This window comes from Phyllobates terribilis, unplaced genomic scaffold (genome assembly GCF_046119375.1).
Source record: "Phyllobates terribilis strain yellow unplaced genomic scaffold, ASM4611937v1 Scaffold_13__5_contigs__length_258822181, whole genome shotgun sequence".
NCBI classification, from domain to species: Eukaryota; Metazoa; Chordata; class Amphibia; order Anura; family Dendrobatidae; genus Phyllobates; species Phyllobates terribilis.
Genome location: NW_027362773.1, coordinates 111885457 through 112007352, shown reverse-complemented (window position 1 = coordinate 112007352; position 121896 = coordinate 111885457). Strand labels below are relative to the sequence as shown.

The 121896-nt window shown below is 49.0% G+C and overlaps 2 protein-coding genes across 4 annotated transcripts; both read left to right on the top strand.

The window, feature by feature from the left end:
* Positions 1-8325: 8325 nt before the first annotated feature.
* LOC141174554 (transmembrane protein 272-like) lies at positions 8326-62377 on the top strand. 2 transcript variants are annotated; one of them, XM_073659491.1, is made up of 6 exons: positions 8341-8423; positions 8716-8751; positions 16970-17029; positions 54303-54479; positions 55335-55489; positions 60709-62377. In XM_073659491.1, the coding sequence occupies exons 2-6, from the start codon at positions 8730-8732 to the stop codon at positions 60733-60735; spliced, it is 441 nt and encodes a 146-aa protein (XP_073515592.1). In that variant the 5' UTR covers positions 8341-8423; positions 8716-8729; the 3' UTR covers positions 60736-62377. The 2 variants fall into 2 exon arrangements, with proteins under 2 accessions (XP_073515593.1, XP_073515592.1); XM_073659492.1 differs by lacking the exon at positions 16970-17029 and having other exon boundaries at positions 8326-8423.
* An 11535-nt stretch (positions 62378-73912) lies between these two features.
* LOC141173899 (uncharacterized) lies at positions 73913-80947 on the top strand. Of its 2 annotated transcripts, none has more exons than XM_073658434.1 (7): positions 73913-74019; positions 76038-76111; positions 77439-77459; positions 77601-77660; positions 77751-77927; positions 78177-78331; positions 79859-80946. In XM_073658434.1, the coding sequence occupies exons 2-7, from the start codon at positions 76072-76074 to the stop codon at positions 80168-80170; spliced, it is 765 nt and encodes a 254-aa protein (XP_073514535.1). In that variant the 5' UTR covers positions 73913-74019; positions 76038-76071; the 3' UTR covers positions 80171-80946. The 2 variants fall into 2 exon arrangements, with proteins under 2 accessions (XP_073514535.1, XP_073514536.1); XM_073658435.1 differs by having other exon boundaries at positions 73948-74086; positions 79859-80947.
* Positions 80948-121896: the final 40949 nt, after the last annotated feature.

Genomic DNA, 121896 nt, shown 5'->3' with positions numbered 1-121896 from the left:
AGTATAATGGCCCCACATAGTCCTCCATACAGTATAATGGGCCCCACATAGTCCTCCATACAGAATAATGGCCCACATAGTCCTCCATACAGAATAGTGGGCCCCACATAGTGCTCTATACAGAATAATGGGCCCCACATAGTCCTCCATACAGTATAATGGGCCCCACATAGTCCCCCATACAGAATAATGGCCCCACATAGTCCTCCATACAGTATAATGGGCCCCACATAGTCCTCCATGCAGAATAATGGCCCCACATAGTCCTCCATTTAGTATAATGGGCCCCACATAGTCCTCCATACAGTATTATGGGCACCACATAGTCCTCCATACAGTATAATGGGCCCCGCATAGTCCTCTATACAGTATTATGGGCACCACATAGTCCTCCATACAGTATAATGGACACCACATAGTCCTCCATACAGTATAATGGGCCTCACATAGTCCTCCATACAGTATAATGGGCCCCACATAGTCCTCCATACAGTATAATGGGCCCCACATAGTCCTCCATACAGAATAATGGCCCCACATAGTCCTCCTCACAGTATAATGTACACCACATAGTCCTCCATACAGTATAATGGACACCACATAGTCCTCCATACAGAATAATGGGCCCACATAGTCCTCCACACAGTATAATGGACACCACATAGTCCTCCATACAGTATAATGGACACCACATAGTCCTCCATACAGTATTATAAGCCCCATATAATGCTCCATACAGAATAATGGACCCCATATAATGCTCCATACAGAATAATGGACCCCATATAATGCTCCATACAGAATAATGGACCCCATATAATGCTCCATACAGAATACTGGCCCCCATAAAATGCTCCATACAAAATACTGGCCCCCATGTAATGCTCCATACAGAATACTGGCCCTCATATAATGCTCCATGCAAGCTCGGCCCCATATAATGCCCCATGCAGGCTGGGCCCCCATATAATGCCCCATGCAGGCTGGACCCATATAATGCCCGATGCAGGCTAGGCCCATATAATGCCCCATGCAGGCTGGGGCCAGGGCCGGCGTCAGCACCTGGCGCACCCGGGCAAATGCCGGGGCCCTGAGCAGGCAGAGGGGCCCACTGGCGGTCGCGCACCCCGCTGGGCTATGGGCGGAGGAGAGCGGTGTCAGCGCCCGCCCTTCGCCGCTTGCTCAGGGCCCCGGCAGCCAGATACTTACCTCTCCCCGTGCCTCCGCAGATCAGCTGTCTTCCTGCTCTGCGCTCCCTGTGACGTCTCAGGTCAGAGGGCGCGGTGACGTCTTTACACCGCGCCCTCCCCTGAGCCGTCACAGGGAGCGCTGAGCGGGAAGACGCCGACAACGCTGGAGTTCGGACCCGAGCAGCGGGCAGCGGGCTGCAGGTAGTAGGTGAGGAGAAGGGAGGTGAGTATTTGATTTTTTTTTTTTAATGTATGGAGGCATGGGCATTATATGGGGGGGGGGCATCCTGCATGAGGCATTATAAAGAGAGGGGGGGACATCCTGCATGGGGCATTATAAAGAGGGGGGGCATCCTGCATGGGGCATTATAAAGAGGGGGGTTGACATCCTGCATGGGGCATTATAAGGTGGGGAACAGCCTGCATGGGGCATTATAAGGGGGGGGCAGCCTGTATGGGGCATTATGTGGGGGGTAACAGCCTGCATGGAGCATTAAAAGGGGGGGGCCTGTATGGGGCATTATGTGGGGGGTAACAGCCTGCATGGAGCATTATAAGGGGGGGACAGCCTGTATGGGGCATTATGCGGGGGGTAACAGCCTGCATGCAGCATTATATGGGGGCCAGTATCCTGTATGGAGCGTTATAAGGGAACCGGTATCCTGTATGGAGCGTTATAAGGGGACCGGTATCCTGTATGGAGCGTTATATGGGGGCCAGTATCCTGTATGGAATTTTATAAGGGGACCAGTATCCTGTATGGAGCGTTATATGGGGGCCAGTATCCTGTATGGAGCTTTATAAGGGGACCAGTATCCTGTATGGAGTGTTATATGGGGGCCAGTATTCTGTATGGAGCCTTATATGGGGGCCAGTATTCCGTATGGAGCCTTATATGGAGGCCAGTATTCCATATGGAGCCTTATATGGGGGCCAGTATTCCGTATGGGGCCTTATATGGGGGCCAGTATTCCGTATGGAGCCTTATATGGGGGCCAGTATTCCGTATGGAGCCTTATATGGGGGCCAGTATTCCGTTTGGAGCCTTATATGGGGGCCAGTATTCCGTATGGAGCCTTATATGGGGGCCAGTATTCCGTATGGAGCCTTATATGGAGGCCAGTATTCCATATGGAGTGTAGCGCCCTGAGGATTCGGCTGCTACAGGAGTATTGCACCTCAACCCAGAGGTGTGATATTCCACTCCCGGGTAAGGATGGAGTGTGGAACTGAGCTCGGTAGGCTGCATGCACTACACACATCCCATTTCCGAGGAGCAGACCGACGGTACTCCCACTTAGAAATGTGCAGGTACGACCGAGTCTGTTCCTGGCTGGAGTGGGAGGGGGGTGGTACATCCCATGTAGTGTAGGGGCAGATAGGGGGAGCAGCCTGGGTAAAGATAGGAGCTCATTGGGTGCTGGTCACCTGAGCTCACACATAGAGGGTGTATATAAGGTGGGCACCAACTAAGATCAGGGTCAGATGCAGAGGATCAGATGCAGAGAGTCAGTCAGCTGCAGAGAACAAGTCAGGAGCAGAGGAGAGAAGAAAGACAAAGACCCAGAGTGAGAGAGGAGAAAAGAGAGAGACCCAGAGCACAGAAGAGAAGGACTCTGAGATCCCAACTCAAAGCACCGGGTGAAGAGTCGGCATCAGGGTACCGGAACCCAAGCTGGTGGGGGTAAAAACATTCCCCAGCCAGAGACCGGAGACCGTGGGCAGCGTCTGCCACGGTCACCCATCACATCCACCCCGAAGGCACACCACATGAAGGGTCAGGGAACCCAGGGCCAAGGGTGTCCCAACAGAAGGCCCGAGGGAGCTGGACCTAGGTGGATTACTGGTGGGGACGGCCAGAGAACGGGACAGAAAGAGAGCTCAGGGCCACGCTCCGGACTTGTTTGGGGGTTGGCTGGATCCAGGACCTGGTGGACGCAGCACGGCTCGGGTGGTCACTAGCAGCTGGAGTGACCAGTACAACATCTGCAGTAAGTAAACACCCTTAACTGCACAACCCGACTCTGTCTTCACTGCCGTCTGCACTACACCACCACAACCCCCATCCTCTGCGCCTGTCCCCTCTGAGGCTATACCCCTCCCGTTGGGGGTTATCCCACCAAGCTGCGCACCCACCATCAGCCTCAGCGGACCCTGCTGCAGCGGCGGCCACAGTGACCGCATCACAACGGGTGGCGTAGTCGACACAAAAGAACTCTTAATAACATCTGTAGGACTGCCACATAACACTGAGCTTGACGCCCTGGGCACGGGCCGGGTCACAGCCGCTCGGAGACTACAAACCCCCCCATCTGATCCGGTGCCGGGTATTCCCCTCAAAAAGGAATATGTCCCAGGGGGCGCGTCAACTTTGGCGTAGTCGGCAGGATTACGTGCCCGCAACACCCGGGTACTGCGTGCCTGAAGAAAAGTGCAAGTTTACCTCAGAAAGAAGTCTCCCGCCGGTTCCGGAGGGTCCACGCCATCGGACTCCATCACCAGTCGTTTCCCGCCGATTGTCCGCCATTTCCAACTTGTTCCCGCCATCTGCAGAGTTTCCCGCCACTGGGCGACGCTTCCCGCCAAAACCGCAGATTTCCCGCCTTGGAAGAGCAGCGGACGCCATTATGGGCGTGCCAAAGGAGGGCAAGAGGCCACCTCCCATCGTGGGCCAGGACAGAAAATGGCGCCAAAAGTGGAAACCGCCCCCACCAACAGAGACTGTGATGCTGGAGGTGTCTGTCAGCGTGAAAGAACTACCCCTGGAGCTGACAGTCACCGAGTTGCCCCGGGACCGCCCTCGAAGTGGGAGGAGACGAAAGGAGAGAACAAAGATGGGTGCCGCCTGGAGCAGTCTGGAGCGAGCGCACCCGGAGGCAGGAAGCCTGGAGAGGAGTAGCAGAGAAGCTCACCCGGAGATGTCCAGAGAGCAGAGCAGCACCGGCCCGCTGGCCAGGAGCCTGCTGGAAGAAGAGCAGAGCAGCACCGACCCGTTGGTCAGGAGCCTGCTGGACACCACGACCCCACTAGGCCTAGTGGAGGTCCTTGCACAGCTCCCCCGAGACCGGGAGTGTGCGCAGACTGCCCTGGAGGGCCTCGCACGGAGGATGGCCCGGGTACAGCGCGAGATATTGGCGGAATGGAGCCGGGAGATGGCCCAGCAAGCTGAAACCAAGACGCAAGCTGAAACCAAGACCCGGAGCACGCCAGCCGAGATGAGGAAGGAGACCGCCTCTGAGGATGGCGCGGGAGGACCCAAGGCCGGAGACGGCGCCGAGGAGGGAGCCGAACGCATGGAGGCAGGTAAAGGGGACGTCTATACCCCAAACCAGGACACCGCTTACCTGCCCCAGCTCCCCGTCGCAGAGCCCGAAAGTCCCCCTGCTGTGCCCGAAAACGCCATGTCACCGATGCAGACTAGACCCCAACCGGAAGCCGCCGCCGCGACCCCTGTGACGTCACACGCCTCGACCCCGAGCGTGACCAAGCAGGAAGTACCACCAGCCTGGTCGCAAGGCCTAGTACCCCCGGGCGTCGCATCACCAACAGCGCCCCCTACCTCCGCGGAGCCTCCGGCCTGGCCGCAAGGCCAGGTAGCCCAGGGCGCCGCCGTATTAACGGTGCCCTTCACCTTCCAGGTGCCCCAGGCCTGGCCGCAAGGCCTGGGCAACCCGGGCGCCACCACCACCGCGCCCGCACCCGTAAAACCAAGGGTGCCACGTCTGGGAGAGGACTTGTTTGCCCAGCACACGTGGCCGGACGGGCAGCCTTTCATCTGGCCCCAGAAGTATTACGAACTGGAGCACCAGAGGAGGGTTGGGGCCATGTGTGCACCCCTGATTCCGGCTCCGAAGCCCGTAATAAGGATCTCGCCCCCGCTAGCGGAAACACAGTTTGAGTGGGACCCCACCGGAGAAGATCTAATGGGGTTCACTCAGGAAACTAGGGCAGCTGCAGCAGAGCGTGCGGAGTGCTGCCGCCAACAGCTCGAGGAGTTTGCGAGGGAGCGGAGAGAGAGGCGGGTCCGGGAACAACAGGCCCAAATAAGGAGCGCCGAGCAAAAGAGCCGGACCAGGAGGGACCCCCGTGCAGCGCACAGTCCCCGTACCACCGGGACTGTAATCAAGTTCAACCAGCAGCATGGGTGGGGCTTCATTCGAGACAACAACACCCCCGGCGACGTCTTTGTCACGCGCAGAGACGTGGAGTCCCATCTGCCGGAGGGGCACAGGGGTCGTGACCTCTACATCGGAGATGAGGTCACCTTTACCCGGCACAAGTGTGCCAAGGGACCTTATGCCCTCCACGTACACCGCCTGACGGAGGAGGAGTTGCGGTGCGAGGAGGAGGAGCAAGAGGACCCGGACGGGTCTGAAGTAACAACCAGCTGTAAGCAAAGAGCAGGAGGAAGACGCCGTTGAGTGCGGCAGAGCAAGTGATGTAAATAGTTACCCGACCGGGTACCAAAGAAACTGTTGATATATATATATATATAGTCCCCGTTGGGACCAGCTGAGTGAACTGTTTACCCGTTAACCCCTTAATCCCACAGGCTGAGGACTGTGAGCAGCCATTCCCTTCCCTCTACCTGGCCGAGGACTGAGAGCGGCCAACTTCCCCTGTATATAGTTGCGCTTCCTAAAGCGCCCCCTACCGGTTTTATAGGAAAACCAGTTTTTCTAAGAGACTGTCGCACTTTTCCCGGACACACGTTGCACAGTGTCCGGAGGAGGAACCTGAAACAAGAGACGACGAGAATGTTTATATGAAAAGTTTTATATATATAATGTTTTATATGTTTTATTATGTTTATATGAAAAAAAAATTTTGTATGTTTTGGTGTTATTTATGTCTTACAGCCCGAGGACGTGCTGTGATTTACCAGGGGGGAATGTAGCGCCCTGAGGATTCGGCTGCTACAGGAGTATTGCACCTCAACCCAGAGGTGTGATATTCCACTCCCGGGTAAGGATGGAGTGTGGAACTGAGCTCGGTAGGCTGCATGCACTACACACATCCCATTTCCGAGGAGCAGACCGACGGTACTCCCACTTAGAAATGTGCAGGTACGACCGAGTCTGTTCCTGGCTGGAGTGGGAGGGGGGTGGTACATCCCATGTAGTGTAGGGGCAGATAGGGGGAGCAGCCTGGGTAAAGATAGGAGCTCATTGGGTGCTGGTCACCTGAGCTCACACATAGAGGGTGTATATAAGGTGGGCACCAACTAAGATCAGGGTCAGATGCAGAGGATCAGATGCAGAGAGTCAGTCAGCTGCAGAGAACAAGTCAGGAGCAGAGGAGAGAAGAAAGACAAAGACCCAGAGTGAGAGAGGAGAAAAGAGAGAGACCCAGAGCACAGAAGAGAAGGACTCTGAGATCCCAACTCAAAGCACCGGGTGAAGAGTCGGCATCAGGGTACCGGAACCCAAGCTGGTGGGGGTAAAAACATTCCCCAGCCAGAGACCGGAGACCGTGGGCAGCGTCTGCCACGGTCACCCATCACATCCACCCCGAAGGCACACCACATGAAGGGTCAGGGAACCCAGGGCCAAGGGTGTCCCAACAGAAGGCCCGAGGGAGCTGGACCTAGGTGGATTACTGGTGGGGACGGCCAGAGAACGGGACAGAAAGAGAGCTCAGGGCCACGCTCCGGACTTGTTTGGGGGTTGGCTGGATCCAGGACCTGGTGGACGCAGCACGGCTCGGGTGGTCACTAGCAGCTGGAGTGACCAGTACAACATCTGCAGTAAGTAAACACCCTTAACTGCACAACCCGACTCTGTCTTCACTGCCGTCTGCACTACACCACCACAACCCCCATCCTCTGCGCCTGTCCCCTCTGAGGCTATACCCCTCCCGTTGGGGGTTATCCCACCAAGCTGCGCACCCACCATCAGCCTCAGCGGACCCTGCTGCAGCGGCGGCCACAGTGACCGCATCACAACGGGTGGCGTAGTCGACACAAAAGAACTCTTAATAACATCTGTAGGACTGCCACATAACACTGAGCTTGACGCCCTGGGCACGGGCCGGGTCACAGCCGCTCGGAGACTACAAACCCCCCCATCTGATCCGGTGCCGGGTATTCCCCTCAAAAAGGAATATGTCCCAGGGGGCGCGTCATGGAGCCTTATATGGGGGCCAGTATTCCGTATGGGGCCTTATATGGGGGCCAGTATTCCGTATGGAGCCTTATATGGGGGCCAGTATTCCGTATGGAGCCTTATATGGGGGCCAGTATTCCGTATGGAGCCTTATATGGGGGCCAGTATTCCGTATGGAGCCTTATATGGGGGCCAGTATTCCGTATGGAGCCTTATATGGGGGCCAGTATTCCGTATGGAGCCTTATATGGGGGCCAGTATTCCGTATGGGGCCTTATATGGGGGCCAGTATTCCGTATGGAGCCTTATATGGGGGCCAGTATTCCGTATGGAGCCTTATATGGGGGCCAGTATTCTGTATGGAGCCTTATATGGGGGCCAGTATTCCGCATGGAGCCTTATATGGGGGTCAGTATTCCGCATGGAGCCTTATATGGGGGCCAGTATTCCGTATGGGGCCTTATATGGGGGCCAGTATTTCTTATGGGGCCTTATATGGGGGCCAGTATTCCGTATAGGGCCTTATATGGGGGCCAGTATTCCGCCCGGGGGAGGCCACTCGCGGGCGCTGTCATCGGACTCCTCCGCTCACAGGCCCCATAGCGCCCGACGGTGAGTGGGTCCCCCGCTGGATCAGGGCCCTGGCACTTGCTCAGGAGCACCGAGTGCGGACGCCAGGCTTGTGCAGCATAGTCACACTTTTGAGTGCAGTCACTGTACAGATGGACTGGCCATGTACTGCAGATCTGTATTGATGCAAAGGCTACATGCGACCATGGCCAACTATGTGCAATAACATCAGTGACATAATTACACGGCCACTTATGGTGAATGCACAATTTGCTAAAGAACAAAGTGCAATGTTCTGTGATGCCACAAGTTTCCATACTTTGCCAAAGACACTTGTACATTGGATATCCATGTTAGATTACATTTTTTTTTTCATGCAGATTATAGCTATTTCTCCACTTTTACCTTCAGGGCTGTTAGCATCTGCATCCTTAATCCGGTACATACCGTAGGCTGCAGGCTATAGGTGAGAAACATGTGTTGTCTGTTTGTTCTTTTATCTTCTGAATCATAATTAAAACCTTCTTCTGATTTCTTGGAGTGAAGGAAAGAACTGAAGGTAAGACACATAATTGTTACTTATGAAGTTCGATGTTTGTAGTCGAGAATCTGAACATTCCATTGTTTTTTCTTTTGCTCTTTGTCGTAAATTAGATTACTGTGGTCACTGTTTTGCAGCTCTGTGCAACTCTCAGGTTGTGCTTGGCAAGCAAAAGTTAAGGGATAAGTCTTATAATTTAAATAAACTTTTTTTTTTTAGTAAAAATATAATATAGGAGATAATTTTGTGTAAAACAGTTTATGGTATTTGTAAAAGAAAAAGTTTTCATTTCAAATAATGTATATTTCAGGGTGTTATATAATCATGGGAGTCACATTTAGTGGAGGTAAGAAACCTTCTTTTATATATGGGATATGTTAGATTGTGATTTTTCTTTTTTGTCATATTATTTTAGTTTAAGATCTTCTATTTCCTTAGTTTTTTGAAAGGGAACTTGTCATGTAAAATAACACTATTAACTTGCAGATATAGGGTTAATCTGCCTGTTAATAGTGTCTCGCCCAGGGGAATATAGGGGACTCGGTACCCGGGCCTTTTACCTTGTTTAAGATGTCACGGCAGTCGGCTCCCGGGTCCGTACTCTGGGGTCTCTCTTGAAAAAGGTTTTTTTTTGGTCGGTAACAGTTTTTGTCTCGTGACGCCACCTGTGGTTTCTGGTAACGGGTACCAGCGCTGCTGCAGACCTCTGGGGCAGGTGTTAGGGCAGCTGGGTTGGTGCAGATGGGGCAGAGCACAGCCCCAGGGCAATGTAGGTGCAGATGGTGATGCTGGGCGTTGTAGTGCAGAAGAGATGGCGCAGCAGAAGTAACTGACAGAGACAGGAGATTCACTTCAGTACCTTTACTGGTGCAGATGTCAGGTACGGTCCAGGGTACTCGGTAGGAAGGGTGCACTTCAGGACTCTCCCCAGTGAGCGGGTATAAGGCCTCCTGGTCCGTTTCTCCCTCTCTCTAAGCTCCTGGCCAGCCTGCAACTGGGCCTAGCTTCTGTGTTGTGTTGTTCTCTCACCTGTCGCTTGGTAGTAGGACCTTTCTCTGGCAACCACTATCCCTGGACGCTGGGGCCTTCGTGGTTCCTAGTCCTGTAAAGGGTTTAGCTTCAGGTCGACCAGGGATCTGTAATCCTCCTGGTATGCCGGTAATCCCTATTGGGTGTAGAGGACCCTGTAGGCGCGGACCCGGTGTCCGGTTTCTATTCTGGGGTGAGCCTGTGATACTCCTCTGCCCCCTTAACTCCTTTCTCCTCTCCTTATTTCCTCCGGCCACACTCGGGGCCCTCAACTCAGCAGCAGACGTGCTGCTCCTTCACTGGTCTCAGCGCCAGCACGCTCTCAGACTTCCTCTCTGTCTGAACTGAACTGCCTAACTGGACCACGTCTTCTGCCACGCCAAACGGGTTTTTGTTCTGTGGTCTTCTTGTATGCAACAAGTAAGGGGCACTTTGATAAGTGCAACTATTTACAAGGAAAGTTTTTGGCTGCTCACAGTCCTCAGCCTACAAGTCTTTGTACCCTTACGGGTAACTAAATGAACACATTATTTTCAGTTCACACAATAAATAAATAACGTAGGCAATACCCAACTGGGTAACTATTTACAATTTAGGCATTTTGTATTTTAATCCCTAAACCTGGCAGGGATTTGGCCTTGTGTGATGCGTGTGGACCTTCGTAGCACTGGGGTGATACTGGTGTCTGTGCATGCACTCTCTGTTAACCTATCAGGTGTACGTGCTGGTAGATTATAAAGCTGCCTCAATCTCTCTATGGGACTGGCAAGTGCACTGATTACTGGGCCTTCAGGCTCTGCCTCAACGGGTGATCCTCCTCTTACTGGGGACTCTTCCTGTTCCTGAGCAGGTTCTTCTAGGGCGCTCACAGGTTCTTCTTGTGGTGGAGGCTCTTCTGGTGGTTGACAGAAGTGTATTACTGGTATAATAACTGCTCCCATCAAGTTGAGGCCAGTCCGCAGGGAAGTCTCCTAGAACTGTATGAAGTACATCTTCCTTGGGTTTCTCCGGTATTACAAGAGGTGCTTCTTCCTCCGGTGTCTTCAGTAGACCTGGGCACAATTTCAAGTGGTCTCTTGAGACTGTTGCGGTTGTTTTACCTCCATCCTTGCTGATCAGGCAGGTTTTGGTGTTGTCAAATTTGGAATTCAACACTGTGTAGGGCTCTCTTTCCCACTGGTCATCGAGCTTGTGACCTCTTCTTTTCCGCTTGAGCTCTATTTCTCCTGGTGCCAAGGGTTCTGCTGGTGCATGCTTATTGTACTGTTCTTCTTGTCTTTCCCTCACCTTGTTTAGACTGTCTTCGACACAGGCCTGTACTTTCCTGTACTGCTCTTGCCGACTTGTGTCCCAATCTTCAGTGGACATATCTGCAGTAGGTTCTACCACTCCGAGCTCCAGGTCCATGGGCAATTTTCCAGGTCTTGCCCTCGTAAGGTACGCTGGGGTACAATTTGTAGAACTCACGGGTATGTGGTTATACAGGTCCACTAGGTCAGGTAGCTTGTCTGGCCACTGGTTCCTCTCTTCCAAAGGTAGAGTTTTTAGCAGGTCTATAACGATGTTATTCATTTTCTCGCGCATACCGTTGGTTTGCAGATGATATGGCGTAGTCCGGATCTTCTTGCATCCATACAGGTGACAGAATTCCTTGAAAAGCTCAGCTTCAAAAGCAGGGCCTTGATCTGTTAGCACCTTGTCCGGATATCCATGGGGTCTGCAGAAGTAGGCTTGAAACATTCTTGCTGCAGTTTCTGCTGTCAGATTCTTGACGGGGGCTACCACCAGGAACCGGGAATAGTGATCCACCATGGTCAGGGCATAGGAGTAGCCTGATCTGCTGGGTGACAGTTTGACGTGATCCAGAGCGACAATCTCCAGGGGTTGGGTTGTTTTAATGGACTGCAAGGGTGCTTTCTGGCTGCCGTAGTCTTTCCTTCTGAGGCTACAGGGTCCACAATTCCGGCACCACCTTTCTATGGAACTCCGCATTCCAACTCAATACAACCGGTTCTTCAGCAGGATTTCCAGATTCTTCCAGCCAAAGTGACCTGCTTGGTCATGGTAGGCCTCTAACACCATTTGGATATCTGTCCTAGGTACAACAATCTGCCATTTCATGGGTCTTGGGGTTGACATACCTTCTGCACAGCTTCTCTCTGTAGATGAACAGCCGGCTTCTCTCATTCCACAGGTGTTTGGCTTGTGGAGGAGCATCCTTCTATAGGTGAGAACCTTCTTGGGTTATCAGTCTTTTGATGAGGCTGACAACTGGGTCACTGTCCTGGGTCTCCTTCCAGCTGTGATGAGGTAGAGGGTTTGGCGTCCTACCATGACATCTTCTGGAGGTGTGCTGCTCGTGGACCATTCCATTTCTGTGGAAAGCAGGTAGTTCAATTTCTTCGAGATCATCCACTTCATCCTCGGTGGGGCATTCTTGACAAGGCATCAGCATTGGTATTCTTGTGACCTGCCCGGTACTTGATTGTGAACTGATAATTCAACAGTCTGGCTACCCAACTCTGTTACATGGCTCCCAACCTGGCTATCTCCAGGTGTGTCAAGGGATTATTGTCGGTAAAGGCTGTGAATTTAGTTGAGGCTAGGTAATGTTTGAATCTTTCAGTGATAGCCCAGACCAAGGCCAGGAACTCCAGCTTGAAGGAACTGTAATTCTCCGGGTTCCTCTCAGTAGGGCAAAGCTTCCTACTGGCATACTCAATTACCTTTTCTCTGCCGTTTTGCTTCTGAGACAACACAGCTCCCAGTCCCTCGTTGCTGGCATCGGTGTACAACAGGAAAGGCTGGCTGTAGTCAGGGTAAGCCAGGATTTCTTCACCAGTTAGGACTTCCTTCATTACTGCAAAGGATTCAGCCTGTTCCTTACCCCACTGGAATGGGGGATTTTTACCTCTCTTGGACTGTCCTACCAGGAGATTTTGTAAAGGTGCTGCCTTTTTGGTGTAATCCTTTATGAACTTCCTGTAGTACCCGACCAGTCCCAGAAACTGACGTACTTCCTTGATGTTTCTCAGTTCAGGCCACTTCTGGATGGCAGTGACTTTCTCCGGGTCTGGTGCTACTCCCTCTGAGCTGACTATGTGTCCCAGGTACTGAACCTTCTGTTTGAGCAGGTGGCACTTGGAAGGTTTTAGTTTCATCCCAAACTGGGACAATGCTTCAAATACCTCCGCCAGGTGCTTCAGATGGTCTTCATACGTCCTCGAGTACACGATAACGTCATCCAGGTACAGCAGCACTGTCTCAAAGTTCCGGTGTCCTAAGCAACACTCCATCAGCCTCTGGAACGTTCCGGGTGCGTTGCAGAGTCCAAATGGCATGTTGTTGAACTCGCATAATCCCATCGGGGTGGTGAAGGCTGTCTTCTCCCGGTCTTCCTCAGCAACAGAGACTTGCCAGTACCCGCTAGTGAGATCCAATGTAGAGAAAAAATTGGCAGATTTTAGTGCAGCCAGGGGTTCCTCTATACGGGGAAAAGGGTATGCATCTTTATGTGTTATCCTATTAATTTGTCTGTAATCTACATACATCCTCATGCTACCGTCCTTCTTTCTGACCAAGACCAGGGAAGCTGCCCAGGGGCTACAGCTATCCCTTACTACCCCTGCCTTTTTCATGTCATGCAACATTTCTTTGGCTTTTTGGTAATGTGCTGGTGGTATGGGTCTGTAACGCTCCATATGGGTGGATGGTTACCGGTGGGTATGTGGTGTTGTACCCTTTTAACCTTTCCAAAATCAAGTGGGTGTTTACTAAACACTTGTTCATATTCCTGAACCACTCTGTAGACACCGTATTTCTGATGGACAGGAGTGGCGTCAGTCCCAAGATGGAGCTGTTGACACCATTCCTCCAGCTGGGCTTTGGAGTCATTGTCCTCCACTGTATCCGGTGGGGTCAAGGATTCCACTGTGTGTATGGCAGCATTATTCACAGTATACAGTCTGGCAACAGTGGGGTATCGTGGCAATTTAACTTCCTCCTCCCCACAATTTAGGAGACATACAGGTACCCTACCATTGCGTACATCAACTACCCCTCTAGCAGTTAGGAGTGTAGGTCTGTGTTCTGAGCTAGTGGGCTCCGCTACCGCCTGGTAGTTCTGTCCCCTGAGACCTATTGCTGCCCTACGCCAAATCAGCATTTCACTCATTGGGGGAATCACAATGGGTATCGGGTCTGTCACCCGTACATTACCAATCTCACCACCCGTTAGTTTTACCTGCTGCTGGTGCAGGAGGGCTCGAATTTCCTTCTGGAGCACCTTCCTCTGCTCCGGTTTGACAGTGTCAGCCATCTGCTGGAGTAAGAACAACACTTCTCCTAAACAGTTACCAACTACATTTGTACCAAGTATGATATACAAGTCTGTATCACCAGGGTTAGACTCCACTACAATCAGCCCTTGGTCCTTTAGTTCCGCTCTCCCCACCTTCACTGTCACGTCGCTAACCCCTACTAGGTTAAGAGGAAGGCCATTGGATGCATACACAGAGAGATTTGGGGCTGGCGGATGGAGTTCATCTAGGGACCAGTACCTTTTGTAGAGGATGTCAGATATGATGGTTACCTGTGACCCGGTGTCCAGTAGTGCAGGTGTTGCTATTCCACCCAGCACGATGGACAGGAAAGGCCTTCCTCCTACAAACCGGTGGTACCAGCTTGATGGGCCTGGTTGGTCTACTCCTGGGTGTCGGCTCTCAGCCCCAGGGTTTGCCCGTTTAAAGGACAGGTCCGGGTGGTATGGCCTGCCTTGTGGGAGCGGTAGAAGACGAATTCTCTTGGAGGGCGACGTTGGTCGTTGGTTCTCCCACGGGGTGGCGTTGTACTCCTTCTTCTCCTCATCCAGGGGACATCCTCAGGACTGTCGGCGAGTAGGATCCTTCCCTCCGGCTGAGGCTCCGCCTGTAGCTGCAGGACGCTCAGGACAGTGGTCAGGGTTTTACTTAGCTGACGCACTTCAAAGCGCAGGCTGTCCAGCTCGCTAGGGGGCACTGTTTGCACCTTTGTTTCAGCCGCTAATGAAGGGGCAGTGAGTGCTGTGGCCATTGGGGTGGCCCCACCCTGGTAGCGCTGGATAGCAGTATCTGATGTTTCCAGGGGCTGAAGGCCCTTAATAGCCATGTCCTTCAGGGTGTCAAAGGTGGCATTTGGATGATCTAAGGCCCACCACCGTACAGTTCTGCTCTCCTCCTGGGACCTTAACCCCCGGATGAATTGTTCTGTCAGCATTTTGTTCTCATCATGTATGCTGGCTGGACTAACCTGTTTCAGGGCCCGCAGGGCTTCTTGTAGACGCCAGGCATAGTCCTGGATAATGTCCTCAGGTTTCTGGGTACAGTGGTAGAACCTCATCCAAAGATCTGTCTCAGTGCGATTTTCAAAGACAGTTTGCAGTCTCTTAAATATAATGGATACTGATTCCTGGTCCGCGGCTGGCCAGGTTTCAGCTTCCCGCTCTGCGGCACCAGTCAATTGTCCCAGCACAACAGCGGCTCTCTGTTTACCAGTCATTGAGTACATGTCTAATACACCGCATATTTTCCTTTTGAATCCAGACAGGGTGTCTGGTTTGCCATCATACTGGGGAAGCAATTTTGCTCCGGGGATGTACGGCAGGGCCATGAGCATGACTGGAATCGCGACCCCTGCTGGTGGGGCAGCTGCTCCGGTCTGAGCAGCGCCGGGCGCGAGTTGAGCATCAGGAGCGATAACCGGCGCTCCGGCGTTTTGCTGGTCGTCAGCCATGGTTGCGCCCCCTAGTGAACCGTAGCCTACCTCCTTTACTTTTGATCGGGTAGGCCGCAGCTCCGCAGGCGACGGTCTTTTTCCAGGACCTTGCGTTTCCCTCACGGCTGACGTCAGAGCGTGCGCTTGACAACGGTCTCCTTCCAGGACCCGACGCTTCCTGGTTCGACGTCGAGGCGCGAGGCGGGGCCTGGGCTTCGCACGCTACCAACAGTCACGCCTCTCTGGTTCCCGCGGTTACGCCTCTCTTCTTCCCGCTCGCTCGGCGATGCGGTAATGGCGGCGATGTTCACCACAGTACAAACACAGTTCAATTACGGCACACAGTAAATGGTGGCAACGGGCACGAAATCCTGTTCGGGACGCCAGGAAGAGAGTGTCTCGCCCAGGGGGATATAGGGGACTCTGTACCCGGGCCTTTTACCTTGTTTACTCTGGGGTCTCTCTTGAAAAAGGGTTTTTTTTGGTCAGTAACAGTTTTTGTCTCGTGACGCCACCTGTGGTTTCTGGTGACGGGTACCAGCGCTGCTGCAGACCTCTGGGGCAGGTGTTAGGGCAGCTGGGTTGGTGCGGCTCTCCACGGGCAGAGCACAGCCCCAGGGCAGTGTAGGTGCAGATGGTGATGCTGGGCTTTGTAGTGCAGAAGAGATGGCGCAGCAGGAGTAACTGACAGAGACAGGAGATTCACTTCAGTACCTTTACTGTTGCAGATGTCAGGTACGGTCCAGGGTACTCGGTAGGAAGGGTGCACTTCAGGACTCTCCCCAGTGAGCGGGTATAAAGCCTCCTGGTCCATTTCTCCCTCTCTCTAAGCTCCTGGCCAGCCTGCAGCCGGCCTAGTTTCTGTGTTGTGTTGTACTCTCACCTGTCGCTTGGTAGTAGGACCTTTCTCTGGCAACCACTATCCCTGGATGCTGGGGCCTTCGTGGTTCCTAGTCCTGTAAAGGGTTTAGCTTCAGGTCGATCAGGGATCTGTAATCCTCTTGGTATGCCGGTAATCCCTACTGGGTGTAGAGGACCCTGTAGGCGTGGACCCGGTGTCCGGTTTGTATTCTGGGGTGAGCCTATGATGCTCCTCTGCCCCCTTAACTCCTTTCTCCTCTCCTCTTTGCCTCCGGCCACACTCGGGGCCCTCAACTCAGCAGCAGACGTGCTGCTCCTTCACTGGTCTCAGCGCCAGCACGCTCTCAGACTTCCTCTCTGTCTGAACTGAACTGCATAACTCCACCCTCCATATATATATATCCCTAACAGGGCTCCCTCTGGTGGTCTGAGGTGGAAGGGTGGAGGTGTCTGTTTGTAGTGAGGGCCTCTTGTGGAGAAGTCCATCCATGCACCCTTTTGGGTCCTGTGGTACCTGTAGTAGCAGGGTGCCACAATAGCACACTGCAACCGTGCAGAGCCGGCACTGAGAGCCCCACTGATAGGAGGAAATTAACTTTATTCCCCCGGGCAGCGTCGTTCTTTCAATCACGGGGCAGCACTGACACGGTTTCAGTCACCACTCAGTGCATAGGTTAATCCTATATCTGCAGATTAATAGTGTTATTTTACATAACAGGTTCCCTTTAAACCTCTACTTATGCAATTTGTTTCTCCATTACTGAAAAAATTCTGTTTTAATCATTATGTAAATGAGCTTAAGTGCTCTGGGAGTGTCAGAGCACTTCCCAAGCCTTTTCCTCCTTTTTTAAACCTATGTAACTATGATTGTATTGTTACTTTTTATTATTAATCTTTCATAGTATTATTTTTCTTCTTTTAAGGAGTTCAGATATTTATTTTGCTGCTGTGGTCTGGGTTAAGCATTGCTATGATCACAATAGGTAAAGTATGCATCCCACCATCATTATCCTTTGATGTGTCTTAATGAGATGGGATAACAGTAATGTGTGGAAGGATAAAGAAAACTTTTTGGGTGTTCTTCTACCTATGTCACAGAAGACAACTAATGATTTTTCAGTATCAGACAATTCTGAGTATATCCTCTTATATAGCTTATAGGGTGTAAAAAAAATACTTATTTCCGTATATTTTTTCTATCGAGGACTTCTTATCAGATGCGATCGATCACAGACTAGATCACAATATTCTTATAAAAAAATGTGATGGCTGATGCAATCTTATGCAATACATGGTACAGAATTCAGAATTCAGAATAAAATGAATATCTGTAATTAATATTTAACATAGGGAAGTAACTATGATCAGCGCAGAGTTGGCACATGCCCGTGCCCTGGTATAGCTGTCTGCACCTGCCCTAATCCAAACTAGCACCAAAGTACAGCAAGCTCCACGGAGCGGAGATTAGAGTCTTTTCTTTTGGGTGGGATTGTTTTGCTTTTTATGTATTTCATGGATACTGGCAAGATATCAAGACAAATTCTTGAGTATGATTAATGAATGAAATGAGTTCTAAACACAAGGCCCACCCATGTTCAAAAGAAACATACATTAAGATGACATAATGAACTTCTTTAATTCTACCCACACTCCTTTCAATAATCACAGCTAGTCCCAGCTCTGCATCCTATTATAGTGTAATTTGATGTACAGTATATATATATGTGTATATATATCTTATATATAACGGTGGATGTGTCCTTCTGTCCAAAGTCTGTGGCACCTGCGAAGTGTGGCGCCGGAGTCAGCGAGTGTGCATACTGCACTACTGCGCCATTTTATTGAAAACACTGTGTTTGCAAATTTGCAGGCACAGTGTCTTCAACAAAATGGCACTGGAGTGTATTGAAGCGCACAAACTTGCTGGGTCCTTGAGTCGCAATACATGCTGCAGGCCAATCAGAGGTCAGCAGCTGGCGTCGGTGTGCACGTGACTGGGCGCATGGCAGTGATGTCATACGCCCCCGTCGCTTGGATGCTGAAGTTGGCTGCTTGCTTCGGAAGACAATGACGCACTGCAGGGGAGCAGAGGAAAGGTGAGTAGGAGCATTTATTGTTTTTTTTTTCTGTGTATTGAACAACAGCAGTGCAGGCAGGATGGAGGAGTATATACCAGGATGGGGGAACGTATACCAGGATGGGGGAATGTAATATGTAAGCCCTTACTATTTTTGCCCCACTAATCCTCACTCTCCTTCGCTATCCCCAAAACCCAACTCCCTCTAACCAAATCATCATCTCTCCTTCCCTCTTACCTCCCCACCTGACCTTTTCTACAGACCTGCTCCTCAACCTCAGATCTATCCTACCAAAACATAACAAGCCGGACACTCTCCTTCTCCCACCTGCTCTCCCTCTCTCTGCTTCTCCTCACTGATGGCAACATATCTCCTAATCCTGGACCACCACAGCTTGGACCTTCCACCAATTCCCTCACCTATTGTTTCAAACCAACTGCAAACTATCGCAACCTCTCCTGCGTAAAACCTGTGCCCCGGACGTCCACCCCCCTGCTCCCTCTCTCTGGTGCACTCTGGAATGCCTGCTGTCTGCAAAAAGCTCCATTTTGTCCACAACCTCATTATCTCTCTCAATTTCTCCTTCCTGGGCATCACAGAGACATGGCTGACACCCTCCGACACAGCTTCCCCTGCTGCGCTGTGTTACGGTGGCTTGCAGTTCACCCGCACTCCTCGCCCTGGTTACAGACATGGTGGAGGAGTGGGTCTTCTCCTCTCTAACAACTGTACCTTTAGCACTACCCCACCTCTATCCTCCCTTATTCTCCCTTCTTTTGATGTCCACTCTGTCCGCATCTACTATCGCTCCAACCTCCAAGTGGCTGTCATATACCGACCTCCAGGCCCGGTGACTGCCTTTATTGAACAATTTTCCACTTTGTTTCTTTACTTTCTCTCTGCTGACATTCCCACAATCATCATGGTCGATTTCAACATCCCCACTGACACTCGCCAGTCAACAGCATCCAAACTCCTGTCGCCTACTTCATCCTTTGAACTTACTCAGTGGTCCACTGCATTCTGCAATGCCACTCTCGCATCAGCTATTCACTCGGTCACCCCTCTTGTGCATGGCAGAGCGCGACGAGTCAATAGGCAACCCTGACACAACAAGCTCACTAAACAGCTTTGACAAGCGTCCAGGGTTGGGGGCGGCGTTGGAAGAAAACACATTCTCAAGATGACTTCACTGCATTCAAACAAGCAACACTCACATTCAAATCAGCCCTCACCTCTGCTAAACAGGCCTATTTCACAACCCTCGTATCTTCCTTATCCTACAATCCCAAACAGCTATTCAACACTTTTAACTCTCTCCTCCATCCTCCACTGCCCCCTCCAACCTCCGTCATCTCTGCTGAGGAGTTTGCCACACAATTAAAAAATGATTGACTAAACAAGGCAAGTCTTTACTGTCCAACCACCACAACCCCTTTGTTTTCCAGACCATTGCCCTTCCCCCATAACCTCCCTTCCCAACATCACGGAAAGAGACCTTACTCCCTCGACCCAACCGCCTTGTCCATCTACTACCCCATATTGCTGCTCCAATTTGCCTCCAAACTCATATCAAACTCTCTCTTCGACAACCGACAATCCGGCTTCCGCCCTACCATTCCACTGAAACTGCCCTTCCAAAATCACCAATGACTTATGACTCGCCCCCTGGGCCGTGGGGCACGCGGAACCGGGCGATAGGGAGACGCTGGGAGTAGTAGTAGTGGTTGCCCGGTCCCGCGGCTCAGGGTGGTCAGGCCAATGGTAGTCTGCTACGTGCTTCAGATAATGTCCGACTACGCCACCCGTGGATTGCGGTTATTAGGAACCGCCGCTGCATGCAGACCGCTGGGGCTGATGAGGTGTGCAGCTAGGGTAGTGTGACTCCCCACGGGAAGAGTGCGGCCCCAGGGCAGTGTAGTGGATGGTGGGAGTGATGGTGGTGAAGGTCCCAGTACCGGTAGTGCCGGAGGAGCGAAGGAGCACACGGACAACAAGTTACAGTCCAGGGTCTTTACTCACAGTTCGTTTGTTCCAGGTCACTTCCGTCGGCAGTGACCGCCCGAGCCGTGCTGCGTCCACCAGGTGAGGGGCTCGGTCAACTCCCAGGCAGTTCAGGAGCATGGCACATGACGCGCCCCCTGGGACATATTCCTTTTTGAGGGGAATACCCGGCACCGGATCAGATGGGGGGGGTTGTAGTCTCCGAGCGGCTGTGACCCGGTCCCGTGCCCAGGGCGTCAAGCTCAGTGTTATGTGGCAGTCCTTACTGATGTTATTAAAGTTCGTTGTGTCGACTACGCCACCCGTTGTGATGCGGTCACTGTGGCCGCCGCTGCTGCAGGGTCCGCTGAGGCTGATGGTGGGTGCGCAGCTTGGTGGGATAACCCCCAACGGGAGGGGTATAGCCTCAGAGGGGACAGGCGCAGAGGATGGGGGTTGTGGTGGTGCGGTGCAGCCGGTAATGATGACAGACTCGGGTTGTGCAGTTAAGGGTCTTTACTTACTGCAGATGTTCCTGGTCACTCTAGCTCCAAGTGACCTCCCGAGCCGTGCTGCGTCCACCAGGTCCTGGATCCAGCCAACCCCCAAACAAGTCCGGAGCGTGGCCCTGAGCTCTCCCTCTGTCCTTTCTTCAGCCGTCCCCACCAGTGATTCACCTAAATCCAGCTCCCTCGGGCCTTCTGTTGGGCAACCTTTGGCCTAAGGTTCCCTGACCCTCCATGTGGTGTGCCTTCAGGGTGAATGTAGTGGGTGACCGTGACAGACACTGCCCACGGTCTCCGGTCTCTGGCTGGGGAATGTCTTTGCCCCCACCAGCTTGGGTTCCGGTACCCTTCTGCTGACTCCTCACCCGGTGTTCTTATTTGGGTTCTTGGGTCCCTTCTTTGTCCCCCTCTGGGTCTTTCTGCACTCCACTCTCTCTCCAGGGCTGTTGTTTCTTTCTCTCTCTTGCTGCAGGCTTGTCCTCTGCATCTGACTTCCTCTCTGCGTCTGACCCTGATCTTTGATGGTGCCCACCTTATATACACCCTCTATGTGTGAGCTCAGGTGACCAGCACCCAATGAGCTCCTATCACTACCCAGACTGCTCCCCCTATCTGCCCCTACACTACATGGGATGTTCCTCCCCCCTCCCACTCCAGCCAGGAACAGGCTCGGTCGCACCTGCACATTTCTAAGTGGGAGTGCCGTCGGCCTGCTCCTCTGGAATGGGATGTATGTAGTGCATGCAGTCTATCTGAGCTCAGTTCCACACTCCATCCTTACCCGGGAGTGGAATATCACACCTCTGGGTTGAGGTGCAATACCCCTGTAGCAGCCGAATCCTCAGGGTGCTACATTCCCCCCTGGTAAATCACAGCACGTCCTCGGGCTGCAAGACATAAAACACCAAAACATACAAATTTTTATAAACATATAAAACACATAAAACATAGATATATAAAACTTTCTCGTCGTCTTTTTCTTTCTTCCTCCTCTGGTCACCGTGCAACTCGTGACCAGGTAAAGTGCGACAGTCTTTTGAAAAACAGTTTCTCATATAAAACCGGTAGGGGGCGCCTTAGGAAGCGCAACTATGTACAGGGAAATTTTGGCCGTTCTCAGTCCCCGGCCAGGTAAAGGGAAAGGGATGGCTGCTCACAGTCCTCAGCCTGGTTTGGGTAGGGGACACACGGGTTAAACTGTTCACTGGTCCCAACGGGGACTAAACTTTAAAGCAGCCACGGTTACTTGGGTACCCCGACAGGTAACTATATACAGTCCTTTGTACTATTTCAGTCATAGTACCTTCTAGCCTTGAACCCGTCCGGGTCTTCTGGCTCCTCCTCCCTACACCGCAACTCCTCCTCCGTCAGGCGGTGCACGTGGAGGGCATAAGGTCCCTTGGCACACTTGTGCCGGGTGAACGTTACCTCGTCACCGACGTAGAGGTCACGGCCTTTGTGACCCTCTGGCAGGTGAGACTCGACATCCCGTCGGGTAACGAAGACGTCACCCATGGTGTTCCGGTCCTTTATGAAGCCCCACCCATGCTGCGCATTAAACTTTATTACCGTCCCGATGGTACGGGGACGATCTGCTGCACGGGGGTTCCTTCTGGTCCGACTCTTTTGCTCCGCGCTGCGGGTCTGGGCCCATTGCTCTCTGGCCCGCCTCTCCTCCCGCTCTCTCTTGAACTCTGCCAGCTGTTGACGGCAACACTCGGTACGCTCTGCTGCAGCTGCCCGAGTCTCTCCGGTGAACCCCATCAAATCTTCTCCCGTGGGGTCCCACACGAACTGGGCTTCCTCGAGTGGAGGCGAGACCCGAGTCACGGGCTTCGGAGCCGGGATTAGGGGCTCACACAAGGGCCCCAACTTCTTTTGTCGCTCCAGTTCCAAGAATTCTTTGGGCCAGATGAAAGGCCGCCCGTCCGGCCACGTTAGCTGGCTGAAGGGGTCCTCTCCCAGATATGGCACCCTTGGTGTTGCGGGTGCGGGCGCGATGGTGGGGGCACCCAGGTTGCCCAGGCCTTGCGGCCAGGCCGGGGGCATCTGGAAGGTAAATGGAACTGTTAGGACGGCGGCGCCCTGGGCTACCTGGCCTTGCGACCAGGCCGGAGGCTCCGCGGAGGTAGATGGCTCTGCTGGGGATGCGGCGCCCGGAAACGCTAGGCCCTGCGACCAGGCCGGAGGCTCCTCCTTCTTCGCCACGCTCCGGGTCACGACGCGTGACGTCACCGGGGTCGCGACGGCGGCTTCCGGTCGGGGCCTAGTCGGTGGCGGTGTCATGGCGGTCTCGGGTACGGCCGGGGGACCTTCGGGCTCTGCGACGGGGAGCTGGGGCAGGTAAGCGGTCTTCCGGTATGGGGTATAGGCGTCCCCCTTACCTGCTGCCATACGTCTCGCTCCCTCTTCTGCGCCGTCTCCGGCCTTGGGTCCTCCCGCGTCATCCGCAGAGGCAGTCGATGTCTTCTTCCAAGGGAGCGGGCTCCGTGGACGGGTTCCAGCTTGCTGGGCCATCTCCCGGCCCCACTCCGCCAGGATCTCCCTCTGCACTCGGGCCATCCTTCCCGCGAGGCCCTCCAGGGCACTCCGCGCGCACTCCCGGTCTCGGGGAAGCTGCGCCAGGATCTCCGCTAAGCCTAGCGGGGTTGTTGACTCCAGCAGGCTCCTGACCATCGGGTCGGTGCTGCTCTGCTCTCCTCCTTCTTCCTCCAGCAGGCTCCTGGCCAGCGGGCCGGTGCTGCTCTGCTGCCGCTCCATTCCCGGGTCTACTCTTTCTCTCCTCGACTCCGGGTGCTCTCGCTCTGGACACCTTGCCTCCGGGTGCGCTCGTTCTAGACTGCTCCAAGCGACACCCATCTTTTCTCTTTTCTTTCGTCTCCTCCTACTTCGAGGGCGGTCCCGGGGCAACTCGGTGACTGTCAGCTCCAGGGGTAGTTCTTTCACGCTGACAGACACCTCCAGCATCACAGTCTCTGTTGGTGGGGGCGGTTTCCACTTTTGGCGCCATTTTCTGTCCCGGCCCACGATGGGAGGTGGCCTCTTGCTCTCCTTTGGCACGCCCATAATGGCGTCCGCTGCTCTTCCAAGGCGGGAAATCTGCGGTTTTGGCGGGAATCGCTTCCCAGTGGCGGGAAACTCTGCAGATGGCGGGAACAAGCTGGAAATGGCGGACAATCGGCGGGAAACGACTGGTGATGGAGTCCGATGGCGTGGACCCTCCGGAACCGGCAGGAGTCTTCTTTCTGAGGTAAACTTGCACTTTTCTTCAGGCACGCAGTACCCGGGTGTTGCGGGCACGTAATCCTGCCGACTACGCCAAAGTTGACGCGCCCCCTGGGACATATTCCTTTTTGAGGGGAATACCCGGCACCGGATCAGATGGGGGGGGTTGTAGTCTCCGAGCGGCTGTGACCCGGTCCCGTGCCCAGGGCGTCAAGCTCAGTGTTATGTGGCAGTCCTTACTGATGTTATTAAAGTTCGTTGTGTCGACTACGCCACCCGTTGTGATGCGGTCACTGTGGCCGCCGCTGCTGCAGGGTCCGCTGAGGCTGATGGTGGGTGCGCAGCTTGGTGGGATAACCCCCAACGGGAGGGGTATAGCCTCAGAGGGGACAGGCGCAGAGGATGGGGGTTGTGGTGGTGCGGTGCAGCCGGTAATGATGACAGACTCGGGTTGTGCAGTTAAGGGTCTTTACTTACTGCAGATGTTCCTGGTCACTCTAGCTCCAAGTGACCTCCCGAGCCGTGCTGCGTCCACCAGGTCCTGGATCCAGCCAACCCCCAAACAAGTCCGGAGCGTGGCCCTGAGCTCTCCCTCTGTCCTTTCTTCAGCCGTCCCCACCAGTGATTCACCTAAATCCAGCTCCCTCGGGCCTTCTGTTGGGCAACCTTTGGCCTAAGGTTCCCTGACCCTCCATGTGGTGTGCCTTCAGGGTGAATGTAGTGGGTGACCGTGACAGACACTGCCCACGGTCTCCGGTCTCTGGCTGGGGAATGTCTTTGCCCCCACCAGCTTGGGTTCCGGTACCCTTCTGCTGACTCCTCACCCGGTGTTCTTATTTGGGTTCTTGGGTCCCTTCTTTGTCCCCCTCTGGGTCTTTCTGCACTCCACTCTCTCTCCAGGGCTGTTGTTTCTTTCTCTCTCTTGCTGCAGGCTTGTCCTCTGCATCTGACTTCCTCTCTGCGTCTGACCCTGATCTTTGATGGTGCCCACCTTATATACACCCTCTATGTGTGAGCTCAGGTGACCAGCACCCAATGAGCTCCTATCACTACCCAGACTGCTCCCCCTATCTGCCCCTACACTACATGGGATGTTCCTCCCCCCTCCCACTCCAGCCAGGAACAGGCTCGGTCGCACCTGCACATTTCTAAGTGGGAGTGCCGTCGGCCTGCTCCTCTGGAATGGGATGTATGTAGTGCATGCAGTCTATCTGAGCTCAGTTCCACACTCCATCCTTACCCGGGAGTGGAATATCACACCTCTGGGTTGAGGTGCAATACCCCTGTAGCAGCCGAATCCTCAGGGTGCTACACACAGGACCCCCTTTAATCCTTTCTCTGGCCTGCCTCACCAGTGACCCACTTTTGTCCAGCTGCCGCGGACTCGTGCGGTTAAACGTGGGCCCCGTCCTCCGCTGTCCTATATGGTGCCTTCCTAGCAGGTTTGATGAGGTGTCGCACCAATAGATGATCACGACGACCGGTCTTTGGCTGAGGGTAGTTTCTCCTCCACCAACTTGGGATCCGGTACCCTTAATCTGCCTGACCCTTCACCCTGGATTCTCGTGGGTTTTTAGGGTCCCTTCCACCTTCTTGTTCCTGAGCCCTTCTGTTTCTCTCTCTCTTTCTTTGCAGTTCCTTTCTGTTTCTGTTTCTTTCTGTTCCTTTCTCTTGGAGCTGAGATGAGCCAAAAATCTCAGCTCCCCTTCACCTCCTCCTCGGCCTCTCACTAGGCCCTTCTGGAGTAGAGCTCCTACAGAGCCTCTACTCCCTGTCTTCTCCTCTCTGGACAGAACTGACTGAACGAACTAAGATGGTGCCCACCTTTTATACCTCCCTCTAGCCATGAGCCCAGGTGACCAGCAACCAATGGGCTCCTGCCTACGCTCAGGAACCAGCCCCTATCTGCTCCTACAGCACTGGGTGTTCCACCCCCCCTCCCCACTCCAGGCAGGGACATAGTCAGTCGTGCCTGCACTTATGTCTAGTGGGAGCACCGTTGAGCTGTCCCTCGGAAATGGGGTGTGTGTGCTGTATGCAGCTAACTGAGCCCTGGTCCATACTCCATCCTTACCTGGGAGTGGAATATCACACCTCTGGTCTGAGGTGCAATACCCCTGTAGCGGCCGAACCCTCGGGGCGCTACATTCCCCCCTGGTAAAGCACAGCACGTCCTCGGGCTGGAACAGAGCAAAAACAGATAATTACAGGACATGCAAAACTTTTTCAATAACTTTTCACATCAGAAAACAGGTAATACGGTTCAATTCCCTATATGGGAAACACTTTTCTTTTCTTGTCACTATTATAAAACACTTTGCTAATGCCTCTGGAACTCTTTTGTCATATAAAACACCTTGTAAAACATTTGCATTATCACCTAGCACCATATTAAACTTTCTCATGTAAAACATTTTTAAGTAAAGCACATTCTTGGATTCTTGGATCATGGCCGCGGTGCAACTTGCGACCAGGTAAAGGTGCAACAGTCCAGTAAATCTTGAGGTAGACGTTGCGGTTTTTGTATAAAACCAGTAGGGGGCGCTTTAGGAAGCGCAACTATATACAAGGGATTTGACCGCTCTCAGTCCTCGGCCAGTTTTGGGAAGGGAATGGCTGTTCACAGTCCTCAGCCTGGTAGGGGATGAGGGGCACACAGGTAACAGTTCAATATTTGTCCCAACGGGGACCACACTTTCAAGACGGGAACAGTCCCAAAAACAGTTCTGATACCCTGACGGGTAACTATGTACACAGGTACTTTGCTACTTACTAGTAGCGGTGTCCTCCATATGCTCCTTCTTCCTCCTCATATGGTTCTTCAGACCTGTCCGGGTCCTCTTGGCTCTCCTCATAGCCGCGGTATTGTAGCTCCTCCTCGGTGAGCCGATGGACATGTAGGGCGTATGGTCCTTTTGCACCTACGTGGCGGGTAAAGGCGACCACATCACCAGGGTACAGGTCACGGCCACGATGTCCCTCCGGTAGATGACTCTCCACGTCCCTGCGGGTCACAAAGACGTCGCCTGCGGTTTCTGGGCCCCTGATGAAGCCCCAGCCGTTCTCCATGTGGAACTTGACTATGGTCCTGGTGATTCGGGGACCACGGGCTGCTTGGGGGTCTTGGCGGGCCTTGCGCTTTTGTTCAGCACTCTGGGCTTGGAGCCGTTCCTCTCTGACGCGCCTCTCTCGTCGCTCCCGCTCAAAGGTCGCCAGTTGCTGATGACAGGCCTCCAGACGACGGACCGCGTCTGCCCGGGTCTCTTGAGAGAACCCCATCAAGTTCTCGCTGGTGGGGTCCCACGCAAATTGGACATCCTCCAGTGGGGGTAGGGTGACCTCGACGGGTTCAGGAGCCGGTATCAGAGGCTCGCGCGGGGGCTGGGCTTTCCATGGCTGATTGCCGGTCACTTCAGCCGGCCACTCCAGCGGCAGTCCATCCGGACCGGTGTGATGTGCCAATAGGTCCACGCCCAGCGATGGTATAGTGGGGGGACCTAATCTTGGAGCAGCGCCCGGGGGCACTCGGCCTTGCGACCAGGCCGGGGGTCTTGTGGCTGCGCTAGGTGGCAGTCCCATCCGGGACAGGGGCGCAGGCTTGGCGATGGCGCCCGGGTCATCCAGGCCTTGCGACCGGGCCGATGATGCTTCCTGCTTTACGGCGCCCGGGGTCAAGGGGCGTGGCGCTGGGCGGGGCGTGGCCGCGGCGCTCGCCGCTTGAGGCCTAGCCGGGAGCAGTGGCGGCGCGGCAACAGGTGCGGTGAGTGGGGCTTCTGGTGCTACGATGGGAGGCTGGGGCAGGCTTGCGGGTGCTGGGCTTGGGGTGGTGACGTCCCCTTCACTTGCCTCAGTCCTCGTGGCTCCCTCCGCGGCGTCGCCTCCGGTCCTCTCTCTTCTTGCGCCGTCCTCAGAGGCAGGCAAACCCCGGGGTGTGGCTGAGGCCTGTCGCTGGTGGGTCTCGGCCTGCCGGGCCAGTTCCTCTCTCCACTCGGTGAGTGCACTCCGCTGCGCCCGGACCATCCTCCGCTCCAGGTCCTCCAGTGCAGCTTGCGCACGCTCCGGGTCTCTGGGGAGCTGCGCTAGGACTTCTGCTAGGCTGCAGAGCGGTTCGGCCTGCAGCAGGCTTCGGGCCAGGAGGCTGGTGCTGCTCAGGGCGTCCATCCCCGGGTGCGGTCTATCTGGACTGATCCAGACCACCCCCTGCCCCGCAGTTTTCTTTCCTATCCGCCCCCATGGGGGGTGGTCTTGGGGGCATCTGCTGACAATCACTCTCAGGGGCAGCCAACCCACGTTGACGGACATTTCCACAGCAGTGCTCATGGTTGTTGGGGGCGGGCTTCCTCTTTGGCGCCATTCTGGGACCCGGCCCACGATGGGAGGCGGCCTCCTGTGGTCTTTTGGCACGCACATTATGGCGCTCGTTCTTCTAGGGCGGGCGCCATCTTTAGTACAACGAAACAGTCTCTTTTCAGGCGCGCAGTACCCGTGGTTAGTGGGCACGAAATCCTGCCGACTACGCCAAAGCTGACTCGCCCCCTGGGCCGTGGGGCACGCGGAACCGGGCGATAGGGAGACGCTGGGAGTAGTAGTAGTGGCGGCCCGGTCCCGCGACTCAGGGTGGTCAGGCCAATGGTAGTCTGCTACGTGCTTCAGATAATGTCCGACTACGCCACCCGTGGATTGCGGTTATTTGGAACCGCCGCTGCATGCAGACCGCTGGGGCTGATGAGGTGTGCAGCTAGGGTAGTGTGACTCCCCACGGGAAGAGTGCGGCCCCAGGGCAGTGTAGTGGATGGTGGGAGTGATGGTGGTGAAGATCCCAGTACCGGTAGTGCCGGAGGAGCGAAGGAGCACACGGACAACAAGTTACAGTCCAGGGTCTTTACTCACAGTTCGTTTGTTCCGGGTCACTTCCGTCGGCAGTGACCGCCCGAGCCGTGCTGCGTCCACCAGGTGAGGGGCTCGGTCAACTCCCAGGCAGTTCAGGAGCATGGCACAGGACCCCCTTTAATCCTTTCTCTGGCCTGCCTCACCAGTGACCCACTTTTGTCCAGCTGCCGCGGACTCGTGCGGTTAAACGTGGGCCCCGTCCTCCGCTGTCCTATATGGTGCCTTCCTAGCAGGTTTGATGAGGTGTCGCACCAATAGATGATCACGACGACCGGTCTTTGGCTGAGGGTAGTTTCTCCTCCACCAACTTGGGATCTGGTACCCTTAATCTGCCTGACCCTTCACCCTGGATTCTCGTGGGTTTTTAGGGTCCCTTCCACCTTCTTGTTCCTGAGCCCTTCTGTTTCTCTCTCTCTTTCTTTGCAGTTCCTTTCTGTTTCTGTTTCTTTCTGTTCCTTTCTCTTGGAGCTGAGATGAGCCAAAAATCTCAGCTCCCCTTCACCTCCTCCTCGGCCTCTCACTAGGCCCTTCTGGAATAGAGCTCCTACAGAGCCTCTACTACCTGTCTTCTCCTCTCTGGACAGAACTGACTGAACGAACTAAGATGGTGCCCACCTTTTATACCTCCCTCTAGCCATGAGCCCAGGTGACCAGCAACCAATGGGCTCCTGCCTACGCTCAGGAACCAGCCCCTATCTGCTCCTACAGCACTGGGTGTTCCACCCCCCCTCCCCACTCCAGGCAGGGACATAGTCGGTCGTGCCTGCACTTATGTCTAGTGGGAGCACCGTTGAGCTGTCCCTCGGAAATGGGGTGTGTGTGCTGTATGCAGCTAACTGAGCCCTGGTCCATACTCCATCCTTACCTGGGAGTGGAATATCACACCTCTGGTCTGAGGTGCAATACCCCTGTAGCGGCCGAACCCTCGGGGCGCTACACTTACTTACAGCCAAAGTTAATAGACAATTCTCTGTACTCCTTCTTCTTGACCTGTCATCTGCTTTTGACACAGTTGACCACTGCCTCCTACTACAGATCCTCTCTTCCTTTGCGTCAAAAACCTTCCCCTGTCTTGGATCTCCTCATACCTTTCTAACTGCACATTTAGCGTCTCCCACTCCCACACTACCTCCTCACCACGCCCCCTCTCTGTTGGAGTTCCTCAAGGCTTTGTCCTAGGACCCCTACTCTTCTCAATCTTTACCCTTTGCCTGGGACAGCTCATAAAATCATACGGCTTCCAGTACCATCTGTACACTGATGACACCCAGATCTACCTCTCTGGCCCAGACGTCACCTCTCTGCTGTCCAGAATCCCAGCATGTCTATCAGCCATATCGTCCTTCTTCTCCTCCCACTGCCTCAAGCTCAATGTGGACAAAACTGAACTCATCATCTTTCCCCCATTTCGCATATCTTCCCCACTAGATCTTTCTATTACAATAAATGACATCACACTTTCTCCTGTACCAGCAATCCGCTGCCTCGGAGTAAAGGCCCCGTCACACTTAGCGACGCTGCAACGATCCCAACAATGATACGACCTGTCAGGGATCGTTGCTGCGTCGCTATGTGGTCGCTGGTGAGCTGTCAAACAGGCAGGCTCACCAACGATCAGGGGAGCAGCGACATCGTGGAAAGAATCTTTCCACGATGTCCTGCTCCTGGTTACCAGCCTGCTGAAGCAGGAGCAGGCTGGTAACCATGATAAACATCAGGTTACTAGGGGCACACGCGCACCTAGTAACCCGTTGTTTATCATGGTTACCACTCTGCTATGGTGAGCGGGAGGTTACCGCTCACTTTAGCAGGCTCGTAACCATGATAAACAGCGGGTTACTAAGTGCGCGTGTGCCCCTAGTAACCCGATGTTTATCATGGTTACCAGCCTGATCGCTGCTCCCGCTGGTCACACACAGCGATGTGTGCTGACCAGCGGGAGGGCAACGACCAAAAAATGGTCCAGGACACTTTGCAGCGATCAGCGACCTCACAGCAGGGGCCTGATCGCTGCAAAGTGTCACACATAGCGACATCGCTGGTGAGGTCGCTGTTTCGTCACCAAAACCGTGACACAGCAGTGATCTCGCTATGTGAGACGGGGGCTTTACCCTTGTCTCTGCCCTGTCCTTCAAACCCCACATCCAAGCTCTCGCCACCTCCAGCTCAAACATATTTCCAGAATCCGTCCTTTCCTCAACCCTCACTCTACTAAACTGCTTGTGCATGCCCTCATCATCTCCAGCCTCGACTACTGCAACATCCTCCTCTGTGGCCTCCCTGCTAACACTCTCGCACCCCTCCAGTCCATCCTTAACTCTGCTGCGCAACTTGTTCATCTCTCGCCTTGCAACTCCTCTGCTACCCCCCTTTACAAATCCCTCCACTGGCTCCCAATTGCCCAGCGTATCCAGTTCGAACTACTAACACTGACCTACAAAGCCATCCATAACCTCTCTCCTCTGTACATCTCTGAACTAATCTCCCAATACATTCCCTTATGTAATCTCTGGTCCTCCCAAGACCTCCTTCTCTCCTCCACACTTATTCGTTCCTCACCCAATCGCCTCCAAGATTTCTCCCAAATATCTCCCACCCTATGGAATTCGGTGCCTCAACACGTCCAATTATCTGCCACATTTGGATCCTTCAGACGGAACCTGAAAACCCATCTCTTCAAACAAGGTTACTGCCTGCCATGAACAACACCGGACCTACTGCAATCCCCCCAACCTACTGTCTCATTCCCCATTCCTCTAGAATGTAAGCCCACAAGGGCAGGGTCAACTTCCCCCCCATACCAGTCTATCATTGTTAGTTTGTTTACTGTAAGTGATATCTGTATTTGGTATATAACCCCTTCTTATGTACAGCACCATGGAATCAATGGTGCTATATAAATAAATAATAATAATAATAATAATAATAATAATAAAAAAGTGGTCTTCATGGAAGAATTTCAGCCACAAGCCATACCTTCCACATAGAAATAAAGCAAAGTGACTCAACTATGCATGAAAACATATGAACGTGGGAGCAGAAAAATGGCACAAGGTGCTCTGGACTGATGAGTTAAAATGGGAAATACTTGGCTGTATCAGAAGGCAGTTTGTTCTCTGAAGGGCTGGAAAGTGGCACAATAATGAGTGTCTGCAGACAACAGTAAATCCTCAGTAAGCCTGAAGGGCTAATCCATTTTATTTAAATTGATTGACATTGTCCCAATCTAGAAGGACAAAAGAGGGATTAGCACCGCTCACGTGTTTCGCTCAAGAAACTACCTCAACTGGATGCAATTGTAGGAATCTCTATGTTCTCGGTGTGCAGGAATTTGCATTTTAGGTATGCGAGAATATCATTTCCCATTCAGGAACATTGTTGAGATATTTCAAGTATCTTGAAAATGAAGAGAAACTAAAAAATAGGATGTTCTAAAAATAAGTTAGCAAATCTTTATGGTTGTAAAATTCTTAACCCCCTCTTTCTAAATCTCCAATATTGGGATAGAAAGGATGTTACTTGTAATTTCGAAGTTATATTGGCTGCTGAATGATTGTTGGCACATATGACACGCTAAACTTGTTAGACTTGTGTTTAGAAGCCTCATTTAATATGTAAGTATTTCATGTAGATGGAAAGGAATGCATAGAGACGAATTAACATAGTGGCCATTCCATTGGGAATCATCTGGAGCAGTACTATATATATACTGTATATGTAGAAACCGAAACCACCGGCATGTTTACATACATAACATTGGGGTCATAATTAAAACCAAAAGAATAACTACTACTGCTGGTGCGCTATGCAGGTGGTGCGGTGTATCCCCCTCTACTACTAGTGCGCTATGAAGGTGATGCAATGTATCCCTCCCTACTGCTGGTGCGCTATGCAGGTGGTGTGGTGTGTCCTTCCCTACTGCTTGTGCGCTATACAGGTGGTGCAGTGTATCCTCCCTACTGCTGGTGCGCTATGCAAGTGGTGCGGTGTATCCTCCCTACTGCTGGTGCGCTATGCAGATGGTGCGGTGTATCCCTCCCTACTGCTGGTGCGCTATGCAGGTGGTGTGGTGTGTCCTTCCCTACTGCTTGTGCGCTATACAGGTGGTGCAGTGTATCCTCCCTACTGCTGGTGCGCTCTGCAAGTGGTGCGGTGTATCCTCCCTACTGCTGGTGCGCTATGCAGATGGTGTGGTGTATCCCTCCCTACTGCTGGTGCGCTTTGCAAGTGGTGCGGTGTATCCTCCCTACTGCGGGTGCACGATGCAGGAGGTGCGGTGTATCCTCCCTACTGCTGGTGCGCTATGCAGATGGTGCGGTATATCCCTCCCTACTGCTGGTGCGCTATGCAAGTGGTGCGGTGTATCCTCCCTACTGCGGGTGCACGATGCAGGAGGTGCGGTGTATCCCTCCCTACTGCTGGTGCGCTATGCAGGTGGTGTGGTGTGTCCTTCCCTACTGCTTGTGCGCTATACAGGTGGTGCAGTGTATCCTCCCTACTGCTGGTGCGCTATGCAAGTGGTGCGGTGTATCCTCCCTACTGCTGGTGCGCTATGCAGATGGTGCGGTATATCCCTCCCTACTGCTGGTGCGCTATGCAAGTGGTGCGGTGTATCCTCCCTACTGCGGGTGCACGATGCAGGAGGTGCGGTGTATCCTCCTTACTGCTGGTGCGCTATGCAGGTGGTGCAGTGCATCCTCCCTACTGCTGGTGCGCTATGCAGATGGTGTGGTGTATCCCTCCCTACTGCTGGTGCGCTATGCAAGTGGTGCGGTGTATCCTCCCTACTGCTGGTGCGCTATGCAAGTGGTGTGGTGTATCCTACCTACTGCTGGTGCAATATGCCGGTGGTGCGGTGTATCCTGCTTACTGCTGGTGCGCTATACAGGTGGTGCAGTGTATCCTCCCTACTGCTGGTGCGCTATGCAGATGGTGCGGTGTATCCCTCCCTACTGCTGGTGCGCTATGCAAGTGGTGCGGTGTATCCTCCCTACTGCTGGTGCACTATGCAGGTGGTGCGGTGTATCCTCCTTACTGCTGGTGCGCTATGCAGGTGGTGCAGTGTATCCTCCCTACTGCTGGTTCGCTATGCAAGTGGTGCGGAGTATCCTCCCTACTGCTGATGCGCTATGCAAGTGGTGCGGTGTATCCCTCCTTACTGCTAGTGCGTTATGCAGGTGGTTCGGTGTATCCCTCTCTACTGCTGGTGCGCTATGCAGGTGGTGCGGTGTATCTCTCCCTACTGGTTGTGTGCTATTCAAGTGGTGCGGTGTATCCCTCCCTACTGCTGGTGCGCTATGCAAATGGTGCGGTATATCCTCCCTACTGATGCTGCGCTATGCAGGTGGTGCTGTGTATCCCTCCCTACTGCTGGTGCGCTATTCAAGTGGTGCGGTGTATCCTCCCTACTGCTGGTGCACTATGCAGGTGGTGCGGTGTATCCTCCTTACTGCTGGTGCGCTATGCAGGTGGTGCAGTGTATCCTCCCTACTGCTGGTTCGCTATGCAAGTGGTGCGGTGTATCCTCCCTACTGCTGGTGCACAATGCAGGTGGTGCGGTGTATCCTCCTTACTGCTGGTGTGCTATGCAGGTGGTGCAGTGTATCCTCCCTACAGCTGGTTCGCTATGCAAGTGGTGCGGAGTATCCTCCCTACTGCTGGTGTGCTATGCAAGTGGTGTGGTGTATCCCTCCTTACTGCTAGTGCGCTATGCAGGTGGTGCGGTGTATCCCTCTCTACTGCTGATGCGCTATGCAGGTGGTGCGGTGTATCTCTCCCTACTGGTTGTGTGCTATTCAAGTGGTGCGGTGTATCCCTCCCTACTGCTGGTGCGCTATGCAAATGGTGCGGTATATCCTCCCTACTGCTGCTGCGCTATGCAGGTGGTGTTGTGTATCCATCCCTACTTCTGGTGCGCTATGCAGGTGGTGTGGTGTATCCTCCCTACTGCTGGTGCGCTATGCAGGTGGTGCGGTGTATCCCTCTCTACTGCTGATGCGCTATGCCGGTGGTGCGGTGTATCTCTCCCTACTGGTTGTGTGCTATTCAAGTGGTGCGGTGTATCCCTCCCTACTGCTGGTGCGCTATGCAGATGGTGCGGTGTATCCTCCCTACTGCTGGTGCGCTATGCAGGTGGTGCTGTGTATCCATCCCTACTTCTGGTGCGCTATGCAGGTGGTGTGGTGTATCCTCCCTACTGCTGGTGCGCTATGCAGGTGGTGCGGTATATCCCTCTCTACTTCTGCTGCGCTATGCAGGTGGTGCGGTGTATCCCTCTCTAGTACTGGTGCGCTATGCAAGTGGTGCGGTGTATCTCTCCCTACTGGTTGTGCGCTATGCAGGTGGTGCGGTGTATCCCCCCTACTGCTGGTGCGCTATGCAGGTGGTGCAGTGTTTCTCTCCCTTATGGTTGTGCGCTATGCAGGTGTTGCGGTGTATCCCTCCCTACTGCTTGTGCGCTATTCAGGTGGTGCGGTGTATTCCTCCCTACTGCTTGTGCGTTATGCAGGTGGTGCGGTGTATCTATCCCTGCTGCTGGTGCGCTATGCAGGTGGTGCGGTGTATCCCTCCCTACTGCTGGTGCGCTATGCAGGTGGTGTGGTGTGTCCTTCCCTACTGGTGGTGCACTATGCAGGTGGTGCTGTGTGTCCTTCCCTACTGGTGGTGCACTATGCAGGTGGTGCTATGTGATGCGCCCCCTGGGCCATATTCTTTAGGGGAATACCCGGAGCCGGATCAGATGGGGGTTGTAGTCTCCGAGTGGCTGTGACCCGGTCCGTGCCCAGGGTGTCAAGCTCAGAGTATGTGGCAGTCCTACAGATGTTATAAAGTTCTTTATGTCGACTACGCCACCCGTTGTATTGCGGTCACTACGGCCGCCGCTGCAGCAGGGTCCGCTGAGGCTGATGGTGTTGGTGCAGCTTTTGATAGTATAACCCCCAACGGGTGGGGTATAGCCTCAGGGGGTCAGGTGCAGAGGATGGGGGTTGTGGTGGTGCAGCATAGATGGTAATTAAAGACAGAGTCGGGTTGTGCAGTTTAGGGTATTTACTTACTGCTGATGTTCCGGTCACTCCAGCTTCAAGTGACCACCCGAGCCGTGCTGCGTCCACCAGGTCCTGGATTCAGCCAACCCCCAAGCAAGTCCGGAGCGTGACCCTGAGCCCTCCTTCCTGTCCTGTCTTCTGGCCGTCCCCACCAGGGATCTACCTAGGTCCAGCTCCCTCGGGCCTTCTGTTGGGAGACCCTTGGCCTTGGGTTCCCTGACCCTACATGTGGTTTGCCTTCTGGGTAGATGTGGTGGGTGGCCGTGGCAGATCCTGCCCACGGCCTCCGGTCTCTGGCTAGGGTGTGCTTTAGCCCCCACCAGTTTGGGATCCGGTACCCTTTTGCCAACTCTTCACCCGGTGATGGACTTTGGGTTCTCAGAGTCCTTTTCTTTCACCCCCTCTGGGTCTTTCTTCCTTTCTCCTCTCTCTCTCTCTGGGGCTGCTCTGCTCCTCTTCCTCTGGCTGCTCTGCAAAGACTGACAGACTGACCCTGATCTAAGATGGTGCCCACCTTATATACTCCCTCTATGTGTGAGCTCAGGTGACCAGCACCCAATGAGCTCCTAACTTTACCCAGGCTGCTCCCCCTATCTGCCCCTACACTACTGGGATGTACCACCCCCCTCCCACTCCAGCCAGGAACAGACTCGGTCGTACCTGCACATTTCTAAGTGGGAGTACCGTTGGTCTGTTCCTCGGAAATGGGATGTGTGTAGTGCATGCAGCTTTCTGAGCTCAGTTCCACACTCCATCCTTACCCGGGAGTGGAATATCACACCTCTGGGTTGAGGTGCAATACCCCTGTAGCAGCCGAATCCTCAGGGTGCTACACTGTGCATCCCTCCTTACTGCTGGTGCACTATGCAGGTGGTGCGGTGTATACTCCCTACTGCTGGTGCGCTATGCAGGTGGGATGTGAAAATAGGTGGGATGTGAGGCAAGCAAGAGGGAAGGGGAGAAGTGAATATAATGAGGGTGGAGAGGGGGGTGGGGATAGTACAGTTAGATCGTTAGAGAAGAATAGGATGCTAAATAACCCCAAAGTTTTATCTTGCATGCTGACCAACGCAAGAAGCCTGACCAATAAGGCGGATGAGCTGCAGGCGCTTATATCGGAGGAGAGGTATGACATCGTAGGTATAACAGAGACTTGGCTAGACGATAGCTACGACTGGGCGGTAAATTTATTAGATTATAGTTTATTTAGAAGGGACCGGAAACAGGGGAAAGGCGGAGGAGTCTGCTTATATGTAAAGTCATGTCTAAAACCCAGACTAAGGGAAGATATAGGAGATGGAGAAGAGGGGGTCGAGTCCATGTGGGTAGAGATAGAGGGGGCAAAAAATAATAATAAAATATTACTGGGGGTCTGCTATAAGCCACCAAATATAACAGAGGAGAATGAGAATCTGCTATTAGGACAAATAGACAAAGTAGCAAAACATAATGAAGTGATTGTAATGGGGGATTTCAACTACCCGGATATTGACTGGGAAACAGAAACCTGTAGATCTCAGAAAGGAAAAAGGTTCTTGACAAATATTAAGGATAATTATCTCTCCCAACTAGTGCAGGAACCAACGAGAGGGAAGGCCGTGTTGGACTTAATATTGACTAATAGGCCTGATAGAATAACTGAGGTACAGATAGGGGGGCACCTAGGTAATAGCGACCATAATATTATCGACTTCAAAATGCCCTTCAGTAGGGTTATCAATAAGGGAACAACAAAAACATTAAACTTTAGGAGGGCGAAGTTTGATGAGCTGAAAGAAAGCCTTCAACTTATTGACTGGGACAAAGTTCTTAATCAAAGGAATACGAATAGTAAATGGGAAACCTTCAAAAGAATTCTGAATACTCAGTGCGAGAGGTATATACCGTATGGGAATAAAAGGGCCAGAAATAAGAGGAAACCAATATGGTTGAATAAGAACGTAAAAGGGGCGTTAAATAGCAAAAAAGAGGCATTCAAGAGATTAAAACAGGAAAACAGTAAGGAAGCACTAATGTGTTACAAGGAAAAAACGAGAACCTGTAAAAAACAAATAAAAATAGCGAAGGAGGAAACAGAGAGACGTATTGCTAGGGAAAGTAGATCAAATCCCAAACTGTTCTTTACTTATATAAATAGTAAAAGGATTAAATCGGATAATATTGGACCGATAAAAAGTGAGGAAGGCAAAATCATAGAGAAAGATGAGGATAAAGCTAATCTATTAAATAATTTTTTTTCGACAACTTTCACAAAGGAAATCGAACTAACAGGAGAAATGAGAAGTGACAAGCTTAATCCTCCACTAAGTATGACAAATCTAACCCAAGCTGGGGTACAGAAACGCCTCAGTAACATTAAAATAAACAAATCACCAGGACCTGATGGCATACACCCACGGGTACTAAGGGAACTAAGTAATGTGATAGACAGACCGTTATATCTTATATTTAAGGACTCTGTTGAGACTGGGTCTGTACCACTTGATTGGCGACAGGCGAATGTAGTGCCAATATTCAAAAAGGGAGCGAAAAGTGACGCCGGAAACTATCGGCTGGTGAGTCTGATGTCCGTTGTGGGCAAAATTTTTGAAAGCTTCATTAAAGAGGCAATTACGGAGCATCTTGATGCTAATAATCTTTTAATCCCGAACCAACATGGATTCATGAGGAATCGCTCCTGCCAAACAAACCTGATTGACTTCTACGAGGAGGTTAGCTCTCGAGTAGATCAGGGGGAACCAGTGGATGTCGTGTATCTCGACTTCTCAAAAGCGTTCGATAGCGTGCCACATAATAGGTTGGTATACAAAATGAGAACGATGGGGCTGGGGGAAAATGTCTGCAAGTGGGTAGCAAACTGGCTAAGGGATAGAAGACAGAGGGTGGTTATAAATGGAATATACTCAGATTGGGTAAGCGTCACTAGTGGGGTACCACAGGGGTCTGTACTAGGCCCAATGTTATTTAATATCTTTATTAACGACATAGTCAACGGGATAAATAGTAAAATATCAATATTTGCAGATGACACAAAGTTATGTAAAACAATTAATACAAAAGAGGACAGTGCAGACCTACAGAGGGATTTGGATAAGCTGGGTAGGTGGAGCATTAAATGGCAAATGAGGTTTAACGAGGAGAAATGTAAGGTCATACATATGGGAAGGAAACATGGAAGTCACCAGTACTCACTGAATGGGAAATCATTGGGGAATTCAGAGATGGAGAAGGACTTGGGCATCTTGATTGATAGCAAACTAAATTGGAGTGCCCAAAGTCAGGCCGCTGCTGTAAGGGCAAACAGGGTAATGGGATGTATCAGAAGAGGTATAGCTGCAAAGGAGGAGAACATTGTTCTTCCACTGTCCAAAGCACTGGTCAGACCACACTTGGAATACTGCGCTCAGTTATGGGCCCCAATATATAGAAAGGATATAAATGAGCTTGAAAAGGTACAAAGGAGAGCAACAAAATTAATAAAGGGAATGGATGGACTGCAATACCCAGAGAGGTTGGCAAAACTAGGACTATTCAGCCTGGAAAAGAGAAGGTTGAGGGGGGACATAATAAATGTGTACAAATATGTTAGGGGACAGTATAGAGACCTTGCCCGGGATTTGTTCAAAAGGAGGGATATTACGGTAACAAGAGGGCATTCACTAAGACTGGAAGAGAAAAGGTTTCAGCACCAGCATAGGAAGGGGTTCTTTACGGTAAAAGCAGTGAGAATATGGAATTCACTGAGTGAGGAGACGGTAATGTCGGATTCACTACACCAGTTCAAGCGGGGACTGGGTGCATTTCTAGATACCAGGCAGATTTCAGCATATACTTAAAAATAAAATAAAATAGTAGGTTGATACAGGGATTTATTCTGACTGCTGGTTTCAGAGTCGGGAGGGAATTTTTCCTCAGGTGAAGATTGGCTAAATCATTTGGGGTTTTGCCCTCCTCTGGATCAACTTTAGCAATTACAGAACTAACAGGTCGAACTTGATGGACGCAAGTCTTTATTCGGCTTTACAAACTATGTTACTATGTTACTGCTGGTGCGCTATGCAGGTGGTGCGGTGTATCCCTCTCTACTGCTAGTGCGCTATGAAGGTGGTGCAATGTATCCCTCCCTACTGCTGGTGCGCTATGCTGGTTGTGCGGTGTAACCTTTCTTCTGCTGGTGCGCTATGCTGGTGGTGCGGTTTATCCTCCTTACTGCTGGTGCGCTATGCAGGTGGTGCGGTTTATCCTCGCTACTGCTGGTGCGCTATGCAGGTGGTGCGGTGTATCCTCCTTACTGCTGGTGCGCTATGCAGGTGGTGCGGTTTATCCTCCCTACTGCTGGTGTGCTAAGCAGGTGGTGCGGTGTATCCTCTCTACGGCTGGTGCACTATGCAGGTGGTGCGGTGTATCCTCCCTACTGCTGGTGTGCTATGCAGGTGGTGCGGTGTATCCTCCTTACTGCTGGTGCGCTATGCAGATGGTGAGATGTATCCTCCCTACTGCTGGTGCGCTATGCAGGTGGTAAGGTGTATCCTCTCTACTGCTGGTGCGCTATTCAGGTGGTGCGGTGTATTCCTCCCTACTGCTGGTGCACTATGCAGGTGGTGCAGTGTATCCTCTCTACTGCTGGTGCGCTATGCAGGTGGTGCGGTGTATCCCTCCATACTGCTGGTGCGCTATGCAGGTGGTGCAGTGTTTATTCCCTACTGCTGGTGCGCTATTCAGGTTGTGCGGTGTATCCTCTCTACTGCTGGTGCGCTATGCAGGTGGTGCGGTGTATCCCTCCCTACTGCTGGTGCGCTTTGCAGGTGGTGCGGAGTATACCTCCCTACTGCTGGTGCGCTATGCAGGTGGTGCGGTGTATCCCTCTCTACTGCTGGTGCGCTACGCAGGTGGTGCGGTGTATTCCTCCCTGCTGCTGGTGTGCTATGCAGGTGGTGCGGTGTATCCCTCCCTACTACTGGTGCGCTATGCAGGTGGTGCGGTGTATCCCTCCCTACTGCTGGTGTGCTATGCAGGTGGTGCGGTGTATCCTCTCTACTGCTGTTGCACTATGCAGGTGGTGCGTTGTATCCCTCCCTACTGCTGGTGCGCTATGCAGGTTGTGCGATTTATCCTTCCTTCTGCTGGTGCGCTATGCAGGTGGTGCTTGTAGCCTCCCTACTGCTGGTGCGCTATGCAGGTGGTGCGGTGTATCCTCCCTACTGCTGGTGCGCTATGCAGGTGGTGCGGTGTATCCTCCCTACTGCTGGTGCGCTATGCAGGTGGTGCGGGGTATCCAACCCTACTGCTGGTGCGCTATGCAGGTGGTGCGGTGTATCCCTCCCAACTGCTGGTGCTCTATGCAGGTGATGCAGTGTATCCCTTCCTACTGCTGGTGTGCTATGCAGGTGGTGCGATGTATCCCTCCCTACTGCTGGTGCGCTATGCAGGTGGTGCAGTGTTTCTCTCCCTTATGGTTGTGCGCTATGCAGGTGGTGCGGTGTATCCCTCCCTACTGCTTGTGCGCTATTCAGGTGGTGTGGTGTATTCCTCCCTACTGCTGGTGCGCTATGCAGGTGGTGCGATGTATCCTCCCTACTGCTGGTGCGCTATGCAGGTGGTGCAGTGTATCCAACCCTACTGCTGGTGCGCTATGCAGGTGGTGCGGTGTATCCCTCCCAACTGCTGGTGCGCTATGCAGGTGGTGCGGTGTATCCTCCCTACTGCTGGTGCGCTATGCAGGTGGTGCGGGGTATCCAACCCTACTGCTGGTGCGCTATGCAGGTGGTGCGGTGTATCCCTCCCAACTGCTGGTGCTCTATGCAGGTGATGCAGTGTATCCCTTCCTACTGCTGGTGTGCTGTGCAGGTGGTGCGATGTATCCCTCCCTACTGCTGGTGCGCTATGCAGGTGGTGCAGTGTTTCTCTCCCTTATGGTTGTGCGCTATGCAGGTGGTGCGGTGTATCCCTCCCTACTGCTTGTGCGCTATTCAGGTGGTGTGGTGTATTCCTCCCTACTGCTGGTGCGCTATGCAGGTGGTGCGATGTATCCTCCCTACTGCTGGTGCGCTATGCAGGTGGTGCAGTGTATCCAACCCTACTGCTGGTGCGGTATGCAGGTGGTGCGGTGTATCCCTCCCAACTGCTGGTGCGCTATGCAGGTGATGCGGTGTATCCCTTCCTACTGCTGGTGTGCTATGCAGGTGGTGCGATGTATCCTCCCTACTGCTGGTGCGCTATGCAGGTGGTGCGGGGTATCCAACCCTACTGCTGGTGCGCTATGCAGGTGGTGCGGTGTATCCCTCCCAACTGCTGGTGCTCTATGCAGGTGATGCAGTGTATCCCTTCCTACTGCTGGTGTGCTATGCAGGTGGTGCGATGTATCCCTCCCTACTGCTGGTGCGCTATGCAGGTGGTGCAGTGTTTCTCTCCCTTATGGTTGTGCGCTATGCAGGTGGTGCGGTGTATCCCTCCCTACTGCTTGTGCGCTATTCAGGTGGTGTGGTGTATTCCTCCCTACTGCTGGTGCGCTATGCAGGTGGTGCGATGTATCCTCCCTACTGCTGGTGCGCTATGCAGGTGGTGCAGTGTATCCAACCCTACTGCTGGTGCGCTATGCAGGTGGTGCGGTGTATCCCTCCCAACTGCTGGTGCGCTATGCAGGTGGTGCGGTGTATCCTCCCTACTGCTGGTGCGCTATGCAGGTGGTGCGGGGTATCCAACCCTACTGCTGGTGCGCTATGCAGGTGGTGCGGTGTATCCCTCCCAACTGCTGGTGCTCTATGCAGGTGATGCAGTGTATCCCTTCCTACTGCTGGTGTGCTATGCAGGTGGTGCGATGTATCCCTCCCTACTGCTGGTGCGCTATGCAGGTGGTGCAGTGTTTCTCTCCCTTATGGTTGTGCGCTATGCAGGTGGTGCGGTGTATCCCTCCCTACTGCTTGTGCGCTATTCAGGTGGTGTGGTGTATTCCTCCCTACTGCTGGTGCGCTATGCAGGTGGTGCGATGTATCCTCCCTACTGCTGGTGCGCTATGCAGGTGGTGCAGTGTATCCAACCCTACTGCTGGTGCGCTATGCAGGTGGTGCGGTGTATCCCTCCCAACTGCTGGTGCGCTATGCAGGTGATGCGGTGTATCCCTTCCTACTGCTGGTGTGCTATGCAGGTGGTGCGATGTATCCCTCCCTACTGCTGGTGCGCTATTCAGGTGGTGTGGTGTATTCCTCCCTACTGCTTGTGCGTTATGCCGGTGGTGCGGTGTATCCATCCCTGCTGATGGTGCGCTATGCATTTGGTGCGGTGTATCCCTCCCTACTGCTGGTGTGCTATGCAGGTGGTGTGGTGTGTCCCTCCCTACTGGTGGTGCGCTATGCAGGTGGTGCAGTGTATCCCACCCTACTGCTGGTGCGCTATGCAGGTGGCACGGTGTATCCCTCCCTACTGCTGGTGCGCTATGCTGGTAGTGCGGTGTAACCTTTCTACTGCTGGTGCGCTATGCTGGTGGTGCAGTGTATCCTCCTTACTGCTGGTGCACTATGCAGGTGGTGCGGTTTATCCTCCCTACTGCTGGTGCGCTATGCAGGTGGTGCGGTATATCCTCCCTACTGCTGGTGCGCTATGCAGGTGGTGCGGTTTATCCTCCCTACTGCTGGTGCGCTATGCAGGTGGTGCGGTTTATCCTCCCTACTGCTGGTACGCTGTGCAGGTGGTGCGGTTTATCCTCCCTACTGCTGGTGCACTATGCAGATGGTGCGGTGTATCCTCCCTACTGCTGGTGCGCTATGCAGATGGTGCGATGTATCCTCCCTACTGCTGGTGCGCTATGCAGGTGGTGTAGTGTATCCTCCCTACTTCTGGTGCGCTATGCAGGTGGTACGATGTATCCTCTCTACTGCTGGTGCGCTATGCAGGTGGTGTAGTGTATACTCTCTACTGCTGGTGCGCTATGCAGGTGGTGCGGTGTATTCCTCCCTACTGCTGGTGCGCTATGCAGGTGGTGTGCTGTATCCCTTCCTACTGCTGGTGCGCTATGCGGGTGGTGCGGTGTATACTCCCTACTGCTGGTGCGCTATTTAGGTTGTGCAGTGTATCCTCTCTACTGCTGGTGCGCTATGCAGGTGGTGCGGTGTATCCCTCCCTACTGCTGGTGCGCTTTACAGGTGGTGCGGTGCATACCTCCCTACTGCTGGTGCGCTATGCAGGTGGTGCGGTGTATCCCTCCATCCTGCAGGTGCGCTATGCAGGTGGTGCGGTGTATCCCTCCTTACTGCTGGTGCGCTATGCAGGTGGTGCGGTGTATCCTCCCTACAGCTGGTGTGCTATGCAGGTGGTGCGGTGTATCCAACCCTACTGCTGGTGCGCTATGCAGGTGATGCGGTGTATCCCTTCCTACTGCTGGTGTGCTATGCAGGTGGTGCGATGTATCCCTCCCTACTGCTGGTGCGCTATGCAGGTGGTGCAGTGTTTCTCTCCCTTATGGTTGTGCGTTATGGAGGCGGTGCGTTGTATCCATCCCTACTGCTGGTGCGCTATGCAGTTGGTGCGGTGTATCCCTCCCTACTGCTGGTGCGCTATGCAGGTGGTGCAGTGTATCCCTTCCTGTTGCTGGTGTGCTATGCAGGTGGTGTGGTGTATCCCTTCCTACTGCTGGTGTGCTATGCAGGTGGTGCGGTGTATCCCTCCCTACTGCTGGTGTGCTATGCAGGTGGTGCGGTGTATCCTCCTTACTGCTGGTGCGCTATGCAGGTGGTGCGGTATATCCTCTCTACTGCTGGTGCGCTATGCAGGTGGTGCGGTGTATCGAACCCTACTGCTGGTGCGCTATGCAGGTGCTGCGGTGTATCCCTCCCAACTGCTGGTGCGCTATGCAGGTGATGCGGTGTATCCCTTCCTACTGCTGGTGTGCTATGCAGGTGGTGCGGTGTATCCCTCTCTACTGCTGTTGCACTATGCAGGTGGTGCGGTGTATCCTCCCTACTGCTGGTGCGCTATGTAGGTGGTGCGGTGTATCCATCCCTACTGCTGGTGCGCTATGCAGGTGGTGCGGTGTATCCCTCCCTACTGCTGGTGTGCTATGCAGGTGGTGCGGTGTATCCTCCTTACTGCTGGTGCGCTATGCAGGTGGTGCGGTGTATCCAACCCTACTGCTGGTGCGCTATGCAGGTGGTGCGGTGTATCCAACCCTACTGCTGGTGCGCTATGCAGGTGGTGCGGTGTATCCCTCCCAACTGCTGGTGCACTATGCAGGTGATGCGGTGCATCCCTTTCTACTGCTGGTGTGCTATGCAGGTGGTGCGGTGTATCCCTCTCTACTGCTGTTGCACTATGCAGGTGGTGCGGTGTATCCTTCCTACTGCTGGTGCGCTATGCAGATGGTGCGGTGTATCCTCCCTACTGCTGGTGCGCTATGCAGGTCGTGCACTGTATCCATCCCTACTGCTGGTGCGCTATGCAGGTGGTGCGTTGTATCCCTCCCTACTGCTGGTGCGCTATGCAGGTGGTGCAGTGTATCCCTTCCTATTGCTGGTGTGCTATGCAGGTGGTGCGGTGTATCCCTTCCTACTGCTGGTGTGCTATGCAGGTGGTGCGGTGTATCCCTCCCTACTGCTGGTGTGCTATGCAGGTGGTGCGGTGTATCCTCCTTACTGCTGGTGCACTATGCAGGTGGTGCGGTGTATCCTCTCTACTGCTGGTGCGCTATGCAGGTGGTGCGGTGTATCCAACCCTACTGCTGGTGCGCTATGCAGGTGGTGCGGTGTATCCCTCCCATCTGCTGGTGCGCTATGCAGGTGATGCGGTGTATCCCTTCCTACTGCTGGTGTGCTATGCAGGTGGTGCGGTGTATCCTACTTACTGCTGGTGCGCTATGTAGGTGGTGCGGTGTATCCTCCCCACTGCTGGTGCGCTATGCAGGTGGTGCGGTGTATCCAACCCTACTGCTGGTGCGCTATGCAGGTGGTGCGGTGTATCCCTCCCAACTGTTGGTGCACTATGCAGGTGATGCGGTGCATCCCTTTCTACTGCTGGTGTGCTATGCAGGTGGTGCGGTGTATCCCTCTCTACTGCTGTTGCACTATGCAGGTGGTGCGGTGTAAACTTCCTACTGCTGGTGCGCTATGCAGATGGTGCGGTGTATCCTCCCTACTGCTGGTGCGCTATGCAGGTCGTGCGGTGTATCCATCCCTACTGCTGGTGCGCTATGCAGGTGGTGCAGTGTATCCCTTCCTATTGCTGGTGTGCTATGCAGGTGGTGCGGTGTATCCCTTCCTACTGCTGGTGTGCTATGCAGGTGGTGCGGTGTATCCCTCTCTACTGCTGGTGCGCTATGCAGGTGTTGCGGTGTATCCCTCCCTACTGCTGGTGTGCTATGCAGGTGGTGCGGTGTAACCTCCTTACTGCTGGTGCGCTTTGCAGGTGGTGCGGTGTTTCCTCTCTACTGCTGTTGCACTATGCAGGTGGTGCGTTGTATCCCTCCTTACTGCTGGTGCGCTATGCAGGTTGTGCGATTTATCCTTCCTTCTGCTGGTGCGCTATGCAGGTGGTGCGGGTAGCCTTCCTACTGCTGGTGCGCTATGCAGGTGGTGCGGTTTATCCTCCCTACTGCTGGTGCGCTATGCAGGTGGTGCGGTGTATCCTCCTTACTGCTGGTGCGCTATGCAGGTGGTGCGGTGTATCCTCCCTACTGCTGGTGCGCTATGCAGGTGGTGCGGTGTATCCCTTCCTACTGCTGGTGTGCTATGCAGGTGGTGCGGTGTATCCTACTTACTGCTGGTGCGCTATGTAGGTGGTGCGGTGTATCCTCCCCACTGCTGGTGCGCTATGCAGGTGGTGCGGTGTATCCAACCCTACTGCTGGTGCGCTATGCAGGTGGTGCGGTGTATCCCTCCCAACTGTTGGTGCACTATGCAGGTGATGCGGTGCATCCCTTTCTACTGCTGGTGTGCTATGCAGGTGGTGCGGTGTATCCCTCTCTACTGCTGTTGCACTATGCAGGTGGTGCGGTGTAAACTTCCTACTGCTGGTGCGCTATGCAGATGGTGCGGTGTATCCTCCCTACTGCTGGTGCGCTATGCAGGTCGTGCGGTGTATCCATCCCTACTGCTGGTGCGCTATGCAGGTGGTGCAGTGTATCCCTTCCTATTGCTGGTGTGCTATGCAGGTGGTGCGGTGTATCCCTTCCTACTGCTGGTGTGCTATGCAGGTGGTGCGGTGTATCCCTCTCTACTGCTGGTGCGCTATGCAGGTGTTGCGGTGTATCCCTCCCTACTGCTGGTGTGCTATGCAGGTGGTGCGGTGTAACCTCCTTACTGCTGGTGCGCTTTGCAGGTGGTGCGGTGTTTCCTCTCTACTGCTGTTGCACTATGCAGGTGGTGCGTTGTATCCCTCCTTACTGCTGGTGCGCTATGCAGGTTGTGCGATTTATCCTTCCTTCTGCTGGTGCGCTATGCAGGTGGTGCGGGTAGCCTTCCTACTGCTGGTGCGCTATGCAGGTGGTGCGGTTTATCCTCCCTACTGCTGGTGCGCTATGCAGGTGGTGCGGTGTATCCTCCTTACTGCTGGTGCGCTATGCAGGTGGTGCGGTGTATCCTCCCTACTGCTGGTGCGCTATGCAGGTGGTGCGGTGTATCCAACCCTACTGCTGGTGCGCTATGCAGGTGGTGCGGTGTATCCCTCCCAACTGCTGGTGCGCTATGCAGGTGATGCGGTGTATCCCTTCCTACTGCTGGTGTGCTATGCAGGTGGTGCGGTGTATCCCTCTCTACTGCTGTTGCGCTATGCAGGTGGTGCGGTGTATCCTCCCTACTGCTGGTGCGCTATGCAGATGGTGCGGTGTATCCTCCGTACTGCTGGTGCGCTATGCAGGTGGTGCGGTGTATCCATCCCTACTGCTGGTGCGCTTTGCAGGTGGTGCGGTGTATCCCTCCCTACTGCTGGTGCGCTATGCAGGTGGTGCGGTGTATCTGACGCACCCCCTGGGACATATTCCTTTTTGAGGGGAATACCCGGCACCGGATCAGATGGGGGGTTGTAGTCTCCGAGCGGCTGTGACCCGGTCCCGTGCCCAGGGCGTCAAGCTCAGTGTTATGTGGCAGCTTTACAGATGTTACTAAAGTTCTTTTGTGTCGACTACGCCACCCGTTGTGATGCGGTCACTGTGGCCGCCGCTGCAGCAGGGTCCGCTGAGGCTGATGGTGGATGCGCAGCTTGGTGGGATAACCCCCAACGGGAGGGGTATAGCCTCAGAGGGGACAGGCGCAGAGGATGGGGGTTGTGGTGGTGCGGTGCAGCCGGCAATGAAGACAGACTCGGGTTGTGCAGTTAAGGGTGTTTACTTACTGCTGATGTTTCGGTCACTCCAGCTGCTAGTGACCACCCGAGCCGTGCTGCGTCCACCAGGTCCTGGATCCAGCCAACCCCCAAACAAGTCCGGAGCGTGGCCCTGAGCTCTCCCTCTGTCCTTTCTTCAGCCGTCCCCACCAGGGATTCACCTAGGTCCAGCTCCCTCGGGCCTTCTTTTGGGACACCCTTGGCCCTGGGTTCCCTGACCCTTCATGTGGTGTGCCTTCGGGGTGAATGTGGTGGGTGACCGTGACAGACACTGCCCACGGTCTCCGGTCTCTGGCTGGGGAATGTCTTTGCCCCCACCAGCTTGGGTTCCGGTACCCTCTTGCTGACTCCTCACCCGGTGCTCTAATTTGGGTTCTTGGGTCCCTTCAGTCTTCCCCCTCTGGGTCTTTCTCTGCTCCACTCTCTCTCTCTCCAGGGCTGCTGTTTCCTTCTCTCTCCTCTCCAACTGACTTGTTCTCAGCGTCTGACCCTGATCTAAGTTGGTGCCCTCCTTATATATCCCTCTATGTGTGAGCTCAGGTGACCAGCACCCAATGAGCTCCTATCACTACCCAGACTGCTCCCCCTATCTGCCCCTACACTACATGGGATGTACCACCCCCCTCCCACTCCAGCCAGGAACAGGCTCGGTTGTACCTGCACATTTCTAAGTGGGAGTACCGTCGGCCTGCTCCTCTGGAATGGGATGTATGTAGTGCATGCAGTCTATCTGAGCTCAGTTCCACACTCCTTCCTTACCCGGGAGTGGAATATCACACCTCTGGGTTGAGGTGCAATACCCCTGTAGCAGCCGAATCCTCAGGGTGCTACATTCCCCCCTGGTAAATCACAGCACGTCCTCGGGCTGTAAGACATAAAACACCAAAACATACAAAATTTTTATATGAACATATAAAACATATAAACATTATATATATATAAAACTTTTTATATAAACATTCTCGTAGACTTCTCTTGTCTCTGGTTCCTCCTCCGGATACTGTGCAACGTGTGTCCGGGAAAAGTGCGACAGTCTCTTAGAAAAATCTGGTTTTCTTATAAAACCGGTAGGGGGCGCTTTAGGACGCGCAACTATATACAGGGGAAGTTGAAAGTTGGCCGCTCTCAGTCCTCGGCCAGGTAGAGGGTAGGGAATGGCTGCTCACAGTCCTCAGCCTGTAGGATGAAGGGGTTAACGGGTAAACAGTTCACTGGTCCCAACGGGGACTATTTTAGCAGCAACAGTTTCAGTTTCTATATACCCCGATTGGGTAACTATTTACAGCTCCTGCTCTGCCGCACTCAACGGCGTCTTCCTCCTGCTCTTTCTTGATATGATGTTTCTTCAGACCCGTCCGGGTCCTCTGGCTATGGGCGCGGTGGTGGTGGCGCCCGGGTTGCCCAGGCCTTGCGGCCAGGCCTGGGGCACCTGGAAGGTGAAGGGCACCGTCAGGACGGCGGCGCCCTGGGCTACCTGGCCTTGCGGCCAGGCCGGAGGCTCCGCGGAGGTAGGGGGCGCTGTTGGTGGTGCGGCGCCCGGGGGTACTAGGCCTTGCGACCAGGCTGGTGGTAATTCCTGCTTTGTCACGCTCCGGGTCGAGGCGCGTGACGTCACAGGGGTCGCTGCGGCGGCTTCCGGTCGGGGCCTAGTCCATGGCGGTGACATGGCGGCTACGGGCACAGCAGGGGGACTTTCGGGCTCTGCGACGGGGAGCTGGGGCAGGTAAGCGGTGTCACGGCTTGGGGTATAGGCGTCCCCTTTACCTGCCTCCATGCGTTCGGCTCCCTCCTCTGCGCCGTCTCCGGCCTTGGGTCCTCCCGCGCCATCCTCAGAGGCGGTCTGCTTCCTCTTCCAGGGTAGCGTGCTCCGTTGACTGGTCTTTGCTTGCTGGGTCATCTCCCGGCCCCACTCCGCCAGTATCTCACGCTGTACCCGGGCCATCCTCCTTGCGAGGCCCTCCAGGGCAGTTTGTGCACACTCCCGGTCTCGGGGGAGCTGCGCTAGGATCTCCGCTAGACCTAGCGGGGTTGTGGACTCTAGCAGGCTCCTGACCATCGGGTCGGTGCTGCTCTGCTCTGCTCTCGGCAGGCTCCTGGCCAGCGGGCCGGTGCTGCTCTGCCCTCCTTCCTCGGTCTCTAGCAGACTCCTGGCCAGCGGGCCGGTGCTGTTCTGCTTTCTTTCCATCTCCGGGTGAGCTCCTCCGCTACTCCTTGTTAGACCTCTTGCCTCCGGGTGCGCTCGCTCCAGACTCCTCCAGGCGGCACCCATCTTTTCTCTTCTCTTTCGTCTCCTCCCACTTCGAGGGCGGTCCCGGGGCAACTCGGTGACTGTCAGCTCCAGGGGTAGTTCTTTCACGCTGACAGACACCTCCAGCATCACAGTCTCTGTTGGTGGGGGCGGTTTCCACTTTTGGCGCCATTTTCTGTCCTGGCCCACGATGGGAGGTGGCCTCTTGCCCTCCTTTGGCACGCCCATAATGGCGTCCGCTGCTCTTCCAAGGCGGGAAATCGGCGGTTTTGGCGGGAAGCGTCGCCCAGTGGCGGGAAACTCTGCAGATGGCGGGAACAAGCTGGAAATGGCGGACAATCGGCGGGAAACGACTGGTGATGGAGTCCGATGGCGTGGACCCTCCGGAACCGGCAGGAGTCTTCTTTCTGAGGTAAACTTGCACTTTTCTTCAGGCACGCAGTACCCGGGTGTTGCGGGCACGTAATCCTGCCGACTACGCCAAAGTTGACGCACCCCCTGGGACATATTCCTTTTTGAGGGGAATACCCGGCACCGGATCAGATGGGGGGTTGTAGTCTCCGAGCGGCTGTGACCCGGTCCCGTGCCCAGGGCGTCAAGCTCAGTGTTATGTGGCAGCTTTACAGATGTTACTAAAGTTCTTTTGTGTCGACTACGCCACCCGTTGTGATGCGGTCACTGTGGCCGCCGCTGCAGCAGGGTCCGCTGAGGCTGATGGTGGATGCGCAGCTTGGTGGGATAACCCCCAACGGGAGGGGTATAGCCTCAGAGGGGACAGGCGCAGAGGATGGGGGTTGTGGTGGTGCGGTGCAGCCGGCAATGAAGACAGACTCGGGTTGTGCAGTTAAGGGTGTTTACTTACTGCTGATGTTTCGGTCACTCCAGCTGCTAGTGACCACCCGAGCCGTGCTGCGTCCACCAGGTCCTGGATCCAGCCAACCCCCAAACAAGTCCGGAGCGTGGCCCTGAGCTCTCCCTCTGTCCTTTCTTCAGCCGTCCCCACCAGGGATTCACCTAGGTCCAGCTCCCTCGGGCCTTCTTTTGGGACACCCTTGGCCCTGGGTTCCCTGACCCTTCATGTGGTGTGCCTTCGGGGTGAATGTGGTGGGTGACCGTGACAGACACTGCCCACGGTCTCCGGTCTCTGGCTGGGGAATGTCTTTGCCCCCACCAGCTTGGGTTCCGGTACCCTCTTGCTGACTCCTCACCCGGTGCTCTAATTTGGGTTCTTGGGTCCCTTCAGTCTTCCCCCTCTGGGTCTTTCTCTGCTCCACTCTCTCTCTCTCCAGGGCTGCTGTTTCCTTCTCTCTCCTCTCCAACTGACTTGTTCTCAGCGTCTGACCCTGATCTAAGTTGGTGCCCTCCTTATATATCCCTCTATGTGTGAGCTCAGGTGACCAGCACCCAATGAGCTCCTATCACTACCCAGACTGCTCCCCCTATCTGCCCCTACACTACATGGGATGTACCACCCCCCTCCCACTCCAGCCAGGAACAGGCTCGGTTGTACCTGCACATTTCTAAGTGGGAGTACCGTCGGCCTGCTCCTCTGGAATGGGATGTATGTAGTGCATGCAGTCTATCTGAGCTCAGTTCCACACTCCTTCCTTACCCGGGAGTGGAATATCACACCTCTGGGTTGAGGTGCAATACCCCTGTAGCAGCCGAATCCTCAGGGTGCTACATATCCCTTCCTACTGCTGGTGTGCTATGCAGGTGATGCGGTGTATCACTTCCTACTGCTGGTGTGCTATGCAGGTGGTGCGGTGTATCCCTCTCTACTGCTGTTGCGCTATGCAGGTGGTGCGGTGTATCCTCCCTACTGCTGGTGCGCTATGCAGATGGTGCGGTGTATCCTCCCTACTGCTGGTGCGTATGCAGGTGGTGCGGTGTATCCCTCTCTACTGCTGCTGCGCTATGCAGGTGGTGCGGTGTATCCCTTCCTACTGCTGGTGTGCTATGCAAGTGGTGCGGTGTATCCCTTCCTACTGCTGATGTGCTATGCAGGTGGTGTGGTGTATCCCTCTCTACTGCTGGTGTGCTATGCAGGTGGTGCGGTGTATCCCTCCCTACTGCTGGTGCGCTATGCAGGTGGTGCGGTGCATCCCTCTCTACTGCTGGTGCGCTATGCACGTGGTGCGGTGTATCCCTTCCTACTGCTGGTGCGCTATGCAGGTGGTGCGGTCTATCCCTCTCTACTGCTGGTGCGCTATGCAGGTGGTGCGGGGTATCCTCTCTACTGCCAATGTCATGCTGATTTACAGCCGGCTCCCCACAGTTAGGTAGCAGGGAGCTGGCTGTCATCAGCATGGCGTTGGCAGTCATGCCCATCAACAGAGCACAGCGAAAACATCATTTTAATTATATACTACAATACAGTAAAGATTGAGTGATCACTTGTTCAATTCCCTCAAGGGGAAAAAATAAAGTAAAAAAAATTAGAATTATGCTCCTTTTATCTCTGAATTAAAAAATGGAACTAAAAAATAAAAATAAACATATTTGGTATCTTCACATTCATAAAATAAAAAATATAAAACTGATAAATTTTTGCTATTAATGAGATTGAGAGAGAAAAAAAAATCAAAACATCAGAATTGCATTTTTTTTCACCGCACCCATATAACAAGTGCAATAAATTGCAATCATGGTATCAATAAATACATCCGTTCACCCAGTCAGTATTTTTCATCAGTATTTGGCCACGTTCACACCTTCAGTATTTGATCAGCTTTTTTCATCAGTATTCGGCCACGTTCACACCTTCATTATTTGATCAGTATTTTTCATCAGTATTCGGCCACATTCACACCTTCAGTATTTGATCAGTATTTTTCATCAGTATTGGGCCACGTTCACACCTTTATTATTCGATCAGTATTTTTCATCAGTATTTGGACACGTTCACACCTTCAGTATTTGATCAGTATTTTTCATCAGCATATGGCCACGTTCACACCTTCAGTATTTGATCAGTATTTTTCATCAGTATTTGGCCACATTCACATGTTCAGTATTTGATCAGCTTTTTTCATCAGTATTTGGCCACATTCATACATTCAGTATTTGATCAGTTTTTTTCATCAGTATTGGGCCACGTTCACACCTTCAGTATTTGATCAGTATTTTTCATCAGCATATGGCCACATTCACACATTCAGTATTTGATCAGCTTTTTTCATCAGTATTTGGCCACATTCATACATTCAGTATTTGATCAGTTTTTTTTATCAGTATTGGGCCACGTTCACACCTTCATTATTCGATCAGTATTTTTCATCAGTATTCGGCCACATTCACATGTTCAGTATTTTTCATCAGTATTTGGTCACATTCACACCTTCAGTATTTGATCAGTATTTTTCATCAGTATTCGGACACGTTCATACCTTCAGTATTTGATCAGTATTTTTCATCAGCATATGGCCACATTCACACATTCAGTATTTGATCAGCTTTTTTCATCAGTATTTGGCCACATTCATACATTCAGTATTTGATCAGTTTTTTTCATCAGTATTTGGCCACATTCACACATTCAGTATTTGATCAGTATTTTTCATCAGTATTTGGCCACATTCACACATTCAGTATTTGATCAGTATTTTTCATCAGTATTTATAAGCCAAAACCAGGAGCGGAACAATCAGAGGAAAAGTATAATAGAAACAAGTTACCACTTCTGTATTTATCACCGACTTCTGGTTTTGGCTTACAAATACTGATGTAAAATACTGACCGAATACTGAAGGTGTGAACGTGGCCTTACAGTCTAGAAACGCTTCCCAGACAAGTGGAAGCTGTTGTGGCTTCAAAGGCACCGACCCCATATTAATGTCTATGGATGTAGAATAGGAGGCCATGAAAACTCCTGTGGGTGTATTTGTCCTTATAGTGTATTTTTTAAGTATATTCCGTTGATTAATAAAATAATTAACAATTAATATTTTTCTTCTGAATCAATGTTCCAACAGGTGTAATGTACAAGGATAAATGTCCGGGGAGGCCGCTGATTCCAATTTACTTAATAGTGGCTGGAACCAGTTACTTATTGACCATCCTACTGCTGCCATTAAAACGTTGTTGCCGCCAGTTATGTGCGGTATTGGAGGGGTTTCTATTAATATTTATCATTTGTTGGTTAATTACTGGTAAGTACCAAAGCAATACCACCCCAAGAAATAATACCAGTTTGTGCCTTTCTCCTGTGAACAGTATATTCAGGAGGTGGTCTGGGTTTAGATTATATTGCCTGTCCTTCTGTTGTAGGTATATTCTGGTTTTAGATTAGACGCAGTTGGAGATAATTTAGTCTGCAAATGTTAAAGAAGATTATAACAGATTTCACTATACAAATTACCAACAATAAAACCTGATAAGGCTGGTGTACTTACTATGCAAGTCCTGGTAAGAATGGCTCGATAATCTATTTTGAAAATTTAAACTCAGTCTCTGCTCACCTAGACTGATTGACATCTCCTCAATGTCCCTCCTCCTTGCTGACATCTCATACTGCTCAGTACAAGCTGCAGCTGTCAGTCAGGCTCAATATATTTCTCTCTCATTCTATAGCCAGACTTATTAAATGCTTATTTTGGCAGCAGAATTATGCAGTCATTGGTTTTTAAAGTAAGTATACTAGTCTCATCAGGACTAAGAGACCCACTTAATCATGTATGCGGTTCTCATTGTGAAATCTGGTGACACATCTGATGTAGGTTGGACGTGTGAAGACATCATTTGTAAAGCATGTTTCATTCTAAGCAGTTTATACTTGTCATTCGGCCCATGTAGTATTTGCAGATTTAACATCTGCATGCACGTGGGTTCAGCATTAGAGGGGTTGTCCAGCTTCCACATTAGTATCAGAGCGGCGCTGTTGGGGCGGGTGCGCGATTAACCTATGACACATGCATGATACCCGTCGATTGTGCGCGCACCCTGGCAGGTAGGAAGTGTGAATATCTGCTTATTTCCTAACCTGAGTTTCCCTCTTTATATTGCAGGTAGCTTTTGGGTATTTTCCATTTATTTGGTATATCCCCTCTTTTGCGACACTGTCCTCTATCAGTTTTCATTTGGTATTCTGATTTTCCAGTATATATACGTTGTTATAGTCTCCGTTACATTGGTGTTTGTTATCTGTTTCGTTGGATTCAAGGTGAGTTGTTGCACTTTTTTTTAAAGGGGTTGTCCACTACTCTATAACTTGCACCCGTCCGTCCTAGCAGCTCCAGACAACCATATTTGTCTGAGCCGTCATGTAATGTTGTAATGTAATGTGATAATTTAGTCTGCAACTCTTAAAGCAGATGATATCAGATTTCTCTATACAAGCTGCCTATAATAAGAAACAGACTTAGACTTGATAAGACTGGTGTACTTACTATGCCAGTCCTGGTGAGAATGGCTGTATAATCTGTTTTGAAAATTTTAACTCAATCTCTTTCCACTTTGCCTTATTGACAGCTCCTCAGTGTCCCTCCTCCCTGATGCTGCTAAGTTCTCACACTGCTCAGTACAAGCTGCAGCTGTCAGTCAGGCTGCCCGATCGGAGACTAAAGAAATGTAAATTCTTGAGCTCACTCATTCTATAGCCTTATTGACAGCTCCTCAGTAACCCTCCGCCCTGATGCAGCTGAGCCCTCACACTGCTCAGAACAAGCTGCAGCTGTCAGTCAGGCTGCGCGAGTGGAGACTAAAGAAATGTAAATTCTTGAGCTCACTCATTCTATAGCCTTATTGACAGCTCCTCAGTGTCCCTCCTCCCTGATGCTGCTGAGTTCTCACACTGCTCAGTACAAGCTGCAGCTGTCAGTCAGGCTGCGCGATCGGAGACTAAAGAAATGTAAATTCTTGAGCTCACTCATTCTATAGCCTTATTGACAGCTCCTCAGTGACCCTCCTCCCTGATGCGGCTGAGCCTTCACACTGCTCAGTACAAGCTGCAGCTGTCAGTCAGGCTGCTCGAGTGGAGACTAAAGAAATGTAAATTCTTGAGCTCACTCATTCTATAGCCTTATTGACAGCTCCTCAGTGTGCCTCCTCCCTGATGCTGCTGAGTTCTCACACTGCTCAGTACAAGCTGCAGCTGTAAGTCAGGCTGCGCGATCGGAGACTAAAGAAATGTAAATTCTTGAGCTCACTCATTCTATAGCCTTATTGACTGCTCCTCAGTGACCCTCCTCCCTGATGCTGCTGAGCCCTCACACTGCTCAATACAAGCTGCAGCTCACTCATTCTATAGCTGAACTCATAAAATACTAATTTATACATCAGAATTATACAGTTATTCTAATGCTTGGTGTCGCTGATCAGTGTAATAAAGCATGGGAACATCAGGAAGAACAGCCAGGGTTTGGGCTTATTCAGACACCAGATTTTTTTTGGATATGTGTGTTTTTCACGGATATAACTCATACCTGTTATATTCTATGGAGCTGTTCACATGTCCTTGTCCTGAGTGGTCATGCACCAAATCATGGAGACCTGTCCGAATCCCAGCTCAAACTATGGGTCTGTGAAAAAAAATCAGATGCCATCCGTGTGCTGTCCACTTTTCACAGCTTGAGAAAAGTTTACAATTTTTCTTTTTTCATCCAAGAAAAACTGATGAAAACTTGACCAAACTCTGATGACACTTTGATCAAAAACACTGATGACCGTAAGAGAAAAATCACTATAACGCCTGAATGTGCCGATGTGTTCTAACATCCTCAGCCCAAAAGAGTGTGAATATCACTAGTTACAAATAGTTGTAATACCCAAAACGACCCAGTAGAGGGCGCAAGAACTGGCAGATTCCGAATAAAGAAATCATGGTGACTCACAATGATAAACAATATGGTAAAATGAGGATTAATCACAATTCAGAATTTACCTTTATATCTAACCAGCGCTTATAAAAACAAACTGTCAAATAAAGAAAAACACAACGATGTTTTCAGCCACAGTCACACATTTGTTATTTCCGTACGTCCATCAATTAAGTCTTTTTAAACAAGCTTAATCCTCCTCTTGACAGAATCGCCCCATCGGTAAAGGGTGTGGTGGAAATGTCATACAGCAGCGAGGAGTCACCGCTGATCCTATTTTACAGAAGATATGTGGGAACGCTCGGAATACATTATAATAATGATACGCTGCCTGCAGAATATAAAACAGACATGTAATGGATTTAATAGATACGTAAACAAGTGCATTAAGAGTGACAGCATGATGTGGCGGCATTTCTGCTTTATTTTATATTCAGCAACATAGAAAATTACAATGAAAATTCACTGGAATATAAACATCACGTGTCGGCTGAATCGTATAATCGGAATTGTTCATGGACAAAACGGACCTAAGTGTGGCACACAGGCATAAAAGACTGACACACTGATCGCATACGGAAGACAATAGGGATGAAAGACAGAAGATTTTGCATACGCACATCTGAGCCAGGTCTTATGAGCATATAAAAAAATCAGTCCGATTTTCATCCAGAAAAATTAGACTTTTTTTTTTCTCCTTTGACATCTGTGTGAAATCCGTTTTTTTGCTCAGCAGCAATTAATCATTTACATTTTCCTATGTTAGGGAATTGCAATGTATCCATAAAAATCGGATGCTTTACTGCGGTTCCATACGGCATCTGATTTTTTTTCTCGCACCCATGCGATTTTGAAGTGAAATTGCAGAATGCCGCGATTTTTTTTTTTTTCACAGACAGATTCGGTCAATTATCAAAGACTGACTGTCACTTCCAAACAGAACAGGTGTAAACAGGCGCATACATCTCCATATATAACTAACAAATAAAGTTGCATTCTGCAAAACTATAGCAGGCAAACATGAAATATATGTAATTGGAATTGCATTACTGCTCTATAAAATAGAAAAAATGAAGATACTTAGCGCATAAATTGGCCAATTCATGTGTGCCCAGCAGCCATGTCAAGGTGATCTTCTTTGTTGGGGACCTTTGACCGAGCACTCCACCCATCAGCCTATGGCGGTTTTAATTACAGCATGATCATACTTAGCCATATAAATGTAGGCTATTAGCCCATGAGAGTATACACATTAGTTTAGTTTAGGTCCCCAGCAAAGAAGATCGCCTTGCCATGGCTGCTGGGCACACATGAATTTTCCAATTTATGCGCTAAGTATCTTTGTTTTTTTTCTATTTTCTAGAGCAGTAATGCAATTCCAATTTCATATATTTCTTGTTTGCATGTTATAACGTCACAGAGTGAATCTTTATTTGTTAGATTCTTTCAGTGAAAAAAATGGGTCATCAGCACTGCTCCATTGAATAACATTGGACCAAGTGCCATCCGATAAAAAAATCAGATAGCACTGATTTATTCAGTGGTATGAGCGAGTTTTAAAGCTTATGCACGCACAGTTTTTTGGAGTCTTTCCACTCCAAAAGACACCTGAAAAATCACTTGAAAGACTCTTTCTATAAATGTCTATAATAAAACTGCATTGCCGTTCACACGTTCAGTCTTTTGAGTGTTTTTGCTTCGCTTCAGCCTTTTTAAAAACTCCTTTAAAGAGAAAAGAAAGTGCACGTCCTTTCTCTAAAGTGACTCCAAGCTGGGTACTGTTCAATCAAAAGGCTGCAAAAACACCACAGAACAAAACTTTCTAAAAACTTTGCAAAGACGGAGCATTTTCTGAAGCAGTAGAAAACTAGAAAACTAAAAGTAGAAAACTGGTCCTTTTTGACCATCCTAAAAAAACTGTGTGCACAAACTCGTTTCATTTCGTATGTACCGTATTTTTCGGACTATAAGACGCACCGGACCATCAGACGCACCCCAATTTTTGTAGTGGAATATAGAAAAAAACATTTTTTTATAAGATGGGGGTCCGTCTTATAGTCTTAATAGGTACAGTATGTTACCTGGGGGGGGCAGTGGAGCAAGGGTCACAGGAGGCAGGGTCCTTCAGGAATCCGATGCTCCAGCAGCAGGCAGTTACGGTGGAGCAGGATTGCAGGGCCCTCCGTTCCCTCCCTCAGGAACCTGGCAGCTGCAGCAGAAGAGATGGCTGGGGGCCGGTTCCTGGCTGGGGGCCAGGGCCTGGCTGAGGCCCAGTGTATGGCAGGGTGCCTGACTGAGGCCCTGTGCATGGTTGGGGGCAGGGGCCAGTGTTTGGCGATAGGGGCCTGCCTGAGGGCCGGGACCGGGGTCTGGCTGCGTGCCGCCGAGGCCTGCCTGGGGACCGGGACCGGTGGTGGCGGCGGCAGCAAAGGAGTAGGAGGTGAGATGCTGCGGGTGTCTGGCTGGGTGCTGCAGGTGTCTGGCTAGAGACCGTGGGTGTTTGGCTGGGGGCCGGCGCGGGTTGGACTGGATGCGGACAGTGTCGGGCCGGGGCAGTGAGAGGCGCAGGTTTCCTGTGTGCGCGGCCATCTTCCTGAAGCTGTGGTCTACAGGAAAATGGCAGCCTGAGCTACAAGTCAGCGCATGCGCCGGCTCGGGTGGCCATTTTCCTGTGGATCACAGCTTCAGGAAGATGGCTGCGCACACCAGAAACCTGCGCCGCTCACTGCCCCGGCCCGCAGCTAGACACTGCCCGCATCCAATCCAACCCACGCTGGCCCCCAGCCAAACACCCGCAGCCCCCAGCCAGACACCTGCAGCATCTCACCTCCTTCTTCTTTGCTGCCGCCGCCGCCACCACCACCTTGAAGGAGAGAGATCCCGCTCCATCACCACTGCAGGTAAGCAACGTTCGGACCATAAGACGCACCCCCCATTTTCCTCCCACATTTGGGGGAAAAAAAGTGCGTCTTATGGTCCGAAAAATACGGTAAATCTTAATGAGGAGCGTGCAGGAATAAAATGCACTGAATTCGTTAAGAGCCGCGCACCTTATCAGTGAATTTGGCGCATCTTATCAGTAGCTTGTCCATCAGCGCCAGAACTGTTACTCCGACCTGTAAACTCATCAAAAGTGGCGTAAATTGCGACAGAAATGTACTTTTTGACTGGAGAACATTTCTTGCGGTGGGGCACTGCCATCGAAAGATGCGCTAAGTCATGAATGAATTAGGCACATTGCACTCTTCATAAAATGCCGGTCTTGATACAATCGAATTCTGTGTGTTCCCTTCCGATACTTTACTATGACATTTACTGCTTACAATAATCTCCCAAGTAATGTTTACGAGGACACGTACAGTAGTTTTAATTATACAGAAAGTTTTACGCAACATACACCATGATCCGCGTGATTTGTGTTATTAAAAGGGAGACTGGACCAAAGACTTTCTCAAGGACCAGTAACATCACTAGTTTCTCTAAACATAGTCTAATACGCTGGTCCTCGATGCTGAATGATGAATTTATATACTCAGTAATCGGACTGTGTTTCCAATATTTGCAGAGCCTTACTAAAGCCTCTCTCATCTGAGCACATAAAGAATAAAGAAGACACTGGAATATCTGGCATCTCATCCGGTCACAGAGGGAATGTTCCATGGAGATACAATCTGCAATGAATTCATATATCACCATAACGCAATGGTGCTTCCCTGGTCACTATGTGCTTCGAATGTGAACTCCCTCTTTTTTTTTTACAAATCTGATAGGATGCAATGTATTTGATGTGATGGGATATGTGCACACAACGCCTTTGTTCCGCCAGTCGAGTTTTTCTAGGTGAAGTCACTTTGGCAAAACTTCAGAGGTCTTTTACCTGAGCGGCTTCGCTGGCGTCCTTGTTGGGTTTTTTGTGGCTTTTCCACCTCTGGCGCCATTTTTTTTTCTGTATTTTACACTATATAGTAGTGAAGAATGAACATGTCACTTCTTTAAATCACCATTTCGAAACAGAAAATCAGGTATGAACAGGTACAAGTTAAGAGAGCCACTTCCATATGTAACTAACAAATTAAAGCTGCACTCTGTAACACTATAGTCTGCAAACATAGAATATATGAAATTGGAATTTCATTACTGTGCTAGAAAATAGGAAAAAATGAACATACTTAGTGCACAAATTGGCCAATTCATGTGTGCCCAGTAGCCAATGACAAGGCGACGTTCTTTGCTGGGAACCTAACCTAATATGATACCTCTCCGGGGTTAAAAGCCTACAATTATATGTGTAGGTAGGATCGAGCTATGATTAAAAAAGCCATAGGTTGATGGGTGGAGTGCTGTTGGGCATACATGAATTGCCAATTTATGTGCTAAGTATCTTCAGTTTAACTTATTTTCTATAGCAGCAATGCAATTCCAATTTCCTATATTCCATGTTAGAAAATAGAAAAAAAATGAATATACATAGCGCATAAATTGGCAAATTCCTGTGTGCCCAGCAGTCATGGCAAGGCGATCTTCTTTGCTGGGAACCTAATCTAATGTGTTTTCTCTTCCAGACTGAAAGCCTACATTTATATGGGTAGGTAGGATCCTGCTCTAATTAAAACCGCCATAGGCTGATGGGTGGAGTGCTCAGTCAAAGGTTCCCAACAAAGAAGATCACCTTAACATGGCTGCTGGGCATACATGAATTGGCCAATTTATGTGCTAAGTATCTTCATTTTAACTTATTTTCTACAGCAGCAACGCAATTCCAATTTCATATATTCCATGTTTGCATGCTATAGCGTTACAGAGAGACACTTTTATTTGTTACTTCCTTAATAAATCGCTTCACAGTTTCCGATCCCTGAAGCGGTTAAAAGAAGTAACAAAAGACGGAACATGCGCACAGACATTGCTGTGCACTATGCTCATTTTTAGCGGCAGTTTTGCGGCTCTTTTCCAAGCGAGTTCCACGCGGAATCCACCTGAAAAAGACATTGTGTGCTCATATATTTATTCCTTTAGATAAAGTCATGGCACTTTTTTGCTACTTCACAAGTTTAAGACATTTCCTACCATGTACGTTCGATCATTATTTATATTGCACCAACATCTTCCTCTGCCGTGTCCATGAATTAATAAATCCAGAAAATTAAATTACATAGATGATGTTGCTTAAATAAAGTAGAAATAAATATATTTTTGCTTGGAAATCTTATAATAAATTCTTTGACAAAACTCTACATGTTATTATGTTTTTTTTTCTTTCAAAACTTGAAACCTTTGTACATTTTATTTGCCATTAATAGAATGATATTCCTTCAGGAAGTATTGTAGTAATATGAAGGTATCCAGGATATGTTGAGTCATCTCGAGCTCATCTGAACCTGTAATGGCCGGTGATCTGAAAATCTAAAGCTAATGAGTAGTCACTAATTAAAAATAAAGCCCTCCCATACAATTTAGACAGATGTTGGCCAATCGTTCAGACAGCAGCTATCTCACCCAACTTTCCCATAAACAGGAACACTTGCTCAGCCAAACCCTCCACTCGCTCAGCCAAACCCTCATGTGTTCTCTAAGGGAAAGCCGCTGCCAGTCATCTCTGGTGGCAGCTTTTACCTAAGAGAACAAAAGGTTCTAAATTGGACACATTGGATATTTATCTCTCTTGACATCATCTGTCGGGGGAAAAGATCAAGGGCCACCAGACATATTAGCCTGTTGGACAAATTCATTGATATCGACAGGTTCAGTCTTATCTGTACAAGGTCTTAAAGCATCATCCAAAAGGCCGCGCACTGTAGCACTACCTTACAGGGGTACTCCCATGTCCAAAATCCTATCCAAATATGTAGTAGGTGTAATAATAATAATATTAGCAATTAGCTCCAATTAGAAATGTAGTATAGTTCTTTTGATTTTCTATGTTGCTTACCCCATGTACAGGGCATTGCAGTAGCTTAGGTATCAATGGCTGCGACCACTCATATTGTGACAGTTAATTAGTTGATAGTGATTGTAACCATGGATACCTAATCTACTACAATGCAATGCACATGGGGTAAGAGACATAGCTAATCAGAAGAACTATACTACATTTCTAATTGGAGGTGTTTGCTAATATTATTACACTTACTACATACTAGGATAGGATCTTGGACATGGGAATACCCCTTAAAGTGCCTTGTGTAAATGGAACGATGGCGCACTGCCACTGTCTATGGGACTTTCAGAAATAGCTGACTCGTCTATCTCTAGCCTTTCAGAGCTCCAATTTTGGAATCAATGGGGGTCCCAGATATGGGATGAATCCTTTTAAGTCCTAGAGACCTCAGCAGCTGAGTACATTTTCTTCTCATTTTTCCACTTCATAGCACAGATTAATTTATTTTCATACTAGAAATCCCTCATCCTCTTGCATTTTTTCCTAACATCGTGCCATGACAGTCTTTCAAACATAGCGAACCCAGTCACGTTTGATGCAGCATTAGCTTCATTTATTTATTAAGATGCTATAGATTAGTAATTGCTGTTACTCCCAAGTTCCAGAGATAAAGTAGGTCATGCTTCCGGAAAAAAAAAAATGGACTATGCAAAGCTTCCAGATGCCTATCAATGGCATTCTGCACATACCTCATTATAAAAATAAATATTCTTCTTCTTACTCGAGGATTCAGTCCGAAGCTGAAGCTGAGAGTATCCGAAGTGCAGGAGGATACACTTCAGTTTGGGGAGACCGGAACAAAGTCAAGTTTCCTGTTCAGCAACAAATTAGTTTGAGCCTCTCATTAGTATCATTCACACATCCTATAAATTACGCCCTTCGCTACTGAGCAAATTTAAATTCTTGTGCTTTCCTTTTCCTCCTCTTTTTCCAAGAGCCTGACTTTATTTTTCCTTGGATATAGTTGTATGAGGGGTTTTTGTTTTTTTCGTTCTTTTTGATTTGTAGTTTTGTACAAATGCAGTCTTGCGGAATTGGCGCGTTCTAATGCAAGTCAATGGCGGCGCAAAACGCACCAAATAATTGGTAGTGCTGCGTTTTTTTCCACAATGATAATCCGCAGCGGAAATTTCTGCAGCATGTGCACAGCACATGCGGATTATCATTGGGGATCATGGCAGGCCTTCTACCATGCGTTTTTTAAGCGTTTCTGCAGTGTTTTTGCCGCTGCGGAAAAGCTTAAAAAACTCATCGTGGGCACACAGCCTTAATGTTACGAGTTCCGGGAGGAAGTGAGAGAATTTTCAAGTTCCAAAGTTAGGGTCCCCATTGTTTTCAATGGGTTTGGGTACAGTTTTGGTACCCGAACCGAACTTTGGACTAAAGAACCCGAACTTCCACGGGTCCACTCATCCTTATTCATTAGACATCTTAAAACTACTATGTGGCAGTAGGTTTATGTGCAATCAACTTGAAACTACAAATTATATACCACGATAACACATTGTGCCAAATACTAATGTCAGCTTTGACGTATTCACAAACCCCTGGTACTTCTGTAAGTTTACATAAATATATAGCTTTATTTCACTTTACAGGTAATATTATATGTTTAATAAAAAAAAACTAGTTATAGATGGAAAATCTATTTAGTCGCTCTAACAAAAGCAATAAATTATATAACTGTGAAAAAACAAATTAAGGTAAAATTATCTTGAATGTGATACAACATCCAAGAGCGTCAACTGGGAACGAGAGGCAAAGCCGTTACATTATTCATGATATCCAGGACTGGATCATTAGTTAATAACTACAAGGAATGTAGCAATACCTGTGAAGGGTGAGGCGTCCATTAATCAGACAAACATGCGCGCTAGATTAAAAAAATAATAATGTCGAAAACAATATGAACATGATTTGTTTCTAGCATATTGTCTCCTGTGGATATATTCTATTTTCTTAGCTCAGTAGAATATCACTTTAAATGGTATTTTTTTTGCTTTGATCTTTGGTTTAAGAAAGAAAAAGAAAAATTAGATAATTATAAGTGCAACATATCCCCCTCGTTACCAGTCACATATATTACTATAAAACTTACAGTACTGTACTTACATTTTTTAAAGGGGTATTCCACCCCAAGATATGCCATACGCCTGATAGAAATATCGGAGGTCTAGTGAACCCTATTAACTGATTTCCATATTCTACATTCTCCATTTACTTCAATGGGGACTTGGTTTCGCTTGTGCATGCCCCCTACATTGATGTCTACATTAGCTATGGAAAAAGCCAAGCATAGAGTCCGGCCCATGTTAACTTATTACACCGTATAGTCATTAATTTTCACAATTCTCTTCTAGTCATCTAATTTTGACACAAACAAACAAATGTCATAGAAATGAAAAGGAAATTAAAGGGAATCTGTCACCAAGTTTTTTCTATGTAAGCTGAAAGCAGCATAGGGGCAGAGACCCTGATTCCAGCGATGTGTCACTTACTGGGTTGTGTTTTTGTTCAAATATAATCAGTGTTTTATCAGCAGGAGATTATCACTACAGGACTAGGTGTCTCGTGCCTTCTAGTCCTACCACGTTCCCAGCACTGATTAGTCAATGCACAGTGTACACAAAACGCAGCCAATGGGTGATGTGGGCGGAATTATATACAGCTCAGCATTCCGAGCTCTGCTAGATCTGCAGAGAAAACTGGGATTGTATCAAAACTGCTTCACCCAGTAACTAAGTGATACATCGCCGGAATCATGGTATCTGGCCCTAGATCATGCTTCTATCAAAAGCCTACAAATAGATTCCCTTTAAGAGAAATGGAATGTATATAATATATATATATATATATATATATATATATATATATATATTATCTGTATCTGTATAAGTTATCCAGCAGTGTGTAAATCTGGTTAAACACATGAAATAGCTGCCAGATGAATTCTCGTTCAGCGGATTGCTATGTCTCCAATGCACCCAAACACATGAATGTTCCGCTCGGACAAGAGTTAATTTTTTTTCAATGAGGAAACCGGAGGAAGGATTTGATGGACAGCTCTGGTGGATACTAAACTCCAGAACAAAAGAGTTGGGTGATTAAAATTAAACTGCCCAACTGATATCTCACTCGATGGATGAGGGTCAGGAGGCCCCAATACACATTAGATGGGGGGATATCATCAGGTTCAGCTAACTTTTATCTAATGTCTATAGGAGTCTTGAATAATGTTAAAGGGGTTGTCCAGGACTTTAATATTGATGGGTTATCCTTAGGATAGGTCATCAATGTCTGAGTGGTGGAGATGCGACACCCGGCATCTCTGCCGATCAGCAGCTGTTCCTGGTGTCGGTGACGGCAAGAACTGTTATGGAGCTGAACAACTCCATCAATGGTACTGCACCTATTAATTTGACTAGGTGGGGAATGTGCAGTGCAGTTCCCAGCCGCGGCCACTATACTGTCGACAGAGTTGTGCAGCTCCGGAACTGAGAAGTTCCGGCCGCCGCCAACACCAGCAACAGCTGATTGGCAGAGGTGCCCGATGTCAAATACCCACCGATCAGACTTTGATGACCTATCCTAAGAATAGGCCATCAATGTTAAAGTCCCGGACAACCCCTTTAAGATAATTAAGATCAAGTTAATACTTAAAGCCTTATTAATCGAGAAGACAAAAAAAGCTAATATCACTTTAATAACCTAAACGACAATGCCAAGAACACAATTTCTAGCTGTTTTGATCAGCATGTAAGAAAAATAATGAAAAATGATCTGGTCCTTTATGTCAAAAATTACTGAAGTAATAAAGTTAATCAGAGTAGAATTTTTGGAATTCATTTACAAACTACATATATATACATATATGTACAGTCTGATAGTTTGTCCTTTCTTTAACTTTACAAGCAATATCATAGGTTAAAATATTAAATATTAGTCACAAATGAAAAAACATTTAGTTGCCCTATCAAAAACAACCAATTATATAACCAAGAAAAACAAAATTGTCATGGAAAACAGGAATGTTTCTAAACTTCTTGGCATCCAATGCCATAGTAAGGTATGTAACACTGCTAAGAGATAATAAGCCAGCTGAGATATCTACGCTTTATCATCAAAGACATTTAAATGTAAAAGTTTTCTATTAATACAACTAATTTGTCACTTATATGACAGAGAAATATGTGGCCCGGCTGTATATGAGATGACGTTATCCGGAGGGTGGCGTTACCATGATCCTTAGGAGGAGTTATTATGGGGCATCAGACTTCTAAGGCAATGCTGAAGATGTCCATGTATACAGTAAAGGGAGAGCTGCCAGACATTTACCTCCCATGACTCCTCAATAAATGTGAATCAGCCGAGCATACATGTTTACCGCACATACCTTCTGTGGAAACCAAGGATCGACATTTTGAAATCTAACATACATGATCCTGGTCCCTCCAACGACTGCTGCAGGCACTCTGTTGGCTTGCCCGAAAACACGCAAGATCAGGGGTGGGCAATTAGTTTTCCCGAGGAACCACGATACAGACCATGACTGTTGTTGCTTTTTATTAAGTTTATAAATCATACTGCTCCTGTTTTTAATCCTTGCGCCTTGATCAATAGCTCCCCCCACACTGTATGATGTCCCCACAATCCACCCAAACAGTACGATGTTCCCACAGTTTCCCACAGTTTGATGGCCCTACATTCCCCCATACACAGTATGATCATCCCATAGCCCCCTACACAGTATCATTCCCCTACAGTATAATGCCTCGTACAACTCCCCTCATACAGTATTATGTCCCCCAAACAGTATGATGGCCTTCACAACCCCCCATGCAGTGTGATGTTCCTAACCAAGTGTCATTGCCTCCACAGCCCCCCTCACAGTATGATGTTTCCTACACAGTATATGATGGCCTCCACAGCCCCCCTCACAGTATGATGTTTCCTACACAGTATATGATGGCCTCCACAGCCCCCCTCACAGTATGATGTTTCCTACACAGTATATGATGGCCTCCACAGCCCCCAACACAGTATGATGTTTCCTACACAGTATATGATGGCCTCCACAGCCCACAACACAGTATGATTTCCCCTGCAGTTCACCCACACACCATACACACAATATGATGACCCAAAAAATCACTATACTCAGTATAATGCCCACACAGTATGATGTCCCCACAATCAACCCACACAGTTTAATGTTCTCACAGTCCCCCACAGTAGGATGGCCCTACAATCCCACGTGCACAATATGATCACCCCCATAGCCTCCCACATAGCATGATTCCCCAACAGTATGATAGCCTGTACAACTCTCCTTACACAGTATTATGTTTCCCAAACAGTATCATGGCCTTCACAACCCCCACACAGTATGATGTTCCCAACAAAGTGTTGATGTGGAAACCTGTATAGAAAGTTTTAGGAGAAACTCAAAGGGTTTTACACCAGGGAGTCGATCGATCTCAGACAAGAGAAACACAACCACTTCTGTCTGTGTCCCAGACTTGTCTAAATAATAATCAAGGCAAAGTATAAGTATTTACCATAATAATTTCATGGCCTCCACAGCCTCCCTCACAGTATGATGTTTCCTACACAATATATGATGGCCTCCACAGCCCCCTCACAGTATGATTTCCCAGCAGTCCACTCACACATCATACATACAATATGATGACCCCACAAATCACTACACACAGTATGATGCCTCCAGAGTTCACCATATACAGTATGATGATCCCCACATAGCATGATGTCCCTACAACTCTCCATACAGTATGATGTCCCCACAACACTCCACTCAATATGATGGCCCCCATGGCTCCCCACACACAGTATTATGTCCGCCACACAGTATGATTGTCTAAAGCACCGCACACAGTATGGTGTCACTGCAGTTTTCCCCCACACCATAATGTATGAAACTAAGATGACGCTTGTACAAATGAATGTACAAATGTAGCCATAGAGTTTGTATAGCTGGAAAGAACATGATGCAGCTTTATAATTCCCGGGTGAATTGGTATGCAAACTTTTATTGCCGCACTTTTGCCTTTTTCCTAGTTCTTTAAAATATACACATAGTAATGTGTGGTTTGTATGAACTCCTTACGTGGTAGAGTTTGATCAGAACACGTTTTGTTATCATATATCTTGATTTTTTGAAGAGTTTTTGCATTTTTATAGCATTTTTGGTCTGGAAGATTATCAATTTTAGTTGCAATTTTGAATTTTTGTGTATTTTTTGCTTATCATCATTGATGCAAAATGCACAAAGACGTGAGCATAAAAAAATACTTATTGTAGATTTTGACAGCAACAGCAGCTTTTTTGCACTATGGAGTATATTTTATTAACACATCAATGGATGACTGCCAAATATTGTATTTATTCGGTTTCAACATTTCGGTTTCCACAAGCTCATATTGGTATAAATAATTTTGGAATACCTGATCTATTATTTTTTTGTGATTAAACCTCTGCTTTTATGTAACTCTTAGATGCATTTGTATATTTTATTGAATTTTTTTAAAAAGAATTTCAGTTTTGTCACAAAGTTTCGGTGAGCTGGACATGGTTGCCAATAACTGGCAACTGCAATCATCAACTAGAAAATATATAGGGTGTAGGATTCGCTTACTTTTCAAGGTGTTTTATTCCTGTCCTCATGAGATCTTGTTATCTGCTCTCCGCTTGTCTCCTCCTCGGAAAACCATTTCCAAGATTTCTTCCATGCCTCCCCTATCCTTTGAAATTTGCTACCTGACCATCGAAGCCTTCAAAGTTATCCTGAAAACCCACCTCTTCAAGAATTCCTCCAAGCTGCAATAACCCTGCTGCCATATGAGCAGCTTTTATCTTCACCTACTTTAGTCTTCCCCCTTCCCTCCTTCCCCCTTCCCTTACAGCTTGTGAGCCCTCGTGGGCAGGGTCTTCACTCCCCCACTGTACCTGTCTGTCTTATAAGGCCTTATAAGTTCTACTTGCTTTGTATGGCTAAATTATTGTAATGTACTGTGAACCTTTTCTTGTATGTACAGCACTCTGGAATTAGGGGCACTATAAAAAGAAAATAATAATAATACCTTCTCCATAGGTTTCCATGAAAAAAAAAAATTACTACATGGCATCTGTTTTTATTACTAGATGACTCTGCATAGAAAAGAGTAGTCAACTATACTTTTTTATACAGTAAAAAAAATGGACTCTCTTTCGGGAACCGTCAGGTGACTGATAGACAAGTCTTTCTTGCCAAATGCGAAGAATGTGTTCTCATAATATTATGTGACTATTGCCTAAACTGTTGAACTTACACCGTCACTATATACTTATATACACACAGATGTTCATGAGTACAAGTAGGTTGAGTAAATAGAGTCCTATGGGTTTCATTAGAAGTGTTTCATCTAGAGCAGAGTATCTCTGAGCTACAGCACCAAGGTATTGTTCATAGTTACCGTACATAGCTGATATGATTGAAAAAAAGAACGTGTCCATGCTGTCCAACCTATAGCCCAATACAAGCTCTATGCACACAACTTTTGTACTCAAGGAGAATAAATTATGACAACACAGTAAATTTATACTAAAAGTGAAGCTCAATATTAGGCATTTAAAGAAAAAAAACTCTCCTGGGTAAAGGAAAGTTCATTCAGAAGACTTGCATTTTGGATCCATTTTTACAGACTCCCTATTAACTATGGTAGGTCAAGTAAATACGTTTAATCCCTTCCTGACATCTGCCCGCCATATATGAACAGCACAAGCCAGGAGCAGCTGAGCCCAACCTGTAGTATACTCACTTTGTTATACCCATCATTTGCCTCTAGCTTCGAATACCCATTATTTGCCTCTAGCATCAGCAAGTGGAGCTGAGCTCCACTCACTGCTGTTAACCTCCTAAATGCTGCTGTCAATCTCTGACATTGATATCGAAAAGCACACGAACCGAGAGTCACGCTGTTCCAAGCACCATCAGGCCTCCCCACAACGTGATTGCAAGGTGGCGATGGGTTGCTATGGCAGCAACTCCGGAATTGCGTTTTTTTCTGCATCGTTAACCCACTTGGATTTTATTTTTTCTGATTTTCCAATATATTGTATGGTAAAATGAATGGTGTCGTTAAAAACTACAACGTGTCCTGCAAAAGACAGCCCTCATACTTCAATTTGCACCAAAAAAAATTAAATAGTTATGGCTCTTAGAAGAAGGGAAGTTAAAAAAAAACAAAAAAACACAAAAGCAAAAACTACCTGTGTCAGGAAGGGGTTAAATATTCTTCATATATGTAACAAGCTCAGTCGGTGCTACAATTCCTTATTCCCATATTGTCATTCGTTATTCATAGGTGGAATCATGAGGAAATACATGCTGCTGTCACTTTTAATATGAAGATTCCTTGGAATTTTCATTAAAGTGGTTCTCCGGGACTTTTACATTAATGGCCTATCCTTAGGATGGGTCATCAATGTCTGATTGGTGGGGGTGTGACTCCTGAGATCTATTTTCCACCAATTAACTGTCCCCGATGGCGGCGGTAGCCGGAAAACCTCAATTGCGGAGCTGCACAGCGCCATCAATTGTATATGGCCGCTGGCGGGTATTGCATATCCACCACCTATTCGAATTGAATACCACCACCGATCAGATCAGCTACCCCACCGATCAGATGTTGATGACCTATCCTAAGGATAGGCCATCAATGTAAAAGTCGCGGACAACCCCTTTAACTTGGAAATATGTCCTAGAATTTTTGAGTATTTCTTTACACTGTACAGTCCCAGACTACTTCTCATGCTCAAGAAATACTTTATAGCCAGACATACTCAGGCTTTGTCTCCTTTCATCTCTACCATCCTTATTACCTTTTCACTCCATTTTAGGTATCTCATAGATGAGATATCTACCCCCATAAAACATAAAGGACAGCATATACGGTACAGACCAAAAGTTTGGACACACCTTCTCATTTAAAGATTTTTCTGTATTTTCATGACTATGAAAATTGTGCATTCACACTGAAGGCATCAAAACTATGAATTGACACATGTGGAATTATATACTTAACAAAAAAGTGTGAAACAACTGAAAATATGTCTTATATTCTAGGTTCTTCAAAGTAGCCACCTTTTGCTTTGATGACTGCTTTGCACACTCTTGTCATTCTCTTGATGAGCTTCAAGAGGTAGTCACCGGAAATGGTTTTCACTTCACAGGTGTGCCCTGTCAGGTTTAATAAGTGGGATTTCTTGCCTTATAAATGGGGTTGAGACCATCAGTTGTGTTGTGCAGAAGTCTGGTGGATACACAGCTGATAGTCCTACTGAATAGACTGTTATAATTTGTATTGTGGCAAGAAAAAAGCAGCTAAGTAAAGAAAAACTAGTGGCCATCATTACTTTAAGAAATGAAGGTCAGTCAGTCCAAAAAATTGAGTAAACTTTGAATGTGTCCCCAAGTGCAGTTGCAAAAACCATCAAGCACTACAAAGAAACTGGCTCACATGAGGACCGCCCCAGGAAAGGAAGACCAAGAGTCACCTCTGCTTCTGAGGATAAGTTTATCTGAGTCACCAGCCTCAGAAATCGCAGGTTAACAGCAGCTCAGATTAGAGACCAGGTCAATGCCACACAGAGTTCTAGCAGCAGACACATCTCTTCAACAACTGTTAAGAGGAGACTTTGTGCAGCAGGCCTTCATGGTAAAATAGCTGTTATGAAACCACTGCTAAGGACAGGCAACAAGCAGAAGAGACTTGTTTGGGCTAAAGAACACAAGTAATGGACATTAGATCAGTGGAAATCTGTGCTTTGGTCTGATGAGTCCAAATATGAGATCTTTGGTTCCAACCACCGTGTCTTTGTGCGACGCAGAAAAGGTGAACGGATGGACTCTATATGCCTGGTTCCCACCGTGAAGCATGGAGGAGGAGGTGTGATGGTGTGGGGGTGTTTTGCTGGTGACACTGTTGGGGATTTATTCAAAATTGAAGGCATACTGAACCAGCATGGCTACCACAGCATCTTGCAGCGGCGTGCTATTCCATCCGGTTTGCATTTAGTTGGACCATCGTATATTTTTCAACAGGACAATGACCCCAAACACAACTCCAGGCTGTGTAAGGGCTATTTGACCAAGAGGGAGAGTGATGGGGTGCTACGCCAGATGACCCGGCTTCCACAGTCACCAGACCTGAACCCAATCGAGATGGTTTGGGGTGAGCTGGACCACAGAGTGAAGGTAAAAGGGCCAACAAGTGCTAAGCATCTCTGGGAACTCCTTCAAGATTGTTGGAAGACCATTTCTGGTGACTACCTCTTGAAGCTCATCAAGAGAATGCCAAGAGTGTGCAAAGCAGTCATCAAAGCAAAAGGAGGCTACTTTGAAGAACCTAGAATATAAGACATATTTTCAGTTGTTTCACACTTTTTTGTTAAGTATATAATTCCACATGTGTTAATTCATAGTTTTGATGCCTTCAATGTGAATGTACAATTTTCAAAGTCATGAAAATACAGAAAAATCTTTAAATGAGAAGGTGTGTCCAAACTTTTGGTCTGTACTGTAACTGTAGCCATTTCACTATGGGAAAGCCGACTTACTATTGTCTCTGCTTCTCACATGCTCCATGAACCTCGTCACATTTGAAATCCAATCATGTACATGTGCCTCTGAGATGTCCTAGCTGACTCTACGTATAGGTATGTGTTTTGTTTAACAATGGAATTCATTGGATCATTCATTGAAAATGAGGCGAAGAAGAATTAACTGTATGAATTAATTGTCGATCGTTGTCATGCCAGAGAAATTAACACACCTCTGCAAATTCAGAGGAAGGATAATTGATGGATTAATATAAATAGAGGTCTCTTCTGTGCACTGGTACAGTCGCAGTTTTGGACTTATCCCTGAGGATCAGAAAGGTACTGAACTCTTACAATCATCTTGTACTAGTGGACGAAGAAGAAGAAAGCCATTGCCTCTAAACTAGTATGGAATTTTTTTTGGGATTGGTCTTAGAACACTTTTGAGAACTTTTTTTTCTGGGCACAACTTTTTGTGAAGTTCTTCAGATCATCTACCAGCAGTGGTTCTTAGATACCATTGGCTGTATGCTGCATTTAAACAGACTCCAATATAGGTGGTTGCATCTTGATACACAAGGTATAGACCACGTTCAGTATTTGGTCAGTATTTTACATCAGTATTTGTAAGACAAAACCAGGAGTGGGTGATAAATGCAGAAGTGGTGACGTGTTTCTATTATACTTTTCCTCTGATTGTTCCTCTTCTGATTGGTTTACAAATACTGATGTAAAATACTGTCCAAATACTGAACGTGTCCTTAGCATGGTAGATGTCAAGATTGTAGCTATTATGTCTAACTCCATTTGACATGACTATGCTTGGCAAAAGGAGGTCAACGGAGTATTCTTGTGTAGGACTCATGATCAATATTGTTGGAAGTTCTGCTTCTTCTATCATCGGAATATTCTTGTGTAGGACTCATGATCAGTGTTGTTGGAAGTTCTGCTTCTTCTGTCTACAGAGTATTCTTGTGTAGGACTCAAGATCAGTATTGTTGGAAGTTCTGCTTCTTCCTGTCTACAGAGTATTCTTGTGTAGGACTCATGATCGGTATTGTTTTTAAGTTCTGCTTCTTCTATCATCGGCATATTCTTGTGTAGGACTCATGATCAGTGTTGTTGGAAGTTTTGCTTCTTCTGTCTACAGAGTATTCTTGTGTAGGACTCAAGATCAGTATTGTTGGAAGTTCTGCTTCTTCCTGTCTACAGAGTATTCTTGTGTAGGACTCATGATCGGTATTGTTTTTAAGTTCTGCTTCTTCTATCATCGGCATATTCTTGTGTAGGACTCATGATCAGTGTTGTTGGAAGTTTTGCTTCTTCTGTCTACAGAGTATTCTTGTGTAGGACTCAAGATCAGTATTGTTGGAAGTTCTGCTTCTTCCTGTCTACAGAGTATTCTTGTGTAGGACTCATGATCGGTATTGTTTTTAAGTTCTGCTTCTTCTATCATCGGAGTATTCTTGTGTAGGACTCATGATCAGTATTGTTGGAAGTTTTGCTTCTTCTATCAGCAGAGCATTCTTGTGTAGGACTTATGATCAGTATTGTTGGAAGTTCTGCTTCTTCTACGTTAGACTAATCTATATAATCATATCTAGTCCTTAGGTGATATATTTCTCTGGATAGTTTCTTTGTACTTTAGCCTAGTAGTGTTGCATTTGTTGAACGTTCTCCTAGAGGAATGTTCTTTTGAGAATGTTCTTGCTTCAAGAATATTACAAATTTATAGGCTATAAGAGATTACAATATATCTCTTGTACAAAAGGTTTGTAAACCTGATGTGTTAGAAAATGCTCTTTTAATTTGCTGAAGAATGTTACATTCAACTGGCATCTATGATATTTGGGTTTATTTGTTTGTTAATAGTTGTAGCACTTGTTGGAGATCTGAAAAGTGTTGGCCAAAGTGAACACGTTACAGTACGGTCAACATCATCTGTTAGGGAAGATTATAGAATTTTTTGATGTATCATGACTTGTCAGTCAATGATCATGGCTTTGCTATTTCTTGTAATTTAGAATGAATTATTTAACATATCACATCTTCTTGGCGTCAGTCCTTGTTTTGAAAAATCAAGAGTCTCCCGATCTTTCCAGATATTTGGCACAGATATTTTGTGAAGCAGTGCCATCTTGTGGCACATAGAAGTGTCAGTCTTAAGGCAAACTGTGTATTTTTGGTTTTAAATGTGAATATATGTAAAGATATTATTTTTGACATGTATAGGAGGCTTAAAAACAATAGCATTATGAACTGGCAATAAATGTTGAAATGTTCTGTATTGTTCAAAATTCGCGTTTTCTATTGGGTATTAATTCTTATGTATTCTGCTTATTTTCCATCCTATTTAGGAAACGAAGACACCTTTGAAATACAGCAGCCACCATGGTTGGAGAACAAGAACAGCATGTATCGAAAAGTAGCAGTAAGTATTTGACAATAGATTTTTTTTATTTTTATCAAATTAAACCTGGAAGTATAGGAGAGTGTTAGGTATTGTTTAGACCACTCTAAGGGTTCATTCAGACATCCATGGATTTTTGTCAGGTCTTAGACAGCAAGACATGGACTGGCCACCGGTCTCCCGACCAGAGAGTGTCAGCCTCATAGAAATATGTGAAGCTGTCAAGCTTGGATTTGGAGAACCGTGGCCAGTCCGTTCTTTAGTGGTCTGTCCTCGCATGAATGTCTGGATTGAGCCATCAATATTAGAATAGTTCTATGATTTTCACACATTTTTCCATCTCTTGAATAATAATTAAAATGACCAAAAGTTAAGGCCCCTCAGACACATTAGATAGCTGTCAAAAAAACAATACTTCAGCTGACAGCTATCTCCCCACATTTCCCATACACGGGAAGACTCAGCTTGGCCAACCATTCTTGTGTTCTCTATGAGATATCCTCCACTAGACTTTTTATATCTGCGCTGAAGAAAAGGATGAACCATTGTAAATCCAACAAGATGGATACTTCTCTCTCCCAACATTATCTTTTGGAAGAGATTTGGGAAACACCAAAAAAAATAGACAGTTTGCTGATCCCATTGATATCAGCTGGTTCGGAGGACTTTAATCTAATTTGTATGAGGGCTTTAAATTGGATTATTTTTCTAATCTAAGTTTTGAGTCATCTTTTAGTAAGTTGTTAAACTTAGATCAAAGGGGGCAGTTTCCAAGGGGTTTTCGCCACTTAGGAACCTCCACCCACCTATTTTTTTTAAGCGCTTTCCAGACACAACAAAGTCCTCTGTACCTTTTTTTTTGGAACCGTAATGATCATCTTGGCTGCACTGCCAACTAAGAGAAATGCAATTGTCAAACATTTACATACTTACCAACATTCCAATTATTTTCATAAGGAGAGGAGGGAGGGAATGGCTACCTGACACATCATACACAAAATACACATGCCCTATTCTAGTAGTCCCTAAAAGCTGATAACAGATGCCAGTGGGGAGCTCCCATACACATTGCTGGTAGATACTGTTTCGGCTGGGTTCTCACCAGTGTATCCGAATCTATCACATAACGGAAAACTTGACTACAATGGAATCTGTCCGGTTTCTATCGTGGTGTCTGTCATTTTACCTGAAAAAAATAATAAAGAATAATGCGCTGTGATTTGAATTCAGGGATATCTCACTTCACTATACTGATCTACATAGTTATTTAACCATTATTAGCATTAGGTCCAGTCTGAAGACTGTAGCCTGTACACAGTGGTAATACAAGTCTCTTTTATTATTGCAGGATGCTGCGATAAGAGCATGAGTAAGTATGAACTCCTCTTTGGAAATTTACATACGGAATAATTTCGAGTACCAGTGTATTTCACACTGAGCCAGACGGAATGATATATGTTCCTTATATAAAGTCGTGCAATATTCTAATCATGTTCAATTTGAATTTTAGTCCTACAGATAATTCTATTTGGAATTTGGACTCCGATTAATATTGCACTGATTGTTGTTGGTAAGTGATAACTTAATGATACGTAAGATTAATAAAAAGCCCTGGTGGACCAGATTTGTTTTCTTAATGTTTCCTTTCTTTTTTATTTAGGTGCAAGAAACAAAGATCGATGTGAGGAAGAACCTAAAATCCCAATTTATATGATTGTTGCCGGGGCATTCAGCTTTGCATATTGGGTACTGTTACCCCTGGAATGTTGCCTCCCCAAACTCAGAAGAATTCTCGGATGTCTCGTGGTTTTGTTTCTCTTTGCCTGGTTCATTGCAGGTAAGAACTTGACAGATTCAATATTTGCCAGCTACAAAGTTATGGATTTTCTAATAGTTTAAACGAATTGTCTACTGTGTGTCAATGAGAATGTCTGACAATAAGAGAAGAATCGGGGTACATCTAAAAGGTTTCTTCATTTAAAAAGGGGTTTTAGATATTTTCACTTTTGCAAAATTGGATCATTTTTTGTAGGCAATTTTTACATTCAACTTTTGTGAAATCATTGAAAATTCCTTTATTTTGCAGGCAGCGTCTGGGTCTTCAGAATTTATGGCAACCAAAATAGAAATTGCGACCGAGGCATGTATCTCTTCGTTTTCTCCATCCTGATTATTCAGTACATTTTTATTGGAATTGGAATCATTTCCGCTCTGCTTTCCTGCTTCTGCTGTGAGAATTCTGTAAGTTATTTTTTGCTATTATTAATTTTTATTATTATTATTATTTTTATTATTCACATATTTTATTTCAGCAATTGAATCTACAATAAATGCCAAAGGCGTATAAAAAAAAAGCGCAATTTGGCAGCCGTTTTTATTGAACATGCACCCTTTGTAAAAATATGGCGCTTAGAGGTAGACAATATTGACTACAATAATATTCTGAGTCTTCAGGTGTGCACTTAAAATTTTAAACGGGTTGTCCGGCCTTAGGCTAAAAGTCTGCAGTCACTCTATGTAACTGAAGACTTGTGAATCCTCATATTTGGCGCACTGTGGGGATTTTCCAGCGGGCACGTGAACACAAATGTGCAATTTGCATACATGCGGTCACATGCCTACTAGATGTGCATGGCCTCGCTCAATGCAAGTGTATTGAGCGAGGCCAGACAAGTCTAGTTGGAATGTGGCAGGAAGTATGCAAATCACATACTTGTGGTCACATGACTGCCTGTTCTCTGCACCGAAGCACGATGTGAGGATTCACAAGTCTGCAGTCACATAGAGTGACTGCAGACTTGTAGTCTAAGGCTGGACAGCCTCTTTAAGTTCTTGGGAAGACTGGGGGTCCCAGTCTGCTGCTGCCCCTGAGTATATTAGTGCTACTCACTATCCACCCTGAATATAGTACACACTCTACACACTGCCCTGAGCACATACTGTACTTGCCCCCTGAATAAAAGTATTTCCCATACAGTGCCAAAAAAATGTGATCTCCTGATTCAAAAAATGACGAAACTGTGCCCCTAAATAAAAGTGTGCCCAACTCTGACTCCCCTATTTGTTATAAATGCTGCTGTTCTCCTGAATCCGACGCTGTTTTTCTTCTGTTCCTGAGATATGGCCCTTTCTGCTCCCTGTCTTTTATAGCCAAGTGGGTGTCACCCTCAAACTCTTCTTCATGATCACACCCAGTTGGCTAAAAATATATATATATATATATATATATATATATTTATATTTCGGGAAGAAGGGGTCGTATTTCAGCAATGGAGAGGCGCAGGAATAAAAGTAAAACATCGTCGGATTCAGGAGAACAGCGGCATTTACGCCGGGTAAGAATATGACATATTTATGACGAGTAACCGGTCCTTTTATAAGAGTTTCTCCAGTGTTGCTCCTGCTTTTGTCTTAAATCTGAGAGTGAGAGAAGCAGCCAAACCGAAGTCTCTTTCGCAAAGCAGGAGAGGCATTGAGGGTCGACCGGTTGCCTTGGTAACATAGTAGAAGAGCTCTTGCCATTGTGCATTAGGCCAAAGAGACGCGTGTAATTTCTTTCAAAAACCGCCCTGTCATTTAGCACCTGTTCCTGAAATATAAAGACGGTATATGACGGCTGTTTGGCGCAGGAACAGCTTCCGTTTCCATGTAAATTCCGCCTTTTACTGTTTCGTCGTTTCCAATTGTTTATAACATTCTAAAACATTTCGAACATTCTAAAAAATTCTATTTTGTAATTTTTGTCTCTTTTTTTTTTTTTTTTTACAGTGCTGCGCTAAGATCTGCAGATACTTCGAGAGCTGCTTAAAGTGCTGCCCTTGTTTGGGGTGCCTGAAATGTCTACAGTGCAATAAGTGTAGAGAAGCCTGCCAGTGCTTAGACTGCAGCAAATGTCTGCAGTGCTGCAGCTGCCTGGACTCCTGCACTTGTCTGGACTCCTGCAACGATTGTAGCAGCTGCTGCAATTGTTTCCAGTCCTTGTGCTGCTGCTGTAAAAGTATCCAGTGCAGCAGCTGCCTGAACTGCAGCATGTGCTCTCGGTGCATGCAGTGTTCGCAGTGCTGCTGCGCTAAGGTCTGAGCAACCGCAGCGCAAATCCGTCAGGTATCTAAATGATTAATGTGCTGTTGTAACCGTAAAAATGTGAGACGCTAAGGGCTTGTGCACACGTTGCAGTTTTGTAGACTTTTGATGTCAGCAAAGTGAATGAGGTTCGTAAAGTCTCATGCACACAGTGCTTATTTTTCCTTATCTGCAGCATGTCAATTCCTTCAGCGTTTTTGCTGCTGATTTCACCCAGACTTATGAGTGGGGGAAAAATCTGCACCAAAAAAAGCATGTAAAAAATGCACTTATTTTATGCAGCGTTTCTGCTGCAGATTTCACCCATACTAATGAGTAGGGAAAAATCTGCACCAAAAAAGCATGTAAAAAATGCACTTATTTTACACAGTGTTATTGCTGCAGATTTCACCCATACTAATGAGTAGGGAAAAATCTGCACCAAAAAAAGCATGTAAAAAATTCACTTATCTTACGCAGCGTTTTTCCTGCCAAGAGATGCAGAAATGGTTCAGAAATTTCTGCTGCAAATACTTAACATGTGCACATACCCTAAGAGATCCCGTTACCTCATTAGTAGCTTGAAACATCAGTTGATTATGAAGTGGATAAGCAAAAAGTTTATTTTTTTATAGCCGGTATAACAAAATATCAAATATTTATTAATAACTTTATATATTCATTGGTATATTAAGTTTGCATGTGATCTATAGATACTGTCCGTGTCTTCCCTGCTCGTGCATACCAGTAATTAATGGTCAAGTGTATACAGAATCAACGAAAATGATGTAAGGAATTCTAAACAAATAAAAATAATGTTTGAAAAAAGTTTTGTTTTGACTTTTTACTTGTATTATAAATGGTTACGCCCATCCCGTTTAGAAAAATGGCTATGATAGTCCAAAATAAAGAGTGACAGAGCTGGAAACAGACATTAAAGCCAAACTTACCGTATTTTTCGGACCATAAGACACACCTAGGTTTTAGAGGAGGAAAATAGGAAAAAAATATTTAAGCAAAAAATGTGATCATGGTGCTCTGTTATAGGGGAGGGAGTCTGCTGCTGACACTGGTATTAGGGTAATGTCCCCCAATTCTGTTAATATCCTCCTGGTATGTATGGCCCCTCCTTCCTGGTATACATGGCCCCCATCCCATCTTGGTATACGTGGCCCTCATCCCCATCCTGGAATGCATGGCACCCCTTGATCCCCCATCCTGGTATTCATGGCACCCCTTTGATCTACCATCCTGGTATGCATGGCATCCCCTGATCCCCATCCTAGTTTTCATGGCACTCCTTGATCACCCATCCTGGTATGCATGGCACCCCTTGATCCCCCATCCTGGTATGCATGGCACCCCTTGATCCCCTATTCTGGTATGTATGGCACCCCTTGAGCCTCCATCCAGGTATGCATGGCACCCCTTGATCACACATCCTGGTATGTATGGACCCCCTCATCCCCATCCTGGTATGCATGGTGTAGCACCCCGAGGGCTCGGTTGCTACAGAGGTATTGCACCTCAACCAGAGGTGTGATATCTCACTCTCAGGTAAGGATGGAGTGTGGATCAGGACCCCGACACCTGCATGCATTACACCACATTTCCGGGGGACAGGGCGACCGATATGCTCCAAGTAGAGCACGACAGTCCCTGTCCCTGGCTGGAGTGGGGGGAGGGAACACCGAGGAAGGGGGGACCCTGTAGTGCAGGAGCAGGGAGGAAGCAGTTCTTGGGTGCACAGTTAGGAAGTATAAAAGGGAGGAGCCATCTTGGGTTCAGAGCTCAGTCTGAGGAGAAGTGGCAGGGAGCAGAGGCTCTGCATGAGCTCTGCTCCAGAGGCGGGCCTAGTAACTGGAGAGGAAGAGAAAGGAAGAGGAGCGGAGAAGGCTCCATGAACAAGGAACGAAAGGACCCCAGGGGTGTGGATCGGCGAGTCGCCGCCACATGCCCGAATCTACCTGAGTGGAGGGGTCAGGCCAAAGGGGGAGACCGGTCCTCGAAACTAGTGGAGGCGGGGAACTACCCTCAGCTAGAAACCGGAGACTGTGACATTTTATGTGGCGCAGCCCCTTGCCATACCCGTTAGGAAGGCACCACATAGGGTCAGGGAAACGGAGGCCAACGTTTGCCCGCCAAGGCCCGAGGCAGCCGGACAGAAGCGTGGTCACTGGTGGGGTATGAACGGCCAGAGAAAGGACACACAAAGGGGGTCCTTTGAAGCGCTCCAAAGTTATCTGGGAGTTGGCCGAGCCACTCACCTGGTGAACACAGTGCGACGTGGGACGTTATGACCAGCTGAAGTAACTTGGATAAAGAACTGTGAGTAAAGACCCTGGACTGCATTACAGAGACTCTGAGTCTTTATTCCCGCGCACCACCATCCCCCATCATCTGCACTCACTGCCCTGAGGCTATACTTCTCCCGTGGGGAGTTATACTACACTCTGCTGCACCCATAACACCAGCCTCAGCGGTCTGCCCTGCAGCGGCAGTTCATCCTGACCGCAATCCACGGGTGGCGTAGTCGGACAATTTATAAATAAATAATAACAAACACCATGAATAGACTGCCATTTGGTTTGACCACCCTGAGCTACGGACTGGGTCACCGCCACGCGGAGACTACAACCCCCAGCATCCCACAAAAGGCCCGGTTCTGGGTTCCCCACACGGCCCAGGGGGCGCGTCAACTTTGGCGTAGTCGGCAGGATTTCGTGCCCGCAACCACCGGGTACTGCGTGCCTGAAAATAGACTGTTTCACTGTATTGAATGTGGCGCCGGCCCCAGCAGAACGGATGCCATTATGTGCGCGCCAAAAGACAACAAGAAGCCACCGCCCATCCTGGGCCAGGTCCCAGAATGGCGCCAAAGACGGAGCCCACCCCCAACAGCCATGAGTGCGGCTGTAGAGATGTCCATCAATGTGGGGGGGCAGCCCCTGAGAGTGATTGTCAGCAGATTGCCCTGGGACCACCCCCAACAGGGGCGGAAGGAGAAGAAAACCGATGGGCAAGATGTGGTTTGGATCAGTCTCACCAGACCACACCCGGAGATGGAGAGCAGCACCAACTCCAGCACCCTGACAAGTGGCCTGCTGCAGGCCGAGGCGTCCCCGTACAGCCTCACGGAGCTGATGGCTCAGCTCCCCGCAGAAGACCCTGAATTCCTGCGGACTGCGCTGGAGGAGCTGGACCGGAGGATGGTCCGGGCGCAGAGGGAAGTCATCGACGGATGGAGGGAGGAGATGGCCCGGCGGGTCGCGACCCGGCAGCAAGAGACGCTGCCAGCACCCGGCAGCGCGCCTGCCCCCGAGGACAGAGAGAGGAGACCGGAGGCCGAGAACAGCGCTGCCGCGGAGGCAGGTAAGGTGGACACCCCTGCCCCGAGTCCTGACGCCGCAGGCTTACCCCTGGATCCCGCCGTGGAGCCAGAAGTCCCGGGAGCTGCTGCAGCTTCCACGCTCCCGCCGCATACACCTGGGCCTCAAGCCGCGAGCACCGCCGCTGAACCGCGCCCCACGTCGTGCCCTCTGACCCCGGGCGCGACCAGAAGCAGCCCGTCTCAGGCCTGGTCGCAAGGCCTGATGCCCCCAGGCGCCTATCACCCGTTGGCACCTCCGACTCCGATACTGCCACCCCTGGGCGCGGACCTGTATGCCCAACTGACCGGTCCGGATGGGGAGCCAGTCCCCCGACCACCTGGGTGGGTCCACCCTTGTCTCCGGGTGTGCCCGTCCACAGAGGCCGGAGCCCTGCTTCGTCCGCTCCTGCCTGCTCCACAACCCGTTGATGTCCCCCAGCTCCCGGTCGAAGAGGTCCAGTATGAGTGGGACCAGGCCGGGGAGGACCTCATGGGGTTCTCGCAGGAGACGCGGGCGGCCGCCGCCCGCAGGCGGGAGTTCTGTCACTGACAGGTGGCGCAGTTGGAGAAGGAGAGACGGGTGCGGCATCAGAGGCAGGAGCAGCTGCAGGCCCGGAGCGCGGAGCAGAAAATGCGTGCCCAGCGAGACCCCCAAGCTGCACGCAGTCCCAGAATCATAGGGACCGTGGTAAAATTCCAACAAGAAAGGGGGTGGGGTTTCATCAGAGACCCGACAACGGACACGGATGTGTTTGTTACCCGGAGGGACGTGGAGCGCCACCTGCCAGAAGGTCACCGAGGGCGGGATCTGTTCCCGGGAGATCGGGTGTCCTACACCAGACACAGAGGTCTGCGGGGGTGGTACACCCTTAACGTCTGGAGGGTAGAAGAGGAGCAACACTACCCCGAACCCGGCTGTTCAGAGGACCTGGAAGGGTCTGAAGAATACTATGAGGAGGAAGAAGGTGCGCAAGGAGGACCCCGCTACTGATGAGCGGCAGCGTACAATGTACATAGTTACCCGTCAGGGTAAAGAGAAAAAGTTGGCTACTGTTACCCGACTGTTGTCTGACTGTTACCTGTTGTTCTACCTAAAGTTACCCGGAAACGGGTCAGTTAAAGCCGTCTGAGGACTGGGGGCAGCCAATCTCTTATGCTTTATCCGACCGAGGACTGGGAGCAGTCAACCCTGTAAATAGTTGCGCTTCTTAAAGCGCCCCCTACTGGTTTTATAAAGTACTACAACAACTGACCCCAGAACAAAAACCCGTTTGGCGTGGCAGAAGACGTGGTCCAGCTACCGGATCACCAATGCCCTGCAGCCACGCCCAGGGCCTACGTTGAGGGTTTACGAACGGGTCCCTCCTGTTAAAAGTTTTGCAAGTTTGCACCTTATAAAAAAAATTGAAAAAAATGGACACCTGGTCGCAAGTTGCACAGTGGCCAGTGAAGAAGAGAATTTACCTAAAAATGTTTTACCTGAAAAAGTTTTATATATAGAATTGTTATATATGCTGCTAGAAGATTTACATGATAGTAAAAATGTTTTATACGATGTCTACCAAAAGAGTTCCGGTTATATTAAAATGCACTAAAATGTTGAGTAAAGAAAAGTGGCTGAAAATGTTGAAAAAGAGAAAGTGTTTCCCATAAAGGGAATTGTATAATGTCGGCTGTATTAAAAAAAAAAAAGTTTTTGCATGTCTTGTAAATCAAATGTCTTTTACTCTGTTCCAGCCCGCGGACGTGCTGTGTTTTACCAGGCGGGAATGTAGCACCCCGAGGGCTTGGTTGCTACAGAGGTATTGCACCTCAACCAGAGGTGTGATATCTCACTCTCAGGTAAGGATGGAGTGTGGATCAGGACCCCGACACCTGCATGCATTACACCACATTTCCGGGGGGGCAGGGCGACCGATATGCCCCTAAGATGGGCACAACAGTCCCTGTCCCTGGCTGGAGTGGGGGGAGGGAACACCGAGGAAGCGGGGACCCTGTAGTGCAGGAGCAGGGAGGAAGCAGTTCTTGGGTGCACAGTTGGGAAGTATAAAAGGGAGGAGCCATCTTGGGTTCAGAGCTCAGTCTGAGGAGAAGTGACAAGGAGCAGAGGCTCTGCATGAGCTCTGCTCCAGAGGCGGGCCTAGTAACCGAGGCCCAAGCCTGGAGAGGAAGAGAAAGGAAGAGGAGCGGAGAAGGCTCCAGGAACAAGGAGCGAAGGGACCCCAGGGGTGTGGACCGGCGAGTCGCCACCACATGCCCGAATCTACCTGAGTGGAGGGGTCAGGCCAAAGGGGGAGACCGGTCCCCGAAACTAGTGAAGGCGGGGAACTACCCTCAGCTAGAAACCGGAGGCTGTGACATTTTATGTGGCGCAGCCCCTTGCCATACCCATTAGGAAGGCACCACATAGGGTCAGGGAAACGGCGCCAAGGTTTACCAGAGAAAGCCTGAGGCAGCCGGACAGAAGCAAGGTCACTGGCGGGGTATGACAGGCCAGAGAAAGGACACACAAAGGGGGTCCTGTGAAATGCTCCAAAATTATCTGGGAGTAGGCCGAGCCCCACACCTGGTGAACACAGTGCGACGTGGGATGTTATGACCAGCTGTAGTAACGTGGATAAAGAACTGTGAGTAAAGACCCTGGACTGCATTACAGAGACTCTGAGTCATTATTCCCACGCACCACCATCCCCCATCATCTGCACTCACTGCCCTGAGGCTATACTTCTCCCGTGGGGAGTTATACTACACTCTGCTGCACCCATAACACCAGCCTCAGCGGTCTGCCCTGCAGCGGCAGTTCATCCTGAACGCAATCCACGGGTGGCGTAGTCGGACAATTTATAAATAATAACAAACACCATAAATAGACTGCCATTTGGTTTGACCACCCTGAGCCACGGACTGGGTCACCGCCACGTGGAGACTACAACCCCCAGCATCCTACAAAAGGCCCGGTTCTGGGTTCCCCACATGGCCCAGGGGGCGCGTCACATGGCACCCCTTGATACCCCATCATGGTATGCATGGCACCCCCCTTATCCCCATCCTGGCATTCATGGCACCCCTTGAGCTCCCATCCTGGTATGCATGGCACCCCTTGATCACCCATCCTGTTATGCTTGGCACCCCTTGAGCCCCCATCCTGGTATGCATGGCACCCCTTGAGCCTCCATCCTGGTATGCATGGCACCCCTTGAGCCCACATCCTGGTATGCATGGCACCCCTTGAGCCCCCATCCTGGTATGCATGGCACCCCTTGATTCCCCCATCCTGGTATGCTTGGCACCCCTTGAGCCCCCATCCTGGTATGCTTGGCACCCCTTGAGCCCCAATCCTGGTATGCTTGGCACCCCTTGAGCCACCATCCTGGTATGTATGGCACCCCTTGAGCCCCCATCCTGGTATGCTTGGCACCCCGTGAGCCACCATCCTGGTATGCTTGGCACCCCGTGAGCCCACATCCGGGTATGCTTGGCACCCCTTGAGCCCCCATCCTGGTATGTATGGCACCCCTTGTGCCCCCATCCTGGTATGCTTGGCACCCCTTGAGCCCCCATCCTGCTGCGCACAAAAAAAAAATAAACAATCATACTCACCTCCTCTCTCCTCCAGCACTGTCCCGCTCTGCTGCCGACACTCTCACTGTGTGAGCCGAGCATGGCAGGGCGCGCATGGCGTCCCTGCCATGCTCCCTCACACAGTGTGAGAGCGCGCACACTGTACCGCAGCGCGGCTCCTGCTGCCACTCTGCGGTCAGTGTGCCTGCTATTACAGACCATGAATATTCACTACAACCCATGGGAGTGGGTTGTAAGGAATATTCATGAGCTTTAATAGCAGGCACACAGACCGCAGAGTGCAGCAGGAGCCGCGCTGCGGTACAGTGTGACGGCTATTAAGGAAAATGAACATTCCCTGCTCCCCACGCCCATGGGAAACAGGGCACAGCGGCTGCTGCCTCCTGTGCCACGCTGATCCCCCGCTGCTGCTCCCCCAGACCTCCTACCACGCAGAGCCACAGTATATACAGGGAGATAGTATTCAGACTATAAGACGCATCACCCACTTTCCTCCAAAATTTTGGAGTAAAAAAAGTGCGTCTTATAGTCCGAAAAATACATGTCACAGATTTGACAAATCCACAGCAATGTTAGGGTCTGTGCAGATGTTGCAGTTTTGTGGCGTTTTTGTCATGCTTTTTTTCTGCGCAGATTTGTCACAAAACCTGTAGGATTTCCTAGTACCAGCAAAGTGAATGAGATTCCTGATGCCTCCACACACACATTACTTATTTTTTTTCTTGTATATGACAATTCTTTCAGTGTTTTTGCTGCAGATTTCACCCATACTAATGAGTGGGAAAAAAGCAAAAAATGCGGAAAATAAAAGCTGCAAAAAAGGGCAGCATTTTTCCTGCCAAGGGATACAGAAATGGTGCAGATATTTCTGCTGCAAATACTAAACATGTGCACATACCCAAAATGGATTTTTACAAAATCACATTCATACTTTAGGGGGAAAAAAATCATCATGAAAGTGAAAACACGGTGCGGATTTAGGCTCATTCTTCTGCGTATTTTCATTGCTAAGGGAATGGAGTGGGGTGAAATCAGCAGCTAAATCCACAACTAAATCTGCAGGTAACACATGTGGATTATGACGAAATTTGCAGCTGAAGTTTTTTTTGCAACATGTGAGAATTTGTAATACATTCTTTCTGATTAAAAAGTAAAAACAATAAAAGAAAATTTCTCAAAACTCTAACGAAATCCTAATTATGATGGCCCTATATTACTACATCTACATTAAACATCTAGGAATTCTGTATATGTTGATGACTTTCGTGTCGCACTGTATATAACTTACTAGATCAATATTTCAGCCGAATTATATATTCAGTATTCGCCATATGAAGGAAGGCAGGGGGGGCTTAGTGACGTGTTGTTATTAACGTGACTCACCGGTTCAGAGGCTATATATACCATGGGATGGAGCATTTCAGGATTTCAATGCACACAACGCATGATACAATGAGAAGTACAATGGCCATCTATGAGGAAGAAGAGGGGACCCTAAAACTGCAGACTGGTGGGAAAGAGGAGAAGAACGAGAACACCAGTTATTATTGCTCCTTATATCAAATCACTTGTTACATTTGGACCCTGGACTGTAAAGTTTACTTTGAACCTATTTTCTTTGCTTCAATATATGTATAAAGATGTAGTTGTTTTGTCACTTGCACCTCTGTTAATTGCACTTTATAGTTTTCATGTATTTAAACAAAAATAAACGAATAGAGGAATAAAATGATCTAAAGAATATCTGTGGTTCGGATTACGGTTCTGTTTTTGACTGGGGTTAGGTTAGGCTAGGTGCAGACGACCGTATTTTCAGTCCAAGTGTGATTCCACAAAACATTGGACCAATGTTATTTTATGGGTCTCATTTTTTTCCTGTGCAGAGATGACATGTTACGCACCTGTCCCAGGTTCCGCTTCCTTCCCCTGGGCCTGCTGCTCTCTATTGTGCTCCACGTCAGGTTGACCTCATCTCTCCAGGCCTATTTAAGGCACACGCCTGTGTCTTAAGATTGGGACTTGGGTGTTCTGTTTGTTTGATGTGCTCCACCTTCAGCTCCTTTTATATTCACCTTGCTGGACCTTGTCAGCCCTGCATCACCTCTGGTTTGTTGGTCAATCCTCTGCCATCCATCTCCTGGATCTACGCCTTGGTTAGAGCGGACTACTGCTCAAATGCTGGACTCTGTTCGTATTCAGCCGTCATTCCTGGGCTGCGCCTATGATTCCGCTGCCTCCCTTAATTGCTGCTTCGCACTTGCCTGTGTCCTCTCTGTTCCCGTCCTCCTGAGCTCTTCAACGTTCCAAGTCCTTGCTCTGTACATGCCTTTCTGCCTGCTGCACCTACGCCCACCCTAAGACTTAGTGGATCCACCTCATCAGGGGAGCCTAACACGACCGACATGGCAGTGTCACTGGTGTATCAGGCTTGACAGACAGTCATTCTGGATCTAACTATAGAAGGTCGCTGCGCTTGGCCTTGCAGCCACCTTCTTGATCCTTTCATCATCCCTTCCTCTCTCTTCTGCTGCTAATTAACACACCCTTGCTGGATCTTTAAACACTCTCAGTTTCTCTAGAGAATTGCTGGTGATAAAGCAAATTCCTCTGTTCAGGTTTGGAGTTCTGGCAGTCGGCTGGATTCTCCTTGGAGTTCCTCTGAGGATTGTAGTCATGATATCTCTGGTGTCTTCTCAAAGCTAAGTGTATCCCCTTGTCTGTTTCCCTTGTTTGTCTTTAGTTGCAGTGGGGCTGACTAGTGTTCAATCCCTCCCCCTCCCTACCTAATGCCTAGCTCTAGGGACAGCCAGGGCCAAGGTATCCTGCTCGGCTATAGGTGTGGAACCTATTTAAAGATGATAGGGGAGTCAGGGTGTCGTTAGATCTGCCTAGGGGTCTCCACTCTCCCTTTCCCTAGTTGCTGGGCTTCCCCCCTTTTCTCGACGTTGTACACTGGGTCCTTCCCATACCTAGCATGACAGGCAGCCTTCATTAGACCCCCAACAGCCATGGAAACCCATTGGCACCCAATCACGTGGGCAATAATAGACCACAAAGAAAGCCCGTGTTGTCTAACTGCATAGATGCAAGAGTCACTATTTATTGCGACATCTAAAGGGTGCAGCTAGCTTCGATCCCACACATTGCAGTAGGATGTTGTCACACCAGGTGTGAGTACAACACAGAGGGGAAAGGAGAAGGGAGCCCAGACACTAGGGAAAGGGGGGAGTGGTGACCTCCTAATCTGGACTAACGTCACCCTGACTCCCCTAAATGTCCCTATACAGCCTCCGCAGCTGTCGCCAATCACGTGGCTCGCCCTGCTATCCCTGGCGTAAGGCTATAGCTGGGGGTGGAAGGAGATGAGCACTAGTCAATCTCCGCTAGCAACTAAAGACAAAAGGGAAAGACAACACAGGGGAATAACGGCTTAGCTTTAGATGAACTCCAACAGTGCACATGGCCTCAAGACTCCAGAGAGGAAATGGTGCTGCTACAGCCAAGATCCAGGAATGAATGAGTATAACCGGCGACGCCCACCTGGAGAGACCAGGTATATATACACCCAGGCCAGAGGGAGGTAGTCGCTGGGTCCTAAAGACAGCCTCCAATCTAGGAAGCTGTTTGCAATGCCAAACGTGGAGATCTGCTACAAGCCACTGCAGGGCGACTGCCTGTCACCTCCGACACACGTGTGACAGATGTCAGCTGTATGTTACAGCCGCCACCTGCAGCTGACAGAGAATCTTTACGCTCAGGCTTTCCACCAGTTCCATTCATGTATGGTGGGATGAGATAGAACCCATTATTCTATTCAATTAAGGAATTAAATTTTCCATTCTCACGTTGCAAGTTTTGGAGTTTAAATTCAATTTTTGGGTTCAAACATGTGTGATCGTATTATTGCTTTGCTGAATGGAAGCTGCTCCATTACCCGATCTAAATTAGGAAAGCAAAACCTGCAGCTCCATGAATGGAAAGAGTTTTCGGACAATTGTGTTTAATCTAGGAGGATCCAGAATTTAACCAATAAATTTGACAGAATATTGGCCCGGAGCTGGGTATTACGGACCATAACATAATCCATTTTCAATTATCATGCAATAAGCAGAGGAGCTCCGAAATAGTAAATTGCAGGCACTCTGGAACCTGCATCATAACCTCTCCATGAAGCCACTTAACAGCCAGGTCCAATTTGTTTGCAATTTTTACTAGCGGCTGAGTGGTCGCCACTTCAAACAGCACTCAGGACTCGATAGATCATAACCACAAGTGTCATAGCTGTAAAGACCAAGTTCGTGTCCCACAAAGCCCAATTTCTAGATTCTGGCAAAGTATGGAAATGCCGGGCTTGCTTCACCAGTGGACATCCAAGGGTTACAGCAACACAAAAAAATCACGACTTGTTGCTAAGAGCCAGACGCGGCACAGGGATTTTGCTGGACTTCTTGCAGCCGCCACAAGGATGTTTTTACCAGCCATATCTATAAAAATAAAAAAAACAACAAGTCAATGGGTTTTATGCAAACAACATTCATGTTATTGACTGAAGAAGTCAGGCAGCGGGTTCTCAGAACTTTAAGCCTGGAAATGCGAGAATGTTGGGGTTGTATACCTCATATATATAAATGTAGGTTTAAAGGGAATCTGTCATCAGGTTTTTATTATCGTATCTGACAGCATCATCATGTAGGGACAGAGACCCTGATTCCAGTGATGTATCACTTACTGGGCTGCTCGTTGCAGTTTTGATAAAATCACTGTTTTATCTGCAGATCTATGAGTTCTCTGATTGCTGAGCTCTGTGTGACCCAACCCACGCCAATCAGTGATGTGAGCGGAGTCACAGAGCGCAGTATTCAGAGAACTGGTAGATCTGCTGATAAAGCAATAATTCAGTTTTCTATGTGCACTGTGCATAGGCAGAAAGCTGCCAATCAATGGTGGGGTGGGGGTATACAGAGATCATGAATATGGAGGACTACAAGGCAGCAGGTTTACTAGTCCTCTAGTGATACTCTTCTGCTGATAAAAGAGTGGTTTTATCAAAACTACAGCAAGAAGCTCAGTAAGTGACATATTGGTGGAATCAGGGTCTCTGTCTCCACCTTTTGTTGCTCTTACATTAGGTGCCAAAAACCGGGTTACAGATTCCCTTTAAAGGACACATAAAAGATGTGATGGCATGATAAATGAGTTTGCTCTTTGTCATTGCATTAGAGGGCAGCTTTACATAGAAAAAGGACATGAAATCTTCAGAATATACTGAACCGGTGAGCGCAGACCTTCCAGCAACCTTGAATAGGACAACGCTTCTAGTGCTCGAAAGGATCCAGTCAAACAAGTAATTCTCCGAAATTACATTATATCTCTATAATTCCACATTTAACGCCTCTATGTCGTACATTGCTACCATGCTTGAAGTTCTTTTTTTTGGAAGCTTAGGAAAGTTGGGAGAGATGGTGACTCGCCCCCTGGGCCGTGAGGCACGCGGATCCGGGCAATAGGGGAACGATGGGGGTAGTAGTGGCGGCCCGGTCCCGCGGCTCAGGGTGGTCAGACCAATGGTAATCTGCTACTGTACTTTAGATAATGTCCGACTACGCCACCCGTGGATTGCGGTTATTAGGAACCGCCGCTGCAAGACAGTCCGCTGGGGCTGATGATGTGTGCAGCTGGGATGGTGTGACTCCCCACGGGAAGAGTGCGGCCCCAGGGCAGTGTAGTGGATGTTGGGAGTGATGGTGGTGAGAGTCCCAGTACCGGTAGTGCTGGAGGCGCGAAGGAGCACACAGACAACAAGTTACAGTCCAGGGTCTTTACTCACAGTTCATTTGTTCCGGGTCACTTCTGTCAGCAGTGACCGCCCAAGCCGTGCTGCGTCCACCAGGTGTGGGGCTCGGTCAACTCCCAGGCAGTTCAGGAGCATGGCACAGGACCCCCTTTAATCCTTTCTCTGGCCTGCCTCACCAGTGACCCACTTTTGTCCAGCTGCCGCGGACTTGTGCGGTTAAACGTGGTCCCCGTTCCCCGCTGTCCTTTATGGTGCCTTCCTAGCAGGTTTGATGAGGTGTCGCACCAATAGATGATCACGACGACCGGTCTTTGGCTGAGGGTAGTTTCTTCTCCACCAACTTGGGATCCGGTACCCTTAATCTGCCTGACCCTTCACCCTGGATTCTCGTGGGTTCTTAGGGTCCCTTCCACCTTCTTGTTCCTGAGCCCCTCTGTTTCTCTGTCTCTCCTTCTCTTTCTCTGTTCCTTTCTGTTCCTTTCTCGTGGAGCTGGGATGAGACTTAATCACAGCTCCCTTTCACCTCCTCTCTCTCTCTTCTCCGGCCTCTCTCTAGGCCCGCTCCTGAGTGGAGCTCCTACAGAGCCTCCACTCCCGGTCTTCTCCTCTGACTGAACGAACGAACGAACCTAGATCTAAGATGGTGCCCACCTTTTATACCTCCCTCTGACCATGTGCCCAGGTGTCCAGCAACCAATGGGCTCCTACCTACACTCAGGAACCAACCCCTATCTGCCCCTACAGCACTGGGTGTTCCACCCCCCTCCCCACTCCAGGCAGGGACATAGTCGGTCGTGCCTGCACTTCTGTCTAGTGGGAGCACCGTTGAGCTGTCCCTCGGAAATGGGGTGTGTGTGCAGTATGCAGCTAACTGAGCCCTGGTCCATACTCCATCCTTACCTGGGAGTGGAATATCACACCTCTGGTCTGAGGTGCAATACCCCTGTAGCGGCCGAACCCTTGGGGCGCTACATTCCCCCCTGGTAAAGCACAGCACGTCCTCGGGCTGGAAAAGAGCAAAAACAGTTAATTACAGGACATGCAAACTTTTTAAAACTTTTCACATCAGAAAACAGGCAACATGGTTCAATTCCCTTTATGGGAAACACTTTTCTTTTCTTGTCACACTATTATAAAACGCTTACTAATACTTCTGGAACTCTTTTGACATATAAACACTATTAGAAAACATTCACATTACTATCTAGCAGCTTATAAAAACTTTTCATATAAAACATTTGCAGGAAAACATTTTTACAACACATTCTTGGATCCTGGCGGCGGTGCAACTTGCTACCAGGTGTGCACTCTTCTTGTAAGTGCAGGAACTTTGGCAAACTTGTAAACACGAGGGACTTGCTATCCCGAGGTAGACGTGGTAGTCTTTTTATAAAACCAGTAGGGGGCGCTTTAGGAAGCGCAACTATATACAAGGGATTGACCGCTCTCAGTCCTCGGCCAGTTTTGGGAAGGGAATGGCTGCTCACAGTCCTCAGCCTGGTAGGGGATGAGGGGCACACAGCTAACAGTCTCTTAACAGTCCCAACGGGGACCACACACTCTCTGGAAACAGTTCTTTTACCCCGACGGGTAACTATTTACACACATGCTTCTGCCACTTACTAGTAGCGGTGTCCTCCATATGCTCCTTCTTCCTCCTCATATGGTTCTTCAGACCCGTCCGGGTCCTCTTGGCTCTCCTCATAGCCGCGGTGTTGTAGCTCCTCCTCAGTGAGCCGATGAACATGTAGGGCGTATGGTCCTTTTGCACCTACGTGGCGGGTAAAGGCGACCACATCACCAGGGTACAAGTCACGGCCACGATGTCCCTCAGGTAGATGACTCTCAACGTCCCTGCGGGTCACAAAGACGTCGCCTGCTGTTTCTGGGCCCCTGATAAAGCCCCAGCCGTTCTCCATGTGGAATTTGACTATGGTCCCGGTGATTCGGGGACCACGGGCTGCTTGGGGGTCTTGGCGGGCCTTGCGTTTTTGTTCAGCACTCTGGGCCTGGAGCCGTTCCTCTCTGACGCGCCTCTCTCGTCGCTCCCGCTCAAAGGTCGCCAGTTGCTGATGACAGGCCTCCAGACGACGGACCGCGTCTGCCCGGGTCTCTTGAGAGAACCCCATCAAGTTCTCGCTGGTGGGGTCCCACGCAAATTGGACGTCCTCCACGGGTTCTGGAGCCGGTATCAGAGGCTCGCGCGGGGGCTGGGCCTTCCATGGCTGACTGCCGGTCACTTCCGCCGGCCACTCCAGCGGCAGTCCATCCGGACCGGTATGATGTGCCAATAGGTCCACGCCCAGCGATGGTATAGTGGGGGGACCTGATCTGGGAGCAGCGCCCGGGGGCACTCGGCCTTGCGACCAGGCCGGGGGTCTTTTGGCTGCGCTAGGTGGCAGTCCCATCCGGGACAGGGGCGCAGGCTTAGCGATGGCGCCCGAGTCATCCAGGCCTTGCGACCGGGCCGATGATGCTTCCTGCTTTACGGCGCCCGGGGTCAAGGGGCGTGGCGCCGGGCGGGGCGTGGCCGCGGCGCTCGCCGCTTGAGGCCTAGCTGGGAGCAGTGGCGGCGCGGCAACAGGTGCGGTGAGTGGGGCTTCGGGTGCTGCGACGGGAGGCTGGGGCAGGCTTGCGGTTGCTGGGCTTGGGGTGGTGACGTCCCCTTCACTTGCCTCAGTCCTCGTGGCTCCCTCCGCGGCGTCGCCTCCGGTCCTCTCTCCTCCTGCGCCGTCCTCAGAGGCAGGCAAACTCCGGGGTGCGGTTGAGGCCTGTCGCTGGTGGGTCTCGGCCTGCCGGGCCAGTTCCTCTCTCCACTCAGTGAGTGCACCCCGCTGCAACCGGACCATCCTCCGCTCCAGGTCCTCCAGTGCAGCTTGCGCACGCTCCGGGTCTCTGGGGAGCTGCACTAGGACTTCTGCTAGGCTGCAGAGCGGTTCGGCCTGCAGCAGGCTTCGGGCCAGGAGGCTGGTGCTGCTGAGGGCGTCCATCCCCGGGTGCGGTCTGTCTGAACTGATCCAGACCACCCCCTGCCCCGCAGTTTTCTTCTCTTTCCGCCCCCATGGGGGGTGGTCCTGGGGCATTCTGCTGACAATCACTCTCAGGGGCAGCCCCCCCACGTTGACGGACATTTCCACAGCCGTGCTCATGGTTGTTGGGGGCGGGCTTCCTCTTTGGCGCCATTCTGGGACCCGGCCCACGATGGGAGGCGGCCTCTTGTGGTCTTTTGGCGCGCACATTATGGCGCTCGTTCTTCTAGGGCGGGCGCCATCTTTAGTACAATGAAACAGTCTCTGTTCAGGCGCGCAGTACCCGTTGTTAGCGGGCACGAAATCCTGCCAACTACGCCAAAGCTGACTCGCCCCCTGGGCCGTGGGGCACGCGGATCCAGGCAATAGGGGAACGATGGGGGTAGTAGTGGCGGCCCGGTCCCGCGGCTCAGGGTGGTCAGACCAATGGTAATCTGCTACTGTACTTTAGATAATGTCCGACTACGCCACCCGTGGATTGCGGTTATTAGGAACCGCCGCTGCAAGGCAGTCCGCTGGGGCTGATGATGTGTGCAGCTGGGATGGTGTGACTCCCCACGGGAAGAGTGCGGCCCCAGGGCAGTGTAGTGGATGTTGGGAGTGATGGTGGTGAGAGTCCCAGTACCGGTAGTGCTGGAGGCGCGAAGGAGCACACAGACAACAAGTTACAGTCCAGGGTCTTTACTCACAGTTCATTTGTTCCGGGTCACTTCTGTCAGCAGTGACCGCCCAAGCCGTGCTGCGTCCACCAGGTGTGGGGCTCGGTCAACTCCCAGGCAGTTCAGGAGCATGGCACAGGACCCCCTTTAATCCTTTCTCTGGCCTGCCTCACCAGTGACCCACTTTTGTCCAGCTGCCGCGGACTTGTGCGGTTAAACGTGGGCCCCGTTCCCCGCTGTCCTTTATGGTGCCTTCCTAGCAGGTTTGATGAGGTGTCGCACCAATAGATGATCACGACGACCGGTCTTTGGCTGAGGGTAGTTTCTCCTCCACCAACTTGGGATCCGGTATCCTTAATCTGCCTGACCCTTCACCCTGGATTCTCGTGGGTTCTTAGGGTCCCTTCCACCTTCTTGTTCCTGAGCCCCTCTGTTTCTCTGTCTCTCCTTCTCTTTCTCTGTTCCTTTCTGTTCCTTTCTCGTGGAGCTGGGATGAGACTTAATCACAGCTCCCTTTCACCTCCTCTTTCTCTCTTCTCCGGCCTCTCTCTAGGCCCGCTCCTGAGTGGAGCTCCTACAGAGCCTCCACTCCCGGTCTTCTCCTCTGACTGAACGAACGAACGAACCTAGATCTAAGATGGTGCCCACCTTTTATACCTCCCTCTGACCATGAGCCCAGGTGACCAGCAACCAATGGGCTCCTACCTACGCTCAGGAACCAACCCCTATCTGCTCCTACAGCACTGGGTGTTCCACCCCCCTCCCCACTCCAGGCAGGGACATAGTCAGTCGTGGGAGCACCGTTGAGCTGTCCCTCGGAAATGGGGTGTGTGTGCTGTATGCAGCTAACTGAGCCCTGGTCCATACTCCATCCTTACCAGGGAGTGGAATACCACACCTCTGGTCTGAGGTGCAATACCCCTGTAGCGGCCGAACCCTCGGGGCGCTACAATGGAACTTCCTGTTTAAAAATAATAATACATGTCCACTTACAACTACCATATTGAATGAATACAGAAGTTTTTGGAAGGACGTGTTATTGTGATTTTTCCCATGAACCAAATACATTTTAATTAATAGATCTTGAAATAATAATAAGTTCCACAATTGAATGTGTTAAAAAAATTTCCCTGCCTGAACTAACACATTTTCCTGCCTGTTTTATCACAGGAGTGAGTGCTTTTGCAGTGGATCCAGCCCTCTGAGCTCATCATAAATCAAGTCAGTGACTTAGAAGCTCCAACAGCTGCCGTCAATGACTTGATTTATGATGATTTATGATGATCTCACAGGACTGGTGATAAGGCAGAACCACATGCTCCTGTGATAAAACAGGCAGGAAAATGTGTTATCTCAGAAAGCAGCAGCTGTGAGGCCCTGCTGTTTTATCTGTATACTCACTTATCATAAGTGACTAATGCTTTATCCCTCCCACCCCCACACAGGAGTTTTTTTTTAAAGTGGACAAAACATTCTAAGACCCTTTAGGAGCTGTAGACTCCCCTAGATTAAGACTTCATTTATACATCTGTTTTTTTCTCTCCATCATTGTTCTACTAGATCAGATTTTTTTCAGTATTTGGTCAGTGAGTTAATTTTTACCATCTGTGTTTCATCAGTTTTTCTTGCATGTAAAAAGAAAACTGATGGCAGTTACTCAGGCTTCTCCTAGCAAAGTCAGTGAAAAACTGACAGCACTAGGATTCAACTAGGAAACCATCCAAGTGCTGTTTGAGTTTTTCACGGATCCACAGACTTGCATTGGGGCGTTTGATCAATATCTGAGATAAAAATTTTAAGCGTCACTGGTTTACCGCGACAGAGAGGTTCCAGAAGACCACAGCGTCTGATTTCCCCTAACTCCTGCACTGATTACAAAAACTTCACCATCATATTAAACAGTGCAGGTTTCTGCTAGCAGTGCAGGTGTTAAACTGTTCAGTTGAGAGCTTCTAGTGCTTTTCAGTGTTAATGCTCTCAGTTGTTCAGTGTTGGCCACTCCCCTCTCCTGTATATACTCTCCTCTGTCTATCAGAGATTCCAGTGTTAGTTTCATGCTGCCTGGTTCTGGAGCTGGAGGAGTTGGTTGTTTGAGGAAGCGTTTGGAGTGTTTATCTAAAAACTGTTGCTTGGTGTTTCAGCTGTGTGCAAATCCTCATCCTCTCCTATTTGTTTTTTTTTTACCTTCCTTCACTCCCCGGTGTTCCACTCTGTTGTTTGTGAGTGCATATTTGTGTGATTGATATTTTCATTTATCCCTGTACGTAGTCACTTGTTAGTCTGATTTGTGTATTCTCATACACTACTACTACCCACTTCCCTGGGTGGGGGAGGTAGCAGATTAAGGGCTGATTCAGGAGCTCAGCAAGGCACTTGGCCCTGGCATCTTCACCATTAGAATTAATCCAGGGAACAGGGATAGCTATGGCGCCCCTAGCATTAGAGACAGGGAAGGAGCCCCTGGCCTCAGGATATCTGACAACAGAGTTGTGACTGTAAGTCTTCTTTTTTTTTTGAGGATACTTGGTCCGCAAAAGAACACGGTGATGAGCGCAGCAAAATAGACTGTAAAATCAAAAACGTACGTGAAATACGCAATGTTTTTCTCCATTTACCAGCTGGCTGTTCTGCATGTGAAACTTTGCTCAGAATATTTGTCTATTAATACAATGGTGGTGCTATGAGCCTCAGTGTAAGTACCGGTAAATATTTCTGCCTCCCAGGGACGAATCTAAACTTCAAATTTAATAGGAAATGATGAATTTGCACATGAACTGTAAAAAATACAGATTATTTACTTTTGTTCCAAACCATATTGAGACAGATTTCTGGCACAATTACATTTATAATTATGGAGTTCAGGTCGAACAACATATTAATGAAGCTCTTGTGTCACTTTTTCCCACACATATGTGTCTCTTGGGAAAGTGCCACCGCTCCTCCTAGGTCCAACCTGGCATCGTTTTCAGTCTGTATTCACATCATCATTAGATTACGCATTGCTGAAACAGTGATGGTAAAAGCTGTAAATTAATCTGGCACATGATGCCCTGGTGGAGGACTTGACCTACAGAGCATTGGCATTAATAAAACTCCTTCAATTTTTTTTTTTTGGGTGGTGGGGGCTATGGTTTAATAATTATTCCAATACTGGAAAATATGTGCAATCCGGTTTAACATTTTTATTTGAGTCTAAATAATATCAGCACCATGTCATAAGTCTTTCTAGTTCTATCTTTGTACTATACCATTAGCAGAAGGCTTTGTTTGTCATGTTGTTAAACGACCGCCGACTGGCAGCATGTCACCGCTCAGCGGTCACTTAAGGCCCCGTCACAGTTAGCGACGCTGCAACGATCCCGACAACGATACGACCTGTCAGGGATCGTTGCTGCGTCGCTATGTGGTCGCTGGTGAGCTGTCAAACAGGCAGGCTCACCAACGATCAGGGGAGCAGCGACATCGTGGAAAGAATCTTTCCACGAAGTCCTGCTCCTGGTTACGAGCCTGCTGAAGCAGGAGCAGGCTGGTAACCATGGTAAACATCGGGTTACTAGGGGCACACGCGCACTTAGTAACCCGCTGTTTATCATGGTTACAACTCTGCTACAGTGAGCGGGAGGTTACCGCTCACTTTAGCAGGCTCGTAACCATGATAAACAATGGGTTACTAGGTGCGCGTGTGCCCCTAGTAACCCGATGTTTACCATAGTTACCAGCCTTATCGCTGCTCCCGCTGGTCACACACAGCGATGTGTGCTGACCAGCGGGAGGGCAACGACCAAAAAAATGGTCCAGGACACTTTGCAGCGATCAGCGACCTCACAGCAGGGGCCTGATCGTTGCAAAGCGTCACACATAGCGACATCGCTGGTGAGGTCGCTGTTGCGTCACCAAAACCGTGACACAGCAGCGATCTCGCTAGCAATCTCGCTATGTGAGACGGGGGCTTTAGTAGCCTGTTTACAGAGACAGATACTGAAAGATCGGTAACGGATCGTTCAGCCTTGCAAAGGCTGCCATTATTCTCGGCAGCACATGTTCTGATTACACAGAACAATGTGCTGCCGAGGATGACAATCTTTTCTGCAGACCAAAAAATCATTTTCCTGGAAAACTTTGTCGTCTGCGCGAGTCCTAACAAATACAGACACTGCAGTAATGTCAAGCTCCTATGTACCTGACTGTTGATTCATGCTGACCACGGGCATGCCACAATTAAAAGCCGACCGAGGACCAAACCAGCCGGATGACTAGTCCGAGGCGCCTCTCCATAGAAGAGTGGTGCACAGAGAAGCCATAGGGGTCTGGCCTTTTGGTTAGTCCCCCAACTGGCTTGATCCTCAGTCAGCTTTTAAATTTCTGTTTTCTCTGAAATATTGCAGCATTTTATAGTAAAAAAAATACCTGGCTGAAATGATTGAGCCAGTGTCTGATTTATGCTGCCTCCTGTGGTCAGGTTCCCTTTAAATTCTATGGCAGAGGGTGTCACATACCTGGTCAGGACAGACAGGGATAAAGATATGGCCTGGATTGAAGTGCGTGTTCAGACTTGCTCCTGAGAGTGCAGCTCAGTCAGAATTCAGACACTAGTGAGTACAACAATTGAAGTGCAGAACCAAAACATGAGAAGAAGAGTTAACGCACCGAGTTTTGGCAGCAGAGTGTCAAGTTTGTATGGATACTTGAGGAGGATTTTTAAAGGGATTCTGTCACCAGATTTTTGCCACCTAATCTGAGTGCAGCATAATGTAGAGACAGAGACCCTGATTCCAGTGATGTGTCACTTACTGGGCTGCTTAGTGTAATTTTAATAAAATCACTGTATTGTCACTAGAGGACTAGTAAACATGCTGCCATGTAGTCCTCCATATTCATGAGCTCGGCATAACCCCCACCACTTATTGTCATGTTTCTACCTATGCACAGTAAGCTGCCAATCAGTGGTGTGGGCGGGTCATACAGGGCTCAGCATTTAGAGAACTGCAGCAAATAAAACTGTGATTTTATCAAAACTATGGCAAGCAGCCCAGTAAGTGACACATTGCTGGAATCGGGGTCTTTGCCTCTACATCATGCTGCTCTCAGATGGGGCAGAAAAAAAAGCTGATGACAGATTTAGTTTTAAAGGAACCAAAGAACAAACAAGCAGCATGACAATAGAAGAATGGAGGCAAGTCCAATTCCCTGCACAGCCATTACAAGAAAAAAAGCGTCTGGTTTACAAGTATGAAGCAAATAACAGAGAGAAGTATGAAAGTCAGTCTATGATCTGGCTCCAGAAAGCAGTATGTGAATTAGACAGAGGGTCTTCTGAGTCTGTGCTCGCTCCACTGTAGTCTATGGTAGACCTGGATCAGTAGGCAAAAACCCCATGATATATTGTAGAGATCCGTGTGCAAGTATCACCTCTTCCTCATTAGGGCCTATTCACACAGGTTTTTTTTTTTACAAGGAATTAGAGTAATTTACTGCAAATCCACATAAAAATGCTTCATGTACTCTTTGAATAAGCTCCTATTAGTTTTACTGCAAAATGTTCAAAATAATTTGAAAAAAAACAGCCCTGTGTGCAGTAAGGAGCTTTCCTATATGCAAAGCGTATTAGGGACAGTTTTTGATCTGGATTTAGGAGCAGAATCTATTTTTAAATCTTTGTAAAAAAAAAAAAAATAAACATACCACTACGCTACGATCCCACCATGAGTTTTTGGTGATTTTTTTACGCTGAAGATTTCTTAAAAAAAATGCAATTAATCTATTTTATTTAATGGGAACAAGAAAGGTGGCCCAAGGGCCAGAAATGAGCGACACCAGGTCATATGACTAGATATTGTAAATTGCGGACATCCTATTCAGTTGTGTTATTCCATATAACCAATTGTCAAAGAGCTTCTGTGACACCCCAGGGGTCTGGTTGCCACAGTAATAGAGATATTATGTCTGAGAGCAAGTGGGAGGTTTCTCTGGTCAGGAGCCCTAAGCATGCAACACGGCCCACCCAGACCTGGGAGGGGAGGAATCTGCCCTTATAAACTGGGTCTGGGGCGGGATTAAGTCAGTCAGAGCCTGGAGTTCAGTTCCAGACAAAGGGAAAGTGACAACAGGAGCTCTGTAGGAGCAGGAGCGAGTGCCAGAGGCTGGAAGCTAGAAAGCTCGCCTTGACTGAAGACACTAATACCGGACACGGAGTCCGAGGCTGTGGGGACATCCAGGTCCAAAAGCAGAATCCAACCGGCAGGGGATTCCATGTCCTCTGGCCTTAGAAACCCGAAGGCACGGTCACAAGCAAGGGACCAGCACCGCCATCGTGAAGCGAAGGCTGACGGAAGGCCCCAAGTCACCGGCCATAAGGGTGAGCACCACACGGTATACTCAGGGACGTGGGCTACTTCTACCCGCATAGAGCAAGGTAGCCAGGAAAGAGTGCAGATAGTCGGGGAGGCCTACAACTCCACCTGGCCAAGGGAGCTCCTGCTTGCTCACAGACTGACCAGGCCCCTACTGCTAACCAGTACTCCTGGGAGGGTCTGCTTTATATCATCAGTAAAGACCCTGAACTGCACCACACGTCTCTGTGATTCCTTGCCGCACCAGCACCATTACTACTGGGACGCTCACACCATCACTCCCATCATCCACCTTAGCTGCCCTGAGGCAATACTTCTCCCGTGGGGAGTTATCCCATACTCGGCTGCGCAAACAACATCAGCCTCAGCGGTCTGCAGCGCAGCGGCTGTCCCCACTGACCGCAATCCACGGGTGGCGTAGTCGGACATTGTTCTTACCTATAGACTGCCACTGGTTTGACCGCCCTGGGCACGGACCGGGTCACCGCCACGGAGAACTACAACCCCCAGCGATCCGGCTCCGGGTATTCCCCTGCACAGCACAGGCCCAGGGGGCGCGTCAACTTTGGCGTAGTCGGCAGGATTTTGTGCCCGCAACCACCGGGTACTGCGTGCCTGAAAAAGACTTTTGAACTTACCTGTGGTGAAGTTTCCCGCCGTTCGGAGTCGTTTCCCGCCATCAGACGCCATCTTGGACCGTTTCCTGCCGTCTTCTGCCTTCTTCCCGCCATCCGCAGCTGTTTCCCGCCTTCGGACGCCATCTTCGGGACGCCGCACGGGAAGAAGAGGGGCGTGGACGCCGAAAGCGCGCGAGATTCGAAGCTCCGCCCCACGCTCCGCCCCACGCTCCGACGCTGCGTAAGGTCCTGGAAGGAAGGAAGAGCGACGCTGACGTCATCGGAGCGCGACGCCAGGTCCTCAACCCCAACGATTGACTGCGGAGCCGCGGCCTACGGAAGAAGAGCATCGCAAGGTAGGCCACGGTCCACTAGGGGGGAAGGAGGATGTCGGACACCGAGGGGAGCTCCACCGCCACACCGGCCGCCAGCGCAACAGCTGCAGCGGTCATGCCATTCACCATGCCCTATATCCCGGGGGCAATCTGGCTACCCCAGTACTCAGGGGAGTCACATACCCTAAATGACTTTAGAGAAAGACTGGATAGCCTTTTCCAGGTGTACCCCCTCACGGAAGAGCAAAAAGTGAGCATCCTGGTGGCCCAGTTAATCGGGGCAGCCCAAAGGGAGGTAAAGTCCTGGTCACCGGGGAAGAAGAGGACTGTCAGAGAGATACTAGCCCGGCTGAAAGACACATTTGACACCCGCACCTCAGCCGAAATAAAGCTCAGATTTTACGGGTCCAAACAACGGGCACATGAAAGTATAAGAGACTATGCCCTAAACCTACAAGAGGCCCTGAGAGCCATTAAGCAGGCAGACCCTGACAGCGTGGGAAATGAAGACAGACTGGTGACCGAACAATTTATTGAGGGTCTACTGTGCAATGCCCACCGAACCCAGTTGCGGGCAATGGCCTTACAGGACCCTGACCTGGACTTTGCACAGTTCAAGGACAGAGCCATCCGGGTGCTCCGAGAACCGGCACCAGGTGGCGCTGTGACCCACAGGCGCCCTGCTATCACTTACCACCAGGAGACGGCGCCCTTGTCTGCAGGGCCTGTGGGAGCTGATGCGCAGGCTTTGAACAATGACCCGGCAACAGACCTGCACCACCAGGTCCAAGAGCTGACTAAGAGTGTTGCCGCGCTAACCAGAACTGTGCAGTCTTTACAGGTCTCTTCTCCAGGAAAGATCCAGCTGGCATCCGGACCGGAGGACGTCCCGTGGCGCCGACTGAGGAGGACCCCACCGGCCAGAGGAAGACCCAGCGACAGATACAACGAGGACGGACGACCCATCTGCCGCCGCTGCAATCAACCCGGACATATGGCAAGGTACTGTCATTTAAACGGGCACAACCTGGGGTAGAGGGCCAAACCCCAGGCTTAAGATCATCAGGCCCATCAAACTGGCGTGACAAATACGTAGGGGGACGTCCAGTCTTGCCTGTGGTACTGGATGTCATTCCTATGAGTGCCCTACTAGACACCGGGTCACAGGTCACCACCATCCCGTACATGCTCTTCAAGCGGTACTGGAATGACTCGGACATAACCCGCTACCCAGATGACGACCTGAGCATTATAGCCAGCAATGGTCAGCCCGTGCCCCAGATACGATTTAAAGAGGTGACCATCAAGGTCGGTAAAGTTGAACTGCCGGCACAAGGACTGATCATTGTGGACATTGACCGTCGCGAGAGTCACCCAAAAATCACCCTAGGTACTAACGTAATTGAAAACTGTCTTGCAGAGGTGATTCTTATTTTGCAGCAGGTTGCCAAGAACGCCAGTTCCAGCCAGCAACGTGTGCTCCAAAAAGAGATCCGGGCACTGATGAAACGGCAACAGGTGGAACTATCTGGTGGTGAGATAGGTAGCGTGAGAATGTGTGACCCGTTCCCTATTGCCATGCCCCCAAAAAGTGAGATGATGATTTGGTGCCGGGCAGCTATTGGTCTAAGAGGTAGAGACTACCAAGCAATGGTAGAACCAGTCTACTCAGACAGAAGGCCCACCATTTTGACAGCACGGGGGGTGGTCGATGTACGCCATGGGAGGGTGCCCGTCCGCATCATCAATATCGGGGAGAGAGAAGTATACCTGCCCCGGTATGCCACGCTAGCCAAATTGTTCACCATCAACCAGAACTCTGTACAGGCCGTGGAACCCTTGCCTCCATCTCAACCAGAGGAAGGTAAAGGCTCTAAGAAACCAATGGAGGACTGGTGTCAGCAACTGCATTTGGGTACTGACTCCACTCCCTCACACCAAAAACAGGGAGTCTATCGGGTGGTTCAAGAGTATGAGAGAGTGTTTAGTAAACACCCGCTAGACTTTGGGCGAGTAAAGGGGATAGAACATCACATCCCAACGGGAGACCATCCTCCCATAAAGGAGAGATATCGACCCGTACCCCCTGCACACTATCAACACGCCAAGGGGATGCTAAAAGACATGAAGGAGGCTGGGGTAATTAGGGACAGCTGTAGCCCCTGGGCAGCTCCACTAGTCTTAGTGAAAAAGAAAGACAACACCATGAGAATGTGTGTAGACTACAGGAAGGTCAACCGTATCACACACAAAGATGCGTACCCGTTACCAAGGATAGAAGAGTCCTTAGCTGCATTAAAATCTGCTAACTTCTTCTCTACTTTGGATCTCACTAGCGGGTACTGGCAGGTTCCTGTAGCAGCGTCGGACCGGGAGAAAACCGCATTCACCACCCCGATGGGACTCAGCGAATTTAACTGTATGCCGTTCGGGCTCTGCAATGCACCAGGAACCTTCCAACGGTTGATGGAATGCTGTCTGGGACACCGGAACTTCGAGACGGTCCTACTATACCTGGACGACGTCATCGTTTATTCCAAGACCTATGAGGACCATCTGGAACACCTGGCAGAAGTGTTTGAAGCCCTGGCAAACTATGGCCTAAAGGTAAAACCCTCAAAGTGTCATCTACCGAAGCCAAAGGTACAATACCTGGGACACGTGGTGAGTGCTGACGGAGTAGCCCCCGACCCTGACAAGATCACCGTGATTAAGGACTGGCCAAGACCATCCAGCATAAAGGAAGTGCGGCAGTTCCTCGGGTTGGTAGGCTACTACCGAAGATTCATTCCCGGTTTTACCAAGAAGGCAGCTCCTATGCAGGACCTCCTGATAGGCCAGTCCAGGAAGGCCAAAAACCAGAAGCCACCCTTCAAATGGGAAAAGCTGGAAGAGGAGTCCTTCCGCCAGCTGAAGATGGCCCTCACGGGGGATGAAATCCTGGCGTACCCTGATTACAGCCAGCCCTTTATCCTCTACACGGACGCAAGCAACATCGGGCTAGGAGCCGTACTGTCCCAGATCCAGCAGGGGAGAGAACGGGTAATTGCTTACGCCAGCCGAAAACTGCGACCCACGGAAAGAAACCCTGAGAATTACAGCTCGTTCAAACTAGAGTTCCTGGCAGTGGTGTGGGCAGTAACCGAACGTTTCAACCATTACCTTGCCTCTTCCAGGTTCACAGTGTACACGGACAACGACCCGTTGACACACCTGGACACAGCAAGACTGGCTGCCCTGGAGCAGAGATGGATGGCCCGCCTGTCCAATTTTGAGTTCACGATCAAATACCGGGCAGGACGCTCCAATACCAACGTGGACGCCCTGTCCAGGATGCCAAACCTACCGGACGAAGGTGAGGATCCAGAAGAATTGTAAGAGATCGAACTCCCTGCGTTTCACCGTCATGGGATTACCCAGTTTTCCCACCGTGTGAGGGGCCAGCGATCCGCTACGTTCAACCCCTTACCCCACTACAACTGGGCGGAGACGCAAGACAGTGACCCCGCAGTCCGTCTGGTGAAGGAGATGCTGACCCAGGCTGACGCCCTCCTAGACCCAGACGCTCCGGAAGAGACCAAGAAACTGTGGACGGAGAAGAGCAGACTGTTCCTCTACAAGGAGAAGTTATGCCGCAGAATGGTCAATTCCCGGACACATGAACTGATCTGGCAGGTTGTGGTACCGAGACGGGACGCAGCTATGGTGCTGGAAGCCTACCACAATGGGGCAGGGCACTTCGGATGGAAGAAGCTGGAGTTCCTGCTGCGTGAACGGTTCTACTGGATAGGCATGAGAGGAGCCATTGAGAGATGGTGTAGAGACTGTGGCCCGTGCAATCTAAGAAGAAGGGACCGTGCCAGCCAGAGGACTCCCCTGCAGCCCATCATCACCAGGCAGCCGCTGGAACTGGTCGCTCTGGACCATGTTAAACTGGCTCCAAGCAGAAGCGGGTATGTCTACACCCTAACCATCGTGGATCACTACTCCCGATTCCTAGTGGTGGTCCCCGTCAAAGACTTAACAGCACAAACAGCAGCTAGAGCCTTCCAGCTGCACTTCTGCCACCCACACGGGTACCCGGACCAAGTGCTGACGGACCAAGGACCAGCCTTCGAAGTGGAGGTCTTCCAGGAGTTCTGCAACCTGTATGGCTGCAAGAAGATAAGAACAACGCCCTATCACCCCCAAACCAATGGACTCTGCGAGAAGATGAACCAGGTGGTGATAGATCTGCTAAAAACATTGCCCCTGGAAGAACGCAGTCTGTGGCCTGAGAAACTGCCCGATCTGGTGGACCTGTATAACCACATCCCGATAGGTTCCACCAACTGTACCCCGGCTTACCTAATGTGAGCAAGACCTGGTAAGCTGCCTGTTGACCTGGATATGGGAGTCCTGATACCCGAGGACACCTCACCAGAGACAGACTGGGATACAGAACGGCAGCAGCAGTACCGGAAAGTACAAGAGAGCGTTGAGCGAAGTCTCTGTCAATCAAGAGAAAGGCAGGAGAGAACTTATAACCAACATGCTCCCGCTGTTCCCCTGGTACCTGGAGAGCAGGTCTTGAAAAGAAAAAGGCGGCTCCATAAGTTGGACGACCAGTGGGAAAAGGACCCGTACACCGTACTGCCCTCAAGCCACAATAATCCAAAGGTGTACGTCATCAGCAAGGATGGAGGAGAGACCACAGCCACTGTCTCCAGAGACCACCTGAAAAAGTGCCCCGAGAAGTTGCAAAGCACGGATGAAGATCAGGAAGACCCTCAACCCGTAGAGGAAAAGGAGGAAATGATCACCACCATACTCGGAGACTTTCCCCGGACCTGGACGCAAGTAAACAACGCTATCGTGGTGCCCGTCCTCACCTTTCTCCAGCCAGCCCCTCAAGTGCTTACAGAAGACCAGGTAGAGCTGGAAGAGCAGCCGGCCCAGGAGGCAGAAGAATCCATACCAGCAGCCCAGGAGAATCAACCCTCTGCTAGTAGTGAGCCTGCCGTGCCCCTAGTGAGCCAAAGAGTGCGCAGACAGCTGCCCAGCTTACCCATAACACCTCCTACACCCTGTAGTGCAGGACCAGTTAGTGAGCTCCGTAGGTCCACTAGAGTCACTAGAGGTCAGATGCCCGCTCGCTGGAGAATCTAAACTAATGCACTGTGAATTTATCTGTTTAACTGTTTATGGTTTATGTTTGTTGCCTGTTATTAATTATGTTTCTCAGTTACCCTGCAGATTTATTTGGACTAACAGGTTATGGACACTGGATAACCGGAACAGTTTTGTAGATAGTTGCACCTTGGTGCCTCTTGTGAAGACGGCCGCGGAAGAGAAAACCTGTGTGGAGTGGCCTACTTGCGGCCCAAAGTAGCTAGCTCCAGCCTTGCAGCCACGCCCAAGGACAACGCAAGGGGTTTGCTTTGGACAGGTCCCCTACTTCACTTAAAGCTTCACCCTGGGTGATATGGACACCCGGTTGCGGACACGCCGTGACCTTTAAAGAACTAAAGCTTCTTGTAAATATGTTATTGTATTATTGTTATACCCTGTATTTATGTTTCTTTAAAAAAATGTGTTTAGTCCCGGAGTACTAAAATTTACTAGGGGGGAATGTGACACCCCAGGGGTCTGGTTGCCACAGTAATAGAGATATTATGTCTGAGAGCAAGTGGGAGGTTTCTCTGGTCAGGAGCCCTAAGCATGCAACACTGCCCCCCCAGACCTGGGAGGGGAGGAATCTGCCCTTATAAACTGGGTCTGGGGCGGGATTAAGTCAGTCAGAGCCTGGAGTTCAGTTCCAGACAAAGGGAAAGTGACAACAGGAGCTCTGTAGGAGCAGGAGCGAGTGCCAGAGGCTGGAAGCTAGAGAGCTCGCCTTGGCTGAAGACACTAATACCGGACACGGAGTCTGAGGCTGTGGGGACATCCAGGTCCAACAGCAGAATCCAACCGGCAGGGGATTCCATGTCCTCTGGCCTTAGAAACCCGAAGGCACGGTCACAAGCAAGGGACCAGCACCGCCATCGTGAAGCGAAGGCTGACGGAAGGCCCCAAGTCACCGGCCATACGGGTGAGCACCACACGGTATACTCAGGGATGTGGGCTACTTCTACCCGCATAGAGCAAGGTAGCCAGGAAAGAGTGCAAATAGTCGGGGAGGCCTACAACTCCACCTGGCCAGGGGAGATCCTGCTTGCTCACAGACTGACCAGGCCCCTACTGCTAACCAGTACTCCCGGGAGGGTCTGCTTTATACCATCAGTAAAGACCCTGAACTGCACCACACGTCTCTGTGTTTCATCGCCGCACCAGCACCATTACTACTGGGACGCTCACACCATCACTCCCATCATCCACACAAGCTGCCCTGAGGCAATACTTCTCCCGTGGGGAGTTATCCCATACTCGGCTGCGCAAACAACATCAGCCTCAGCGGTCTGCAGCGCAGCGGCGGTCCCCACTGACCGCAATCCACGGGTGGCGTAGTCGGACATTGTTCTTACCTATAGACAGCCACTGGTTTGACCGCCCTGGGCACGGACCGGATCACCGCCACGGAGAACTACAACCCCCAGCGATCCGGCTCCGGGCATTCCCCTGCACAGCACAGGCCCAGGGGGCGCGTCACTTCAATACAGCCATTGTATCATATTACCTCAATTAGTGAAACCCGGTCCGGCCACGTAGTGCACGTCCCCCGACGCACGTTTCGGCGTGAGCCTTTCTCAAGGCTTTACTTAATGACAGCAGAAAATCTGTAATATCAAAAGCTCTTCATGGGAACGTACCATTAGAGTGCTGATTTTTGGAGGCAAGAGTCCTGTAAGTAGAGTTTGTACCTACCAGACATTTATGGTACATACTTTCGGCAGGGCCAACTCCAGGTTTTCGTGGACCCCGGGCAAAAGAAACTCAGTGGGACTCCTTAAGTATTATGGGCACCACATAGTCCTCCACACAGTATTATAGGTACCACACAGTCCTCCACACAGTATTAGAGGTATCACATAATCTTACATATGGTATTAGAGGTACCACACAGCCCTCCACACAGTATTAGAGGTACCACACAGTCCTCCACACAGTATTAGAGGTACCACATAGTCCTCCATACAGTATTAAAGGTATCACATAATCTTACATACGGTATTAGAGGTACCACACAGTCCTCCACACAATATTAGAGGTACCATATAGTCCTCCACACACTATTAGAGGTACCACATAGTCCTCCATACAGTATAATGAGCACCAGATAGTCCTCCATACAGTATAATGGGCCCCACATAGTCCTCCATACAGAATAATGGCCCCACATAGTCCTCCATACAGAATAATGGGCCCCACATAGTCATCCATACAGTATGAGCACCAGATAGTCCTCCATACAGTATAATGGCCACACATAGTCCTCCATACAGTATAATGAGCACCAGATAGTCCTCCATACAATATAATGGGCCCCACATAGTCCTCCACACAGTATTATAGGTACCACATAGTCCTCCATACAGTATAATTGGCCCCACATAGTCCTCCATACAGTATAATGGGCACCACATATTCCTCCATACAGTATAATGGTCCCCACATAGTCCTCCATACAGAATAATGGGCCCCACATAGTCCTCCATACAGTATAATGGGCCCCACATAGTCCTCCATACAGTATTATAAGTACCACATAGTCCTCCATACATTATTATGGGCTCCATATAGTCCTCCGTACAGTATTATAAGTACCACATAGTCCTCCATACAGTATTATGGGTACCACATAGTCCTCCATACAGTATTATGGGCACCACATAGTCCTCCATACAGGATTATGGGCACCATATAGTCCTCCATACAGGATTATGGGCACCACATAGTCCTCCATTCAGGATCATGGGCCCCATATTGTCCTCCACACAGTATTATAGGTACCACATAGTCCTCCATACAGTATTATGGGCACCACATAGTTCTCCATACATTATAATGGGTCCCATATATTGCTCTATACAGTATAATGGGCCCCATATAGTCCTCCAGTCCTCCATACGTAAAAAATTAATAATTAAATACTCACCTCTCCTCGTTCCCCCGCAGCTCCGGTCTCCTCAGCATCTTCTGACCCTCTGCACTGCTTGGCACAGAGGACGTGCTGTAGTGACATTATTGAGCCCTCTGCACTGAGACATCATAGAGCTCAGGCACAGAGGTAGTAGAATGATGGGAGAGGGATTGTCAGCTGACGCCACCTTTCCCATCATTGTTTTCAACTGTATTGGCATATAGGATGCCAAAATAATTGAAAATATGATGCTGGGGCGGCCAGGTGCCAGTGCTGCTGACGCGCCCCCTGGGCCGTGGGGTACTCGGTGCGGGGCCGATCGTTGCTTGGGGAGATGTCACAGTGGCGGTGACCCGGTCCGTGACCCAGGGCGTTCAATCCAAAGGGGAATATTTACAGGGGAATTAATAAAGTTTTATATATATAGTTCGTGACGCCACCTGTGGAATGTGGCTAAGGGGCGCCGCCGCTGCGGAGCAGATCCTCTGGAGCTGATGTTACTGCAGCAGGGATGGTGTGGCTCTCCTCAGGTAGTGCTTAGCTCCAGGGCAGTGCAGATGGTATAGGTTGTGCTGGGCGCTGTAGTGCAGGGGTGATGGCGCAGACAATAATCACAGAAACAGTGGGGTGCAGTCTTCCGAGTTTACTCAGTTGATAAGTTCCTCAGGTTACAGGTTCCAGACTACAACCACCCACGTCATGCTGCGTTCACCAGGCAGGGGTTCGGCAATCCCTCAGGTAGTTCCAGAGTGCCTGACAGGACCCCTTTCTATGTACCTTCCTCAGTCGTCTTCCTGCACTGGCTCTCGCCCTCCTGCCCTGCGCCTCGCAATCAGTGTCCCAATCCGGTAGCCTCGGGTCTTGTCTGGCGACCTGCAGTCCCCTGGACCCTCTGTGGCCACCTTCTCAGCGATATAATTGCGGATGTGGCCACTGCACCTTACAAGTACCGCAGCCTCTGGTTCCTAGCTGAGCCTTGTAGTTCTCCACTAGTTTAGGGGCCGGTCCCCTCTGCGGCTCGATCCCCCCACCGCCTGGCAGATTCGGGCGTATGGGTGGCCTCCAGCACTTTCCGTACCCCTGGGATCCCTTCTGTTCCTGGAGCCTTTCTCCTGCTCCCTCTCCTCTCTCAGTCCTGGGCCTCTCACTAGGCCCGCCTCCGGAGCAGAGCTCCTGCAGAGCCTCTGCTCCCCTCACTTTCCTTCTCCAACTGAACACACTCTCTAAGATGGCTCCTCTTTTTATACAACTTCTTTCACGTGCTCCCCTAAACTACTTCCTCCACCCACACCCACTACATGGTTACCCCTCACTAGGTTCCCCTCCACTCCAGCCAGGGACCAGGGACTGTGCTCTCCCTTAGGAGCAATCTCGTCCTGCCCTACTGAAGTGGACGTGTTGGATGCAGGTGTTAGGGTCCCGGGCAGTACTCCATCCTTACCTGAGAGTGGGATACCACACCTCTGGGTGAGATGCAGTACCTCTGTGGCGACTGAACCCACTGGGCACCCCGACTTATGGACCCCACACGTCAAGTGCCGATGTCCCCAATGGTGAGTGCCCCCCCTTCCCGTTTGTCCAGGGTGGAAGCACCGGTCCTGACTTTCGACATGCCACAAATGTGACAGAAGATAATACCACGGATTGGTTCAGTATGACAATGTGACCCTTGGACCAAAAAAGGTTGTGCACCCCTGATATAGACGTATATTATATAGGATCCGTTGCTGCACAGCAGACTGTTTAAAGAGGCTGAGCAGCAGCTTGGCACTGAGGACGGCTGTGTGCCCAGCATAGAGACTGTGAAAAGAAATATTCTGTTCCAAGTTTTATGTGAACTGTTACAATTTGTTGTTTATGTCTTCAGTAGAGAATAAGGAAACTGTAACATTGTCATTTTTCCTACTGCACCTTATAAGAGGGCTCCGGCGAGCTCCATACTTCTCTATGAATAGCTGAAGGAAACAACAAAAAAGGGTGAAAGTGGGTCTCAAATTTCAGCTTGACTGAAAATAATTGAGTTAAACCTTCTAAACAAAATGATTGTGAAATATGGGGATTTTTTTTTTCAAAATTGTGAAAATAAGAGAAGATAAAGAAGAATGACAGCAGAGATCCTGGAGGAGATGGCGGAGAACTCGTCAGGCATTTTCATTGTCAACATGCAAATTGAGTTGTGTGTGTAATTATGTTGTTCTGAGGTTATTCTTCTGTAGTTAAAGGGATGTGTCATCAGAAAATAACCTATTGTTTTTGTCTTAATTTTATATATAAAAAAGCAAAGATTTTTTTTTCTTTATCACAATCTTTATCTAAAATAAAAATGAGAAATCTTGCAATTTTCCCTCTGGCCACTGGGTCCTTTTTAGACTCTTGTTTCAGGAAATTTACATGAACATTAGCTGCAATGAACAGACCCCCAATAATATCTTTTGCATTAAAGCATGTAATGAGTGTGTGCAAAAGTCATCTGTATTAAAAATAAAAAATAGAAATCTTATATTTTCCCACTGGCCACTAGGGCAAACGTTAGACTCTAACTTTCTATTTTTTTTTTCCCAGGAAATTTACACTTACATTAGTCACAATGAACAGACTCTGGCCTTGTCTTTTGGATTGAAGCATCTAATGAGCATATGCAAAGGTCTTTATGCAATGAACCAACCCACGATACTATATGTTTCATGAAAGCATCTAATGAGCATGTGCAAAAGTCATCTGTAATAAAAATTAGAAATCTTACAATTTTCACACTGGCCACTGTGGTTATGTTAGACTCGAACACCCTATTTTTTCAGGAAATGTACATTAGCCATAACGAACAGACTCCAACCTTATCTTTTGTATTGAAGCATCTAATGAGTGTGTTAAAAGGTCTTTGTGCAATGAACCAACCCCTTACCCTATGTTTTTCATTAAAGTATATTATGAGTGTGTGTAAAGGTCATCTGTATTAAAAATAAAAATCTTACAATTTTCCTACTGGCCACGGGGGCTATTTTACTTTCTAAACTTCCTATTTTTTTTTCAGGAAATTCACATGTACATTAACCACAGTGAACAGATTCCTGCCCTATCTTTTGTATTGAAGCAACTAATGAGCATGTGCAAAAGTCTTTGTGCAATGAACAGGCTCCTGACACTTTCTTTTGCATTAAAGCATCTAATGAGCGTGTGCAAAAGTAATCTGTAATAAAAAATAGAAATCAATTTTCACAGCGGCTACTGGAGCTATTTTAGATTCTAACTTCCTATTTTTTTTTTCAGGAAATGCACATGTACATTAGCCACAATGAACAGACTCCAACCCTATATTTTGTATTGAAGCAGCAAGGTATTTGCGCAGTGAACCAATCCTCAACCATATCTTTTTCATTAAAGCATCTGAGAGTGTGAAAAACTCATCTGTATTGAAAATAAAAAATAGAAATGTTACAATTTTCCCACTGGCCACCAGGGCTATGTCAGACTCTAACTTCCTTATTTTGTTCAGGAAATTTACATCTACATTGGCTGCAATCAACAGACCCCCGACCCTATCGTTTGTATTAAAGCTTATCAAGAGCGTGTGCAAAAGTCATCTGTATTAAAATAAAAAAATAGAAATCTTACAATTTCCCACTGGCCACTGGGGCTATTTTAAACTGTAACCTCCTATTTTTTTTCAGGAAATTCACTTATATTAGCCACAATGAACAGACTCTGACCTTGTCCTTTGTATTGGAGCATCTAATGAGCGTGTTCAAAGGTCTATGTGCAATGAACCAACACTCGACCCTATCTTTTTCATTAAAGCATATCATGAGCATGTGCAAAAGTCATCTGTATTAAAAATGAAACATAAAAATCTTACAATTTCCCACTTGCACCTGGGGTTATGTTAGACACTAACTTCCTATTTTTTTTCAGGAAATGCACCTATACATTAGCCACAGTGAACAGACTCCAACCTTATCTTTTGTGTTGAAGCATTGAGTGTGTGTAAAGGTCTTTGAGCAATGAACAGAACCCCAGCCAGCCCTATCTTTTGCATTAAATCATCCAATGAGTGTGTGCAAAAGTCATCTGTAATAAAAAATAGAAAACTTACAATTTTCCCACTGGACACTGGGCTATTTTAGACTCTAACTTCCTATTTTTTCAGAAAATTTACATGTACATTAGCTACAATGAACTCTGATTTTATCTTTTGGATTGAAGCATCTAATGAGCATGTTCAAATTTCTTTGAGCAACGAACAGACCCATGATGCTATCTTTTTACATTAGAGCATCTAATAAGCGTGTGCAAAGGTCTGTATGCAATGAACAGACCCCAACGCTATCATTTGCATTACAGCATCTAATGAGTGTGTGCTAAAGTCATCTGCATTAAAAATAGAAATCTTACAATTTTCCCTCTGGTTACTGGGGCTATATTAGACTCTAACTTCCTATTTTTTTTTTCCAGGAGATTCACATATACATTAGCCACAAAGAACAGACTCCAGCCCTATCTTTTGTATTGAAGCCTCTAATCAGCGTGTGCAAAGTTAATTGTGAAGAGAGGAGGATCAGAGTTAGCTGTAACATTTGCCTATTGTGATCCTGTGTTATCATAGGTGTTACCTGCCTCTGCTGATAATGAGGTTGCTGAAAACTCTTCCTGAAAGGACAATTGATATATAAAAGTGTGAAAATTGCAAAATTACTAGTTTAGTATTTTTAATGAAAAATGTAACACAAAAGAATGATTTAAACAATAGATAGTTTTCTGACTGTACATTTCATTTTTAACGGAGCGCACCAACGCCATGCATTATTTAGGGAAGTGCACATATTGGCGGTGGAGTAGAGCAGGAGGTCTAGACATGCCGGTCTCTTGTCTGTGTCATAGGACCATGTAAGAAGCAGACTTGTTGCTCCTGGCTGTTTGCTTCATTCTCTGGCTAACTGCTGGGTTGTATGACAGCGAGAGGCAGTGCCCCGCCTGCGCGCGTTTGTGAGTCATACTATAGCAGCGGCTTGGCACTTGTAAATTCCTTCTCCATGTAACCGTGCCACCGTACGTGCGGGTAGGCTTTGTCTAAGGAAATTTTCGGCAGTATGGAAGTTGCTCCTGACGCCTTTTCTCTGACACATGCTGCATGATTTCCTATGCCATCTACGCTTGTATATATCCAGCAGCAGCTCGTAAGAATAGAAGAGAAGAAGAAAAATGTTGAACGTTTTTTTTATCAGCGATGTGTTGCAAAAAAAAAAAAACAAGAGGTTGACAAATTGCGCGAATGATTGAGGATGATTCATTGCTTCGTCACTGCACCTCCCTGAGCTCATCAATACTTATTAGTATGAAAGACGCTTTCTTTTTCTGTATGTGGGCTACATGGGTCGTAGGATGTCGAAGGCTCGAAATCTATTCAATATATTTGAAATTGCATAATGGGAACATTGCAATCTGGAGCTGCTGCAATGCAAATGGAACAAAAGCTCCTATGTAAGTAAAACCGAATATTGTGTGTAGGGGAGGAGAACCACAAAACATAATGGTGTTAATGGGATGAAAAAAAAAAACACAAAGCTAGTTTAGATCGCTCATTGCGTGCAGAAAAAGCAATCAGAGGCAATCAACCCAAATCACAATAGATTGAAGCATCTTCCTACTACCATGAATCACGCCACTTTCAGACACAATCAAGGTAACAGAGCCACATTGCAGTATTGTCTATACAAAAGAAGTGCTATTATCATACAAAAATGATCTGTGATAATAACACAAGACTGATTATAGATAAAGTATGCAACCATGTCCCTACAGGATATCATTTCTGAGGATTTGGGCAAACAATGTCTTTTTCAGGAGCATTCCGGTCAGGAAACCTCCTGAAAAAGTGCTAGCTAAACGCTCAAAAGAATGAACATAAGCATTTCATATGCTGTGGAATATGATGGCACTATACAAAGACATAATAAATATTTAAAAGATGGTCAAAAGCCTGAACATAGGCACAGCAATGTCTTTTTCAGGTGCATTCCGGTCAGGAAACCTCCTGAAAAAGCTCTAGCTAAACGCTCAAAAGAATGAACATAAGCATTTCATATGCTGTGGAATATGATGGCGTTATACAAAGACATAATAAATATTTAAAAGATGGTCAGTAGCCTCAACATAGGCACAGCAATGTCTTTTTCAGGTGCATTCTAGTCAGGAAACCTCCTGAAAAAGCGCTAGCTAAACGCTCAAAAGAATGAACATAAGCTTTTCTTTGTCAAAACGACTAAATGCTCAAAAGAATGAACATAAGCTTTTCATATGCTGTGGAATATGATGGCACTATACAAAGACATAATAAATATTTAAAAGATGGTCAAAAGCCTGAACATAGGCACAGCAATGTCTTTTTCAGGTGCATTCCGGTCAGGAAACCTCCTGAAAAAGCGCCAGCTAAACGCTCAAAAGAATGAACATAAGCATTTCTATGTCAAAACTAGTATGTCTATGTTGTTTTGACATATAAAAGCTTATGTTCATTCTTTTGAGTGTTTAGCTGGCACTTTTTCAGGAGGTTTTTTGACCGGATTTCACCTGAAAAAGACATTGCTGTGCCTATATTCAGGCCTTTGAGCGTCTTTTAAATTTTTATGTCTTACTTATTTATCTTTTTCTGCAGGATAGTGGTTAAATTGAGGCTAAAAGGACACTCTTCTGTTTTTCTTTGGGTGATGGAGTCAGAGGGATATGCTTAATGCCTACATCAGAAACTTTTCTCACAGTACTCCCTAATCAAATTTCACTAACATGATGTGAAAAAAAGCCTTCAAGGGAATCTGTCAGCAGGCTTTTGCCATATAATGGAGAGCAGCATGAAGTAGGGGCAGAGACCCTGATTCCAGTGATGTGTCACTTACTGGGCTTTGTTTTTCTCTCTCAATATAATCAGTGTTTTCTCAGCAGGAGATTATCACTACAGGGCTAGGTGTCTTGTGCCTCCTAGTCCAACCACACCCCCACCACTGATTAGCAGCTTCCTGTCAATATAAAATGTTCTCAGAAAGCAGCCAATCATTGGTGTGGGCGGGGTTATATATAGCTCAGTATTCTGAGCTCTGCTAGATCTATCACAACTGCTGCACCCAGTAAACTAAGTGATACATCACTGGAATCAGGGTCTCTGTCCCTACATCATGCTGCTGTCAGATTACAGAGCAAAAACCCGCTGACAGATTCCCTTTGAACTGCTCGTAGACGTCAGATAGCTGTCAGCCCAATGTTTAATCAGCTCATAGCTATCTATCCTAACTCCCCATTCAAATGAAAGGAGAACAGCAGTGACTGAACCCGCGCCGTGACTGAACATTGGATGCTACTGGGAGTATTAAAGTTCATTTCAGTTCAGCGGGGCTCTAAGTGCTGGGACCGGGCAGTTTCACAACGCTATTACCCTAAAGATTAACCCCATATCTGCAGGTTAACAGCATTTTTTCAAGTGATAGGTTCCCTTTAAAACAGGTTAATTAGAACTGCTTGCAAGTTGCTTTACACTCTCGCTTATAAAGGGAGGTGGTTATGAGAGGAAGACCCCACTTTTTTAAACCCATATCCCCCAAATTTACTTTTGGAAATGGGTCATCAATCAAACGAATCCAGGTCTATTGAGTCCATTGCCTCTGCTGCTATCACTGATCCTCAGCTATAACCAGTAGACCCAGTCAGCCATCTCCCCCTTTAGTAAAGTCGTTCTTTATTTGCAGCCGGGTCTTCCACATTCCCTTTTTCTTGCCCAGCCCCCTTCTCTTCAGCTCCTTGACTCTTTAACTCTCTTTCAGAACTTTCTACTGTCTCCATCCTGTATGTCATCTTCCTCCTTTTCTCCTCTGATGGACTCCTTGTGGGCGGACCAGGAGCCCGACCCTGCACATCCATGGGTCCGGCTATAAATCAGTAATCCCTGCCCCTCTTGGTGTTCAGTACCGCACCCCGATCTTCTGCAAAGTTGGATCTGCCGTCCTACGTTCTGATCAAATATGCACGGCAAACTCCAGCGACTTGCAAGGGGTTAAATTTCCTAATATCAGCAGGAAACCTGGTTGTGAAACAATGTGACTCTGATCTGTGTATGCAATAGTCAGAGAGGAAACAGTAACGTGACCCATGTTTCCACACTGGTTGATGTGCGTATCGCTGTATGTTAGAAGTATCTATTCTTTCTTCTTCTTTTTGCGTTTAGAATGTTGAATGAGACTCGAGCCTGCTGGGATACGACGATCGGTAAGTATCAATGAAGGGGTTAATCATAGGAACAATCAGCGGGCAGGAAAAGGAGAAGCGAGGCAGACCCCCGAGCACAGGTAGGATGAAGATTGGATCTGGATAGATAGATAATAGATAGATAGATAGATAGATAGATAGATAGATAGATAGATAGATAGATAGATGATAGATAGATAGATAGATAGATAGATAACAGATAGATAGATAATAGATAGATAGATAATAGATAGATAGATAACAGATAGATAGATAACAGATAGATAATAGATAGATATATAGATAGATAGATAATAAATAGATAGATAATAGATAGATAGATACAGAGATAGATAGATAATAGATAGATCCATAATAGATAACAAATAGATGATAGATAGATAACAGATAGATAGATAACAGATAGATAGATAGATAACATAGATAGATAGATAATAGATAACAGATAGTTAGGTAGATAGATAATAGATAACAGATAGATAGATAGATGATAGATAGATAGATAGATAGATGGATGATAGATAGATAATTGATAACAGATAGATAGATAGATAGATAACAGATAGATAGATAGATAGATAGATAGATAATAGATAGATTATAGATAACAGATAGATAGATAGATAGATAGATAATAGATAACAGATAGATAGATAATAGATAACAGATAGATAGATAGATAATAGATAGATAACAGATAGATAGATAGATAGATGATAGATAATAGATAGGTAGATAGATAGATGATAGATAGATAGATAGATAGATAGAGGGATAGATATATAGATATATAGATAGATAGATAATAGATAGATAGATAGATAGATATATGGATAGATAACAGATAGATAGATAGATAGATAGATAGATATATGAATAGATAGATAGATAGATAGATATATGGATAGATAGATAACAGATAGATAGATGATAGATAGATAGATAGATAGACAGATATATGGATAGATAGATAACAGATAGATAGATAGATAGATAGATAGATAGATAGATAGATAGATGATAGATAGATGAAATAGGTTCTTATGGAGGGAGGGCGATTCATTGAGAAGGAGGGAGTGTTCCTCCACCGTTCAGCTCATATTCTCTGCTGTTGCTATGGGAAGAAGACATTTCGACGCACCCAGAGATCCACTTCTTCGACTCCAGGGGTGGGAAAGGGAAGCTGATGGGAAGGGGATTCAAGTAGGAGGAGGTGGGGAGCATTACTTGTAAGGGCAAGCAACAGGGCAGGACTGACACCTTTTGGATTCGCATAAGAAATCTCAACTGCAGGAAACGTCTTTATTTTTTTTCGCATTGAAGCAGACAAGAGAGGGATGAGGGTGGCTGAACATTACTCTGAATGTTAAGACGCTAAGATTAAATCAAGAAAGTGAGATCATAGAACAAGAGACAGAAGAAGGCGACACCAGACCTGATAATGAGTCACCTATTAAAGGATTTTGTATATGTCTTTGGGAATATGGACGAGTGCTTATTAACTCCCCTTGAACATCCTTTGATAGAACACTTCTCTTTGTCTCCGTCATAACGACACTTGTTGCTTCCTCCGATATAAGATGTAGATGAATGTGTCTTTCCATTGTTATCATCCACGTTACTGAAATAACTAGTTCTGTCTCCATGTTTTTTTCTTAGGTCATCGCTTCTATCTGGTTGGTCACTCCAAAGCCTTAACCAG

Coding starts and splice junctions, on each gene's coding strand:
- LOC141174554 (XM_073659491.1), top strand. CDS start 8,730: ATGGGAGTCACATTTAGTGGAG. Junction 8,752..16,969: donor GGGAGTCACATTTAGTGGAG/GTAAGAAACCTT, acceptor TCTTCTTTTAAG/GAGTTCAGATATTTATTTTG. Junction 54,480..55,334: donor CATTTGTTGGTTAATTACTG/GTAAGTACCAAA, acceptor TTTATATTGCAG/GTAGCTTTTGGGTATTTTCC.
- LOC141173899 (XM_073658435.1), top strand. CDS start 76,072: ATGGTTGGAGAACAAGAACAGCATGTATCGAAAAGTAGCA. Junction 77,928..78,176: donor CTTTGCCTGGTTCATTGCAG/GTAAGAACTTGA, acceptor TTTATTTTGCAG/GCAGCGTCTGGGTCTTCAGA. Junction 78,332..79,858: donor GCTTCTGCTGTGAGAATTCT/GTAAGTTATTTT, acceptor TTTTTTTTACAG/TGCTGCGCTAAGATCTGCAG.